This window comes from Medicago truncatula, chromosome 3 (assembly GCF_003473485.1).
Source record: "Medicago truncatula cultivar Jemalong A17 chromosome 3, MtrunA17r5.0-ANR, whole genome shotgun sequence".
In the NCBI taxonomy this organism is placed as follows: domain Eukaryota; kingdom Viridiplantae; phylum Streptophyta; class Magnoliopsida; order Fabales; family Fabaceae; genus Medicago; species Medicago truncatula.
Genome location: NC_053044.1, coordinates 36,590,426 through 36,734,604, shown reverse-complemented (window position 1 = coordinate 36,734,604; position 144,179 = coordinate 36,590,426). Strand labels below are relative to the sequence as shown.

Below are 144,179 nucleotides of genomic sequence, written 5' to 3'. Positions count from 1 at the left end.
TAAATATAAATAATATTGACGATTAAGAGAGTGGTGATTAGTCAATTACATATGCAAAATATATAAAAAAGAGCACCGTTATATCAATGTTATATTATATCCAAAATGTCAAGTGAGAGGACTTCTTAATATGAGAGATGAGAGGATTAAATCCCAGCCATTAGATTAATCTTTAATATGAGAATTAATTTTTATAACAGCACCGTAATATTCATCCTTTCCCTATTTCCTTTCTTCCTTAAAAAAAAAAAAAAAAAAAAAAAAACTCTCCTGCTGCATCTTGTCTCTGTTGCGATTGTTATTCCTTTCAATTGATTGCAATTACAAACATGGAACGATGTTAAAAAAGTTATTTTCCATTAGCAACTTATGTTGTGTTTGTGTTTGTTTATTCCCTCAGTGATTCTCTGTTCTTGCCAAAGAAATTGAAAAAGTTGTTTTTCCCCAAAAATAAAATGCTAATATCATGTCAACTCAATAACAAAGTGTGAGCCAACAATTATTTGCTTCAACAAGAAGATTTATTCATTCTGGAGATAAAAAGATGAAGTAAAAGCAAGCCTAAGAGAATTTACAAAAAAAAAAAAAAAAAAAAAAAAAAAAGAGCTTGAAGATACAGGATCCAATTGCGGTGCATCTTCGGTGAAAACCAATTCAATTATTACACAAAGGCAGACAACAGATAAGAATGGAAGGTCACATGAGCAATAGAGGTTATGACGGTGCATCAACCTTTCGAATTCCTTTGAACCAACAATGGAGACATGGAGGAAAGTAAGATTTTGATTATGGGTGTCTCTGCGTGACTTAGTTTTGCAAAAAATTACAGATATTGTGTTGTGAAGATTTAGATGATACCAGATCTAAGGTGTTCACAAGATGAGATTAAAACATGGAACAATTTCTAGAAAAATGAACAAACAAGAGAAACCCAAGCGTGCAGCTAGTTAGAGAAGACGAAAGACCAGCATGTGCCTTTTTTAATATATAAACCGTTGATATTAATCCAATTCAATCCAATGGCCAGCATTTAGTCCTCTCATCTCTCATTTTAAGAGTCCTCTCATTTGATATGCCCTCATATATATATATAAGCAATATAATGTTTTTATTCTTATTTTAAAAAAAAAACACAGAAATCAAAATAATATAAAAAAAACACAAGTATCCGTGCGTATTGGGACGTATCGGTAAATTATTTTCTTAAAAAATAAAATATAATATTTGGATACTCTCCCGATACGTATCGGGAAGTATCGGGCAGGTATCGATGCAGGATACGCATTACAAGAATTGAAAGTAATTACAACCAAAAAATTCCGAGGAAATTTGGTTTCTCGCTAAAATAAAGGTTTTCCGAGGAACTATTTCCTCGGTATGCTCGTGTCAGGAATCTCCGACCCATTCCCTACATAATCAATTTAACACGGTTTTCAAGATTACATACCGAGGACAATGTTTCTCGGAATACATGTTGTCATTGTATTCTTTATTACATGATACAATATTGAAATTTAGAAAGAAGAAGAAAGAAAAAAAACTGAACGTGCTCCATCATCTCTCTTAAGTGAGACACCATGCTCCATCTCACCTATACCTCACAAAACCTCCAGTTTTGAGCAATTGAAGTTTTGCATGTATCTTTTTCTTCTCAAACCCTTTAATAGAAGCTAAAAAGAATCAAGGTGAGTTGACATTCTTCAATTTTCGTTTTTGATTTTTTGCTGAACCCACAAAACCCTTTTTTCCCAAAATTCCATTTTCCCTTTTAATTGAATCTCATTTTTCCCTTTTTGATTTCGTTTTTTAAATTGGTTAGTGGATTATAGGCCGAAGATACTTATTTGTGGTGGTAGTTCTTATCTTAGAGAATGAGATTATGCAAGGTTTAAGAAGATTGCTGATAAGGAAATTGCGAGTCCATTTGATTAATGTGATATTGTTACACACTTCAGATTTTTCATTATTTGTGTTGTTGTTACACACTTCTTCCATTTTGTTCATTATCTATGTTGATGTTACAAACTTCTTTCATTTTGTTCTGATTATGTTCAATTTTTTGATGCAAAATTTGTCAAAAAATAGTTTTTTTTTAGTGTGAGAAATTAGTAAAATTATGTTGTTTGAGTGTTGAGTTATTTGAAATTTAAAAATAAAATTGATGCTTTTTTGAAATTTGAAAATAATATTGGTGGTCTTTTAAAAATTTGAAATTCAAAAGTTTTGGCACACAAAAAAATAATTATATTTTTTTTCTGCAATTAAATACATTTCGAGGACAAAATTTTTCGGAAACGCTAGTCACTTTAGTGACAGCTTTTGCAGATGTGTCAATCTGTGGGGCAGTTGTCAAATCATTATTCCGAGGACATATTTTCTCAGAAACTAAAGTTCCTCGGTAATAGGATTGCAACCAACTATTTTTTCAGGACATGGGTTCCTCGGAAAAAATTATCATTCCGAGGAGATATGGACGATTTCCAAAAAGTTTTGTGCCTTCAATAATTTCTTGTAGTTACGGTACGTCATCCATTTTGAAGTATCGGGGCTTCACAGGTCGTATCTATATGATTGCAGAGAACAAATGAATGTTGAACCAAATGAAAGGTAGCATATATACTTAAGCCACAGGTAAATAGTGGCTAAATTTCTGGAAACCTTTCCACTAGTATTCCGGTTTTCAAGTCCTTTTGGTTCTATTAACAAATAAAATTCCTCCTGGTTCTGGGTGGCAATAGTTCAAAGTATAGGAATCTACATATTAACTGTGACTAAATTTCCGAAAACCTTTCCCAAAAGATTATTCTTCGCAATTTTGTCCTCTAGAAAGCTTTCCCAAAATAGCAATTTTGTCCCTGGCAATTTATTCAATTCAATTTCGAAAAACTTGTACATACCAAAAATATTTTGTGGGATTAATATCAAATGACATAAGGGTAAAATTGATATTTTTTTTATGGTTTGTTGTAGTGATGAAGGTATAAGTGTGGGGATATAGAAATTTTCCTTTAACATTCAAACGAGAGTTTAAGGTAGGTTTTTATCAAAAAAGAGATAGTGTATATTTCACCTAGGGGACCCTTGTTATATAAGTGTCATGGATAGGGTTCAAAGCCTAAAAAACATTTAATTTAAGTGGTTGCTATAGATGTAGTACAAACCACGAATCACCATGTGTTGAATATCATAGGGTCCTGATTTGGTTATGAGCGTAGTCCCCTGCTTCATGTGATGGTGTATACTTGAGTTGTTTCTTGTAAGGAGATCGTATAATTGGACCTAATTGGTAATCATATTGGATATGTGGAATGTTTGAGAGAATTCTATTTGTTTTCATATTATTTAGTTGTTATGAAACATCGACAAATTTGTTTCTCCGATTTTAAAGGAGTAAATAGTCAATTTTTCTTTAAAATTGTAAGTTTTATCAATTACCCCCTGAAATGAACAAAACTTCAATTACCCCCTGAAATTGCATAACGTTAATCAATTTACTCCTCCGTCAAATTTTCTGTTAACTGTTTACGGTTATGATCAAATACCCCCCTGAAATTTTACACTTATGTGCAAAATGCCCTCTAAACTTAAAAATTTAGATTTTTTTTCTTACCAAAAATCATACATTTAGTTCTTCAAGTAGTATATTGTACCTATTGTCATAAAAATTCTATTCACAAGAAAATGAATGAATATATGCTAAAGAAATCATGGTTTTGTCATGTGCAGCTTTTTCATTCATATTTCATATTTATCAACAAAGAGCAAGATAATTTTTTTACAAAGAAGGTAAAACTAAAAACCAAACATTAAAAAGATATCAAACTGTTGAAATAAACCAAGACAAGAATGCCATAGCAGCAGAAAATTGATATCTATCACATAACTTTGTAGTACAATGTGATATACCGACTTCATGCAGAAGGTCTATAACATAATCTATTTAACATGTTGCAGCTAATAGATATGATATTTCCTGCATTATAAAAATTATATCATTAATTAAGTTGCAAATTCACAAACCTAAGCCTTGTTTCTTCTTCCTTATGCAGATATTAACCTATGAATTTTCTTTATGGACACACAATTATCAAAGACTTGTGTACTTTATGACTGCATACTCTAACATAATTATCAACTTGTGTAAAAAAAGTCTTCTAAATATGTATATATTTAAAACACTTGAGAGCAACATATCTTCCATAAAAGATTTATATGACCAATATCTACATAAACATACATTCCATAAAGATTTATATGATCAATAATTGTTAATTGTTTGCCTTTAATATCTTTTGAGTCTAAAGATAAAAAAAAACAAAAAAAAACAAGTTTAGGGGACGTTTTGCACATAAGTGCAAAATTTCAGGGGGGGGTATTTGATCATAACCGAAAACAGTTAACAGAAAAAATTGACGGAGAGGGTAAATTGATTAACGTTATTCAATTTCAGGGGGTAATTGAAGTTTTGTTAATTTCAGGGTGGTAATTGACGAAACCTACAATTTTAGGAAGGAAATTAATTATTTACTGGATTTTAAAGTTTTTCCACGTAATAATCCTTGTATGTGGTGTGTTTCTTAATTATTCTATATATATTTTATTTTGAAAAATTTGGAATTCGACCCAAGGACGCGTCTCATTTAAATACAAAACAAAGATTTGTTTGGACTAACCCGCTGAAATTGAAATCAAGGAAATCAAACTTAAGAATTAGTCTATGTTATTTATTTATTTTTGCCAAAATGGCACTAGGTTTAAAGTTCGGATATCTCCCCCTTCCAAAGCACATGAGTAACCAAACCTTGCCAAAATAATTTCAGAAGTGATTGTTAACGTCCACTTTAAAAGGAAGAAACAGAGACAAAGACAGAACAATGTCCTGCCAAACACGGAATGTACATATAGCCACTTACAAAGGATAAAACTAGGTCAATGGTGGAAAATATGCAAAAATAACACTATTAACTCCCTATACACTGCCAAGTGTGTTCCATTTCAACCACCCTAACAATCAATCATCATCATATAATAGTATATATGCAAAACCATGCAAAATTATATTATTATCTAGTATTAGATCATAATAACTAATTTTCTTACACATTAATTAATTTCTACACTCCTCTATCACATATCTTTATCTCTCATTTTTCAATTACACACCTATTACATTATTTTCTCCTCAAAGTGTGATTACCATAAGGGGTGAGAAATTAATCATCATACACACATATTTTTAATGAATGATTACATAATAGAACAAGCATTTGGATTTTCATCACTGAACATTTCAACATAGCTATCATCAAAGGTGGACTCTTTTATGTTGGAAGTGTCGCCAACCTTTCTAACCATATTAGGAGGTGCTTTCTTATCATAGGCTTGTGAAATATAAGGATGAGCCACCATAGTGTATGGAACATAAGGCCAAAGCTCAACCTTCTTCTTTGTAGATTGAGCAGCTTTCAACACTTTCTTTGGTTCAACATATCCACTCACCGTTACTTTCTGCTGCTTCAAGTCCACATCCACTTTCTTAGCTCCTGTTCAAATTTCAATTAATTTCCAATAAATGAACTAAAAACAATAAGGGCAACCTGGTGCACTAAAGCTTCCGCATACGTAAGGTCTGCGAGGGGTCCCACCATTTAGTGTATTGTACACAGTCTTACCCTGTTTTTTTACACAAGAGGCTCTTTACACGATTTGAACTTGTGACCTTTCATGTCACATGACAACAACTTTACCAGCTGCATCAAGGTTTCCGCTCAAATAAACTAAAAACAATAATGCATAATTTTAAATTGCGGTCTGCAACCACAATTGCGCAATATAAAAGTTTTAGAGATTTCTACAACAGCGTCGCAACTGCAATTGCTGCCACATCGATCGTATTTTACTGCAATATCAAGACTTGCAACGTAACTGCGACTGCAACCGCAATTTAAAATGATGTGATGATTTTAAGGAGTGATTTGAAGCATAGAAGAAAAGAAAAAGTACCTTTAACACCAGAAAGAACATGCTTAACCTTGCGAGCACAACCTTCACAGTCCATTCTGATTTTAAGAGATACAGTTTGAGTTTGCTTCTTCTTTTTCTTTTTTGTGCTACTGAGTAAATCAGACAAGTATTCTAAAGTACCTTGTACCCCCATTTTTCTACTTCTTCTTTCTTTCCTTCACAATGATATGCTAGCTTGCTCTTATAATTCAAGAAATAAATTACTTTGGCCTTTGTTTATATATATATATAAAGACATAGAGAGTGACACAACAGAACCGACCACTCTAGTTTGTTCAAGTATAAGAACAAAATTATGGCTTGATTTGAATAAAAAAATTGACTGATTGAAGTGTCTGAAAATATAGAAAGGACATGAGAGTTAAATAATTGACAATGTAAATGTCTTAAGTTCCTTGCTTTCTTTGACTTTACATATATGTGTACGTATATATTTGTGTGTATTTAGTATTTTACATGTCCTGGTCACCCTACAGGTGGACAAATAATGTACATACATATTGTATATGGAGGTGAATCTATTTCATATATATTCAATAATTAATATATAGATTTGTTGGGCTGTCTCAGTCCTGCTAGAATATTCTAAGATTTGAATTGAAATTCAATTGCCACCTTAATGAAAACCAAAAATAATACCACCTTACTTGTAAGTTCATAACTAAAGAACATAACATGAAATTTAAAAGAAGGGTAGTATATATTTTCTCAATTTTGTGGAATATATCCATCAAATTTTTGTAAAGTGTGAGTTAGAAGAAGTAATGTATTGAATGAAAAAATGAGTGTTGAGTAATAATATATAAACGAGAGAACTCGTATACACGATAGATTTACTAAAATGACAAACCTACTCTAATATCAAACATGCACTTAGCTCAATATAATGATCCTCGTGTAATTTAAGCTCAATATAATGGTGCAGAGTTGGTAAGCCATAAATATATTATATGTATCATTAGTCAAAACAAAATGCGGATTTGCCTCCATAATTAAGGATTCAATTCAATTGTATGCATTAGAATTACTACTTTGGAGAAAAAAAAAGAGTTTAATGCTTCAAGTACACGAGATTTACATCATGATAACCAAAAGTTATGAAAAAATCCACCTAATTTTTTGTAACAATATGCATGAATAATTGATAATCTATAGCCTTGGATGGCATCTGGATTTGACAAGTTGCAGAAAGGTGTGGCTGATACTTGCTGATGGTTACATCAATGGTAGATTTGCAAGCCAAATGGCAGCATGAAGTTCATAATTTGTCCAGTAGCAATTGTCCACTTATGAAATTACATGGTTGATTAATTGATTGAGGAGTCTAAATAACTTTTATATTATATATTTGAAGGATATCTCCCACTCGCATTAAATAAGAAACATTCAACACTAAACACTTGGGGCATTTTTGGATTCACGGTTTAAAAGAATACACTTTTTTTTTTGAATTACGAATAATATAAGATGTTTTGTTAAAATAATTTCGGTGTGATTAAAGTATAATACGATTATTTATCATAAATTTTTAATTCAAACATAAATTTAATGAGTTTGGGGATAGGGTGTTGTGACAAGTGGCTGCTTATGAATGAATAATACATCTTTGAGTATTTTAATTTCGATTAGGAGATGTGTTGTACCTCCATGAAATTGATATTGTCCCCTCTTCTTTATCTCCAATTCCATTGATTGCTATTTCTTTCAAAACTTTAATTTTTATGCATTGTTTGTGTAAAAATAAATAAAAATTGTCAAATATTTTAGTGGTTAAAAATTCACTATTAAAATGAATAGAATGAAGGATTTGAAGTCCTAAATATGTTATATGATATCTCCACCAATTAATCTATACTCATAGAAACCGTGTAAAAATACATTATATTAATCAGATATAATTTCAAAAATGGTTAAGATAAAAACAAAATATTTTTTATGATCTACAGAGTAAAAAGTACTTCATAATCTAATAATCTTTCAATAAGACAATATTGTATCTAAGAAAGACTAAAAAAGCCCTATCTATTAGGCAGACAGGTATATCTCATTCAAGAGCTATTCAATTAGGAGGATGTCACTCTTGAGTGTTTTATTGCACAAAAGAAACTTAAATTATATATGAAAGTCCAAATTCAGGGGCCACCCCACTTTATAATAAAGAGTAGAGACTACTCAGTCCAATTATGATTTGACATAATAAAATTTATCAGGTAAAATTCTTAAAATACCAAATCTCAATAAGCTTAACTCAGCTGATAAGAACATTATATTATATATGTAGGGATTGATGTTCGAACTTCTGAAACTTTCACTATTTATCTTAAAAGATGAATTTATAATCACTAAACTACTCGATAAAAAATCGAGTGTCTAGATATATGATGGGAGATTTTGAAATTACAAAGAAAATTCACGTTGAAGTTGAAGTTGAAGCTGAAGCTATCAATAGTAACTTCTAATTTTTATGGTGGGAAAGCATACAATCATGGGGCGACGGTGATGAAATGTGAATCCAAAATTCCAAATATAAATTAAATGTTTAGAAATGAAAATTGTAAGCTTAGTTTATAAATTATTCATGCAGTTTTTTATCATCTTAATTATACTTAAGAGCTTATTAGATGCAATTTTAGGCACATCAAATTTTATGTGAAGCTGGACCACGACATTTACATAAAATAACATTATGATATTTGTCTTATTATATATCGTATATCTATATGAGTGATGATTTTCCTATGTATCTGTTGTGTACAACGTCAAACTACCTTGGCATAGCAAACTTTATTAAATTATTCAAATTTTGGATTTTTATTTTAGTTGCTTGTGTCATGGCAAAGTAGATCGCTAAATTGGCGTTGGTAACGTACGCATCAAGAAAAAGAGGCATACATACGTGTACTATACTACCAAAAAATTGAATTGTAGGTACTTATAATTTATCATTAAAATCGTTAATTACGAAATTTAAAATTAATAAAAGTGTGATATTTGTGTTTAGATTGAGAGATGCCTATCTTCTAAAGCTAGCTGAAAAATCCATATTTGCTATTTGACTAGCACTAGCAGCATGTGATGATCAATGAGTTGTATATATCATTGCTACTTGCTATTCAGCACTATCAACTCCCCTACAGTGTGATTACAAGCACGTTTGTGCATCAGATTTTGCCTTTTTAGGCATAGAATTATGAGTGTAAGTGCTGACTTTGTGATGCCTCTATAGTCTATATATACAGCTGAAACTGAAACTATGCACCCGTTAGATTTGAGTAAACTATATATCATTTTAATCATTAAAATTGAATTGGATGATTAATTTCTCATTAACATTTCCCTAAAATTAATTAGAAGCTCTAAACTTGTTTGGATTTAAGGGCATGTTTTAATTGAACATATTTATTACATAAAATTAGTGAGATTGTTTGACTGAATTTACCGAAATTAAACAACTTATGACATGCTCGGTTTTTTTCCAGCTTATTTTCATTAGTTCTCCAAGATAGATTACAAAAACAACTTTACCATATACAAAAATAATTTGATTATATTTTATCTTTTGTTATAATTTATAAATATAACTTTATGCACAAGTGTTTATCATGATAAATGCTAGGGGTGTAAGTGGTTCGGACAAAATCGATGAAACCGAAAATTCAAACCAAACCAACTTAAGTCGATCTAGTTCGGTTCTTGGTTTTTAATTTTGAAATTCGAAGAACCGATGAACCGAACCGATGCTAACCTCACTCCCCATTTTAGTAATATTATACCTCCTCATATACACTTATGATTAAGCTCAAAATTAAAGGTCAGCATAAAATACTCCACAATTCATTCACTTTCTCACATCATCATCTCATCTCATCGCTCACACTCTATTTCGTTTCTGGTAAAAAAGAATACTAGCCGCTAGTCACACCTAACCCATTGTTCCTCACCACCGCTGGGATCGTCCATCTCTTGTTAGTTTTTTTATGTTAGTTATACAAAGTAATTTGAAAAACAGAGAACATAGAAAATAAAGTTCTATGAAATATTTGAGTATGTTGTATGCATGAAATACAAATTTCTGAAAATATAATTTTTTTTTAATTGTATTTTCAAACAAACCGATCAACCGAACCGATCTAAACCAAACCAAACCAACTAGTTTGGTTCGGTTTCTTTTTTGAAAAACAGTAAAAACCAAACCGAACTGATGAAGATTTCATTGGTTCAGACATTTTCATTGATTCGGACAATTTTTTGACCAAAAATCGACAAAAAAAACTATGTTTTGCCAAGAACAGTTCTAAATTTTAATAAACTTTTGGCATACTGGCCCAATTTGGCAGTGTCTTAAAGTTGGATTTTATTTTTAATTTTATTCTTGATAAATATAGTTGATTTTTTTTTTCTTCAGGAAGTTGGATTTTATTAAAACAACAATAAATTGTAAAAAAAAAAACTTCTTTGATTATTTTGGTATTCGACCCACCAGCTTATATTTCTCCATCTCATTTCATATGAGACTTTATTTTTTAGGGTTAAATAAGTTTTTAGTTTTTATAAAAATCTCAAATCTTATTTTTAGTCACTCTAAAAATTTTCGGCAAATTTTTGTTCTCTAATGTTCTTTGTCATGATTTTTTTTGTCTCTTTTAAATAAATTCATTTGTATTCTTTGAAATTTTGAATTATTTTTTGGAGTCTTATTTAATACATTATATAAATCTCTCTAGTAAAAGTTTAAACTTTTTAATGAGAGATAAATTAAATATGACTTTTTAAGTTGCAAAAGTTTAAATTTTTTGCAAGGGATAAATTCAATATGACTTTTTAAATTTTTAGCACTTAAAAATTCATATTTTCTTCAAATTGTAAATTTTTATGGTAGAGATTTATATAACATTTTAAATATTTTTATAAAAAATTCATTAAAAAATATGAATGATAGACATGAGTTGATTTAAAAACAAAGATCAAATATCATGACAGAAAATATCTGGAGGACCAAAACTTGTTGAAAAAAATTAGAGACACTAAAACCAAAGTTTGAGATTTTTTACAGTGAAAAAAACTTATTTAACCTTATTTTTCAATACTTTCCTAGTCTCTCTTTTTTTTAGAGTAATACTTTCCTAGTCTCTTTTTTTTTTTTTTGACAAGTACTTTCCTAGTCTCTTAGTAAAGTTTAATTGTACTTGCATCATATTTTTTTCCCAAAACTTTCTTTTACGGTTGATTTTTAATTGTGAGCTTATTTTCTTTTGAATTTCAACTCAGCCGAACGGTTGTTATGAAAATTGCTTCTTAGGCCCCTCCAATTTCTCACAAGCACTTCAAATTTCCAAATACCCCTCTCAATTTGTAACGCCCGATCGTTGGTGTTCATGAGTAACATATTGATCCCGTGTTCAGGAGTTACCTACCAATCCCATGATCAGAAGGTAAACGGCGATATGTCCTAAACATAGAAGCAGAACACGTAACACAAGTGGTTTGTGAAACAATTCTTTGTCATACACGCTCAAATACACTTAAACACATTCAAGCACAACACATTCAACACTCAAAATTCATTCAACATTCAAAATGACATTAAATGTATGACATTGAACTAATTTCAAACACAAGCAGAAGTTCCACCATCATATGCCATCTAAACGTTTGTGGTGGTTATCGTGGGGGTGGGTCCTATGGTGGTGATGGAGCGTGTGGCAACTCACCATGCTCCTCATACTCATAATGTTGTTCATATTCATACTACTTTGCGGCATACGATGACTCCAAAGCCTATGAAGACACTACAACCAATAAAGTGGTGGCATCAGCGTCGTCTGATAACCCGCGTACGACAGCCTTCTTTAGGTGGAGGATTAGTTGCATCACGCTCTTTGCATATGGAGTTGTGTTGGGATGGTTTTTCGAGTCTCAACCTACCAATGTCGTCATTCATATCTATAACAACCAACAGAAAAATATTAATTAAACATTCTTTGAAGTATTTTATCAAACGCCTAGAGCACAAAATAAACATATGATTTGTCATTGTGTTATTTCAATTCTTAAACTACCACATAGCACTAATACTTAATTTAAGTTGCATTAACGGTCAAATCACCCTAGTAATTAATCAACAACAACTTAAATAATGAAACAATATTCAAATCAAAATCATATTTACGAACTTCAAAAAACACTAACATATAAAATGCGAAGGAATGTGTATGCTTGGAGATTTTGAATATTTATTTGTTCTTTAAGTTTGATTTCTTGCTTGAATTTGACATTTTTTTGGGGTTTAATTTGTTGGAGTAGAGAAGGAAAGTATTAGAAAATGGGTTTGAAACATAAATGGTGGTTCTGTTTCAATATGTATCAGTGTGCATCGAGTAGTAACTCCCGAACTTCAGCAATCGAGAGTTAACTCATGAACCGTTTGAAAGTTACGAACCGAGAGAGGTATTTTTGGTAGTTTGAGGGGCCTATGAGCAATGGAATGGGCCTGATGAGTAATTTCCTACATGTATTCCCTGTGTTCAACGTGGAGGCCCAGTTTGATGAGTACACTTTTAAAAAAATATACTAGTCACCCTCTTAACTAATCACCATACCCCCACTGCAATGGTATGCATCTAAAAGGTTCAACGCAATTATTCTTAGGGTCATCTAATATCAAAGCTATTTAAGAATATGACATGAAGGATCAATAAACAAGCCAAGACAACTGAGGTGACCATACCGAATTCGACCTCCAACACCGTCTAAGGTGATACCTCGTATGAGAAAGAACCTTACACAATGTCTTAGGTTTTGGGAACCACCTCAGATATTAACAAAGTGTCAACATGTTGCACTGTCTTAAACCATAAGCAACTTCTAGATAGCTACCATGCCGTTCCTATTTACATAAGCATCATTTGAATTGGATTGGTGTCCTCGACTATCTCAGGTTTAGATTAATTGGTAAGAGAACGTAAGATCATTTAGCATGCACACCATATATTATTTGTCTAATTTAGAGCTAAAAACAAGATCATGATAGTTCTCTTGAGGTAGCCAAGTAACCTACATGCAGTATTATTCTTGGACTTCTGCATGTCGTGAAATATTTCCAGCAAAATAATAACATAGTAAGAAGTACCCTACCCAGTAGAAAATTGATTTGGAAGGGACCAATAATAATGTCACGGAGGGGGCGGAGGCGATTAATAAGGACTTTGTTTATGATTTTGTAAACAATGTTGCAAATGCTAATTGGGCATAGGTTCTTAAAGGTGGTGGAATGAATGTCAACTTTAGGTATAAGGGTATTAGAGATAGATGGATCAACGTAACTTGAGGAAAAGACATTATTAACCAAGTTAAAGATGTCATCGCTCATAATGTGCCAATATTTCTTAAAGAATATGCATTGGAAGCCATCAGGTTCTGGAGCTTTGAAAGGATTCATCGAGTTCTTTGGTAATGGAGTTGATGAGAGATGAAAGGCCATCTAAGTCAATGCGGAGTTGATTGGTCGTGGCGAAATTGTTTCTTTGGTAGTTGGGGTGGGGTGGGGGCTCTAGAAGATAGCCTTGAAATTAAAGTAGTTTGAGCTTCTTGTTGGATAATAGAGTTGTCAATGTCCAAAGACCATATATATTTTAGAAGCCTTGTTCTGATAATTTTGTTCCTTTGGCGACCAATAATTGTTTGGGTGTATAACTCATTGATCATGATTCATGAGATTTGGTACCAGTGAATTTCCTCTTGAAAGAGAATGTTGTCGTGTTCTATCTGAAGATGGTTTTCAAGCCGAATATGTAAAAGGGAATCGACTCTCTCAAGATAACGCGCGCTGAAACCATTTAAGCCTAGCTTCAACATGTTTCTTTCTTTGAAAAATGTTGCTGAAGATGTTATGGTTGATAGTGATTAAAGGACCTTTAACCTGACCTAAAGAGGATACCGAATTGTTATTTAAAGACATCCAAGCATGCTAGATCTGGACATGGTGAAGGTAATTGATAAGGTTTCAAAATCAATGACATTAGTTGTGACAATTGATGAAATTTATTTAATTAACCATATTCCTCTTGAATGACTAATTGCATCAACACCACGAACGGGGGAGTGGCCAATTTGACTTGGAAGGTGGATATCTATAGAAAGGAACATGAGTTTGAATGATAACTAGGAAAATATGATGGTACTTTATTATGACATGTTGTTTGATATACTTATGTTTACAGACGGATGTAATATTATTAAGTGTTAAATATGTTCTTAGTCCCTACATTTTGCGCTCCTTTGATAAATAGTCCCTATATTTAAGTAAATGTTTTTAAAATCTCCAAATTTTATATCTGCTATCAAATTTAGTCCCTGCCGTCAATTTCCTGTCCAATCACCAAAGGGACTGCTGATCTGGCAATTTTTTATTTATTTTTTACCTTTAAATATGTTTTTGGTCCCTATAAAATTGAGACCTTCTAAGTTTAGTTCTTACTTAATTTTAATAGTTTTATTTTAGTCCCTATGAAAAATTTCTGCACTCAATATTAGTCCTTACTCAATCCAATTTGTTTAATTTATGCATAAATTATTGCAAAAAATTGATTTCTACAATTGAGAATATCATTGTGATCACACACACAATTGTTGATTCATCTATCGATAGCTACTGAACAAAATCTAAAACGAATTGAACATACATACACACAAGAAAAAGTATGAATATTTATCTTAGAAGATTTTTCAGGAACTAGAACATACATATATGCAATCAAATCCAGGAGAAGAGGAAGGAAATTGAAGCATGGAATTATAACTTATATTAGTAGTACTTTTTTTTATCCTTGATGCCTATTTATGTTGAACTAAGTGTGTGTAATCAAGCATTTGACATGTAATGCTTCATTTTTTATTTTTTTTTGTTAAATATGTGATGAAGCTTAACTTAGTTCCAACTACTACAATTTCTGGCTTTCTTTTATTTTGTTTTTGGTTGGTTAAACATTTCCAACATAGACAATTGGAGTACCAATTGCAGGTTCACTATGATGTACAACTGGAATGTCAATTGAATTTTATGCAATACTAATGGATGTGTTTATTTTGCTAATGATTATGAATGTTCTGCGGTTTTACTTGTTCATTCTTTACGGGCATATCAACAATATGTATCACTTATGTTACTTTCATATATTACTATTTGATGCAGGCAAAGTGAAGTTGCTTTCATATGAAGAGGAAGAGAATTTCATATATCACTTCTGTTATGAAGAGGAAGAGAATTAAATGGAAAATAATCAACCATATGGCTTCCCTTGATAGCTTAGCTTGTGTATATGTATGTTCAATTCATTTTAGATTTTGTTCAGTAGCAGCTATCGATAGATAAATCAACAATTGTGTGTGATCACAAATGATATTATCAATTGTAGGAATCAATTTTTTGCGATAATTTTAAGCATAAATTAAACAAATTGGATGAGTAAAGACTAATATTAAGTGCATAAATTTTTCATAGGGACTAAAAAAAACTATTAAAATTAAGTAAGGACTAAACTTAGAAGATCTCAATTTTATAGGGACCAAAAACATATTTAAAGGTAAAAAATAAATAAATAAAATTGTCAGATCAGCAGTCTGTTTGGTGACTGGACAGGAAATTGACGGCAGGGACTAAATTTGGTAACAGATATAAAATGTGGGGATTTTAAAAACATTTACTTAAATGTAGGGACTATTTATCAAAGGAGCGTAAAATGTAGAGACTAAAAACATATTTAAGCGTATTATTAATTGTAGAATACAATTGAAAATAACTACTAATATGACATTAAAAAATTAAAAGGATCATCCCCGTGAGCTTAGCTCAGTTGGTAGGGATATCGCATTTTATATGCAGGAGCCGGGGTTCGAACCCCAGACACTCCACTTCTCCACAATTAAATTGTGTGAGCTCTAGCCACTAAGCTACTTGACCAAAAAAAAATATTAAAAGGATCAACAATCATTTTAGTCCCTAAAAGTGTGAGGCTCTATCATTATAGTCCATGAATATTTTGAAACTATAAATACATTGCTCAAATATCTCTTTTATTAGTCATTTTGGTCCTCTTGTTATAGAGAGAACAACTGAATCCATACTCACTGGATAGGATAGGATAAAAATCCGCATAATGGGTACGAGTGCTAGACAATCCAATCTGCATTAGATACCCAGAGGATACGGGTACAGAGGTTGTTACTCACACGATTATGGTTTTTTTTTTTCAAATGCGGATGCGGGGATGAGTCCATTTTCACCCCTATATTGTTAGTCATTATGGTCCTCACTCCATGATTAAATATGTTTTTAGTCCTTTTAAATATAGTCAATTTCGTTTTTAGTCCTCATAAAAAAATTGTCAGGTTTTGGTCCTATAAAAAATTTCAACACGTAGTTTTAGTCCTAGTTAAATTAAAATTTGTTTAATTATGATCCAACTTTTAAATTTTTGAACAATTTTTTACATACTTGATTAAAACATTATAAAAAATTCATTTGCAAAGCTTAGCTCAATTGGTAAGGACAATGCATAATATATCCCGACCACCACCCCAAAAAAAAATTAGCTCAAAATTTCATTTTTAGGTCCAAATTATCATTAATTTTATCTTAAAAAATTTGTGTTTAAAAAAATCATATTCAATTCATTACACGTTAAAAAATTCTAATTATTTGAAAAATAATTATGCTAGTTATGTCATGATTTCTCTTTCCTATATAAAATTAAGTATATTTATTAATTAGTTTGTGTTTTCTTTGCTTAAGTGATCCTTATATCATGGGATTGAAGGGAATATATAGTAGGAATAATTGACAGTAACAATGCATAATTTATGTAGGGGTATGGTTTGAATCTCTGACATTCCACTTCTTCTTATTTAAAATGTGTGAGCTAAGCCATTAGATTACTTGATAAAATAAAATAAAAAAATGAGGGATATTACAACGAAATATTCGATTAAAAAATCAAACATAATTAATTTTGGTCTTCATTACTTTTGTTACTTTAATGAAGTATTACGATAATTATATTTATCTAATTTGACTCTTTTTATATTATATTTATCTAATTTGACTCTTTTTTGAAAGAATCTAATTTGACTCGTATTCAATGATATTATTTTTAAAATAGACATCTATTTATATTAATATAAAGTTTTGATTGTATTTCAGGAAACGGTATTGTAAAAAAAAAAACTGTACTTTACAATTTGTTTGGTAAAAAATAGTAGATTGGTGATATATTAGTTGATTACGAAGATTTATAGTTGATAGCAAATAATTTTTTTATGGTGGATGGTGTTTGAACTCGAACCTTGCATATATTATGCATTGTTTCTACCAACTGAGCTAAGCTCACGAGGACTGATAGCGAATAAATTAGTTGAAGTGTTTGATAAAATTAATAGTATAAGTATTTGATAAATATACAATGAAATAAAAGGATATTTTTAATTTAAAATTAAATTTTATAAATTAAGATTAAAATACAAAAAACTAATTAGCCATAATTATTGAGATAAATTTAATCAATTAATGTTTAATATATATTCTCTTTTTTTGGTAGTATATATATTCTTTTGACTAAATGATTAACATATTTAGAAGATAATAAATGAAAATCTGTTTTATTAATATATTATATATTTTATCTATTTATATTAAATTAATCTTAATTTGCAAAAAAATTATTTTTAAATTTATTTTCATACTTTATTTATTAAAAATTATCATCATAAAATTATAGGTAATAAGGTAACAATAAATACATGTATTATATTCTTAATATGTATATATGAAAGAACTTAACAAAATACTACTAATCAGTGGTGGATTTTGGCTAAATTTGTTGGGGGTGCCAAATATGTATAGAATATATATAAACTGTTACATACAAAATAGCAAAATTATAAGTAGTTGTATGGGTTAAATTTGCATAAAAGAAGTTGTTGGCTTGCTAGTTCAAGTCCGGGTGAAACGTTTTTTTGTGAATACAAATAAAAAATACATTTAAATTCAGAAAAATGGAGCAGGTAACGTAACACTTGAACTCACAACCATAGGGAGAAAAAAGACCCCCCCCCCCCCCCCCATTACCATTACCACTGTGACACCTAGAAACATCTAGAAGAGATTCGCCACTGCTACTAATGACAATGTATAAATTTATAATCATATTTTCGTTAATTCATGATTTTAGGTTTCCAATTTCTAAATCGGAAACTATAGTCCCCAAATTTTTAAAACTTATGAAAAAGTTTCTAGCACTAAATTTTAAACTTATTTTTGTCAATGTGTCAAGTTGAATAAAGAACTGACAAGTCTTAGAATTATGTCATAATTTATGTGACAGGTCTTATTTTATTTTCTATTGTTTTAAAAAAAAAAAAAAAAAAACCCAAAATAATATAAGACAACAAACAGTAACAACCAAGTTTTATCTCACTAAATGGGTCGTCTACATAGATCAAATTATATCATAATGTTCTATAAAGATAAAATTAAGGCTTAAATGCAATTTTACCCCCCCCTATTTTGTTTAAATCTGAATTTTACCCCTCCTATTTTAAAACTCGGAATTTTTCCCCCTCGATTTTGATTGAATCGGAATTTTGCCCCCCTTATTTTAAAACTCGGAAATTTACCCCCTCTATTTTACGTTTTTCAGAATTTTACCCCCTATTTTAAAATAAAGAACCAAAAAATACTAGAGAAATAAAGAAACGAATAGAAAATATTAATTTGGTAAAAAAATATAAGGAAAACAAGAAAACACAAAAAAAAAAAAAACTAAAAAATAGAAAAATAATGAAATTACAAGAAAAAATTCAATTAAGAATACATGAAAAAACTAGTTTGCACCTCTAAATATTTGCTATTTTCATACTAGTTTTTTATTTTATTTTTAGAGATCATACTAGTTTTATGCATTTTTTTCTAGTATTTTTTATTCATTTTTTTTAGTATTTTTTTGGTTTTATTTTTATTTTTTCATTAAAAAACATTTAATACAAATAATTAATTATGTGGATAAAATAGGGGGAGGGGGCAGAATCCTGAAAAACATAAAATAAGGGGGGTAAAATTCCGAGTTTTAAAATAGGGGAGGCAAAATCCAGAATCAATAAAAATAAAGGGGGTAAAATTCCGAGTTTTAAAATAGGAGGGGTAAAATTCAGATTCAATCAAAATAGGGGGGGTAAAATTGCATTTAAGCCTAAAATTAATTACTTTTGCGACAACTCTTCTTCTTCCAAAAAAAAAATAGATCACTTAAATATTAAAGTAGTTACACAATATCTATTGGTATTGAGAATTTTGTCGAATATGAATTAACTTCATACCAACTATATCAATATTTTTTAGCATTTCTTTTATTTTATAATTATCTGATGACGTTTACAAATGAAAAAAGGGGATATGATCAAATGTTGAATTTAAACAAATAAAATTGAGAAAAAAGAAGGGAAAAAAAGAGTATAAAAAAGTTGTGTATCACGAAGATTAGAAGCAGTGAAAAGGAAAGATAGGAACAAAGGTAACACATATAAGATGGAAACCAGCAGAGATGCAAAACACAACAAAATCAATTGATAGAAAAAAATACAAGATACTTCTTCACTTCACACACAACACAACCCTCGCCGAATGAAAGTAGCGTGAATCATGTGTCTCAAATAAGTGGAAAAGACATTGATGTCCTTAAAACCTCGTACGTGTCAGTGTATCTTTGTTTTCACTCTCAACAACTTAAGTGGGGCCATATAAGGGTATTCGAGGTAACATTGTAGTGTGTCTATAAATTTCACATCCCTTTCATTTTACGATTGTATTGTGTTTCTTTTCTTTCATTTTCAATCCCTTTTCCGATCTTTATTGGTGATAGATAAAACTTAGTGTCAAAAAAAAAAAAAAAAATTGTGATGCAAATGCAACTTCATTGACCATGTTTACTCAGTGGCAATGTAAGATCTTTATCTGATGGGAGCAATGTAAGATCTTTTTATTTCATTTTTTTCTCTTTTATTAGGGTTATGATAATGATCTGATCTGAATCTCTCAATCATTTTTCAGTATACCAACCAATTTTTGTGTCTTAAAACCAATTTAATTTTCAATCCCTTTTAACATGCATGTTGATCCATCAAATTTCATCCATTAATATGATTTTATTTGTAATTATTAATTTTATGTGTCTTATGATTTGAGATATATGCATATCATATTATTTATTATTTTTATATCAATCTTGTTATTTATTCCTCGATGTTCTTAATCTTTGCCATGTTCATATTGCTCATGTTCATCATCGACACTTAAAAATAAAAATTTGTTTGATGTTCAGCATGTGTCAACATCTGTTACTGATACAACACAACACAGACACATGTGATTAGATTCGATCAATAGCTGCAAACACCTTAGGCCTTATCATATTAGTTTGATTTTCCAAATATGATGCATTTATTACAATAGCAAATATATCCAAATTATATTTATTTCACTGCCAGCTATATCTTACCAATGCAAGCCTAATCTTTTCTTTTTCATTTGTTTCAGGATAATCATCACTGACCAATTTCATGTTTTTATTATGGTAAAACAATTTCAAGGGTATAATGGTAAAGTGAGAAATTACCAACTTTAGTTTCCTTTCTAGAGACAAAACTAAGAAATGGATACACTGAACGAGTATTTATCAAGCAAAGCAGAAAAAATAGCTACATCTCTATACAACTACACATTAAGGGCAAGACGAAGTTGTAACAATAATGGATATTATTGTTATAATCCTTATCATGGTCTCAAAACCATAGTTCATTCAGAAGAAGAAGAAAACCTACACAAGAGAGTTCTACATTGCTACAAGGTGTGCAAAACTGAAACTGCACCTTCACAAGATTCAGAAACATGTTCTTTACTATGGCAGAGACTGTCAAAGTCATTGTGGTCATCATCGCCTGGTTCGACAGCCATACCATCAACAGTGATGGGAGATTTGATTGGAACGGAGAGTGGGGATTACATGAGCTGTGATTTAATTGATGAGCTTCTAGGGCTAGGGCAAAGTCAAAGTCAAAGAAGGGAATTCAAAGTGAAGAAGAAGAGAGAGAAGAAGGTTTTTCCAGCGGCGATAACGTTGTTGAGAGAAACCGGAGGAGGAGGAGGAATGTCTTCGTGTTTTAAGAAGGAATATGGTGAAGATGGAAGGTTGATTTTAAAGGTGGGGAAAGTGAAGCGTTATTATGAGCATATGGAAGCGAATAGAGAAAATGGTAGGCTCATCGTGAAGCTCATCCATCATGATGACGATGATGGATGGCCCATGGATGATGACGAGGAGGAGGAGGACGAGGAAGAGGAGGAAACTGGTTTTGATTTTGAGTTTGAAAATGAGAGGGAGGGTTTGGAGAATGAGAGTGGGCCGTGTTGGGCTGATTTACGTCAATGTGCTTCGTATGGTAGTGGCGGGCTTGTTCGAGATTTTGAACCATTCTACTTGGGTCGGTATGGGTCTGCTCCACTTCTGCCCATTACTAGTGTAATGTGAACTTGTTCTTCTACTCTGTCTGTCTGGTGTGAACTGTGTTCTAGTGGAAAATATGCTGCTGTTTTTTTGTTTTGTTTTTATAATAACGCTGTTGTTTTTATTTCTTCAACATTTCTATCTTGTTGCAATCATTATTTATTTCAGGACCTAAAAAAGCATATATATATATATATATAAATAAATTGCTATTTGAAGCTAGTCGAGAAATTAGTTAACTTCTTGTGAGCTCAACAGTTTGTGATATTTTTTTATATGAAGATTAATATGTGTCGATTTTCTTTAATACAATGGGGCCTAAGCCCAAAAAAAAACTATCGATAAACAAATTGAGGAAACAAAATTCTCATGAAATTATCGACTAAAACTTGAGTAACCAAAAGAGAAGGTTGTTGAAACAAAAGAGTTTCAAGATTTGTTTTCTTTTAAAATAATTATAAAAAATTAAATCAACTAGTCCTTTCTCTCTCTCCACCACCACTAGTTGGTGATCTTCCATCACCATTCACCACCAACACCATTTATGGTGGAAAAACAATGACGAATCATGTTTTAATTTGTTGTTTGTAAGGATGATAGGTTAGGTTCGTTCCTACACAAGAATTTCTCAATATTATATTATTTCATTTATTTCTTTCTCTACGATAAATACTTAAATATATTATTGATAAAATAATCATTAATGTTGTATTGACACACACATATATGTCATATCTAGTGAGAATGAGTTTGTTATGTGAGAATATGAGAATGATTTATCAACCATTAAATTAAAAATATGTGTCTTGTTTTGTTTGATAGAACATCTCTTTTATTTAGCATAGAGAAAAGGGTTGGGTGACATAGCAGTTTTTCTTCTGTCGATCATACTCCACCACCATAACATAGAGAACAAAACCAAATGGTTTTAATCGACCATAAACATGAAATAATGTTTCTCTTTCTTCATTTTTTTATTGTTAATTATCTTGGTTCATAGAAAATATAGATATTGTGAGTTACAAAAGTAGATTTGATAATTAGATGTTAATATTTTGGAAATTGGTTGAGATCTATTGAGAGATCGTAAAGAACAAAGAATAAAAAAAACACAAAGACATTAGTTTGAAATTGGATCCGAAATGGTTTATTTTATAGAATTCTCCACAAGTAACAAAATAATAAAGATGAGAGTAATTGTACCCAAAAAAAAAGAAAAAGGAGGAGAGTGGTACTAATTAAACAAGATATAGGTCAACCAGTTTCTTCATTGGTTGGACGGTCTAGACATCATTCTTAGACCTTTGAATACTATGGATTGAAACTAACATAAGTGATGAGAAACCAATAAGATCTGGGTCATTATTGTAAAAAAAAGATGGGGTATGAGCATTTGGGGTGCGCATAGGTAATCAATTCAAACCCCATACATAAGTTTTAGGGTGTGTTTGTTTCAAGTTTACCAAATTTATTCCTAGGAATAACATTCCTTGGAATATAAAGATGAGAATTTTATTCCAAGGAATTTAGGAAAAATATGTTTGGTTAACTTTATAATATTCCTAGGAACCATAAAAATAGGGATTATAATAGGTAAACTATTTATGAATTTATTCCCATCTCTATGGGAACTTTATTCCCACCCTTTTCCTTGGGAAATTTTTTCTATTCCCAGGAACATTTTATACTCGGGAATAAAATTTAATAAATTTGTAACAAACATAGGCATATACATTCCTATCATTTTATTCCCGGAAATCAACAATTATAACTTGAAACAAACACCCTTATAGTAGTTTGATATTAGTATGATACCAAACCTATTAAACCACGTGACAAAGGCTATTGTTTATCAATACACAACTTAATCCTAACCAAGGCAATATATCCGATCATAACTTACCACAAACCAAACAATCAAAAAAATAAAATGTTTGTATGTTTCATTCAAATTACATCCTTACATACATAAAGGCAAGTCTAAATTTTGTACCCCTTTACGAATTAAATTATTTTTAATAGAGAGTCTATCAATAAACGATCTTCAAGCAAACAATAATATTAACACAAAGGGGAATCGGCTATTGCTTTAAATTAGATATCAACACATAAATTTCTTTGAGTAAAAACACTTCATTGCAATTAAGGTCCCAAATCCATTCATCCTCCAAATTTTCTTAAAAAGAAATGTTAGATACAACCCTAGACTCCTCCACTAACTCTGCCTCCTAAACAAACAAAAAAAAATTCCAACTGCTAAATTAAACAACGTACTAAAACTTTCTTTTAATACATCCTCACTCAACCAAGAATTGTGTCAAAACAACATGTTACTACCTTACTCAATCTTCTTAGATGCATTCTCATCTCCACTCATATCATCACGCTTTTCAATACTAAAAATATCCTTCCACCATAATTTGTCCCACCTTAACCTCGAACACCACTTCTCTAGGAGAGCTAAATGAAACAAAATAAATAATTTCCCAATCTTAAATCTCTATTTCTTTATGCAAATACACTTTGTCTGAATGACCCAAATGGATTTACGAGCCTTGTCACCACCCTCCCCATAAAAATGATTTAAAAAGAGACTCGATTTTCAAGATGATACTTAAAGAAGCTTTAAAAAAAATTGGTAAAGAGGTTAAGACAGCTTTCAAAAGAATTAGACGACCATCCATTGAGAGATTTTGAAACTTCCAATAAGATAATCCTTGTTTAATTTGATCACCAACATAATTCCAAAAGGATAATTCACGGGGATTGTCACCAATTGGCAGTCCTAAGTATTTCACAAGGTAACATTTCCACCTTACAATTAAGGGAGCTTCTACGATGAAGTCATTAAAATGACTTCTTCGGTGAAGTCGTTTGAATGAGCCAATCAGATTTTAAGTGATGACACGTCCTAAGTAATGACAAATTATAATATGGATCACTTGCTCCATATGTTCCACCATAGACAGATTTACTTCATGATCTTAATGGTTAGATTTGTTTGGCCTCTATGGTATTATGGTACAGCATCTACGCATAATTTTTTGTCTAATTTAAATTCTCTCTCCACCCTATCACTTATTCATCTCTCTCATATTTATTTCTCTTTCTTTATTTACATATTTTCTCTCTTCCAGATTTTTAACAACATCTTCATCATACATTCATCATTTTCATCAACTTATTCATCATCTTCATGAGAAAGAAAAAAAAACCCCAAAAAATTAAAAATATATTAAATTACTTAATTTTTAAAAAATATATATAATTAATCACATTAGTTTAATTGTAGTACCCTGACTGTTTCAAAGTCTTCCAATGTAGTTTAGAACTGATTCGTTTGGCTTATTTTCACCCTCAGCATAAAAAAAATCAATCATCATCTCATACCATAGAGTTTGCAATCATTCTCAAGATGTTGAAATTTAAGGATTTGTGAGATAGAACGCGGATGTAAAGGAAGAACAACTTCTTAGTTACGTGTGTTAAAGATTTTATAGATTTGACTTTGTCCATATGGGTTGCAATTAATTTTGGTGTCGATGATAATGTTGATTTTTTTGTCCAGATTGTTGATGCTATTGATGGTTTGTTGTTGTCGTACATGATTATGTGCTCAAATTGAGTTGTCGCTAAAGAAATAGCTTAAAGTTATGGTTTTTTATTTCGGGTTGCATGGGTTTTCAACCGGGTTGTAGCGACCCGTCTGGAGGAAGAAGATGAAGTAATAAAAAGGTTGAAAAATGGACTTGAAATATACTACCTGAGCCCGGCCCTACACGGATCGCGGGCTAAACGGGCCGGCCCGTATTAAAAATTATATTTTTTTTATTTTAAAAAAGTAATATAAAACATTGCTATAATTTTTTATAAATAATATTTTTAATATGTTTAAATAATGTCTAGCACAAAAATTAATTGTAAACATTTTCGTACAAACGTCGTAAACTAAAACGACGAGGAAAATGATTTTAAATAAATCAGATATGTTATGGTTATAGATATTTATATATTCAATCTTTAAAACTATAAATAACGAAACGAATAAATATAATTTTATATTACATTTATATTTGTGTTAATTCATTGAATTTTCACTTTTGTTTTTTACTTTGATAATCAAATAAGTAAATAATTATTTGAAAAATATATATAATTTATAGGATTTTTTTTTGTTATGCGGGCTACCCGCGGCCCATTCGGGCTAGCCCTAACAGGTACCGAACTTTTAAGGGCCGGGCTAAAAAGCCCTATTAAAATTCGGGCTCAATATTTTAGACCCAAACCCTATATTTATTCCGGCTAAACGGCCCCGCCCATTCGGCCCGGCCCATTTTGACAGCTCCACCATGCATACTTTTACAACATATTGCCATTTGGAATCAATTTATCTATTTGTGTTGGTTTTTGATTGTAAATTGTAATTAATTCATATATAATTCTAATTAATTTCATGATTTGTTTCTTTCCAAATAATGTACAACACGATTTCAATCAATAAAATGATCAATTAATAAAGGCATTATTACATTATTAAGGCTTAAATGCAGTTTTTTTCTCTTATGTTTTAAAAATTTGAGATTTTGTCCCCTTATTAAAAAAATTGGTAATTTAATTCCTAATTTGTCTCATACTTTTATTTGTATTAATTTCATTTACTAATAAAAAGATATTATACTTTTAAAGTAAACAATTATATGGATTTTTTTGAAAAGAATGAAATTTTCTCATAAATAAGATGAACATGTTCATCATCTTCATCTTCTTCCTTTAAATCTTCATCTTCTTCAATTGGATCTTCATCATCTTCCTTGAATAAAAAAAATTGCGAATGAATTGATACGACCCAATTAAATAATCAACATAGCGAAAAAAGTGGCACGGCAGCAGGAAATCTAATTCAATGGTATACGTAAGTGCAGTAATAAGGAAATAAGGGAATTGAAACATTAAGTGCTGAAACCAATTCAATGGGATATGTAGCAACAATAAAAATTAGAGAAATTCTTGTGTAGGAACGAACCTAACCTATCAACCTTACAAACAACAAATTAAAACATGACACGTCGTTGTTTTTCCACCATGAATGGTGTTGGTGGTGAATGGTGATGGAAGATGACGAGTGGAGAGAGAGAGAGAGAAATGACTAGTTGATTTATTTTTTTATAATTATTTTAAAAGAAAACAACGACGTGTCATGTTTTAATTTGTTGTTTGTAAGGATGATAGGTTAGGTTCGTTCCTACACAAGAATTTCTCTAAAAATTAATAGGGATTGGAAATTTGGAATTCAATTGACACAACAATGGAGACTAACAATAATTGGAATTAAATAATCATAAAACCAAAGTTCTCAAGGTTCTAAACGATGCAATAGCTAACGTAAATGAAATAGAAAAAATAATTTAAATTAGAAACGTGAATGAGCAATGGCATCGTGAATGAGCAATATCAATGGCAGCATAAATGGAATAAAGAGACAATTGAAACTTTGTATTAAATTGAAAGTAGTTTGTAGAACCTCAACTATCAATTTATTGTTCCTAATTTTTTTTTAAAGGAAGTTATTCCTAATTTAATTATTTAGAAGTTGAGTTTTGATTTTTGTGTTTAGAAGAAGATTTGAGGTGAACATAACAAAAATTTATGATATTTGAACATATATTTGTGTAGAATTTTTTTTTGATTCAAGGAAACGATGAAGATCCGAGTGAAGAAGATGAAGATTTAAAAGAAGAAGATGAAGATGATGAACATGTTCATCTTATTTTTGGATTTTTTTTATTTTTAATAAAAATATATTTTAAAAAATAAAATTATGTATTTTTTAGAAAAAAATGAGAAAAAAGATTTATATGTGTTTTTATGAGAGATAAATGACTTAAATGGAAAAAAAAATAGATAAAGGACCAAAGTGTTACAAATAAATAAGATAAAAGACCTCTAATATAATTTTGCCTTATTTTTAATAATGAAATATTTTTTATAAAAAGGATTATCCAATGTGGCTTTTATAAAATGGTTTATTTAAATATTTTTTGAAATAGAAGGAAGAAAAAGTCAAAAAGGAGAAAGGGAATAAATATAGTGTGAAAAACAACACAATAACACTAGTGATGTGTTTAATCTGATGGTTCAAAAAAGATAATCTACGATGGAACATATTGAGCAGGTACACAATACATACCATGCAACAATCAGCACACATGACATATGACACATTATTATTGGATGTATGGTAACTTCATCGAAAAAGTCAATTAAATGACTTTACCATAGAATTTCCCTACAATTAAACATTAAGGCTCCCTCATTTAAGCATGATCTATCAACATTAACCACAACTAGTCAAATTTTGTGAAAGTTCGCATTTAATCTAGATAACGGTTCAAAAAGCAAAAGAGTAGCTTTAATTGTACGAATATTGCACCAAATTTTCCTCCCGATAATCAATGTATTGTCTCCAAATTGAAGATGAGAACCTTTGAATGTTTTATTATTACTCACTTGAAATCCATGAAACTTTCCAATCTAACCACCTTAGAAAATAAAGAATTAAACCCTTATGCTGCAAACAAAAATGAAAATGATGATAAAGGATCAACTTGCCATAACCCACGACTCATAGATAATTCATTAGTTAGGTTGGCAACGACATGAACTGATCTCGTAACAGTCCTAAGACATGCAGATATCCAAGCCCTCCACATAACAGAAAAATTCATCATTTTCATTACGAAGTCAAGATAAAACCAATTCATTGAATCATTATGTAAAGAACTACACGAAAAGCATCCAAAAAATTACACATAAGTTTTATCAAATATTTTATGTATCAACTCCCTTCTTTTAACATGATCTTCATCATATAAACTTTCCACCTCTACTTTGTTATATTTTGCATGAAATCTATTACTTTATCATATCAAATTCCTCAAGAAAAAAAAAAAACAGATTTTTTAAATTCAACATCCAAATCAAACTAACTGAATGTGATTTTATTTTTTTATTACCTCCGTCCCTAATTATAAGATCCTTTTAAAAAAATAATGGGAATTAAGATAGTGGATATTTGTATTAAATATGTTTGTAATTACTATTGTTTTTACAATTTTATCCTTTAAGAAAGAGGGTTGGCTTATGTTTTCAACATTCTATTTATTGCTGATTGAAGAAAAAGATGTATAATAAATAGGGACATGTATGTAAAGAAATAATTAATGTAGATGGAAATAGAAAAGAAATCTTATAAAAAGGGACAAAAAAATTCTCAAAAGGATCTTATAATTAGGGACGGAGGTAGTAATATTTTTTATATAAAAAAATTTACCTTTTAGATTGAATGATAATTTGTCTCACAAACAATAGAAACCAAACACACACATGTCATGCTGAAATTTAAATTCAACCATATATTATTTATAGAAAAACAAAATAAGTTTCTACTATTAATATATTGAGAATTTAGTGTCATCGTAAATTTAACTCAGTTGATATGGATTATGAACACTATATAAAATATATGTAAGGCCTGGATTCAACTCCAACCAAAAAAAATATTGAGAATTTAGTATTTAAGTAGATGTGTGAATAATTTTCAATTGAGTGCTTCAAATTCAACTCTTGTGTTTGAAGTTTAAAACGCAGACAGACAGAAACTGCACGTGATGATGCGGTTACTGTGACCACAATGCCACTTTCCCTCATTTTTACGTTTGCATCATCCCAAAATCGATTTTATTCTTCCATAATCACTTTTTTCACCAAGCCCAGATAACTACGTGTCACTCTTTCTTATAATTCTATCTCACTCTTACTGTAAGTATCTCTTACACACTTTATTTTTCATATAATTTTATGATTTTGATTATGGCTTGTTTAATTTAGGACTCTGATTTTATTCTTCAATTTTAATGGCTACCCTTTTGAATTTTACTATATGTATGTTTGGTTAATCAATCATGTGTAAAGGAGAAAAAAAATTATACAAGTGCTTTGTTTGAAAATTCTGAATCATGTATATGTTTGGATAATCTATGTACTCTCTGAACTATAGCAGGATAGGTAAGAAATTCTGATTTTTTGTCTTTTTGTCAGTTTATAAGTGATCTTGGATCTATATATTATGATTTCATGAATTATGTAATACTTGTATTTTCTTCTTGTTTATATCACCAGTTTCTGGTTGACACTGGGAAAGGATTTATGAATTTCATTGTTGATCAATTGTCAGAGTTTTCTTCATTATGAGTAGTATAGTTCTCATGTGGGAGTTTTTTCTGAGTAATGAATTTGTTATATTATTGTAGAACATTTCTGAGGTATTGTTTCAAATATAATTTTTTTTTTTTTTTGGTTCTCTTTATTAGTATAATAATTTAATGGATTGTTGCCTGTTTATACTAATTTTCTGTCTATTTATAATTCCCAATGGATAGAAAGTGGTAATTTGATTGATACTTGGTTCACCCTGTTGATAATTTGGTTTTCTTGCAGAAATTGAGGTCTTGTTTTCCGGATATGGGTTCGTTTTTCAGCGTGGCGAAGAATACTAATTCGGATCAAAGTGAGTGGGATGGAGTCTCTTTGAATGATACATGTAAGAGGCAAAGAATGTCGCCTACTGTTGATGAAGAGAATCCAAGACTGTTTCCAAATCTCCCTGATGAGGTTTCGATTCAGATTATTGCTAGACTTCCGAGAATTTGTTACTTCAATGTGAGGATGGTGTCGAGGAAGTGGAAGTCGACTGTCACGAGTTCGGAACTATATAAAGTAAGAAAAGAACTCGGGACAACGGAAGAGTGGCTGTATTTGTTGGTTAAGTTAGGAGAAAATAAGCTTCTGTGGCATGCCGTAGATCCGAGGTCAAGGATATGGCAGAGATTGCCTACTATGCCTAATGTTGTTGATGAAGAAGAATCTAAAAAGGGTTCTTCTAGGCTTTGGATGTGGAATATGGTGGAAGGTATTAGAATTGCTGAAGTTATTAGAGGCTTTCTTGGAAAGAGGGATGCATTTGATGAAATGCCCTTTTGCGGTTGTGCTATTGGAGCTGTTGGTGGATGTCTCTATGTTCTAGGTGGATTCTCTAAAGCTTCGACTATGAGATGTGTCTGGAGATTCGACCCAATGCAGAATACGTGGAGCAAGGTGACTTCTATGTCTACTGGTCGGGCATACTGTAAGACAGGGATCTTAAATGACAAGCTTTATGTTGTTGGAGGGGTTAGTCAAGGTCCAGCTGGATTGATACCTCTTCAATCTGCTGAAGTTTTTGATCCCTCGACAGGTACATGGTCGGACGTGCCTAGTATGCCATTCTCGAGAGCTCAGGTTCTCCCCAACGCTTTCTTGGCCGACATGTTAAAGCCGATTGCCACAGGGTTGACAGCATACATGGGAAGGTTATGTGTTCCACAAAGTTTATATTCATGGCCCTTTTTTGTTGATGTTGGAGGAGAAATCTATGATCCTGAAACAAACTCATGGATAGAAATGCCACTTGGAATGGGCGAAGGTTGGCCCGCACGGCAAGCAGGTACAAAATTGAGTGTCGTAGTGGATGGCGAATTATATGCTTTTGATCCTTCCAATACTATGGACAGTGGAAGGATCAAGGTATATGATCAAGGAGAAGATGCTTGGAAAGTTGTCATTGGAAAAGTCCCTATATATGGTTCAGATGATTCAGAATCTCCTTATCTACTTGCTGGTTTCCATGGAAAACTTCATGTCATCACAAAAGATGCTGATCATAACATTGCTGTTCTGCAGGCCGAGCTGCGCAGTAATTTGGATTCTTCACCATCATCACCCTCCTCAACACTGTCACAAAGTTCCTTACATGAAAATGCGGACCCGCCGGCCGAAACAGACGCAGTTGTTTGGAAGATAGTTGCTAGTAGGTGTTTGGGACAGGCTGAACTAGTTAGTTGCCAAGTAATTGATATGTAGCTACAAATAAACCAAGCAATAAATGTGACAGAAAATCTTTGAATGGTTTGGTTTGTTGGAAGTTAGTTACTGCATTGAGTTAGTTAGCCTCCAAGGACTGAGTCCATTTGGATTTTGAGTAAGGTGTCAATAAAGTGAAGAGTATACTGTTATAGTTTTGCTTGTACCTATTGATATATTTACCTAGTAAATAAGTCCTATTGGAACTGTGATTTTGTACACTGACATTATAGAATAATATCAGAGAAAGAAATTTATAACATCTAGTATTATTTATCTTACTAGGAAGGAACATACATTAAATAATGCAGCTAACAAGCTGAATATGATAGTATTTATCTTGAGAAAATCACTCGTACATTGTAGCCTATATTCACCTTTTCATCCGGTTAAAGTTAAAGTTGAACAGCAAGTACAGCAAACATTATTCTACTAGATGTGTCACCTATATATTCCATTTATGATTTATCCCTCGACATATTACCTAATTTGCAGATTTCAAAAAACGTGGCAAATTTTAATTAATAGCAATAAATTTATCTGTAGTATTAGTTTTTCAAAATTGTATTGGCCTCATAATATTGTTATCTCATAGTACTATTATTATTATTATAGATAGATCACATCTCTAACTGAACCAATGTCCTGCAATTCATTTCGTCCACATTGTGGTGATAATGTGGGGTAGAAACTTAGACTTTATTTGGGCAAATAAACAAAAACTAATATTTTTAACATGACTAGACCATATCACTTAAGAGTTTTAAAATTGCTATTTTTAGACTCAAATTTGAACTTAAGACTATTCATTAAATTTGAACAGACCTTAATATAAATTGATGATAACGTATTTTTGTTTAAAGACGAATATTTTCATTTACTATGTGAGAACCAATACAAATTGCCTTAAAATACAACTTCCTAATCAAGCCAATGTGAACAGTGAGACCTTGCATGTCTAACGTTTCCGTTCAATCGGTTGAACTTTAAATAAGTTTTAACTGCGGATTGGTTATATTTTGTCGGTTCGATCACACTTTCGTCCTAATTTGAGTTGTTTAAGACTATTGAACCATGATTTGGATATCTCACCGGTTTGATGACAGGTTAAATTTTAAAGAAATTGTTATAAATATGTTAGTCGTCATACTACATGTTCATTCAATAATTTTAAATCACATTTGTTTTGAAATAATTTTAATCAAATAATTATATCTTAAAATTCATCATCGTATTTTAATTATACTTCCTTTAAAAAAAATTGTGAAATGTAGAATTCATTAATATAATATATAATATAATATATTGAAGCATTGCTATTATTTTAATGATCAATATGTATCAAATTTCAGATGTTACAAATTTATGGGTATGCTATCTAATGTTAGATATCTATTTCGTAAAACAATATTATTAAAATAAGTAATACGATGCAGTAACAGTCAAAAAATAATTAAATATAGAAATGAAAAATGACTCTGATAGACCTAAACTTGGTCATTAGGGAAACCACCACCACAATAATCAAAAGCAAAAAATGTCATTATCCTATCTTCCACGTTCACATATGTTTGTTTTTTCCTTTATATTTTGTTGACACCAACCATTTTCAAAAATTTGAAGTCTAAGTATGTGATTAAGCCAAGCTAAACTTGATTTTTATTCTTAACATATAGTTTAAACTATTTAATAACATAACCTTTGGAATATTTATTGATAAGCTCATGTCAGCAGATTAATTAACATAAGCTTTAACCTAGACTTGAATCTTGATTAAAGGATTCTTTTAATTCACATTGAAGCAAAATACAGCAACAACTACATAGGACAAATATCTTGATCACAACACGACTTCATATTATATCATATATTATTACACAATGAAAATAATATACAGTTTCTTGTATTAACCTGCAACTTATTCATTTCATAATAGTAGTGAAGGGAAGAAACAAGTTATCATCAAAATAAATTTTAAATAGAAATATTATTGTAAGAACTTGTTCCTGTACAGAAAAACAACTACAACACTCAGGGATGGATATGTATACTTTGATTCTTAGAGTCAAGAGTCAAGAACAAACACTACTTTATTTACACAAATTATTATCCTCATTATGAAAACTATGAAATAGCATACCAACCCTTGCAAAAATATAATAACTCTTGATATAGCTGATAGGGCCCCTTATATAACATAATCTATATATCTATATCTAATATAATACACAAAATATAAGATATAATGGGGCCGCGAATATCTTAATTCTTAATCAAGCATGGATTATTGGCCTGCGCAAGGTGGTAAACTAAAAAAATGGTGCCCTAGTGCGGGGATAAGGAATGGTCTCTGAAGTAGTTCGGAGAATTTGGAGCCATTTTGGATGCTCGAGTATTCTTAAGAGTCATCATCAGTTTTTGTCTCTCACCTTCAACTTCTGCAAACTGAAGGCTTAATTGAGAGTAACGGTCGTGCATCTCCCTTAGTTCTGTCTCCATGGAAGAATGTCTTGTCTTTAGTTCTAACATATCTTTAATTAGCTCATTAATATCTCTGAAACTTCTGAATACTGCTTCTTCATCGCTGTGTTGCTTCGAGAAAGAACTGGAACATTGGAAAAAAATGTCTCAAACATTGTGGTTGAACGGTCTCAGTGCAATTTTTTATTACATGTGTATGCATGCCATGTAACAAAGTCAACAATATTGCAATATTGCATTTATCCATTAACAAATAAGTGGTAAACTTAACATTTAACATTAATGATAGAATTTTCCTTCAAGTAAATATTTGATAGTAGTACCAGTCAGAAAGAAACACTTCAAAACAATGAGTAGGTATTTGTCATGTCTATGGTTTTTTTTTTCGGTCAGGTAGCCTAGTGGCTAGAATTCACCTTATAAGGTGAATAAGTGGGGTGTCCGGGGTTCGAACCCCAGCCCCTGCATATAATAATGCATTGTCCTACCAACTGAGCTATGCTCACGGGACAACATGTCTATGGTTTTATTTTGAGTCAAAAAATAATATACAGATTCTTGTATTCCACCGTACTACATCTATTCATCTTGCAACTTGCTATAATTGGGATCATCTAAGCTCTAGAACCGAACAATAACTCCAATATGTTGCATTCAAATTTTAGTATTTGGAATAAATTGGTTTTGGTGTTCCGCATATTTTCAGCATGAAACTGAAGTGGAGGAAGCTTTTGCTGATTAAAATATGTATTGTAGTGTTTATCACATTTTAATTTTATATAAATAAAAGGTGATATTAGTTAGTTAGTTGCATAATTGTTAGTTAGTTGGTCATAAATCTGTTATTATGTTTTAGTCAGTTGGTTAGTTATTTATACCAACTCTCATTTTAGTTCCATTCAATTAATACAAATCATTCTTTCTGATTCAAATCCAATATGGTATCAGCAACAATTCTCCACTAACAACTTCCCTAAAACAGAATAATAGATTTATAGCTAACAATTATGAAACTAACTACTAAATCTTAAGGTGAAGTGCTTAGAAATGCAACAGTATTTATCAGATATTACTTTCGTAGAGAAGAATGTACCTCTGAAATTGGATGCTAGACTTCTTCTTGGCTTGCAATGCTTCAGCAAGCTCAATCTCCAAAGCAAGCACCCTTTCTAATGCATTGCCACTGACAGAGATTTTATTGAACACAGGGAACATGCTTCCTAACTCTTGATTGGCCTGATCAAAAGTACAGAATTAATAAGAATCTAGATGAAGGAATCTTTCATAGTGAACAAGGCAAAAAAAGCTAATTACCTCATGTAACTGTGTCAGTTCTCTTTGCAGACCTGGAAAACTTGTCTCATGGCTTTGACAATCTTCAGTAGGAAGCATATTATCGTTTTTCATCCTTTCCAACTGCAAACACAGGACAAAACTTAAATATCAAATTTAAATCAGACAAATATTGAAACCTAACATGTTTGTGCATCTTAAAAAATTACCTCCTTATTGAGGTGCTCAATGCTAGATTTCAAACTCTGAGCTAAAGCCAGGTGTTTGTTTTCTTCATTTTGCTGCAAATCATCTTCAGTTCCTAGAGTTTGATATCCATTTGTAACTCTAAATGCAAGAGGATCCTACAAAACAATTATGCAAATAAATTGTCAAGGCATACCACTCAAGATTAATAAAGGAAGGCATGCTTTTGATATTCATAGAAATCGTGGTTGGGCCTAACACAACCCCGCAAAACTGGCTTGTGAGGTGAGGATTGCCCTTACATATAAACACATGTTCAGGCCATCTTTTGTCTTACGTTGGACTCTTTAACAGATATTTCACTAAGAGAATGCACATAACCTTTTCCTCAAAGTTAGTCTAGGTTTGAGAACAAATGGGAAATAAAGGCAAATGGTAAAGAAAACAAGAAAGAAATGATAGCCGGTTCCAAATTTCACCACATGTCCCTAGCAGACAGCTCAGTTGGTGAGCTGAAGAAGAAGCTCTAGCCAGTAGGTCCAGGGTTCAAACTCTAAAAACTTACAGTTACATAACCACTACTTTACACACACACACACACACACACACACACACATATCACAGATTCCCCTTTCTTCCCCTAGAGCATGTTGTACGAAGTGATAAATTTAGTCATCCTAAAAAATAGGTGATTTCGATAATAATTGATAATTAAAAAAGTTTTATAAAAATACATAAAACAGTCAGTTACCTCTGGCTGCATGTTGATGATTGAATTTGCACTCTCTAGTTCACGACTGCTGCAAACTGCAGAGGTTGATTTTTCTTGAGAATTTAATAAAGAGAATGTGCTATTGCCTTCATTCAGAACATTCACATTGGATTTCAAAGTCTCAATTGATTCTTTCAAAACGGTGACCTCTACTTCAATTTTGGACTTTTCCTCACTACATTTCTGAAGAGAAGCTTCAAGTTCTTGTTTTTCTTGCTTACAACATTCAAGGGATATCACTGAGCACTCCTTTTCAGCCTTTAACAGGTCATAAGCATTTAACAAATTGCGTTTGTCAGAAATTACAGCCTGTAACTCAGCCTCCAATTCCAAGATCTTCATTCCCAGCTCTTCATTTACTTTTATTTGAGCATCTTCGGACTTTTTTCTATTCTCAGTTTCTTCACTTGCATGTTGTAGTTTCCACAGCATTTCCTCGCTATGCTTTTTAGACAAAGACAGTTGTTGTTTCATTTCTTGCAACTTAGTTTCATATTGTTCCTTGATAAATGCAATTCTCAGAGACTCCTGCATAGCGACCGGTGGTCCTTCATGTCCTCTTTTGTCACGGGCATTAAGACACTCAGTTTCAGCTTTGTCTTTCAGTTCCTTCAAATGAGTAGACAAATTCTTGAACTCCTCTGTCTTAAGAACCTGTTCAGAAAGCCTCCTGGTAAGCTCATTACATTGGTTCTGCAGCCTTATCAACTCATTATCTGATTGCTGCAGTGAAGTAATTGCAGTTTTCAGTTCATCCAGTTTTCCCTGGAGAACTATACATTTGACTTTGGCTTCTTCATTGGACAAAAACAGTCCTTCCCCATCTCTACTGACACTTTCCAGCAATTGCTCCAGCCTTACAACCTCAAGCTCGCACTCTCTTTCACGCAAGTAAGAAGAATTGCTGACATTTTCTGTCCTACTCTTGTGTTCCTTAAGCTCTGATGTTGCCACACTATTTTGATCAATTAGTGCTCTACACTGAGCAGTATAGACCTCCAACTCAGATTTTAAGTAGTCAAGACTAGTCGACAGTGTCATATTTTCTTCCATGCAATTCAATTCTCTAGAAAGACAGGCATTCAATTCAGATTCTAAATCAAGATTCTTCTCACATAGCACATCCACTTGTCTGCACGCAGAATTAAGTTTCTCGGTAAGTTCCTCCACATGACCCTCAAACTGAGCTCTGGTAAAGGTCATAACGACATCAGTAGCTACTGAACATTCATGCATTTCAGATAAGTGAGTTTCCAGATGACCAATATAAGAAGATTCCTTTAAAGCATCTTCAAGACGTTTCTCAGATATCTGTAGAAGATCTAAGACTCTCGATCTCTCAGATTCTAAGTCTGTCACCAGTTGCTTGAGATGGACCAGTTCTTGTCTGTTTGTATCGGAATCCTGCAGTTTGTGTTGCTTTACATTCAATTCTGTTGTAAGATCTATAACTGCTTTCTCTGATTTTTCCCTGAAGATTTTTTCGTCACGCAACTCATTCTGCAGAGAACACAAGTTGTTTTTCAAAAAAATAAGCTCAGATGAAATCTTTGCAGATTCTTCTGTTTTGTCCTGCAGCTGATGTTGCTTTTCATTCAATTCTGTTGTAAGATCCATGACTGTTGTCTCCAATTTTTCTCTGAAGATTTTTTCATCAAACAACTCATTCTGCAGAGAACACAAGTTGTTTTTCAAAAAATTAATCTCAGATGAAATCTTTGCAGATTCTTCTGTTTTGTCCTGCAGCTGGTGTTGTTTTTCATTCAATTCTGTTGTAAGATCTAAGACTGTTTTCTCCGATTTTTCTCTGAAATTCTTTTCATCGCGCAACTCATCCTGTAGAGAAGACAAGTTGTTTTTCAAAAAATTAATCTCAGATGAAATCTTGGCAGATTCTTCTGTTTTGTCCTGGAGAGACAACTCCAAAGCTTTCTTCTCCTCTGTAATTGCTGCTAAGGTCAACTTACACATTTCAAGGTCACTAGCCGACGTACCTAGCTTTATAATTTCTTGACTAAGATCCTGATTTCGGGAATTCAGTTGCTGAAGTTCAGCCTCCAAATGATCAAAACTAGACAACAGTTCATACTGTTGCTGAGAGTATCTTTCTTCAGATTTAAAACCAGCACTGATCTTTTCAACAAGCACCTCAAGATCTGACTCAAGTTTCTGCAACTGGATACTAGACACACTTATGTTGATTGCCATCTGCTGTAAATCACGCTCAAACTTCTGTTTCATGACAAGAGCATCTGATTCTGCTGTGCTTAAAGATACTTGAGCCATTTGTTTTTCGTGCACTACAGTTTTCTTCTCTTCAACGAGTACCAAGATCCTATCAAAAGCATTACGTTGCTGCTCTCCTAGTTGCAATAACAAAATTTCTAAGTCTTTGCATTCTGAATCCAAACAAGCAGAACTACTACAAAGAGAAAGTTCAGTGCATCTATCATCATATGATGCCACTAATTTCTGCAACTTATTAGACAAAAACATGACTTTATTTTGCAGATCATTATTCATGGAGTCCAGCACATCAAATTTAGTTCTGAAAGATATTATCTCTTTCTGCAAAGTGGATATTTCATCATGAAGATGGTCATTTTCTAGGCTCTCTTTCTTCAATAAGTTATTCAACTCTGAGTTCTCTGCACTGCATGCAACGTATTTACTTCTATAATCTGTCAAAAGGACTTCTACCTCATTAATTTTATGAGTAAGAAGATTGTTTTCATGACCAAGATCTTTTAAATTTGCCTCTAAAATTTGGTTCCGGTGAGTAAGATCATTGCTCTTTGCTATGCAAATCTCCTTGTACTCCTTTAACGAGAGGATATCACTCATAGCGTTCTGCAACCTAAGAACCAGTGACTCATTGGATTGATTTGAAAGCTCTAGCTGCCTAGAGAGTTGAAATTTTTCATCTTCCGTGGCCTGAATGTTAAGACTGGCTTCAAGCAATGTTTCTTGCAGAGCCTTAGAAAACACATCTGAGTATATATTTACAAAATGCATCTGGCAGATTTCTTCTTCAACCTGTTTGTATAACCCCTCTTGCAATCGAAGTGATCTTTTCAAATCGCTTAGTAAAACGTCTTCACCCAAATGTTGTCTATGAAAGGAAGAACTGTGATTTTGTCGTAGCAATTGATTAGAAGCATGACCTTCTGAACTTTTAGTACAATTCACTAGTTCTGGGAAACCATCAGTGTTTGAGAGTGAAGAATCAGAAAGGGTCTGGCTTATGAGATTCTCATTTGTCTCATGCATAGAGAGAACCTGGCAAGAAAGAAGTTCAAGATCTTTTTGCAATTGACCGACAGCAATAGAATAGTTCAATCTAGCCCTTTTAAGAGCTGCTTCTGCAGAAGTAGCCCTTTTTTCAAACTCGCTGTTGAGAGATTCCAAAATGCGCCTATCTTCAGAAAATTTCATTATCTGCTCATTCATATTTTGGTGCATTTTCTCCATTTCGTTCTTACCAGCAGAAATTGCATATATGCAAGTAGAATGTTCATTCCTGAGGTTCTGCAACTCAACCATCATCTGCCTTTGATTCTGCTCAAGTTCTTGAATAAGAGCTTCATAGTAGCACTCCATCTGGTCCATTTTCCGTACAAAGCCTTCTCTTTCAGTTTTGGACTCCTCTAGCTCCCTTAGAAGTTCAAATATTTTCTCCTTCATAGCAAGGGTGGGATCTACAGAATCAAACTCATGAGCCACAAGGCCAGATGCAGTGAGATAACGAGCCATGCTTTCAGGTTGAAATAAAGCAGCATCGGACCCAATATCTGTTAAAAGTTGCCCATCCATTTGTAACTCCATCTTCGCATTCTCTCTTCCGTTTACAACTTTAGTCCCTGAAATTGGATTGCTGGATTCTTGTTTGAGATCCTGCAAAATCTCAACTACTCTCTCTAACTCCAAGTTAAAGAACCTAAAATCCCTTTCAGGTAATCCCATAGATACTTTCTGAATATCTCTTAACTTATCTTCCATGAGCAAAAGCCCCTTATGCCATTTAAACTGTAAATTATGAAATAATCTATCCCTCTCCGTCTCAGTAGGTTCATTGCGTGCAAATGCTAAGCTTAACTTAGAACTTTTAAGCTGCTCAAATTCACCTTTAAACTTTGAACATTCTGATTTTAGTACAGCAACCTCTTTTGCTAGCTCTTCTCCTGATGATATCTCAGCAGCAATTTGCTCAGAAAAAAGTTTTGTTTCAACACCTATTTCATCAGAATGATTTTGCAAAGAGCTCACCTTCAGTTTTAGATCAAGAATAGATGACTCAACTGCTTCTAAATTTCCTTTAAGACTGCTACTGCTACAGTCTTCGGAAGCAGGAGCCAAATTATTTGAAGCTGAATAGTCTATGCTCCAACCATGAGCCCAAGCATTGTCCTGTGGTGGAAACTGATTGTCAGGTGCTTCTCCTTTCTCTCGCTGAGGACTTTGTCCGAGGGATAGTACACCTAAATCACCAGACATTGTGCTTTTAAGACTTTCCACTTCATGCGTATCATGCTTCTCAGTATACACACTTTCAGAAGTAGTAGAAGAGCCATCAAATCCAGCAGCTGAGTCAGCATAATCTTCATTTAACCTTGATTCTCCTTCGAGTGAAGAAGTACGAGGAAGATATTTTGATTCCCTTTTCAATTTCCCTCTTGAATTAACCTAATTTCATTAAATAAACAAAGGAGAATGTTAGGAACCCAATAACTAACCAACATCCATGACTAATTCTCCTTTATTATATATCCTAACAGAGAATAAGAAGAAAATGAAATTTAAACAACAGATATGTATAATATATTTATATATAGAGTACGCTTGTGAGGAGAGAAGGTAAGAAACCTTATTAATGTGATTATTAACATTCTGGTCAGGAGATGAATCTTTGCTATCAGCAGATTCATCATGACTACCTTGGTCAGAGGTTGTTTGTAGACCCTTCTCTCTGAGTTCCCTCTGCTGTTCGAATTCTCTAAAAGCAAAAATAACTTAAATAAATATAGTGTCCAGCTAAAGCAAATCCTTAAATGTCATAATTCACAATAATGTACCTAAAACCAGTTTTGGAAGTGAGAAGCTGCACTGCAACCTGGCTTCAAACAATGAGAAGAAGAAAAAACATTAAATATGACACCAATGATATCTTAAGTAGCTAAAGAACTATAAAGAAATATGCATGTGTGATATATTAATGCCAAGGAAACAGAAATGCATCTAGTAGTTGTGCCGAAACATATTTGTATAATTACATAAGGAATGAAAGGGTAAACACAGGAAAATCACTTCAGAGAAGATGAAGTTCAGAGATCCTCACATGTAGTGTGACTCCAGGATCACTTCCGTTAAGAGGCAAAGCAACAGCTGTAGGCTTCAACGCATCAACAAAATCAGCGAGATCTATGTTGGCCTCACCAAGGATGCTAGATCTTGAAGAGCCCTGAATTGGTTAAGGAAAAAATAAAGTCAGAAAAGTTCTAACCTCTCTCAAGACTAATAGCCACGGACAATTCTTAGGCATTTCTAATGGTGGCAGGCAGCAATAAAGTTGTTATGAAACTTCAATTTTACAAATACTATGAAGTTGTTGTTCTTTACATTATAAATGATATTTTATTATTAACGGTCAAAATCTAGTTATTTTGAACAATAAACTTAATACATAAAAAAGAATGAATCAGAAGAAGTATCACTTATTATTGCGTCTCGCTTCTAGAGAATATAATCAAGACCTCAAAGTATAGATAATGTAAAAGACCCAGAAATAAGGCTTATTCAATATACACCATGAACATAAGCGATATAATGGAGGATTTTGCTTAAAGCTGTAAACAATGTGATTAGTATTGTTGAGCTGTGATTCTGTTTCGACATGTTAAACTTCTATAAATGCTACGGCAGAATAGTTTGTACGCATCTAAAAGTCAGAAAAGAACGTTACCATCCCCACAACAAGTTTGTAAACTTTCTCCTCATATTGTCTTGTTTTAATATCTTGAAGGAGTCTTGTAGTTTCATAGATTGGATCTGACCACTTGCAAGTACCATTTCTCACATTTGCTTTGGTTGTTTTTGATGTAACCTTCCCAGAGTCAGCAGGGATGAAAGAGATAAACAGTTTATCCCATCCAGATTGTGGAATCTAGAGACCACGCAAAAACAAAATTTACCGTCAGTAACTGCATAAAAAAATAGATCTACAACTATGTAAATGTCAGTAATAACAATAACTCTGTAAAAAAGTAAAGTTGATTAAACATATACTTATGTCATGAAGATTCGGCAAAGTTGTATTTCCGCAATCCATTGCCTTGATTTAATATAAACTACTTTAATTAATTAATTAATTAATCATGGTGACTGCTCAAATAAAATAATTCTCAAAGGTATCACCCAAAAAAGGGCCAATAAGTTTAGTGTTGAGTGCTGACAATATTATGGGCCATGTCAGCATATATTGAACTTCAAGTTACTTCAGTCATGTTACATTCTCAAGATGACATTTTTGAATGGCACATAATCAAGAAAGAGGTTGGAAATTTTGTGAAATAACTAAAACAAATGAGTCCCTCATAGAATATATAGAATAAAGGGAGATTAGAGTAGTTAAGAGTTGTTGCGGATCAGTATGAGGGTGTTTGTATAAATAGGAGAATACACGGATAGAGATCATTATTGTGAATAGAACCATCTCTAACTAGGGATGCAGATTCTCATTCCTTCTCAGACTCGAATTCTTTTTCCTCCAAGGCTCTACTAGACTCGCCATCATTCTTGGCTTCTGTTTCCACCATTCAAACCCCGGCAACAAAGATTAAGGGGTTTTAGTCGGTGACTGAGCATGAGGTTCAGTTTTATTGAAAGATTTATAAAGAATGAGAGAAATCTATCCTCCAAGGCTTTCCCCCTTCACAATACAATCCCTACTCTATTCAAAATGTCTAAAATATTCAATAATGATCTCTATCCTTGTATTCTAATATTTATACAAATACTCTAACTAGTCGATTAACTAACTACTCTAACAACTCTTAACTACCTTACTTTAGCTATTCTAATTTCCCTTTATTCTATATCCTAACAGTTCCAAACGAACTTAGTTGATAAAGAATCTGATACTTGGATTAAGAGAACTCAGATGTTATCTAGAGCTTGATTAACTTTTCAGCAAGGCAGGAGAAAGTTGAACCTAATAACTGTTTCAGTCTGCTAAATTTGGCCAAGAATTTTAAATTTTTCCTATGTTTGTATAAACCTAGAAATGTTACAGAAAATCATTTTGGTCTTAACAAAGAAGTTTAGAACCAGTGTCAAACACAGAAGCTTGAGCCATCACATGATTAGTATAGAATATGAGCCATTAATTTCACTTTTAATATATTGTTTGGGGCCACGGCCACTGAAAAGTTTGTCACTTTACTTTTAAACAGCTTGCTTGACCCTCTGCTTCTCTTGTTTAGTTTTTCTTTTCACGAAAATATTTGAAAAGTAGGTCATAGGTTAATTGGCCCTCTTATGTCTAATGAAGGCAATATAAAAATTGAAAATTCTATAGAAATTAATAATCAGATACTATAAGGAAGAAAAGAAATTTACAAATCGGTTGGAACATAAGATTGAATAACAAGTATGCAGAGTATAACACAATGCCAACTGGATTTGAATAAATTCTCCGATTGAAGCTTAAATGGCAACTTTGACCAACTGTGCAATGCACACTGGTCATGTTTGAGTTGCAGATTGAAGTTCATATAACAAGTTACAAGGATTTGATTTTTCCCCCTTCTAACAACCAAAAAACTGAATTCCATATCTAGTTGAAAAGTTTAAATTACCAAACCAAAAAACGAAGTAAAAAAATTGTAGAATATAAAAAACTTACATGTGTAGCATGGAATTGAAGGCGAAAAACCACCTTAACTTTTGTTTTCTCAATCTTCCACTTGGTAACTCTAGACATTATTCCAGAAAATTAATCACATCTAACATATATTAATCTCCAAAACTTGAAGGTCACATTTTCATCCTCAGCTAACTGTAATTTACAGTAAATGTGGTTCACCTGAATTCAAAAAAAGAAAAAAAATCCACATTCACAATTCACACTTAATCACTTATCCTTGTTTAAACACAAAACTTAACTTATTCTACTAACATAACTTAAAGCTTAACTAAACAAACCTTAAAAGCAAATCAGCTATTAAAAAACACTCAAACCAACTTAGGACCCTACTGATCTAGAATTAAAAGTATAATCCAAGATAATGAAGCTTCTTAAGATATCTTAAGTAATAATGAAACAAAAATACTAGATCTCTAAGTTAAATTTCCTAAGAAAGATTTTCCCTTTTATAGAAAAATAAAAGCAATGATGAGAGTTCAGAGTCATTTTCATTCCAACTGAACTAAATCATTAACATGGCTACAAAAATTCACCAAAAAAAAAAACATTTTTAGAACAATAGAACAAAAAAAAAAAATGTTTTTTTGCAGAACATACCTTGTTAAGAGACAAATGATGGAAACTTTAAGATAGAGAATGAATGGATCGAGTAGAAAGAAATGGAATTTGAAGAGATTTGGAAAATGGGTGGGAGAAAGAAGTGAGAAAGATGGTGATTTTTTTGAGAATGGTGAGAGTTTCTTTCTATTCTACTACAATAAATTCAACCCAACCCAAAAGAAACTACTCAGAACCCAAGGACTGACAAAAGTGAAGAGTAAAAGAGAATCCTAAATGTGTGTTTAGTGTTTACACAAAGCTAGATAAAATTATGTACTTTAAAAAGTAGTACTATTTTTGTATTTTTATAGTACTTTTGTATTTTCCTAAATTGTAGAGTCTATATGATTTTTGACAAAATATAATTAGATGTGTTGTGGTTGTTTTTAAAATTTTAAACATTAAGCTCAAATCCAACATGTTATTGCTAGTACCTTTTTTTTTCTGGGATTTGAACTTTGGATCTTGTGCATATTAGGTATTGTTTCTATCAATTGAGTTAAACTTACAACGATATTGTTAGTACCAAGAAAAATTTATGTTATATGATTTCATATTGATAGTCGTCAGATTAAGATTAAACGGTTTATATTTAAATTTAATATTTAATTTTGAATAATAGTTGAATTTTGTATTAAAATGTGGATTGTTTGATTTTGATTCAATGGTTAGTGATGTTGTTGATTGTGTAATGGCATGAGATTGTGACACATAACCCAAATCTAAAATCATTACTAGTATTTGAATAAAACAAAAAACAATCAACTACTTATAATCACCTAATGCCACTAAATAGCTGACACATAGGATTTGTCAAAGTTAACAGATGCAAGTTATGTGTTTTTGTTTTTATTATAATCTTATTGGATCATATGTTATTTTATTATAATTATAAATTAATTATTTAAATATTGTGTAGGGGCAGGGGGCAACCACTATTGCCCCAGATCTGTGGACTATGGCTGCTTAAGAAGCAAGAAAAAATTAAACTTTAAAGGCAAGAATCAAGATTGAACTAAGACCCTCTTTTGGTAAGAGAAAGAGAGTTTTGGTTTAGCAATTAACATTAGAGATTAGAGAGCAGATGAAGTGAATCAGCAGTAAATATTGTCATTATTAGTAATAAGTAGGGAGGTAGAGTGGAGCTTTGAGGGATTAGATGTTCTATCAACTTGAAAAACCAGCTAAACGCCTCTCATTAGTACTGTTGATGATTATCATTCAACTACTATTTGTCTAATTAAAGAAATAACTATGAGTTAGGGAAATGCTTATCTATTCAGGACATTGATATTTTGTATATGTGTCCCTTTTTATATACGTAGAGTTTGATTTGTATGCAATGGTTAGTTTACAAAATTTATACACATTTTTAATCACATTCTAGCAAATAAATATTGTGAAAATGTTTTATTCTCCTCGGTGTCATTTTGGATGGGCTAATTTAACTTTTTCAAAAATAAAAATTAACGCGGAGAATAATAGAATTAAATTTGAAGCACTTCATAATATATGTTGGCTACAAATTATGAGTCTACTTCAAAGATACATTTTGATGACCCAAATTTTAAATCTAGTTAAGAGATTGAAGGAGACTCAAAATCTTTCCCTCTCTCAAATAGTGGTGGACCAAGAAGATAACATCTTAACAAAATGCATCATATCATCCCTAAGACACCAACTAATGTAATTAATCTCATGATTCCAATGAAAAGTACACATCAATGTTGCATTTTAAGAAGCCATTTAATTAATAATTTATATAAAAGTTCAACATCAGAGAATTACACCTTACTTTGAGATGTTTTGAAATTAATTACATTATCCCCATTACTCAAATTGTCTTTGCATATTGAGATTTCCGAGCTGCCCCTTTTTCTCCGGTTCTGGCTAAATTAGGACACGATGAAGACAAGTTTCGTGGTCCCTCCCTCCCTCCTTGATTCATGGCAAGCTTTAGGGATTACAAAGCATATGTATTGGTGTTGTTTTAGTTAGACACCTCTATCGGTCTGGTTTTAAAATGCTTATGAATCAATAAAAATAACAATGTTTCAAATAATTATTGGTTCGTGATCGAGATGAGTGGTCGAGATTGAATAGTTGTCGTTGAGATTGATGTTGGAGGTGGTACATGCAAATACTCTTATGTTCACTCGATAAGAAAGTTAAGGAAGTGTTTAAAAAAAAAAGTTAAGGAAGTATTGAGTGTGTGAGGTATTAAGTGGATAGAAATTGTGTACCTTGCATTTATGGTGAAGGAGGTACTCCCTCCATTTTAAAATGAGTGTCGTTTTAGCAAAAAAAATTGTTTTAAAATGAATGTCACTTTCAGTTTCCAATGCAATGATAACTTTTTATTTTTAATTGTACCCTTCAATTAATATTATGTTACATTACTTCCAAAGTATTATTTTTTCTTTAATGAAAAACAAATCAATAGTTGATTATGATAATTTGGTAAAATTGTTATGACATTTGACTACTTTATTTCATTCCTTAATCTGTGTGCAATTGACTAAAGCGACACTCATTTTGAAACTGAGGGAGTATTTTATAAGCATCAATAAGAAAGTATTGAGAGCTAGTTTCCAAAAACATTTATTATGTACCACACTATGGCGAGAATTCAAAAAATTCACCGCAAAAAGACGGAAAATAAAAATACAGTCGTGCAAAGACGATGAAATCACAAAAATAAACGAAATAAGATCACTTATTTAACTAACCAAGAAGGAAAAACAATTTGGAGGTGTGATTTTTGATCAAAATTCCTTAAAGCACCCTTTTGTAGTAGATAAGAAGAAGAAAATTGGTGACGACTAAGGTTTGGAAAGGAGAGAAGAGAAGAGAGGAGAATGGAATTCGTTTTTTATGACTCAATTATGTAATTCTTTACAAAATCATTATTGATAAATCTCTTATAGCATGTTTTAGACTTTTAGGCTTTGTTTGCGAGTTTGAAGGGGAACACAGGGGATGGTTTTGAAAGAAAAAAAAATGGGCAATTGAAAGAAATAGAAAAAATTAAGAAGGAGGCTTTCGGGGTTTGTTTTTCTTCATAACACAAAATCCTCCTCATTTGGAGGATCTCAAAAAATGTTGAAGGAGAGTTTTGTGAATTTTTCAAAATTAGTCTATATTCTTAAAAAAAAAAAAAAAAAAAAAAAAAAAAAACTTAATCATAAATATTAATTTATCATTCTATAAAAATATACCCCTTAAAAAAATGAGAAAGATTTCTCTATATTTCATACTCCCTCAAATTGTATGTCACTTTAGAAAAAATATTTGTTCCAAATTATATGTCGCTTTACAATACCAATGAAAAATTAATGTTACCTTTCATATTATATCTTTAACTATTTATTACTCTCTTCTTTCAATTCCTTCATTTATATTTCTCATATCATTTATTGAGGACAATTTTGTAAAACAACTCATAATATCTTTTTCCCACACAATATTAATTACATTTCTTAATATGTGTGAAATGCCCAAAACATCATACAATTTAGGACGGAGGGAGTATCTTCGAATCCCTCCAATCTCCTCCCTTTCAAACTCTCAAACAAAACCTCAACTTAATTAAGATATACTCATAACTGTAATTTTACAATTTTTACCACGAATATGTTTATTTATGGCTTTATGCTAGGGAATTGGACAATCCTGTTGAAACCAATGAAACTTTGAGAAGTAAAGTTTAATCCTAGAACTAATTAACGTATTCATTTTAGATATAGTATAATAGTACTATAGATAAATGAATAGATAAAACAAAAATATATTAATTATTAAAGAGTACAATACTGTTGGAACTTGGAAACATGCAGACAAATGCCTTGCGCCAAATCTATATACGACTTGTATTAGTGGTGACGTTGCTAGATCATCTATTCTTTAGTGGTGGTCTCCATGGAGACCCTGCACATGGCATTATTTTGATGGAGCCTCTATTTCAACTTAAATAGTTAGACAAAAAGTATTTATCATAGCTAAGCCAATACTCTTTATCACATGATGGTCCTTCAGTCACCTGCATGATGCACGTGATCACTTCAACCACACAATGCAATGACTTAAATACTTAAATTGTAATCTTAGGATGGTAATTACATAGTTTTCGACATTACTATCAATTTTATAGAATGATTATGAAATGTGAAATATTTATTTTATTTTTGTCTCTATTTGCATTTGTATGGATTATTGTAATGACAGTAAATTTGTTAACATCATGTGTGCATTTAAAATGAAGTGAAACATGTTAAAAATGTACGAATTTGATAACATAAGAATGGTTGATACAATCCTATAACTTTTTTTTTAAAAATAGTATCTGATTAAAGGATCGATTAATTAAGAGATATGACCGTACGTCTGCTTGGTTGATGCAATCCTCAAACATAGATCTAATGTAGGAACCAGGTGTAAAGCACAAAACCACAAACAAAAGATAAATCGAGAAAAGAAACAAACACACCAAAAAATGTTTACCAAGTTTTGTCCAACAATGACCTCCTCTGGAGAGAGATTGATCTCTCTAATCCACTATCAATGAGTTCTTTACAAAGACATAAAATGGTTACAAGAACTTAGCTTCAACAAGCTCTCTAAGAACAAAACATAGTTTCTACTATTTTCTCAATCTCTTACCAATAACAAGAGACTCAATTATTTCAATCACCTAATATGTTTACAAATGTTTCTCAGCCCAAAAGAACCATCACCAAAGACAGTTACTTCATTTGATTTCTTAAGTTTATCTCTCTTGAAACTCTTACTTAAAAATGAACAGTGAATTCTTAAATAGTGTTCAAACTAGTGCAAAATTGTGTCACGATTTGCTTAAATCGTACCACGATAAAGATAGTACACAACACAGTACTACATCCATATCCCAAAATCGCACTACAATTTTTACCATCGCGCCACGATTTTGCTTCTAGTAGCTTCCTTGCATTCTGCCTAAAAATCGTGCCACAGTTTATAAAATTGTGTCACGAGTTCACCTCCAGCAAAACCAATTTCGAGGCAAATTTAACAAGATCAAATTAAATAATATTGATTTCAAACCAACTTTGGTTGGCCCGATAGTACTAGCTTCGGATATTGGAGTGTGCTCATCTCAAGGTCTCAGCTTCGATTCTACTATATATAAAGAAAATACATGGTTTTGGCTTACATTTTTCTTCTCGATATTATCTTTTTTAAATTACTATTTTATCTTTTTTATGATATTATTATAAATTTTAATAAGAAAACCATTTAAATCCCATGATAATAGAAATCATTTCACTATAATAAAACCAATATAAGTTAATCTTTAATTGATTAAGGTCTATTCCAATAAATTTATAACAAAATATGATAAAATAAACATACAGCTAAGCGCAATAGAAAAGCGAAAAAACGGGTACATTAGTGTTTGTCTTGACACTAGTTTAGTATAAAATCTTAAAGGGTCAAATTGATATTGTTTGAGGTTTATTTTTCCAGAAAATAATTTCTCCCTGTTCCAAGGTTGATGTCTCTTCTTTGGGATGGGAAAGAGAAAAAAGGATCAACGTTGGTTTGACACAACTCTTTGGACAATTTGAAAGATAAGAAATAATTGATTTTTTTGGGGAAAACCATCGGTGTCGGAGGTGGTGGATCATATTCAAGGCGCTTCATGAAAATGGATATCGGCTACGAAGAAGGGGATACCATGTTTATTTTATGACTGGTCGATGCATCCTATAGAGTACAATTTGAGAAGCTGATTTTGAGGTTTTTTGGAAGTGTTTTTCTATCTTTTTTTGGTTTCATTGGGCTTGGTACTCCTTGTACATTTTACCTGCTTATGTGGTTTAAGTGCTAATTGTACTTTGTATTTCACCTTATATTAATAAAATGATACTTTTGTCGTTATTTTTTATTTTTTTATATATATTGTTAGGCTAGACACGGGCATCTATATTCGAATCTGACACTTTGTAGTTGTTTTTGTATGAGTTTAAAGTGATATTTGTCGGTCTAAATACAAATAAACTTATAATATATTATAGAGATAGAACCTCCGAAGCATGAGTACTTCTAAAGTGATGAAGTATTTGTACCGGATGCATATCAATACCAAGTACACATATGGTACTTGTATCATACATAGTGATCTACACCCATACTTGGTTAATTTGGGGTGGTGGATACGATAGAAATGTGCAAACGGTGGAAAAGCAGTTGAAAGTATTTTGACCTTTTTGTTGTATTTCATTTATCTCTCTTTCTTTTGATGAAAATAATGGAGCGGTGGACAAGGTGGACAAAAATGTAAATAATGGAGCGGTGGACAAAAATGTATATCTCTAAAGCATGATGATAGAAGTGTAATTAAAATGTTATACACATGATTAAAATATGCAGGGTCATGATAATTTGGATCCAAATGACAGTATGTTAAAGAACTTAAAAGTAGAAATTTGTATTAAGACAAACAATTTTTTATACTTTTAAAAATTTGAATATGCCACACTAATTGCTTTTTATTTTATTACACGATTTTTTAAGACAAAATTATTACAAATACACTCTTTTAACATGTGTTCAAATAATATATATTAGTTCTCGTGAGCTTATCCCCCTGGTAAATTGACTTTCCCATGCTTTAGGACAATTTTTCCACTCCCAGTGCATACAGTCAATATTTCCGATCATCCCTGGGAACCCCCGCATTTCACTAACATGTAGTATTTTTTGAAGGTCATCTTGGATTGGTGCTCTCAGGTACACTTGCTCATACAATCGTATGATTCCTTTACAGAATCTACGTAAGCACTCCAATGTTGTAGTACCTCCTATTTTGATGTATTCATTGACCGCATCTGCTGCCACACCATATGCTAACATTCGCATTGATGTGGTGCATTTGGCTAACGGTGATATACCTTCTTTGTTGGCGGCATCAACTCGCTGGGTGAAGTAGTTATCACTAATTGAAAGTTCTCCAATGATTCGAAGGAAAACGTGTTTTTGCATCCGGTACCGACGACGAAACATTGCATCGTCATATGTAGGCTCATTGGCAAAGTAGTCGTCAATGAGTCTTTGGTTTGCCGCTGCATGATCTCTATTTAAATATTTTCTACTACGAGATCCACTACCTTCCTCTATTTTTCGACGCTGAATAAATCGGTTGACGATATAAGTGTCTTGATAGTTTTTTTGGAAGTAGATATGAACGAGATTTGTGAAAGTGGAAGTAGATATGAATGAGATTTGTGAAATTGGAAGTAGATATGAGTCCTTATATATAAGTACATTGTGTGGTGGACAATGACGGATTTGAAATAAGTTATTGTAGGTGAAATAATGGGCACACAGTGGGCATAATTATTAAAACAAATAGTATGTGAAATAATGGGCACACAGTGGACATAATTATTAAAGCAAATAGTAGGTGAAATAAGTCACGGGGGACTAGACAACACTAGGGACTATCACCGAGGACTAGACAACACTGACAATTATTAAAACAAACACTGAGGTCTAGACAACACTAACAATTTTGACCGAATACAAACAAATACTGGATTGCAATTAATTTCAATCTGTTTTTCTCCTGTTGCACCAAGGTGAACTCTTTCAATTGTTCAATCTCTTGCACCTTGATTTATTTGAATTCAACCCACTCCTTTTCCACTTCCTCCAAGGCAGCAGCGTCCTTGCTTTTCTTTTTACCTTTTTTTTTATGTGTCTCCCTACCCATTGGACGAGTACTAGATCCTACAGAGTCCTCGTGAGATCTCTTAGATCCACTACTTCCTGACTCAACATTTCCTCCCATTTGACTACCATAACGTGGTTGATCACGGAGAGCGCGCCATTCTTCCTTTAAAGTAAATTGAACATTCTTCCCACATGCATATAATTCATGGCCTTTTGCCAAAACATCATCTTCCGACCAACCGCTTCCTTGCAAACGCTTAGCGCCATCATAAGCACCAACCCATTTATTTATTAATTTGCTCATATAATTAAAACGGTTTCGGCATGCAACTGCATCGCGCGGAGAATCGAATTAGCAATGTTCATTACAATACTCAGCAATTTTACCCCAATATTCTTCACTTGTTTGGTTTCTCCCAACAACAGTGCATGTTCCATATTTTATCCACCCACTAATTAACACCAAATTGTGTTCAGTGTTCCATGATGGTTGCTGGTTTTTCTTGCTCTTAGGAGTTGTATCCTCTGGAATTGGAGTGACTTCATTAACTCTTGTCATTCCACCACGATTTATTTGTGATGAAAATTCAGGATATTCACCAACACTCTGAAAATTTTCATTCACCATTGACATATAACCATTAAATGGGGGTGTTTGAGATGGATATCCCATTATAGATCTATAATATGGATAAAAGTTGTTTGGAACAGAGGACGAGTGATTGAAATTTGAGGCAAAACCAAAATTAGGCATGTTTTGAGGATGTTGGTTGGGGAATTGATTTGGGTTTTGAGGATGTTGGTTGGAAAATTGATTTGGGTGTTGATAATTGTTGGGATTTTGGTAGCTAGATGGGTAGTCAGAAGAATTTTGGGTGTTGAATTGATTTTTATTGGGATCCATTTCACTAAATAAAGACTAAAACTTCAAAAGAAAAGCTAATAATAAGATTTAGAGAGTGAAAAACTTGGTTTTTTTTTCTGTGTCCAAATCAAATAATCCAAGTCTCTATTTATAAAGAAAAAAAAAATCATGAATTTTGGTAAAAAAAAAACAAAAAAAAAATATTTGCAATGAAATAATTGAGTCCAAATTATTAAGAAGATAAAAATCCAAGCAGCCAATCAAAACATGCCAAGTGTCACAACATTTATCCATTTCTCTTTCTCTCTCCGCGCTTCCAGTCTCTCACGCGCCCTGTCGGCGCGTGCATCGCACATGCCTGTTTCATGCAATCGTGTCGCGCCACGTGTCTTTATGGGCTAGACTTTCAACTAGCTGAACTTGTTCATCATCTCTTTCCTCCAACTCAGTTTTTTTTCAATTTCAACACCCCCCACTACAATGATTCAACAAGCCATTGCACTTGGTCTGACTGAAACTTGGAGAAAAAGACTGCAAGGACCAATGAAATAAGGACACATGGATTGGACTTAAAAATAAAATAATAAAAAAAATGAAAAAGAAGAAGAAAAATGTCACTTACGTGACTTATCTTCAAATGGTTAAAAAGAAAAAAATTTAATAATAATAAAAATTGATAAAATAAAATAAAAGATAATAATAATTAAAATTGTCCCTTCGGAGCCAAATGAGGTACTTCAAAGTAATCTCCCTACCGAAATTTCGACTGAGATGACTAGAAACTATGTATGAGCGGAAAAGAAATTTATTTATCTACAAATACATGCAAAAAGATTTTAATTAAATAAATGTTCGAATAAAAACTTTAAATGCCTAAAAACTCAAACAAAATGGTTTTAACCGTACAAAAATGCGAACAAAACTTTTAACTACTCAAAATACGAATAAAATATTTTCACTACTTAAAATGCGACTAAAAAGGTTTTAACCCACTGAAAATTACAAATTAACAACGACGAGAATATTTAATTGTTTGAAAAAGCGAATGAAAAATGTTTTAACCAACCAAAATAAAAATAAAAATATTAGCTATTTAAAATACGAATAAAAATATTTTAACGAGCTAAAAATACAAATATAAATGTTTACATGACTAAAATACAAATAAAAACAAAATGACTAATTTAAAATGCGTAAAAATATTAATTGGTCAAAACTTAGTGTATGACAAGGGTCAACAGAGACCCTTGATATCAAAGAAAGACACAAAATATTCATATCGTATTTGTTCGGATTATATATTCCGGAAACACTGACAATCTGGTTCGGATTACGTAATCCAGATCAGGGATATTTATAGAATTTTTGCAGGGCGCGCGAGAAGGCAACAGGGTGGAAAAAATAATAGTCATGGTAAATATAACCAAACACAGCTCAAAGGGCGCCCAACACCTAAGTGAGCAAGCTCAGCACAATGACTTGCGTGCAGTGCTTACCGAGTATCTTGATTTGTATTGACTAGAGGTGGATATAGTTTAGTTCGGGATGAAAACTGAACTGTTTGTTAAATTTAAAATAACTGAACTGAACTGTTGCATTTCAAACTGAATTGAACTGTTTCAAACCGAACTGAATTGTTCCAAACTAAACTGAATTGTTATTATTGATACCTTTGAAAAAAATATGAAATAAACAAATGAAATTGAATTTTAGTTACCGAACTGAACTGTTAGTAATTGTTCAGTTTTTTTTTTTTTGTTCAGTTCAGATTTTAGTTTTTTTGCCCACTCCTAATATTGACGAATGCCTAGTGCCCTTGTGTTGTCGCTCAATTCCTTGCACAACTTTTTCTCTTATGTAACTAGTTATGTCGTGTAAATTGATCTTGCGTTATCCAAATTCGAATGTGTATTATGTGATTCATTATTTTGAAAATCATTCACAAGAAATATTGACTAAACATTTGGGGTAGACAATATTAATTGCATAGACACATCATGCATAGACTCACCATGATATTATTGAGAATCGTAGATTTTTAGGTCAAATACATCTTTAAATTTTCTAAATTTGACAAAAATATCATGTCAATCCTTTAAATTTTATAAATTTTAAATGGGTCTTGTTTGTCCCTTAAATTTTTTAAGAACCTGTTTGATTTTATTTTTTTAAATATGTTCATTAAACTAGCAATTTTAAGGACTTATTTAAAACTTAAAATAACTTAAAGGATATATTTTAAACTTAAAAAACTTAAAAGGATTAATTCGGTATTTTTGTCAAACTTAAAAGATAAAAAAAAGGTATTTAACCCGAATTTTTATTCACTTTCTACGATTCTATCAAAACCTAATTATTGGTGGCAAACAAACCAAATTGCTACCTTAACAAAGGCAACTTTGTTAGTTCACACCTATTCCTCGGGTCAGTTACGCATTTTATATCCAATTTCATCTTATATTGTTACTGCCTCAAAAATAAAATATCTTATATTTTCACTTTAATACTTAAAGAATATCCTAGATCTACTATCTTAAGAAAAAGAAGAAAAAAAAAAGTAACGCCTGTAATAATGGAGATACACATTATCATGGTACGCTAACAACATTCACTATCCTAAGAAAAGTAATTCAACTGCGTCACAAATTCAAGGTTGCAAAGTAAAATGAGCAGATGGATCTTCATAATTTATCAAACAATAAGTATGAAAATTTAAGACGGTAAATAGAAAGATAGGAAATAATGAAAACATGTTTTCCTCAAGTCTTATATCTCTCTTTCTTACTCTACCACTCTATCCTTTAGCTTTAGAATGGTCAAAACAGCCAACATGATTTATGTGGTCGTCTGTGTATAGATCAAAATTAACATACGGGAAATATTTACATAACACTTCAATAGCGTGATCTAGTAGTTCAAACCCCAGTCATAAGGCTGATATGTAACCTTCAATTCAGAAGAGGCAAGCAGGTCCAATAATATTGCTGAGTCAGTTGGATCTAAATAGTTTGACACATGCTTGATCACCTCAACCTCGCTCTTGCCAAAATCTATACTATACCTAAACATGAACAATGAGGAATGGTTATTTTATTTTAACTGACATATTGTTAATTGATATTTCTACAAATTTTACATATCACATTAAAATCTTACGTACTTTGAATTTGAAACATTCAACTAAGTATAGAATTGTAAAAGGTTTCTTACTCGTTGTGTTAGATAAAATGTGCTAGTGTATAAGATATTAAGGAGTTGTTTTATTTGTTCAAAAGAACTAACCATTTAAGAATCTTGCTGACATATGCAGTCTTTGCCGTCAAATCAATCACAAGACCTCCACTTCTTAGGAAATTACGAGTTGCATCCAATAATTCTTCGTCAATTTTTCCAGGAGAATAGCATCGAAGGGCAGGCCCAGATCGGGTGCCACATACCAAAGCAAAATGAATCATAGGCTCGGGGTAAGGGAGTGCAACCTATCAAATAAATGAATCAACGTGAACATCAAAAACTGATCAAAGTCTGCATGTGATTGTAAAATAAGTTAAACATGAAAGTGATTGTGCCAAACAACAACAACAAAATAGCTTACCTTTAAGCGTTTATCTTTTGCACCAAATGGCTTCTTAAGGTTATATGGAGGTCGTAGGTTTCCCCTCAATATTCCATTTTGAATAGCTGAAAGGGAGTAGGTGGAACCACCTATAACATATTTGAACTCTCCAAATAATTTCCTTCTTTCCAATGCTCCATCTGGATGACCCAATATTAAGATTGCATGGATGGTCATCATGTTATAAAGATTAATAAAGAAAGCAAGCTTTTCTTCTCTAGACAAATCCAATATTTCAACTCTTTGGAGCTCTTCAACTATTCTCAGATACCTACAATGTCAACAAATAGCATGTGAACTTGCAAAATGACTGAATGGACTATCAAATATCGTATAAAGCGTCAGAGTTCTAAACTTCTAACGGAAACCAAAATACAAAAAATAATGAAGGCACCTGGCGAACTCCTCACTTCCATGCAAACTTGTATAGTCAACGCGACATCCATCTTCAATAGCATAGGCTTCGAACATTGCAGAGGCCAGAAATCTCAGCCTTGATGCAATTTCTGCGATAGGCTTTGGATTAATGGTAATAATACCCTTTGGAATATTGTAACATTGTGACATCACAATTGGATCATCATCCAAAAAGCGATATACATGATTGCCATCTTCAAATAAATTTTCACTAAATCAAAACAAAAATTAGTAAATATCGTTAACTTTGTAACAACAAAACAAATTAAACATTAAAAATCAGAACTCTTAATATAGACTCACTCAAGAACATGTCGAAAGAAAAATTTGTCAGCAAGCTTTCGAGCAAATTCAACAGCCTGCACCACCAGACAAAATAAAAAAAAAAGAAGAAAAACAATGGCTTTGTGAAGCCAAAAATAAATTGTGCTCGAATGAATCTATGGGATATTGAGTGCATGATTTGTTTGTTTGATTGTGTTATTCAAATCATAACAAAATAGAGTTCTATGCAATACATTATTATATATGATCTTTTAAATCTATGGATATTTAGTGTATAATTTTTTTGATTGCTTTGATAAGACCTACAAATTGTATTTGAAAGAATCTATGTGATAAGTGTGATATGAATTGTTTGATTATGTCATTCAAAGTACAGTTAGACCTCATTTTATGTAATACATTATATATGATCTTCTGAATCATGAGAAATTTAGCGTATGATTTGTTTAATCATGAAACTGTATCCAAGTAAATTTATGTGATATTTAGTGTATGATTTGTTTGATTACGTATGAATTTGTGGAATCACTTATGTGGTGTCTATTGACACATTAGACCCAAAGCTAAGACAACTAAACAAGCTTACCTCTTGCCTTTCCAAATATTGATCTTCTGATAAGAAGTCTAAAGCATCAGATCCCAAAAAACAGTTGGTAAACCTGCGCATTTTGTACAATCTGTCTTTCACAGTAATAGATTCTTTCATTTTGTGTACAACAAGAGCCAATTCATCAACTGCCCCACTAACGGAAATATCATCCTCTCCAGAAAAAGGCGGTGATGGGGTCTCAAATAACGGTGCTTCGGTAATAAGAAAGTCAATCTTCTCATCAAGCTTTCCAGATTCATCCAAGTTTTTAAGCTCACTCAAGCCTCCAATACATATTTCATTGAAAAACAACTTGGGAACAGAAGTAGATCCAGATATCTTATCCAACTCCATCTTTCTACTAGGGTATACATCTATGTTGATTTCCACAAACCTAAGTCTTTTTGTACGTAAAAATAGCCTAAATATTCTAGATTCTTGACACCCTAGTTTGGTGTACAATATAATCCTTCCTTTCATGGCTATTGGTGATGATGGACCATTTGTTACTGAATCCCTCTGATCAGTTTTGTTTTCCACATCAACATCAAATGACTTCTTAATATAATTTAAGGGATTCCAAGCAGATTTCTCCACTGGCTTCTCAGAAACCAATTTGGCTTCATTAACTTCTGAGACATCTGAAACATTCTTGCCTTCATCATCAAAATCACCCACATCAGCTTCATCACTTTTTCCAGAAAGGCGGCGCAGCATAGTGGAGACTGCCACTGCACTTTTCTCCTTTACAAGATTTTTAAGAGCGACTGCCTTCTCAACCACACCTGGACTGTCCTGATCTCCATCCAATTTACGGGTGGATGTGCTCCGGTTAACTTCCATCCCCGGAACCTCGGTTCCATCAAATACAGGGTCCAAATTGTTGTCCTCACTTGGAATTTCATCTGCCTTCTGATCCATATCTGTGGATTCTATGTCTCTACCGTCATTCTCTGCTTTAGCCAAATCATCCTGTCCATATTTGTGCATTTCATCTAGATTTGTATCTTCACTTTTAGCCTCAAAATTTCTGTTGGCCTCCACCTTATCTCCACCAGAATACTCTTTTCCAACATTATCAATTTCAGTTTCAGAATTGATCGGAGCTAAACCAGAATCTCCAGTGACATTGATTTTTTTCTCTTCATCATTGTCATCCGTTATCACGTCCGATGTATCATCCAGTTTACTGTCAAACTTAGGGCCATCATGAACAACATTCTGAGATTTTGTCTCTTTATCCCGATCTTCAATCTGAATGGCAGAAGCATCTACTTGCAGCTTCTCAACCGCTTGGGAACTTGCTTCCTTTGTCTCCAACAAATGCTGATCTTCCATGGCGATAGCAAGCAATGATTTATATGCTATGTTAGACTTGAATTCAAAGATCTGCAATCAATAACACAACAAAATGTCAGTGTAAGCATAATCTCCTTATCTGCAATTGTTTTTCATTCCTTATTTGATTGGTAATAGGTGTTGTCAATCGCAGATCTCATAAAACATCAGATTGTTCAAATTCAGCTATGCTATAGCGCTACAACACCATAAAATAGCAGATTGTTCAAATTCAGCAATGCTATAGGCGCTACAACACCACTATAGCCGCTATTGACAGCATTGTAAGTAATTAATTATTTCCTTATTTCCAATATTCATCAAGTATCACTATGCAAACTTAGAGCCCAATAAATAAAAATGAATTTTATAATTACACAGACATCAATCATATTATTTCCCTATCTTGGCATGTCATAACATAGACATCTAATCATACTTCAGTATCTTGACATTTTCAAATAAAATTCATGTATTATTCCTAATAGTTCCAATACAAACTCGGTAACAGCGTGTGTTTTAATAAACAAGTCATATAGAATACAAATCTGAATATATAACAAAAACGAGTTCCAGATCTAAAAGAAGCAGTGTGTGTCAGAAATAAGATAAGATGAAGATGAAAAAACCTTACCTAAACCGTTTGAAAGATCGGAAGGGAAAGGAAGAAGAAATGCGTTATCGTTGTTGACTTTGAATGAAGAGTGCAAAGTTGAATGAAAAATGAAACGTAAGATTAGGTTATCATTCATTCATTATTCATTAGTCAGTCAGACAGACAAATAGAGGGAGAAGCGGGAAGTCCTTCCTTGGTCTGGGTTTGGGGCGGCTGGCTGTGTCCAAAATCAATATTTTTTAGTCAAAGCTCAAAAAATATTTCAACATTTTATTTTATTCTCTCTAAAAAACTTCTTAGACTTTTAGTCTTAATAAAAAATTTCTATTACATATCATTTTTAATCTTTTATTTTTAAATCAACTTATGTGCATCATTCAAAATTTTGAATTATTTTTTTTACAAACATGTTTTGATAAAAAAAAAAAAAAAACAAGAAGTTTATGGAAAAAATCTTATAATATTTTAAACATCATACAATTTTTTTTTAAAGGAAACACATGATCCAACTTACAAGCAAAGATTAAAAATGTAACAGAAAAACTTTTGGAAAATTTTAAGGTTAAAAATAAAATTAGGGGGACTAAAATGAATAAATTGGAACATCTATAGAGACAAAAAACATGTTTAATCTTATATGTTTTTTTTTAACCAAATCCTCTATGTGTAACTGTATAAACTAATTCTTTGAGCCAAATAGGACCCTATGAAATTTAACATTGTTGTACTAAATAAATAATATTCCAACATTCCTTCAAAAAAAGTAAAAAATATTCCAACATTTTGGTCTTCGTTCAGAATATAAAACAAAACTCGTTATTTATTTTTTTTTTGTCTAGAAACTCGTTATTTTCTAGCACCACCAACTAATGGTGATTTAATTCTAATAAAAATAAGAAAAAACATATTAAAAATTAAATATAAACGAAACAAATTTTTATTAATTTTTTTGACTTTATTTTTGCCAATATCGGTTATATAAAACTTGGTAGATGCGAGGGCCTAACTCCTAAGACAAACTAACAAGAAATTTTAACAGCTTGGGAGAACAAGACCCTAGTGATATCATCAACTAAGAAGAAAGATGATCTTCAATTTTTACCGAGGAATATTTTGAAGGAGAGAATATCTTGAAGGAGTGATATCATGTGTGACGAATGTTGATTTGTCTCGGAATTTGCTTTAGTATACTTATTTTTATATGTATTTTTTATTTTATTTCTTTCAAATATGTTGGCACACCCCGATCATGTTAGAAGCAACAAGCTGACCTTGACTGTCTCGGCCAGAGCGAGTGATTTGGTAGGCATGAGTGAGAAAGGTCATGTGTGACATTCTCAGACTATCTTAGGTGTCAAAGCTTGAGCCCGAGGAAGCAAAGGCCCAACATGACGAGTTAGAAGAGCATGCGGATGCTGAGATGCAGAATGCGATGCTGCCCCCAACGATACGTATCATGATAGCCTAGAAGACACACTAGTCCTCGACCTGTATGCTCATCACGTCATCAGACACATATGAGAGGGAGATGTAAGACTTTAAAATGATTATTTTTGTTTATATTTTTCAGGGTTTTTTGTACATGTTTATTATGATATATATTTTTATTATTTATTTTCATTAAATTATTTTTTTTGTTTTTTAGAGTTCCATCCCAGTTTAGAAGAGTGTCAACTGTAAGAAGAATTTCTCAAAGCTCGCAAAACTTAATGCACAATGGTTCAGAGACGCTATCAGAGGCATAGGCAAGGGCGGAGCCATCCCCCAACTAGCCTGGGCACTAGCTTAGGCTCAGCTCCAACTTTTTTTGTAGCAAGTCCAGCCATTACTAGAACTTTTAGCTTTTCCTGCGAATTTTTGTGTAAATTCCGCAGGAAACACATTTCCTGCAGATTTTGCCAAGGATTTAGGTTCCCAGGTGAGGTAATACCATAGGATTTTAGGATCGCAGGAAAGATATATCCGCAGAAAATGTGAAATTATCTGCAGAAAATGTGAAATTATTCGCAGGAATGAAGTAACGTTTTGCGATAAATTTTTTGCCCAGACTCTATAAAATTCCTGACTCCGCCATTGTGCATAGGACTTTTTACATATCATAATATTTTCAATAGTTGTGTTTATTCATTTATAATCATGTTATAATACTAACACATCTTCGCCAAATCCATAATTCATAAAGACATACAACCATGAAAATCCAAAACATAGAGAAATTCCCAAACAAGCAAGCCCATCGTTATGGATTTCATTATGTTCAATTTTGTGTATTAGGGTTTATTATTATTGAGGATCACGGATATTTTTTCTTCTTTTTCTATCTTTCCATAAAAAAAAAAAAAAAAATTTTGATGCTTAATCGGTGACAAACAAGCCAAATTGCTACCTTGGTAAAGACACCTTTGTTGATTCTCATCTAGTCCTCGTACCATTTACTCATTTTATATCCATTTTCATCTTTTTTTTTTTTGAGAGCATCCATTTTCATCTTATATTGTTACCTTTTTTTTTTTGACACTATCTTCGTATCTTATATTGTTACTTTAATCCTTAATGAATGATTTGCCTTGATCTACTATCTTAAGTCTTAAAAAAAAAAAGGTAACTCCTGTAATAATGGAGATACACATCATCATGGTACGGTAAGTGTGGAGAGTAAGAAACGGATTAAAGTGAAAGTTGTGCAGAATAACCTTAACTTATTCCTTGTAAAATAAAAAACCTTAACTTATTTTATGTTCCTCCATCCACAAATCTGAAATAGATCTTTTAATTTGCACAATCACTTATATTATTATTCAAACAAAAGATTCGGTTGTCACTATAACCTCGTTTTGTAAAATACTTTGGACTACAACATGGATTTTGTCATATACATGCAGGCTCTTAATGTTTTATTTAGCCCTTATAAATTAGTTTTAGCCCCATCATCAAGAAATTATTGTGTTCCTAAATAAATTAATCATGCAACCCTGCCCCCACAAAGTGTGATCGCCTTCTCATGGACTCGTATAGTGGATCAATTATTCTTCTTTCTTTTTTGATAAAAGGAGGAATTCTTTTATATACTAACCAAAAATAGATTGGTATATATGGCTATAGGACGAATGAATACATTTACACAAAATTGTAACAACATGACGATGAATGATGATAAAACTAAGAAAATTGCTTTTTTGACATGAAATATTTTTTATTAACATAAGTAATTAACTAAAAAGCCCCCAACGGTAGTTGCCGGCAGTTAACTGCTGCTGAATTCCTTTCTTCATATTACGCACTCTGTAAATAAAATTAAAACACCCAAAAACTGTAATTGTTGTTTACCATTTCATTCCCAACTTTTATGTTTGTGTTTTCCACTATCACTACTCATGAACCAGGATAGATCTAGAGTTTTGGATTGCCTGCAATTCATTCCTCTTTGTACTTTGAGTCTGATTGTGTTGTTTGGGAATTTGAAAAAATTGACTATTTTTTCTCTCCAATTTGATGATTGAGAATTATTTGATTCCCTTATGTTTGGCAAATATGAGTCGAAGAAGCAATATTATTGGCATCTTACCCTATTTTGTCTAAGACATTATTGTTGTTCCCACCTTCATATCCATAAACAAGATACCCATATTGTAAAATAGAACCATTCTTAATTGAATTAAGGTACATATACAGCGCTAGTGCTTGAGGTAATATGTAAGTAGTTATTTATTATGATTTGCTAAGAAATACACAATATTTGTGGATATTTCAATCCAATACGTACTTACCATGCTTCTGGAACAAAGGAATGCTACAACAATGAAATTTTGGTGAATTTATTCAACTGAAAAAATGGAAAAAGGGTCTACCATCTCCCTACTTTGCCTCACATTTCCCTTTTTTCTTTGAAAATGAGAAGAAAATTTGAAATGAATGAAAAAGGCAGCGTGAGGCAAATGAAATATGAGAGAAGGTAAAGTGGAGAAGACAAGCGTCTTTTACAGTTTTTATGTTTTACATTTAGCGGTGGTTAACTACTGTTGGATCCCAACAGTAGTTAACTACCGCTAGGTCCCCAACGGTAATTAACTACCGTTTGAGATATTTAAGTATTTTATCTGTTATTGTGAAATTTTCAATGTCGGAAAAGCAATTTTCTAAAACTAAGTCTTTACAACATGCAGTTGCTACTTTCCCTTTTCAATCTTAAAGAGTTTTTTGATGCAATCTTTCCTTTCCTCGTGTCAACTGTTTAGGCATAATGCATTGCATATGTACCACTAGGATTTGTCTATGTTTATTAACATAACATTTCTCTCTTTTTCTCACTCACACTACACACATTACACATAGACATTAAGAAGCAAAAAGTCTTGGGATGGTGTGTATTCACAATTATAACGGTTAAGTTATGCAAGTCACAAATAACCCTCAAGGCTAAAAAGTTCAAATATATAGTCTCAAACGATATTTTATGCTTTTAAAAGATTCGAAAGATAACTCTTAAATATTGTTTTTTTTAGTATTAATAGCTAATAAGCGGGTTAAAAGAGCAACCATCAATCCCTTTGAGTTTAACTCAGTTAGTAGAATATTGCATATTATATATAGGAGCCGGGATTCGAACCTCAGACACCTCACTACTCCACATTTAATATGTGTGAATTCTAACCATTAGATTATCTGACCAAAAAAAAAGCAACCATCATGTTAGAAAGTTTCCACTCCCACTAAAAAAAGTTCCCACTCAATAAGCCTTAGTTAAGAGGTCTTCAAAGCTCTAAATATGGTCCATAGTCCCAAACTTATTTTTAGGAAAATATTTGTTCACAACTGTTCTTATAAAAAAACTTTTTACCCCTGAAAGTTATTTTTCTTCAATTCTTTTTAAAATATATACGAAGTTATCTTCAAAATATGATAGAAAAAAGATTTATTTTTTCCTTAAAAAAAAAAAAAAGATTTATTTTATTCAATCTTTTTAATGCATCAAACATTATATTTAAACATGATAGGGTAAATATATCATATTCTGTCTCTTTATTCTGACTATCAAACAAGTTTTATTACTCCAATCATTCTTAATTATAAGCTAAAATTGGCCAAAGAAAATTGACGCACTTGATTATTTTTTTACTTCATGATATTAACCGACGCAGTCGGAAGCGTAGGCTAGCAAACGATAAACCTATATTGAAAAGAGACAAGTTTGCAAAGGACAAACTTATGAAAATAGGGTTCCATATGTTGTGTACAAGTGTGAGTTATATGTCTCACATCAGATAGAAAAGTAAAGGTTGAACACCTTATAAGTAAGAGAACCCATAATAAACTCATAGCCTTAAGGTTTTGGGTAAGAGTGTGTGACGTCTCTCTCACTTGTGTGATTGTTCTAGCCTCGGTGTGGGCAGTCCCCCGAGCTCCCCTCAGTGGCCCAACACCATAATCCACTAAAATTTGAAAAAACTCTTAAAATATTATTGAATGGATAAAAGTTAGCTATTAAACCACAAGGAATGTCTGTAATTATTTGATGACTATGATTGAATGTCAATGTAAAAAACACTTACACCAACAATGCTTATAAATTAAATATTTTTTTAATATAACTTATTGGTTAAATTGGAGAGATGGTGATATTTTTCCTTTCGGTAGTGGATCACAATGAAACTCGAAACTCTTAGGCCTGTGTCTGCACTAATAGCTACATTAAGGTCAAGGAACACATATTAAAAAAAAAAAAAGTTATTCACGGTAGTTAAGCATGCAGGGCTTTTTGTAGCAGATTAAAAGGTGGCCTAGTCAAAAAATGTACAATCCACAAGAAATGGAGATCATGAACTTCAAGATTGATAATATAATTAATTGTTATCATAATCAGATCAAAGGAAAATTATTGGTGTTAAAGTTGATGGAGTAATTCACTGTAATAGCTGATGGAAAAAGAAGAAAAAGTAAGAAAATAAAGAAGATAATAACTAACTACTTTTTTCCAAAATCGTTTTATCTTCTTCACCTTTATAAAAGCAATGCATGAGTACGTGGATGTGTCGTTTATGAAACGCATATACCTTTCCCTATGAGGTTGGAAGGGACAGCTTTGATGGAATATACAAGTTTAATCTGTTGGCATGAACATGATCAACTAGACCATACTATATATATAACTTCATTACTATCAAAGTTGATGATGTGCCAGGTTTGTATGATCACTAAAGTGAAACAATTGAGTATTTTAGGTAAATACAACTTTTCTTTTTAGGAACAAACAAGATAAGGTTCACTCATCCTTCCTATTCTGCAAGTTAGAGGATAACCTAAAACAGCAAGGGGGACTGCCCTTGCCAAATTAAATAACATGGCTCTATCATGCTATTAACCAATTATATTTTGACATATTAAAAGCAACTAAATTTAATTGAGCTCAAATAGTCAATGAACTCCATCAAATGAAGAATCGTTCGTAAGGACTCAAATTCGATTTTTTGGTGAAACAATTCTTTAGTTATGTCAACCTTACCTCATGACCGAACTTTAGACTGCTAAAACCCCTTCCCCCAAGAACCGAGGGATTGACGCACAAAAAAATGGTTTGTAAGATCCAACTCAACTGGTAATACCAAAATTGTTAGGATGATATTGGGTTTGAAAACATAATCTCCTTTACATGTGTGTGAGTTTGCGACACTATTTGACTGTATAACTTTTTTTACACAATAGTACATCAATTTAAATTAATTCAAAGAATATACTCTATTATATATATGAACCACCTTCGAGAAACACTTTATAAATCCAATTAAGTTCCCATGATGTTTCTTAAAAGCATGAAAATGTTTAAACGTCTATGCAAATATTAAACTGCAAAGCTCACTTTTGATTAAAATAAAAGAAAAATAACAAAAGTCTAGGATATATAAATGAATATTACACTTTCCTTAAAAAAAATTACACTTAATAAAGTGTTTATCTTTTCTTAAACTATAAATTAACACAATATGACACATTTGATCGATAAGCGAGTCTCTTAATCATGTGATCCCAATAATAGGGTGAATATAATTAGATCATTTTGTGGTATAAGGTGTACTGAAGTGGAGTGAAGTGAAATATAACTAAATTATTCCATTCCATTCCACCGTATATTACCATTCCAAACATAAGTGAATATACATTTGTTAAAAAAAAAAGTGAATATACATGCTTCATAGGATAAGTTTTTAATTCATGATAGACAATACATAAGGCACAACCAAAAAATTAGAGGGACAAGAAATGGGGGACATCATGGTCTTCAAAATTGTAAAAAATCGATTAACTTGGTATCTTACGTTTACAAAACAGTACTAGTGATTTAGTTCTTCAAATTTAAGAATATCTGTACATATTGTATTGAACTCTTGTTGCATTAATACAAATATAAAATCTTGAAAATTCTAATGCTAAAATAAATAAATAAAAAGACAAAATTGGCCAGCATTTTTAACTTAAAATACTAAAGTGTTATTGTTACTTTAAAATAAGTCTAAATTGTCCCTTTCATTAAAATTTAAAGAGCAAAATATAATAAAATAATGAAAACTTACCATACACGTAAGTCCAGGGCAAGACAAGGAATGAATCACAATCACATCAAGTAAAGATGAACATTGTACCAAAGAAAAAAAAAAGATGAACATGTGATCAATGAAGTGGTTAAGTACTTTCTTCTATGTAGTCTTTTTCATTTTCTTAATGCACTAGTATACTACAATTTTTTTTTTAATTAAAAAAAAAAAAGCTTTGGCACTCACTGTTTCTCATGAAGTGGGAACATAACAAAGTTAGCAAGTTGTGGCTTCAAAATATATTATTATAAACCAAAGAAGAAAAGGAAAAAGTTATGATCACTGATTAGTTATATCTAATGTCTCTATTATATATATTTCACTTGTCATCTTTAATTCCAACGTTGCTTTAATAGTTTGTTTGCATGCGGCAAATAATAGTGACATTATTTCACATCAACTAAGCTAGCTACTGATTTTGTCCATTATATATATTCAATTCTTAGCATCAATCAGAAGGGTCTTTCATTCTTAGACTAAACAAATTTTGAGGCTAAAAATTCTTTCAAGTTAGCATAGAAATCTATATAGGTTGGTACTCTATTCTTCCTTCTCTAGTAGTACTATATATATGTATTTAGTTTGGTTCCAATTTTCCATTTACATAACTTGATTTGAGCATAAGCTTGGACTCAAGTCATGCAAGACTTTGAAATTTTGAATTTCATTTGATAGAATGAATATGTTGATTTTGATTATTTGAAATTATTTTGTTCATAAGGTTAGTTTATCTCTTGATTTGTTTTAAGGAGGAGGGGGGGGGGGGGGGGGGGGGTATTTGTAACTTTTTGAGTATTGAATCATAGAAAATGACTAAAACAAATTAGGAGACAGCTGTTTTTTATCTCTTTTTTAAGATTCGAGCTTTGGATTTTTTTATAGTGATTGCATTAGTTTAATTAACATGAGAGACCATAAGTCTATTGTTTTGCAGTTTAAAATTAATGTGTTTTGTCTTCAATATTATTATCAGGTAGAAAATTCCATTTTTATCAATTGGATTTAGTGAGAGATTAATGGATATATACGAGCCATTCCAGCAAGTTAGCATGTGGGGTGACAGCTTTAAAGTTGAAGGTGGTCTTAATTCAATTGCTTCTCCAATGTTACTTGTGAACAGTAACACTACTAGCATGGAGAACAAGGTGAGTTATAACTAATAATTTGATTTTATTTATTTATTATTGTTACTTTTATGTTTAATGTGGAAACTAGATTATATAACAATCTTATGAATTTGAATTTTGCAGTCTGAATATATTCCACATGAACCAAGGGAGCATTCAGAAGCTGAACAAGAGATTACAAATAATAAGGTAATGATATTTGATCAAGGCATAAATTGTGACATTTTGATTTTTGTCCAAAATCTTTGTGATAAAACATGAAAGTTTTTGAGTTGTTTATGTGTCTGTGACATTATGTGCAGGTACTTAGACGCCTCGCTCAGAATCGAGAGGCTGCTAAGAAAAGCCGGGAACGCAAAAAGGTAATATAAGTAAATTTACTTATAGGAAAAGTCATTTGATTTGTTCTTTTGTTATGTAAAACGGTTGAGGAAATGAAAATTTTATAATGATGAAACATGAAAGCAGTTATAACTGACTAACAAACATATTTCTAACTAACTTTTAACTAATACAAAATATGAATCATATGGTTGAATATTGTGCAGGCTTATGTTAAACAATTAGAATCAAGCAGATTAAAGCTCATGCAATTGGAGCTGGAGATTGGGAGAGCAAGAAAGCAGGTGAACCAAAACTAACAATTAATTTACCATCTTTACTTATTATTTATATTTATGTTATGCTCTTTCAATTGTCAATTTTGGGCATAAATTAAAATTTGTACTTTAGTTGCAGGGTATTTCCACAGGAAGTGCATTAGACACCAGTTTTATGGGATCATCTGAAACAATAAACCCAGGTTTGTGATTCTTGATATTAATTTCAAGCATTCTTAATTTTTTTTTTAATTCTTGTTACATTTTTCTTATTGATTTGTGTGTTCTGTTAACCAGGGATTGTCGCGTTTGAAATTGAATACGGAAATTGGGTTGACGAGAACCATAGGCGGAATGAAGAGCTCAGAAATGCATTTCAAACTAATGCGTCCGAAGTGCAGCTCCGTCTAGTTGTTCAGAGTGTCTTGAATCATTACTCGGATCTTTTCAGAATGAAAACGGATGCTGCAAAGGCTGATCCCCTCTATTTAATCTCCGGTGTGTGGAAACCATCCGTAGAGCGACTTTTCCTATGGATCGGAGGATCTCGGCCATCACAGCTTCTAAATGTACAAATCTGATCTTAATAGCAAATTAGATTAAAAGTCGGTACTCTCGAAACCTCAACGAATCACTAACCATTATTAGTTTTTTTTCTGCTACAGCTCATTGTGCCACAACTTGAGCCTTTGTCTGATGAACAGATGTTTAGCATCAAAAAACTTCACCTGTCGTCTCAGCAAGCCGAAGATGCTCTTTCACAAGGACTAAATAAACTCCAGGAGAGTCTGGTCCAAGACATGGCATTTGTTCCATTAAATGCAGCAAATCATGGAATTCAGATGGCTATTGCTATAGACAAATTTGAGGGACTAGAAGGTTTTGTAATCCAGGTAATGTAACACCAAGAAATCTGAATCAACTAGGAATTTTCTAATGCCACTCTTTTATCCTAAGTCCTGGTGTTCAAACTATAACTAGACCCTTACTCATCATTACATTATTCAATTTGATACATTGTGAATGATTTGTGTTGTCCACAGGCAGATCATCTCAGGCAGCAAACTCTGATACACATGTCCCGCATCCTGTCTACGCACCAAGCTGCTAGGGGCTTGATTGCTCTAGGGGAATACTTTCATCGCCTTCGTACTATTTGTTCTCTCTGGACTTCTCGTCCATTCGATTCCATGAGGTCACCTAGGATTACTCCTTAGAGGAAGAGCCGGATACCTGCTTACGATACTTCTTCAGTTTCAACTTTACAGAACAGATGTTCAAATTTTGGTTGAATCTATATGTTATGTGTATAAACGAAACTTAATGTTGTGTAGCAGCAAGAGGCAATATTATATGATTTGATGCTATTAAGTTTAGAGTATGCTTGTACATACTATGTATTGAGTTGTGATTTGATGCTGTTTAGTTTAGAGTATGCTTGTACATACTATATATTGAATTAAAAGGAGTTCATCTTCGTTTTAGCATCTTTTGAATTGAAAGGAGTAGCAATTTAAGTGTATTTCAAAAGTTATATTCTGAATGAAGAGGGACATAAATCATTTCAATTCAAATGGGGCACTAGGACTTGTAGACAGGATCAGAAGATGTTATACAAATTATTGGTTGATTTCATGATTATATCTTACGCAAAACTATATAAATTGGAAAATGCAACACTAGAAACTTCAAGGAAAAAAAAATACTTCAATGGTGTATTGGTCACAAATAACCGATTCTCGCTATCACGGCCTTATTTTGATACCTCTACCATCATTCTCGGAATGGTTTGTTATAACTATATGTAGATTTTCTCTAACCGAACTACAACACCTCTTTTGTTTTAAATAACCCATTTTTGTTGTGAAATTCATTATGAGAGTCATCATCTTCCGATCATCTAACAACTTTGACTATAAGAAAAAGTTATGCATCCCATTTTAAGGTTGATTGTTTGGAGTGCCTTGTGATCTGGACGCATGTCTAACTTAAGTGGTTAGTGCGCAATGTATGTGAGTGTTGTAAATTTTATATACAGATAAAACTTAAATATATTTTAGGTATTTTGGAACACAAAAAGAAGCCAAACTGTCCACAAAAATATCCCGGGAAAATAATAATGGAAAATTCACGGCTATGAGAAAAAACAAAATCAAAATTTCCTCTTCAAGAAAAATTACAAAAAATGCTAAAATTAAAAGATTCTGTCAGATTCATGTGTGTTTGTTATCACTGAAAACCAAAAACCTATTCTCTTTGAAATTCAAAGAAAAAATATGAGCAATCTAAGAACCCTATGCAGAACTCAAACAGTGTTCTCCTTTATTAATTGCAGACACCAATTTCGATTTAGGGCCTCATTTTGGAACCCTAATTGCAAACCCTATTTACAATCTCCGTGGTTATATTCTACATGGCTTGGTTCTTCGGGTAATTCGAGCAGACCCATGCCTCAGTTTCGCCTCAATCAGAAGAGAACTGTGGCGAAAGCAACAAATTGGGATCAACAAAAAACCCCATATGAAACTCTTGGTAATTTTTGCTTTCAAGTTTGTTCCTTTTTGGAAAAATTGGGCAAAATTAATCTAACAGCTAAAAATTGGTAGTTTTTGCTTTAAAGTTTGTTCCTTTCGGAAGAAATTGGTTAACATTAATCTAACTGTTAAAAAATTAGTAATTTTCGCTTTCCTGGTATAATTTTATCAGAAATTTGTTAGTGGAATTGTAATTCATTCATTCATGGTTCAAAGATTAACTACTTGAATGATGGGTTATGCAGAAAATAAGAAATGGATGTGTTTGGGTTTGTTACTGTGTGGAGTATGTTTGTGTGATGTTGGTCTTTTTTTGTGGATAATTGTTTTGTTTTGAATGTTTGTTCATCAATTGTGTATGCTGAAACAACAGAATTGGAAGGAGATGCTGATGATGAGCAGATAAAGATTGCTTATAGACGTTTGGCGAAATTTTATCATCCAGATGGTATGTATCTTGATCTTACCTACTTTTTTTATTTTAGGGTCTTATGAAAGTTATGAACTTCTGATTTTGATGGCTTCATTGTTTGTTTGAATTTGATCCTATATTAATCATATATAGCAGTAATATATTATTTTTTCATTTAAGATGAAGCTAAGCAACTGCAACTGCAACTACTTAATGGTTATCATTTTGTCTTTAAAATGTTTTGAATGTTAGTATATACTAGGACTTGTAAGATGTTTGTTTTTCTCCATAAGCATGTTCACTCTACACAGAAGAAACATATCACAAACAACTAATAGTGTATTTGCTTGCCAAGTGTTTCTCCAACTATGAGCCATACAACTTAGTGTATGATTGGAAAGAACAATTTTCACGTGGTTACTGTGCAGTTATCAACAAGTTAACTCATTAGTAAAAAAAAAAATTAGATAACTCTTGGAGCTTCGGAATCATTGTGTGTTCAGTACGATCTTACTGTGTTTTCAGACATACCAATACACCATTAGTTGTTTGTGATATGTTTCTTCTGTGCTAGTGTTTTTTTTATTAAAGATGAATATAAACTCTCAATATGTAATAATCTCCTTATACTTTACTCTTCAAGTCTATGATGGAAGGGGAATCCTTGAGGAAGGTGAAACAGCAGAAGCTAGGTTCATCAAGATTCAAGCTGCTTATGAGTTGCTTATAGATTCAGAGAGGCGGAAAAAATATGACATGGCTAACCAGGCCAACCCTATGAAGGTAATATTTTTATTTTTGTGGTTATCAATAGTTGACTAGGTACTTTTTTTATCATTTACTTAGGAACTTAGCATTCTATTTTGCACATTTATTTTTACATTGCACACGTCAGGAACTTGTTATATGGGATTTCATGCGAATTATAATATCTGTGATTAGTAGTATCAACTATCAAGCCTGAACCAATCCAAGTCTTTGCAACTTAAATAATTGATGAAGCTGTTTCAATTTCTTCTTCTTCTTCTACGTTTCAAGCTGGTCAGTTAAACTAATATCTAATCTATGGATGGACTGTTCAGCAAAATAAATGCTAAAATATTAATTAATGCTGTTGAGTAATCGAATCACATTTGTTAATCCTATAGGAAGGAAAGAGATATGATGAATTTCTACCCTTTGTTTAAAAGCTAAAAGCATGACAGAGCCTGATGAACTTCAACAAATGACTACTGTTTAATCTTTTGTCCACAGAAGACGCTTTGAATTATTTACTAGCCACTCTTATATCTGTGGCTTTGATACAGCCTGAAATGGAAATACTTTCAAGTGTTGCCTCGAAAACTCATAAATCTTAAAATCGATACGACCAGTGATGGATGTAAATTTTTGTTCTTATTAATAGAATATATCAATTTTCTTTGTATTTTAGATTGATGTGCTGTGTCATTCAGGCATCTCAAGCATGGATGGAGTGGCTTATGAAAAAACGAAAAGCTTTTAATCAGCGGGGTGATATGGCAATTTATGCTTGGGCTGAGCAGCAGCAGCGTGAGTTGAATGTTCGTGCTCGTCAACTTTCTCGTTCAAAGGTATTAGGGTATGCTTGAATATGTTGTCAGTTAACTGTAGGATTAAATGACTGTATCACCTTGGTTTTCTCCCTACAAATAAAGTTATAGTCAGTTGTTGTTACATTTCACTTCCAATATTGAGTGATTCGGAAGAATCCATGGTCCTAGCTTCATACATAAACATCATAGAGCTGTTTTTCACCAAAGAATAGAGTGTTGGAAAATGTCAGTATCACATATTTCATTACCTCTCAGAACCATATGCTATTTTCCCCCCTTGCAAATGACTGGGAAGTATTTATGAAATCTCAGGTTGATCCAGATGAATATAGGAAGATTCTGGCAAGAGAAAAGAAGGCTTCAGCTGAACATTTCAGCAGTACCCTTAAAAGGCACACACTTATACTGCAGAAGAGAGATATAATGCGAAAAAAGGCCGACGAAGAAATGAAGAAGACTATAGGCCATCTCTTAGCCGCAGAAGGTCTTGAGCTTGATGATAGTGACGAGGAATTATAGTGAATGTGAGACTGGTGTCTATATTCTTACCAGTAGCTAATATGTGGATCCAATACCATAATGTCTCCCTCCATGGATCTGACAATTCTTTAATTATTATAATTATACAGAAGATATATGTAACATCAAAAAAAGGAGATATATGTACATATGTTTTGTTACTTCCAGACTAAATTGAATGAGAATTTATCATTGCAATTAGGGTCATTTGGACTGAGGAACTGAAATAATTCAGAATTTTAATTTCAGTTCTAATTTTATGTGCCAAGGGAATCCCCCAATCAGTTTTTAGAAACTAATCCCATACGGTGTTGGAATGAGGTGTCAACTTTTTTATGTACGAGTATTGAAGGTACTCTAATCTGATACACAAAGGTCCAAATTCAACAAGGCAACAAAGACTATACCTTCCAGCCAACCCAACATAATGTTAACTCTGTATAACAAATGATTTGAGATTAATTTGTATTGTTTTCCTGTCCTTATATTCAATTAATAAGAGATAGAACTGTGAAGATAACAACAGGATATACAAGAAGTTAATCAATATCTTTAGCACAAATGAAGACATGAGTTATATTTCTTACTCTACCTATCAATATCATAAAAGGAAACCAAAGGTCAAAGCCTAAGTCACTCTACAGACTCACCTACCGGAATCCTCAATGTAAGTGATATGTCTCTTAGAAAGAAGTTTAATCAAGGGATTCTCTACATCATTAGCAGACTCACTATTGTCTCGCATACCGGTAATCTTCTCAGCACTAGTGACGACCACCACTTGCTCCTTACGAGTTGCGAGTTCATTTGCAACAACTGCATGCATCTTATACTTTTCAAGAGCCGCATTAGCCTTGTTTACAAGAATGCTTGAATCTGTCTCTAACTGTCATACAAGGAGGAAAGAAAATTTCAGTAATGTGTCAAAGAATATTTTACTCATGTCCTATTTTTGGTTGCCTGTTATTCTTTTCTTTTTTTAAGAAAATCTGGATGTCCTGTTTTGAAAACAGAAAAATAATCTCGCTAACATGAATACCTGATCAGAGATTACTACCAAGATGTATTTTGATCCACTCATGTGGTGTGCTATTTCAGGTCACAGACATTTCATTTTCTAAATATTCTTGGAAGAAAACATAGATAACCATTTCCTTTAGAAAATCAGTATAATTTTAGTTTATTCTTCTATAACCGTGGAAAGGGTGCTTGATTACATGCAAGCTGTCATCACATGTAGAACTAGACTAAACTCATTTTCACATATGTTCTCTAAGCAAAACTCTCTCAAATTTCTGTATCAAGATATTTTTTCTATGTTAAGTGCAATTCAGAATTTATCAAAATGGTAAATATCCATATAGAATTCTATAAACCAAAAAAAATTGCTTTTTACTCCTCAGTTTAACAAATTAATACCATTAATACCTTGAAAGATACACAGAAAGCTTGAGGAGCCCAGTCTTTCCGAATTACTGACAACATTTTTGGCACTTGAAAAAGTTTCACATCCAAGAGGGGTGGTCCTGACTGAATTTTGTGCTCCACCTGTAAGATTAACATGAAACAAGAAAGTTGAAGCAAGTCTTAAAAGCTACTATTGCATTACAAGTTAAACTACCAGACAGAACACAAGCCACCATTCATAACTTTCATGCTTACTGAAATAGAAGCAAGAATTGAAAACATAAGTGCAAATTCTCTAAGAAGAGTGCTATAGGAACTCTTTCTAACACTCACTCTCTTATTGGATTAAATCAATGTGAGTATTCCATCTTTGATACAAGCAATACTTAAAAATTCTTCAAATGATGAATCTCTTGTCCCTTAACCAATTAAATAGACATTTTAACCAAGATTAAAGTCATATATATATATATATATATAGCATCAAAACATTCATGAAATCAAGAGCTAACATAACATATTTATACCATATTCTTCCAAGGAACATAATAGTCAGATACTGCAGCAGCAAGATAAAACATCCCACGTAGGCCAATACACCTCATTGAGATTGCAATCATCTGCAACATCTATTAAACAAAAGGCAATTAGCACTCATTAGTTAGTGCAAGAAAATCTGATAGTTAAATAAAACAATGAGCTCTATTTTGCAATTAAAAACTGACAACACATGGAACAAAAAGCACAATAATTAATCCTTTTCCATGGTTGATTGCAGTTATCACACGACTCGGATAGATAGAGAATGGGATTGAATACCATATAGGAGACTGAAATGTCCTTATTTGTTGCATCAAACAGGACTTATAATATAAAAACAACGACTAAGCTAACCTGAAGATACTCAAATATGGTGCTGAAAGGAAGTTTTAACAAATGACCGCCTGCCACTGCCTGCAGTGGAACAAAAGCCCAAATGAAGCTATAATTACATTTGAATCAGCTAAGCTAATGTAAAATTATTAAAAAGAGACAAAATGAAGTTACAGAAACACTAATAGAAGATGACACAAAATCCAATCAATAGATCATACAGTATGATGATCCAAAATAGCTCTTTTCACTGCTTCAGAATAAGCCTTGCGAACTGAAAGAAAAAAAATGTAATTTAGCAAAATCAAAAAATCCAAGTTGATTTTATAAAGTAGCAATATCAATTCACAAGAAAAATTAAGGATATTAATTAAGTCATGAAGTATAAATCATATCGGCGCACTTAGGTTAATCTTTGATGAACCGTAGTAAAGACTAAAGGGTAAGACTCATCTAGAAGAATAAACTTAATAGCATAATACCATACAACATTAATAACATGCATTGTCAAGTATTGTTAGACTATCAAGATATCAAGTGCAATGTATATGTAAATGATTGTTCATACGATTATAGATATTAGTCTATTTATCTTATTATGGCATGAGGCGAGGAGAAAACAGAAATGGAAAACCTTGAATATTTAAATCGTTGGTCAGCTCGAAGCATTCAAGTAAGGGATCATCAGGAATGGATCTGCAAAATGGCTGGTAACTCCCCCTGCATAATTATTCATTGGTAAATCAACACATCAAACATGAGAAAAGGATAAATTACATGATAAGAAATTTACCTACGGTGCAAAAAGATAACAGCATATCCAGCCTTCAGAAAGTACCTGCAAAATAACCACCAACACATTCTTCTCAAGAGCATAGAAACGAACATTAACCAGTTTATTTCTACGAAAACAAGGAAAGTGCGTCGTACTCGGTAGAAATGGCCCCTCGATGACCGGAACTGAAATTATCAACATACCGGACACATAGTTGCTCCAATGGAGCAGTGGTACCACCAGAAGTCACACAAACAATTCTTCTAGCTTTCCCATTTTCAGAGGTCCCAAAAACCACCAAACATCATTTTTACAAGGGAAGCATAAAGCAACATATAAAAAATATGCAAATGTGAATGCTATAGTTGAAGCTAACTTACCTAATGATGAAGAATTGTGTTGAATGAATTGAATCAATTTTTGAGTTATTTCATGACTGTTGTGCAAAGAAGGAGCAGAGTCAAAAAAAGCTTTGGCTTGTGTCTCAAGGGTTTTCCCCACATCATCTGACTTGTTTGAGGCATCCATCTAACAATTAATCAAAATAATGTGTTTATCTCCAAGAAGCAGTGACACAAGGCATGGACACTGGAACTTACACACTGACATTCATGATAACATAGGAAATATGCTACTGTGAATGTTTGAATAAAGAGCCACATTGACATTGTATGAGAAAGTAACTAGGAATTAACAAGACCTAACAGTTTTGAAATTAATCAATGGGAATAGAAGGATGTAATTGAAGATTCAGAGTGTTTTGTTTTGGACAAAACGATTGAGTGTTTTCTCAATAGGGTTTGCTCACAAATCAATAGGCAAGGATCTCTAATTGATTATAGAGTAAAAATAGGATCGTCTGATATAAACTACCACATTAATCAATTCATCTAGCTAATATGTTAATTTCCATAATTTTATTTTTGCAAAATTACGTTTTTTTTAGGCTTAAATATGGAAATGGTCCCCGTAAATATCTGACGTTTTAGTTTTAGTCCCTATAAAAATATTTTTTTGGTTTTAGTCCTTGCAAATATAGAATATTTGGTTTTGGTCCTTGATATTTTGTGTTAATCCTTGTAAAATCATTTCATATTGAAATTGGTCCGTATAATATTCATTTTAGTCCTCATTTTGAGGGATTAAAATCAAATATTCTACATATTACAAGGACCAAATCCAATATGAATCAATTTTACAAGGACTAAAACAAAATACCAAGGATCAAAACCAAATTTTTTTAATTTGCAGGGACTAAAACCAATTTTTTTTTACAGAGACTAAAATAAAATGTCAGATATTTGCGGGGACTATTTTCATATTTAAGCCTTTTTTTTATCTAGCAAAAACAATATTAAAAAAAAATCGTAAAAAAATCTCAAATTATAAAATCCCAATGGCACATTTTATTTGACCCCCAATGAATACTATGCGTCTCCTAGATAGTCTTAGTGGTACTCAATTTTTTTTGTCACGTAGTTTAATGGTTAGAATTCACATTTTTTAAGGTAAATAAGTTACTGGGTCATCTTAGTAACACAATACAAATAAAAAATTCAAATTAATTATTTCAAAAACAAATAAAAAATTAATTTAGGTGAATTAGTAAACATTTAACAATGTACTCTATGCTTTGTTTCGCACACTTCACTAAAGGTTAGGAAATACTAATAATTTATCAACCGCCGATGAGCATTTATGTCTTTTTCGGGTGAGTTTCAACCTTGTTTGAAGTGTATATGTCAATTTTCTTGTTTCACAACGAATTTATGGGCCAGTTTCTATCCGTGTGTGGGCCTGTTTGAGCCCAAGCCCGTTAAGCCTAAAACAAAACAAAAAACAAGAAATGCAACAAAAATATGAACCTGACGTGAATCGAACACGCAACCTTCTGATCTGGAGTCAGACGCGCTACCATTGCGCCACAGATCCATTTGATGTTAAACCACCATCTCCGTTCCACTAATAACCATCATCACCATCATCGCAGAAAACTATATAAACAACATTTTCCCGCCAAACGCAACAAACCAAAAAATTCCTATTTTCTCTCTCTATCTCTTCTTGGAGATAGAATCTTGAATTTTCGCGGGAAAATCAATCAATGGAAGAAGAAAGCTCCGAATTCATCGACATCAAGCTTTCTTCTCCGGCGAAGAAGCTCCCACTCGATCTTCCTCAAGATCCGCAGCTCAAATCCTGCCGTCGTCTCCGCCGCAGAGGTGACACATGGGTAATTTCTGTTATGGTGTTAATCCAACTAGGGTTCTTCATTGCCACGATGCTCGTCAACGATTGCTTCACCAATTCTCACGGTGATTGCACTTTTCCATCTCTTGGAAGGTTCTCGTTTCAGCCTCTCGCTGAAAATCCTCTGTTAGGTCCTTCCATGTCAAAGTGAGTGTTCAAGTTTTGTTCTATGATTCTATTCGATTGAATTTGAGCTTCTAATTTAGGTTTCAGAGGAATTGATGAGTGAAATTGAACTATGTTTAATGTCTAATTTAGGTTTTGAAGTGATAAATTAAAGTGAAATGGAACTGTATTTGATGTTTAATTTAGGTTTAAAGCAATTGATTAGAGTGAAATTGAACTACATTTTAGGGTTAATTTAGGGTTTGAAACGAATTGTATAATGCAACGATGGATAAAGTGTTGTTGTTGTTGGTGTAGGTTGGATGAAATGGGAGCACTACAAAAGAACTTTTTGACGGAACGTCATCAAACTTGGAGACTTTTCACGTTTCCATTTTTACATGCAGGACTCTTCCATCTTGTGATCAATCTCTGCAGTGTCATCTATGTTGGAATTCGCCTAGAGCAGGAGTTTGGGCCATGTAAATTTCTTTTCTAATTCATTTGGGTTTTGTTTCTAGGTTTTCTACTAACACAAACACCGGACACGACACATAGATACCAAAGTGAAAGTGACTCAATGTGTTCATATGTGTCATTGTGTCAATGTCATGTCGGTGTTGGTGTTAAACATGTGTCAGACACCGGATGCACATTTAATCGGTTGGTGCTGCATAAGTCCAATTGATTGAAATGATGCAAAGCTATGTAGCAATGACATTGCGTATTGAAGGCATGTTTGGTGTCCGACACGAGACTGACGCATGTGGCTACATTCAAAGGATTTATTTTCTCAAAATATTATCGGTGTCGATGCGTTAGAGTTGTGTCCACCGTTCTCTGCTTTATAGATGCAAATTGAAAAAAAATTGCATATTGAAATGCTTTCTTGTTATTAGAATTTATGACGTTTTGTTTTTAATTTGCAGTAAGGATTGGTATAGTCTATATACTATCTGCTTTTGTGGGTGCCTTAATGGCATCTCTTTTTCTTCAAAACATCCCTGTTGTTGGTTCTTCTGGTGCTCTATTTGGATTACTAGGAGCATTGCTTTCAGAACTTGTTTGGAACTGGAAATATCATACCAAAAAGGTGCTTCTTAGTTTTTCACCTCATAGCTGTTTCTCATTGTTAGGCATGATTGATTTTTGATCAATTTTTTCTTTGGTGGAATGCAGATTTCAGAAGTAGCATCTTTCGTCTTTATCTTTGTGTGCAACTTCCTCCTTGGTTTTCTGCCTTATGTAGACAATTTTTCAAGCATTGGAGGTTTTATATCAGGATTCCTCCTTGGAACTGTTCTTCTATTCGCACCTCAGTTCCAACAGGTAACTCCAAGTAAAGGAGATCAAATTGATTATGATCTCAAAAGTTACATCAAATTGAAGCTCAAGCAAAAGCTAGACAGACCAGTTTCTAGGATTGTTTCTCTTATCCTCTTCACTCTGCTGTATGTTTTTTTTAAACATTCTTTTGTTTTATTCTATTTAATTTGAGGGGTTATATGTCTTCTATCTATTGTGCTTTCCGGCATGCATCAAATCATTAAATGAGAAGGTTCTTTCCATATATGCAGATTGGCTGGTTGTCTTCTTGCAGTTCTTTATGGAATCAACATCAACAGTTATTGCACATGGTGTCCATATGTTGACTGTATCCCTTTCACAAGCTGGCACTGCAAAGACAGAGAAACCTTTTGTGAGGTATACAGCTAACTTTTGGCATTTCTCAAGTTTTAAATACCTAACAAAATTTATATCACTTGAGGGAGTTCTCTATTACAACTTTAAATGCACAATAATAAATGGAACTCCATGATAAAATTTGATTTATTTGCCAAATTTTTAATCTGAAGTGGTCAATTGTTGGTTTGTTAATATTAACTGCAAGGTGATCAATTAAATTGAAAAAGAAATTGAATAAATTTAACCAAATAGGAATGTTATGTCAGCATACTAACTGATATGTGTCACTGGAACTTTTTCATATCTGTTAGTAGTTTACCTGCTTTGGCTACTAGCTATATACTTTCCACAGTTTCTTGTGGGCAATTTAGTAGCTGTTACTGCTGTTATTTGTAAACACTCTGATAATAATGATTTGTTTCCATACTAGTCAGGAAGCTCACATAAATTTCATAAAATGTCTTCATATTCAGATGTTTTATTCAAAATTGTTATTGTCTCTGCATATCGGTCAAATTAGAAGTAGTAAAAATTACAGTTTACATTAGGTTGAATAGGCTATGTTAAGTTTTAAATCAAACTTGCTTTTATAGTAAAAACATCCCAACAAAACTCAATTCAACTCAAACTCATTTTAATCAAATCAATTGTACAAAATCATGTAAAATCGTGTAAGTTTGACAAAAACATGCTTATGCTGGTTATATATGTACTACAACTGCAGACAATGGTGAGTAATGCTCATTTGACGATGACATGTTTGGGGAATGGCAACTTCAAGGTCTTTCACTACACCAACATCTCCCGAGCAAGGATTAATGATTTGTGCAATTTAATATGTTGATGAGATGGATTGTTTGGATAATTCCTTTTGTCCAAATTACCTGGTAATACTGGATAGGTAAAGATAGCTTCATATCTTAACCAACTGTCAATTCTTTTTCTGAATATAAAGAAATAGGAGCTTAATAAAGAACTTAGGGAAGCTGATCGGACACAATCAGATGCTAGAGTTTATGGAATTTGCCTTTTGATGTAAATACCACTAGGGTGTAACATTTCAAGTTCTTGTGAAATAAATCCATTCCACTCCAAAAGATTAATCACTGTTTAGTTTGTGAAAATATTTTCTATTTTCATTTTTTTAAATTTGTGTAATTATACTTACTAATAAGACTCTTGTAGTGAAAGATTGTGCGCATTTTTAAAAACAATGAAAATACATAAAGAATTGCTTTCGTTATTTTTTAGAACTACATCATCCATCGCTAACATTTCATATTCTTTCAATTATAATGATTCATTTCAAGAGTCTAACTATTTTTACTAACAAAATGTTTTCTTAAATTAAAGCTTAGAGGAACTTGGTTTTTCTGACTTTTCCTATTGTCATTTTCATCCATTTTAAATATCTAAAGAGTGACAGCTATGTGACACTTGCAGCCACTTTTCAGTTCAGTTATAACTCTTAATAAGAATAAGCCTGCACATTTGTAACTGCATAATTACATGTGGCTGCAAGCCTGCAAGTATAATAAGCCTTGACTTCTTTCAAAAAAATAGAATAAACATGTGGCTTGTGAGTTGCTAACTATACACCCGCCGCCGCCTTTACAATTGAAGGACACGATGCTGTAAAAAAGTGCAATAAAGACTTAAATTCCATTAGGGTGGGCCACGAATTTATATAGGGTTCAAAGTTATAGCACATTAAAGTGCCAAAACCTTCCAAGCAAGTTGTAGATCCGTTAAATAAATGGAGTTCGTTTGTACCTCATACTCATTGCCAAACCAACCTAGCTGATAAGTGAAAAAGATGTTACTCTATTTCTTTTGGTTTAATCGCAGTTTTGATGCATCGATTTTTATTATTTTATGAAATTGATCCCTATTTTAAAATTTGACACTTTTGGTTCTCTCATCAAATATTTAGTCTAAAATACAATGATATGATATGTTTTAAATTAAATTTTTTAAAGAATGTTTTTAGAATTTCAATGATATCGATCTTTTCTCGTTATCAGATCATATACCACGTCAATTAAAATATATCACATCATTAGTATTTAGTTCAAAAATTATGATGTAGTACCAAAATTGTCGGATTGTAAAATTGAGAGACTTTAATGCGTAAAATAGTGAAAATATGGGAAATAAATTACAATTAAGCCAACTCTTTTTGAGTTTGTCTATCCTATCCTGGTACTGTCGGCTAAGGAAACATACACACTGGACCAAAATACCTTTAGCTAAAAAAACCATCAATATCCCTTTTAATACTTGACCTATACATCTACATCTACATATGATATGTGGTGGATACTTGTACTATACATGCATTATATGGTGGTAGCAGTCTTATTCCACTTATGAGTTATGACCCACTTTCTATAACTGCGTTGGAGCAACTGGTTGCTCTTCCATCTCAACTAATCTGTCAAATTTTAAGTGGAAATTTAAGTCCCAAGAAAAATCACAGAATTTTGATGGGACTAAACTAACAAACTAGATTTAGGATTATACTATATATCACAGGAAGCACTTGTCATGTTAAAGGGCCAGTATGGTATTATATAACGAAAGTTTGATTGACCAGAATCCTTGGGGTCCTACTCTATCAAGATCAAAAAAGAGTGTCATCCATCAAAGTTGACACTGCTAGGTGCTAATTATCTTCAGCACCTCCACAAGGCACAAGCCTCGTGTAGCCTCACCATTCAGTTTTGTCAACATGTGGAATCTTCTCATCGTCGTATCACATATGACTATGAGGTATACTAGCTAGTATAAACTTCAAATAGTTATTATTAATATGATATAAACAATGTTGAATTATGAAGGTAAAATCACATATCAAAATCACAATCATGATGAACAAGGACAGTTGAAATACCACGGCCTCCCCACATAAAAAGGGTTCCCTAAGTTGCCCTATTTTTAGAGCCTACTAGGAGCACTAGTATTCCTTGAATTACCAAAAACGATTATTTGATGGTTTTAAACTTTTCCATGAAATCTGTATAAAGGGTAGTGGGAAAGAGAAGGGATATTAGGTTGGTTTGGTTGGTAGACAGTCAAGTTAAGGACTGAAGTGTTTAAAATATTGAGGGTTTGGTCCACACAACACAACTCATAGCATAATGCTAACAATTATTAATAATTTTTTGAACATGATAAAATAAAATAGGTTTAATGATGTGTTTCGTCCTTGCAATTAGGCGTCATTTAAAAATTAGTCATTGTAATCGTTAATCTTGGCAATTTACCCTTTCATTGTTTAATCATTTAAAATTTCGTCCCTCCCCCCACTTAATCACTGCCACGTCACTAATTAGCTGACGTGGCATATTGACTCAGCAAAGTTTGGCTTGAAGAGACGAAAATGCCCTTCCTTCTATCAAAGTGCGGCAAAATGACGAAAATACCTCTTAAGACCACTCTCCCACCACCGTAAGTGTTTTCTCTTCTCTCCTTCTCACTCTTCTTTTACCACCCCTCAATCTAATCTTGGTTGCAGCCAACCCATTTGTATCAAATCAAACAAACTCATCATTATTGAATATTTTGTCATTGTAGTCTTTTTTTTATCATAGTTTTACTTGAGAAAGCAAGAACCGAAGAAAATGGACCTCATAAATCTTCCTCTCCCATGAACAAAACAGAACTCATCTCTTCAAATTCATCCAAAAACCAAATCTAAAAACCAAAGTTAGAGAATAATAAAAGTGTACTGTGGAATTGTTACTCTTCTCCAATTCAATTGGTACTAAATTGGTACTCTTATGCAATTCCAGTTTTAACCAAAGGGTATTTTCGATTTCAATGTGGTTGTCGTCTCCTCCGTTGTTACGGTTGTTGTCTCTATCGCCGTCTTTGCAGTCGTTGTATCTGTCGCCATCGTAGTGGTTTCCGTCTCCGTTTCTCTCTCTCCGTCGCGGTTGTTGCAGCCTTCTTGAGAAAAACTGTGGAATTGTTACTCTTCTCCAATTCAATTGGTACTAAATTGGTACTCTTCTGCAATTCCAGTTTTAACCAAAGGGTATTTTCGATTTCAATGTGGTTGTCGTCTCCTCCGTTGTTACGGTTGTTGTCTCTATCGCCGTCTTTGCAGTCGTTGTATCTGTCGCCATCGTAGTGGTTTCCGTCTCCGTTTCTCTCTCTCCGTCGCGGTTGTTGCAGCCTTCTTGAGAAAATACTGTTTTTCTCTTTGGATTTCTCCTTCTCTTTGGAAAGGTTTATTTGATGGGAATTATTTATCAGGTTTTTATGATAGAAATTAGAATCTGGGTTTGATGTTTGTGTTGCATCTGTGTTTGAAATACACCTTGACGTCTTTAGGGGTTTGTTCAAATTACTTTTTGTTTGTTTGAATCAAAGGAAATTTGAGATTTTGACATTTGAGGATTAGAATTTTGAAGGTACTTGGAGTTGCTTCTTAATGTGTGGTGGCGTAAGAAGAAATGGTGTTACAGAGAAAGGAAACGAGAGGGAAAAAGAAGAAGATGAAGTCAGGGGTACTTTGGTCTTTTCGCATTTGTCTGATGAATCCAGGGTTATTTTTGTCCATTCACGTCATTATTAAGCTAATCAGTGACTTGGCACTAATTAACTGGGTTGAGGGACCAATTCTTAAATGATTAAACTTTACAAGGATAATTTGTCAGGATTAACGATTACAGGGACCAATTTTTAAATGACCCCTAATTGCATGGACGAAACACATACTTAAGCCAATAAAATATATTAACGAAAAAGAGATTTCAACTTGCATAACGAGTTTAAGGGTATGACTCGAAAACACTTACAAGCTAAAATATAAACCAGAAGATGATTTAGCCACCAATGTTAAAAATCAAATGCTAAGTTTTTGTGTTTAGCTTTTATCCACCAAAAATATAGAAGTTTCACTTTATCAAAGAGCTGATGTATAGACACTTCTTTTTGTTGAAAAATACGGCAATTTGTTTTGCTTTCAGAGATCCCAAACACAAGACAGCTAAATCAAATTAATCGAAAATCAAATTTTTCTAACAACAATTCCTAATAATATTAAGGAATATTAACCATTTTAAAAAAAAAAAACATTGCTAGGAGAAGGAGAAAAGGACCAAAAGATAATCATAGTGGGAGGGAATCTTGAAGTGGTGAGTGTTTCCAACCTATTGAACCGAAAAGAAAAGTTACAAAAAATAAATAAAATGAAAGCCCTACCTTGATCACCTCTCACTATCAATGGTAGTTAGTCAAACATGGCAATTGGTTATATCATATCATAGGACCCTAACCTAAGGCATACAATTAAAATTTGATCATTGAGTCCTTTCTTCTTGTATAATAATTGCAAACCCTTTTACTTGTTTCTTAACAAGACCTAATTCGTTGACCCGTAATGAGTCCATTCCCTTTTGCAACTATAGTTTCCCACGCGTTCTCAAGCATAGAGGCAAAATAAGTCCCACATACACAAATGGACCCATAGATCATATCAACTATATATATATATATGCTAGTTGAATGGAGTTAAAATGATGGAAATTTACGTATCTTCTTAGGAAACCATGAGATGTGTAATGTAGATTATAGTGGACATGTTTGCAAAATTATCTTGATCTTTAATCATATCTATGCTCCCCACTGTGTCATTTGTATATAGGTATTCAGTTAATCACACACAAAATTGTTGGAGAAGACACAGTGTGTATCAAACCAGCCACATCTCCCTTGTCATGATTTGATACGTACTAATATACTTTGTCTTCCCTTAAATTGCAGCCAAAATAAATAAAAGATTGCAGAGACATTTTTATCATTCTAATTTTACATGTTTTTGAAAAAAAATTGAATTTTTTTTTTATTTGAATGATTCACGGATTGTTAGGTCATGAGAGGAGTTTGGGAGATTATTCACATTAGGTCAAAAGCAAACACACAAGTGAGTTGGATACCATATTTTAATTTAAAATTTTAAGACAATGAGTTTTTGAATTATCTTGCTTATAAAGTGTTCAACCTCCACTTTTCAAGCAATATGAGACTTCTAACTCACATTTGCCACAACAGTCTCCCTCTCAAGTGTGATTATATCCATTCATGTGAGCATGCTCCCCCTCAAGCGGAAGCTTTTTCATCCCACTTACACTTGCATTTGCATCGCCGTTGTCAAAGCGGCACTACGAGACATGTTTGACCACTATTGTCAGGAAGACTTTTGACACAATGAGTCGGTGAAACCCTTATTCGAACTATCAACTTTGATACAATTGTTGGGTATTGTTCGATCATGAGGGGAGTCTGGATTATCCATATTCAGCTAAGAGCAACCACACAAGAGAACCGAACAATATCACATCTTAACACAAAATCTTAAGGTCGTTCATATTCAGTTAAGAGCCACCACACAAGAGAACTGAACATCACGTCTTAACACAAAATCTTAAGGAATTGAGTTTAAAGAATCTTAAGGAATTAAGTTTAAGGATCTATCTTATTTATAAAATTTTAACATCAACTTATTCAAACAATGCACATAACTCACACTTGTCACAATACAAATGAACATGTATATTAATGAATCAATGTGAGGTTTACTCATATATCACAACTCGACATCATGTACATGTTTAGGTTAACCTAATATTTAACGAGATGGAATACCCAACTCTACACTTGATTATGAGAAATCAGTTGATTCATTTGATTAAAAAAACCAATTGGTTCGAGAAAATTCAACCATTTTTCAATCTCAAATAGAGAACAAAATCAAATTATTGTCAAACTCCGTTTATTTCTAGACCCACCTCACATTGCTTCTAAACTATTTATTGTAAAAAAGGAAGAGAATTTCAACTCTAATTAAACAGCTCCACCTGTCCTCCACCCTTTAATGTGATGTTTGATTTACAAGTATCCTTTAGAATCGTCCTTGTTAACATAAATTCGCTTATGATCAGAATTTAAGATCAAGAAGAATGAAAGTTTCAGTGGTCCCCTGGTTGCTCAATTAAATTGAGAATTCAGATAAACAAATATTCCTATCAAGTTGAGACTCATCACTCCTTATTTAAAGATGTTTACCAAGTGTTTTTTAAATCCGATAATTTATATTAAATATCTTCTAAATCTATACGGATGCAAATTAACAACGATAAACATCTAAACCATATTCATGTGTCGACTGTCATCCCTAGTTAGCATTCCAGGTTGGAATTGGATATCTTTCCAACACACTATATATCCTGTTACTTTCTCTCTTAAATTTTCCTATATCATTTTCAATTCTTAGGACCACTCAGTTGTAACCATCTAAGATGAGCATTAAAAGGAAAATGAAATATATTCTTATAGACTTTCTAGGTGAAAATCATGATGATGAGAAAAAGATTGACAGCCAGATCCATCCGTTCAAAGTGTTTACTTTCGCTTAGGGTCGGAAATGAGCCGAATCGAACCTGTCCGAGTTCGACTCGATGTGAATTTGTTCGGCTCGAAACTCGACTTGAGTTCGAAACAAACATTTTTTTCAACTTAAGTTCGGCTTATTTAAAGTTTACGAACAACTCGATTCGGCTCATTTAGGGATGTCTTTGACATTTAAAAATATATATAATTTAAATAAAACTACCTAAGAAAGGTAGTCGAACTTTATATTTAGGTCAAATGCATCTAAAGGTCCTTTAAGTTTTTCATTTTTCCCAAAGTCGTCCTTTAAGTTTCAAAAGTCTCAAACAAGTCCTTTAAGTTTCAAAAGTCCCAAACAAGTCCTTTTAGTTTTTGAATCGTTTCAAACAAGTCCTATTGTAGATAACATAGTTGGTAATTGCTTCCTTGAACTAATCTTTGGTACCAAATCTGGCTCCTAACACCCACTTAAAATTAGTCATCTTTTTAGGCATGACAAATGGTGGATAATGCTCTTTGTTGCTATCATCTAAATCATCACCATCATCCTTTAAGTTGTTTTTGAAAAAGAAATCGTATTAAGTTGTTTTGCATAAATAAGTTGTTTTGAATAAGCTATTTTTGAAAAAGAGATCGTAATAAGCTGTTTTGCATAAATAAGCTATTTTGAATAAGTTGTTTCTTGAAAAGAGGTCCTAATAAGCTGTTTTGCATAAATAAACTATTTCGAATAAGTTGTTTTTGGAAAAGAGGTCGTAATAAGCTGTTTTGAATAAACTGTTTTTGAAAAAGATGTCGTAATAAGTTGTTTTGCATAAAGAATCTATTTTTTTTAAAAGAGGTCGTAATTAGCTGTTTTGTATAAATAAGTTGTTTTGAATAAGCTGTTTTTGAAAAAGATGTCGTAATAAGCTGTTTTGCATAAATAAGCTGTTTTGAATAAGTTGTTTTTGAAAATGATGTCGTAATAAGTTGTTTTGCATAAATAAACTCTTTTGAATAAGTTGTTTTTTTTAAAAGAGGTTGTAATAAGCTGTTTTGCATAAATAAGCTGTTTTGAATAAGTTATTTTTGAAAATGATGTCGTAATAAACTGTTTGGTATAAATAAGTTGTTTTGAATAACCGGTTTTTGAAAAAGATGTTGTAATAAGTTGTTTTGCATAAATAAGCTGTTTTTGAAGAAAAAAAAGATCGTAATAAGTTGTTTTGCATAAATAAGCTGTTTTTGGAAAAAAGAGATCGTAATAAGTTATTTTGCATAAAAAAGCTGTTTTGAATAAGTTGTTTTTTAAAAAAAGATCGTAATAATTTGTTTTTCATGAGATAAGCTGTTTTTTAAAAGAGACCGTAATAAGTTGTTTTGTATAAATAAGTTGTTTTTTATAAAGTGATTGTAATAAGTTTTTTGGCTTAATTGATCATTTAGTCCTTTAACTTAATTCTTTTTTTCAAAATGGTCTCATAGCTTTAAAACGTCCCAATTTGATCCCTTATATCTACTTCTGTCAACCAAGTTCGTCCTCTCCGTTAGTTTTTTTTGTTAAAACCGTTAACCATTACTACGTGTCACTTAAGATTGGTTATCAATGGTTGGATATGAAAAGCACACACGGGTTTACAATGGACTTAGAAACATTTGATCATTTTCTATTATCTCTCCCTCTTTCTAACCAGATCGATCTATTTTCTTCTCTTTCACTCCCTCTTCTTCCATGCCCATCCATGTCTGCAAAAAGACACAACACAATCTGCTATTCCCTCACAACCTTCAATCCGCATCATTATCTTACTATTTCTTGGAATCCCTATTTCTGGGTTTTTGTTTTTGAATTTCCAATTTTTGATTTTGGGTATTTTTTTTGTTGAGATTGATGAATATGGAAGAGATAAGAAAGTGGGTGGTGGGGTTGCCAAAGGGGGCTGAACAACGGTGTTATGGTGACTGGAAGTTGGTGGTGAAAAAAAAAGGAAAAAGAAGATACGTAAAGTGACATGTTTTTTTTCCTTCTTCTAATTTCTCTTACCTCCCATACAAATATACAATTTTGAGTTATTTATTGTTTAGATTGATGAATATGAAAGAGATAAAAAAGTGATTGATGAAGATTTTGATGTTGAGGTTTTTGCTGTTGTTATTGTTGTTGTTGTTGAAATTGCCATTGGGGTGTTTATGGTTCTTGCAAAGGTTGCTGCTGTTGTTATTGTGATTAAAAAATTGTTGTTGTTGTTGTTGATGGCTATATGAGGACCAACATCATTACTATTTGCAACAAGTAGAAACCAAATTGTTGTTGCTGTTGAAATTTGATTCCCATTTTAGTTTGAAAATTTGATTGACAATAAACTATAGCTTAGATTTGAGTTCTAGAATATGTTGTTGCTGGATTTTTTTGATGGGGATGAAGTTGGAAGATGAAGAGGGAAGAAGATGAAGATTATTGGTAATTTTTAATTTGTAGTTTTAGGAAATTTAAGACAAATAAGGAAAGATAATTAAATTATCATATGTTGCTAGTCCATTATATATGTGTGTGCGCTTTTTAAATCTAACCCTTGATCACAAATCTTAAGTGACACGTGGCAAGGGTTAACGGTTTTAACAAAAAAACTAACGGAGAGGACTAACTTGATTAACGGAAGTAGAGATAATGGACCAAATTGAGACGTTTTAAAGTTATGGGACCATTTTAAAAAAAAGAATTAAGTTAAGGGATTAAGTGATCAATTAAGCCAAGTTTTTTTTATTCTATAAATAATTTGTTTTTCATGAGATAAGCTCTTTTGAATAAATCAGAAGAAAAATTACAAAGTATAACACAATGTATTAATTTAAGAGAAAAAAGGGCAAAATAGAAAAATTATAACATAAGTCATTCATCTCCTTTCCTTATTGGTGTTTTAACTCCCAAACAAGGGGAAGGTTTTCCCTCCTTTCTCCCTTCCCTCCCTTTCCTTCCCTTCCCCACCTTAGCCTTTCCTTTCCTTCTCCTCAAAACTCGCAAACAAAGCCTTACTTTCAGCTTCATGAGGAGAAACATCATCCACCCAAAATAATTAAAATCATCTAAATGGTTCTAAAAGAATAAGCATAAATATTACAAATTTAATCAACAGTGATTATTTATGTTATATTTTATTTGTATGCATGCTGAAAAAGCATCTGTACTAATGCCATTGCTATAGCATCATATGCTGCTATATTTCTGTTGCCCACCACTAGGCATGAAAACCAACGTGAGTTAACTCACGTTGGATTTCAATGTCATTTTTGCAGAATTATAACTAGCGTGACTTAAGTCACGTAGCGCAAGTTAACTCACGCAAAGGCAATATGTACATTTACTTTGGGAACGAGCAAAAACGTTTGGGTAATGAGCAGAATTCCTTGTCATCGTTGATATGAGCTTGGGTTATGGGACAAAATTCCTTCAAGTTGTTTTGGTCTTCAAATCTTCATTGTACTTGATCATCTAACTTCCATAACTTGCATGAGATGACTTGGTTGGCCTAGTTCCATGATTTATAAACACACAAAACACCTATGAGTTGTCTGGTTAGGGAAGAAAACGAAGTACAACGACTCAAATAAAAAACATTACAAAAGTTTTCTCAAACTGTTTGTAACTCACTCTAAAACCTCTAGAAAATCTTCAAATGACAAGAAATGCTCGATAACATACATATAAATATTACATGATGAAGTGTCATCACTGTGTCTTGTATGTCTAAGGATATAAATTTTAAGATGATTGGTTTTGTCATCTAAAAAGAGCTAGTGACATAGTTTTGTTAGTTTTACTTTCATTCCTATGTGATTATATATATATATATATATATGGCGTTTGCTACAATAAACCCACCTCATTTTATGAAGGTCTATTTTAGCAAGGTGCACCTTTTCACTTGGACATAAATGCCCATGTTTTTGTTTTTTGAGAAAGAGAAAAGGAAGGGACAAAGATGTAATTCAGCTTATGTTTTTTTTTGTTTTTTGACTGAAATCATTTATGGTTTTTATTTCCTTTTTTATGTTCTTCTCTCTCTCTTACGGTATCTCTCTCTCAGTTGCAGGTTCCTTTCTTCTATTCTTCTTTCAAGTTTTGTGAATTGTCATCGCCACCTTCAAAACAAGTTTCCCTAGTCACAAAGTTCATGGCAGAAACAAAATTCATCGAAACCCAATTGAATCCATGATAAAAATTTCAATACTTTTAACTGACATTGATCCAATTTTTTGAATCAAACTCTCAAGCAAAGAAATAAGGGAAACAGTAAGTAAAGAATTAAAAAAGAATTTTTGTTCTTATTTCAATCTGAGTTAGAGGATCCCACATGGGTTTAAGGTTGTTTGAAAAGATATAATCAATGGTGGGTTTCAACCGAAATTCATTTTCGTCATCGGAAGTTCAACGTTGTTGTTGTTTTTTCGTTGCTGGCACTAACTGGAGATTAAGGAACTTATACGTTGCTGAAAAAAAGATGCTTTCTAATTACATCCACCTTATACTACCAATCCAAATATACCCATGATTTCACCACAATCACTAATTTTCTTGACAACATAAAAGTGTAAGAATGAAACAAAACCTTGAAAATAATTGTCAACGTGAAAAAATCACATTTTGAGAGTAAATCAAAATGGAAAAAAAGAGAATGGTGAGAGAAGAAGAATAGCAAAAGAGAAGGAAGAAAGAGAAAGGTGGACTCCGCAGATCTCCTAAAACTAAAAAGAAAATCTAGCGTAATTGGAAATTACATTTGTATCCTTTAGTATTAATTTTCTCAAAAAACAAAAATATGGACATTTATGTCCAAGTGAAAAGGTGCATCTTGCTAAAATAGATCTTCATGAAATGAGGTGGGTCTATTGTAGCAAACCCATATATATATATATATATATATATATATATATATATATATATATATATATAATTTGAATTACACACTACTCTGTACTCGTATATTAAAAATATATACTCATCCTTTTAAGCTAAATACATTAGAGAAAATTACACATATCTTCTCCTCCTCTTTCATGGTAAAATATATACTAATTCAAGTTCTTTTCTTTTCTTTTTTGAAAATGCAATATAGTACATTTTAACATAATTAAACTTTGTAATGCATTTTAATATAACTAGCATAAGTTTTATAAAATTTGTTTTAGATCTCGAAATTGGTCCGTTGGTCCTCAACCACTTGATCTCAATTGTCTAATTAACATCAAATTACTAGTATCTAAATTTACTAAATAAATTAAAAATAGAGTTAAATACCAAATAGATTAAAAATAGTTAAAATATAATTGAATAAATCATCAATTTATTTTATAAAGCATCATTATCTTTTCAATTTAGTCTATAAACTATATAAATAAATATTCTCTAAGTATATAAAAATGTCAGTTTAGTCCTTGTTGTCAAGATTTTAGAGACTAAATTGGCAAAATTCATATTTTGTATAGAAGAATATACAGTGATGATTTAATCAAATTCTTCTTTTTTTTTTTTGTACAAATTGTCTAATCAAATTCTAATGGTCCAAAATCTCAAATTCGCAACCATGTGATTTAGCGAATCAATTTTTACATTAATGCAATGGAACGTTTGTACAAATTAAGTGTCACTAGCTACCCCTCCACTATAGGTATTTTAAGCAATTGAGAAAACTACCCCTAGTTGCTTTTAGTTATTTTCATTGATTCCCACATGCATCATTAGAGTATTTTTCATATCTTATTTAGGAAAAGGAATTTTTACCATAGATGAACAAACAAGCCCTTGCCCACCACTCAGATTCTATATCCCCAACTACCTCTTTTCACTAAGCAACGTTTGGATTTGTGTAACTTGTTTTGTATGGTACGCAAGAATAGAAGGTTTCTTTAATTTACGGTTTTGTATGAATGTGGCAGTCTTAAATACTCGAGTTATGTACATTTTCTGTTAATAGGTGGTACTACTATGCCATTATTGTTTGTTTTATTCTTCATTTTAGGGAGGGTAAATACTACCTGTCTACCATTTGAACCCCACAGTATTAATTAATTATAAGGTCAGCTATGCTAAATTATACTTTTTTTTTTTTTTTAGAGAAACTATGCTAAATTATACTATGAAAAATGCTAGATATCAAGAATGATTTTATAAGAAAGATTCAAGAATGACATGACACAATAATCACCCTTAGATTTCAGTCTTATTTATTAACCTTTCATAAAAAAAAAATACATACCACCCACCACCTCATAATTTCCGGTCAGGCTGAGATTTTATTGGCTAACATTAATTTCAGGACAATTTCTTGATAAAATCTAAGGGTGATTATTCTGCCATGTCATTCTTAAAATTTTTTAATAAAATCTTTCTTGATATATAGCATTGCTCACTATACTATTAAGTTGTGTACAGCAAAAAAAAAAAAAAATTGTCCTTATACCTTATAGAATGTAGACTCGTTTTAATCTTGAAAGTATATGAAACTCAATTTGCTGATTGAAAAAAATAGAAGTTGTAATTCTAAAATAAACTTGAACAACTTAGTTTCTCGGGTTTTGCTTTTGTTTGCGAGTTTGAAGAGAAATCGAGGGCTTTGAAAAATAAAAGGAATGAGTAGGATGAAGAAGTAGATAATTTTGAGAGGGGAGGATTTTTAAGGGTTTAGTTTTTTCTTAATACAAAATCCTCTTTATTTGGAGGAACTCAAAAATTATATTTGAGGAGGGTCTTGAAAGACTTTGAAGGTTTGAGAGTAATTTTTAAATTCAATCTATATTGTTATAATATTTTTAAATTCAAAATATATTAATTACAAACATTAATTTAACATTATCTAAAAATATAATTTTTCAAAAAATATGAATGATTTATCCCTTTCCCCTATATTTTCCACCTCTCAAAACCCTATATTCCCCTCCCCTCCAACAATTGTTGATTAATTCATATGCTTTTGAAGTAAGTAGTGATCTATCATATTGCCACAACAACCGTTGAATGATCCTTTTCTACTATTAAGATAGTGAAGACTAGATTGCATAATTGAATGAGGCATGAATGGATGAGCGATTGGCAAAGACGAGTTGTGTCTAAGAATATTGATAACGAGCTGATTATTCGACGAATTTAGAACATGATATTGCAGAAGAAAATTTTAGAGTACGCATGTAATTTTTTTAGTATACTATTTTTGATAATTTGCACTAGGAAAAACGTTCTCAATGAAAGAAAAACACTTTTATGATTAAATGTCCACTCATTTTATACTTTTTTTTTTAAATGGCCACTCATTTTATACTGAAATCATTTTTTAGGTAATGCCAATACTGAAATCATTATTTTTATAACAAAATTATCACCTTGATATTATTCCAACTCTAACAGATGTTTTTGACAATTCGGTGGATGATTTGGTTATTTGAAAAACTGTAGCACTGCTTACTCATGCCAATTTGCAATCCACAAATTCATTTGAAAAAAAAGAAGTAAAATCTCAAATACCTTGAGACTTTTACCAATGAATGGGTTTGTTTGAACGTAAAAAAATTGATATTGTTCTCTCTCAAAAAAAAAATTGATATTGTATTTTTTTTGTTACTTCTTCTTTGATATGTAACACCCACACAGAATTATCATCAATCTAATGGCATCAGGCGCAACTTGTGTTCAAATACTTGATGATTCACATGATTTTGCAATTCACACCACATATGAAAATACACCATTTATCAAATGAGAAAAAAAAAAACATATGTAACCAAATTATATAGAAATAAGATGTTTTTTTTTATTGACAAGCCAAAATGGAATTATGCATTAAACAAACGGTTCCCAGCAGAATGAGAGCACAAAGAGAAGCCGAAAACAGAGTATACAAAAGTACATACCAGTTGCACCAAAAACAACAAAGAAAATCAAAAAATAAACAGCAAATTAACCGAAACATAAAAATGGATTAAACCACCATTGTTGAATATCAAAATCAAGCCCTAGTTTTCTTGCTTTTTCATCCGCCAGAAAATGAGAATCTTAATTCGATCAAGGAGTTTTAGCAAAGGTTCAATATATATGAATTATATATAAATAAGTCTGGTGGATCGATCACTTTTGATTCGAGATCGGGAGTCAGTTCTTTGGATCAAGATTAGTTTTTGGGCTTTTTATGGTTTCTTTCGGTGGATCAGAGGTCGCGAGGTGGTGGAAGCTGATTGATCTCTTATATAGGAGTTTTTTCGTTGTGGATCAGCTTTGGTGTTTTGGAATGGGATTTTTCTGAGGGGTTGTTTTCTTAAGGGTGAGTAGTGACGACGGATGGGGTTGGATATCGTTTGTTCAGTGGTGGTTTTCGTGAAGGAGTTTGTTTTAGGTGGTGACGTGTTTTATGGTGGATGTTATCCTCTTGGGAGTTTTTTGGGTGTTTTTTTCGGGTGTTCCGCCTATATATGACGCCTTTTGGTTGTATTCTCAGTTTCACCGATTTATGTTCGCCTTGAGCAGAGATCTGGTTGTTTAATAAAATTTGTTGTTTCAGAAGAAAAAAAATATAAATAAGGTGTTGAATATTAAAATTGATATGGATAAACATTTTTCTTTTTTGTGTTATGTGAATCGATATCTTCTGCATGCTTCAAAAAATAATCTTGAGTTTGATAAAACTGGCAAACTCGAGATCTTTAGTTAAACTGAAATAGATCTTTTACCATCTCATACAAATACTTTTTGATAACATTCCAAATATACGGTCATTCGTAAAAAGCGTAATGGTTCCTCAAGCAAAAGGACTGCACAAAGAGAAGCTGAAAACAAAGCGTACAAAGTACATACCAACTCCACCAAAAACAACAAAGAAAATTGAAAAATAAACAGCAGATTAATCGAAACACAAAAATTGATTAAACCATCATTGTTGAAATATCAAAATCAAGACCTAGTTTTCTTGCCTTTCCATTCACCAGAAAGAGAGAACCTTAATTCGATCAATAAGTTCTAGCAAAGGTTGAATATATAAATAAGGTGTTGGATATTAAAATTGATATAGATAAACGTTTTTCTCTTTTGTTTTACTTGAACTGATTATCCTCGATGTGCAACTTCAAAAAATAATATTTTACCATCTCATATAAATGCTATTTTATAACATTTCAAATATATGTTCATCTGGAAAAAGCGTAAAGTGATAAACAAATAAAACATAAATAAAAAAGGTACATAAAAACAAAATGACTCGTACAAACAAACCATGAAATAACATTTTCTATTTTTCCTCTCTCAAAAAAAAAAACATTTTCTATTTTACTATTAGGACATTCAGGTCGGCAGCACTCAATGCGCTATAGCTGCTGTCCAGTCAAAAAATAAAACATCAAGCTAATGTACTTTTTTTCCCAAATACTTCCAAATTAGGTATTTCTCTTTAAGACATGGTGAAGTATTAAATATGGACACCTCTAACCAGCGGCGGATCTTCTCGAGAGCGGAAGGGAGCTGCGGCACCCCCCATTTTTTTTATTTTTTTTTTATATATACTCCAACTGCAGTGTTCACCCTGTGATTGTGAGCATCTTCTCTCTCACGGCACTCCACAACTTTACTTCCTAAACCGTCCACACCAATTCCTTCCGCCGCCGATCTCAAATTTCCGATCGCCGCAGACTCCAATTTCAATTCCTTTCCGTCCTTAAGCTCTCGTGGCTTCTCTCTTTCGTTATCGTATCAGTTACCGGTGTCGGGATTGCGATTTAGTTTGCAGCAGTCAGAATTGCGACTTGAGTAAGAGAATCAAATTGAACCTTTTGCATATTCAAAGAATCAAATTGAGTGTTTGGAGAAAAGGAGGTGAAGAAGACGATGCTTCTATCTACCTGCAAAAAGCACAAATGTAGTGTTGTGTTGTGGTTGTGGGTTCTCTGTGTGTGTTTTTTTTCCTTACTTCAAAACGAAATCCGATAGTTATCATTCAATAATATTACTCATCCATGTTTTTTTTAAAATAAAAAATACATTACATAGTGGCTTGCTGGCTGCTACGACGGTGGGAACTTGTTAGTACTCATCCCTTGTATACATATTTTTATTTTGTTTTGTGTTAATATTATTTTGATTATTTATAAAATTATACATGCCTCTAATAAATTTCAATTATAATATTTTAGCTAGTATTTACGGCTCCCCCTAACATTTTGAGCAAGATCCGTCACTGCCTCTAACCGAAAAAAAAATTGTAAAATATACAAGAAAATTGACACTCTTCAATCCTCGAAGTTTCAGATTCGATTCTCTCAAGTATTAATTTAGATGGACTATTCAAAAAAAAAACATTGACACTCTTCAATAAAACAAAGAAAATCAAAAGCTAAAAGAAAAAATTAGTAATAAAACATTCGAAGCAAAATTCTTCTACTTTATGTACAAGAACTCGAAGACCATTTTTTAAGACTACCATGCTTAACTCGAAAAACAATGATCTTGAAGCATTTCGAAGATTCTAAATGTGCAACTTCTTAAAATGAATTGTCATATATCAAGAGAACCTTAGCGCTCACAATTCAAGTACTAAAAGAAATTCACAAGAGAAAATTTCACGGTTGTAAGAAAACATATGACACTCATGTATTATAAGAGTTTAGTTTATTTCTTTATCTATAAACAATGAAATAATTATCAAACTTCATGCAAAAGAGTTCATTTTCCGTTCCAAAAACTTATATATTAGATAACACATTCGTCCTCGTAGGATAAGAGATCTTACTTACTATTGCTTTGAATTATGTATGTAGCTCACCTTTACTTCTAACAATAGTACCTTTCTTTTATACTTTGGTTTCTTCATTTTATGTTTGTTTCTTTTTCTTACCTTTTTTACTTCGTTTATTTTACTACAATCATGTGTTTCTTGCACTGCAAACTAAGGTTTGTAGCCTTAAACTTGTCAACTAAGAACCTTTTAAGATCTAACTTGAATTTTAAATTGATCTTCATGTTCATTTCTTGAGAGGTTATATTTCCACATCAACAATATCATATTATTTTTTAAAAGGTCTTGCTAACCGGTGCTTCCGGGGTACTGATTAAGCATATCATAAAAGGGAATTATTACCATAAAAGAAAACTGCTTTTGACTTTATTATAAATTAATTATACAATTTCAATGCATTAACTACTATATAATTCTCCAGGGGCACCAGTTAGCATTTCCCTTAAATTTATAGATTTAAAAATGAAAAACCATAATCATAAATGAGAAAAGAAATAGAGATTAAATTCTCATTCCTTTTAAAAATCAATCATGACATTTGAAGTAGTGCTAAAAATACTTTTTTTTTTTTTTTTTTATCATTTTCTCCATTAATTACTCGTTTATTGTGTGAAATATATATGAATCTTGCAACTTTATGTGAAATCAATTTTCAAAGTGTATTATTCATATTAATTCCATCCAATAAAAAAAATATTAAAATTGATGAGTAAATCACTAAATTGGTCCTTGTCTTTGTACCAAATGCTCAAATTGATCTCTGACTCTATTAATAACTCAAAATGGTCACTGTCTTTGTCAAACATTTCTCAGATTGGTCCCCGACTCTTTTAGTTATTTTGTATTTTAAGTCATTAACATACCAAATAAGATCAAAAAGGCATTATGTCATTAACGGTTAAATAATATCCAAAAGACATTAAGACATTAACACTCAAAATACAAAATAACTAATAAAGTTGATGACCAATTTGAAAAATGTTTGACAAAGACAAAAATCATTTTGAGTTATTAATAGAGTCAGAAACTAATTTAAGAATTTGATACAAAGACATGGACCAAATTAATGATTTACTCTAAAAAAAAATTCATAACACTCATTTTCCTAACAAATCATCAACTTATCACATTTATAACATCCCATTTTCTTATCTATTTTTCTATAAGAGTGTACACACACACTCATGTGCGTTTACACTAAACATTTTCCTTTGAAAATGAGGGAGTAGATTTGAAACACAATGGCCACACCATGACATCATCTTATATGTAAGCTTCCTTTGTTTTGAGGGGTGCCCATATAATCTTTACCTATGACCAATTCAATATTTACTTTTCCAAATGAAATCTTTGAAGACCAACATACTTCTAAGATGTCCCATTCTCCAAAAACCCACGAGCACTCGTCTCAACCAAATTAAATAAATAACATGTTACATAACCCGATGCATAATTTAGATTGCTTGGTAGTAATGGTCCCCCATTCCCTTCTCCCCCAACCAAGAAATTTTTTATACATTAAACAAGTCATCCATATAAATAGTAATTGGAGCATATATATGAAAAAAGTAGAAAAAGAATCGCATACAATGCAATATACTTTTTCAATAAAATAAAGGAAAGGTAACATTTCGTGGCCTTCAATTCAATTAGTGACTAAATAGTAAATTCGATCAAATCAATTAAAAACCAATTGCTATTATACACATATTATGGGACCCATTTGCAATACTGGACAATCATGAACCTATGTAGCTCAAAATTATTTTTAAATTTTTTTCCTACCAATATATCTGTCGCTTGATGGGTAGTAAGGCCTACTCAATCAATGGCATGAATATGTATTGAATATTTATTTCACTAATGGCTTGGACAATGAACAATATGCAATTTAAATGATACTTTGGGTTTGGATTATACTACTTAGAAGTTAGTGTTTGGAATTAAATATATGCAATACAGGGGGAATAAAGAGTGGTAAAGGGGTATGTGGAAGCATCATCTTTTTTTCAGTTCTTGGTCCCAAAACAAAGTTGATGATACTTATTAATAAAAGTTGTAAAAAGAGCATATATGGCCTCAAAAGACTGATTTATGTATGGGAGAAGATTACGAAAAACACATAAGAACAAGTAGCCTCATCATTCCATTTTCTACTTTTTGGATGAAAAAAAAATCAATTACTTGGACAATATATATCTAGGAAAAACAAAATTCAAATTTCAATATAATAGAGTTTGAAGATTAGCTAGCAAATTTCAGGAGCTCGAGGAAGAAATTGAGGAAAGAAGAAGCCAAAGAGCACTCAAAACAAAAGCATGATGTGTATCAAACTCATGTTATAGAAACAAAACAACCCATGGTCAAACTTTGTATGACCTAGGAAAATCTCAACCTTATACTTAATAGTAGTTTATACATGTCATGTATCAATAAAAATATCAAAATCTCACTAACTTGCGCCCTCTTCTTCGGTTTCTTTCCCTTAAAATATACTAAAATATATCCAAATAATACAAATAAATGGAATGAGTTTGGATAAATCATTGTTTAAAGGTTGACACACCAAAAGAAGGAAAAAGAAAAAACTCAAAAAGATTAGTATATATTATATTCTACTTATTTTAGATATTAAAGTTTGACATCAAATACCGTATTTTGAATACATTCTATATGATTTTTGATGTCAGATATATCACCGTATTTCGAACACCATCTTTAATGTATTTTATGTGATGTCAGGTATACCACCGTATCAAAAATTTGTATGTATTTTATAGAGATGGTTTTGTTTTGGGTCATTGACTTCTTCATTGTTTCTCCATAGTCCATCCCTCCCACTCATCCTCCCATTTTCCCCATTGCTAATGACTTGTCTTCATTTTTTTTCTCTTCTTTCTCTTAATATTTTCCAAAATCCCTTTTCTAAAAATTTGATTGTCTTCTTTTTTTACCTATCTTCTTTTTTGTGTCCATTAAACAATGAAAATGGCATATTACCAATCATCCTTTCCCCTCTGTAGGAAACACCCATCATTGCCCCCAACAATCCTTTTCAACCTTAGAAACCTGAGCTTCTAAGATATTCCATTCTTCCAATTCCTTTCACTTTTCTTCTCCTTTTTTTTCCCTCAAAATTCTCCTTTTTTTTTCCCTTATGCTTCTTCCACTCTCTCTCAATTTAAATATCTCCTCCCTCTTCACAAATCTCTCTCCCTTCTCACTCCTCCAATACACTTTTCTTGATCTTTTTTTTTCCTTCCTTAAATTTTTTTCAATTTCCACAAAACTTTAACAACTTAACAAAAAAAAATGGATCCTTCATCAACAAACTCAGTGAATGGATTCTACTCATTTCTAACTAGAGGAATAGATGATCTTGAAAGAGTGTTCTTAACAAACAACTTCATGTCAATTCAATTCCTTCAAAGAACACTTTCACTTCTTCGATCTTTACACACACAATTGACCCTTTTGGTTCAAAAGCTTCATCTACCAGTTGGTGATAAATGGCTTGATGAATACATGGATGAAAGTTCTAAGCTTTGGGAAGCTTGTCATGTTCTTAAGTCTGGCATTTCAGGAATTGAAAATTATTACTCTGCTGCTTCAAACATCACATCAACTCTTGATTCTCATATTCACATCACCCCTCAAATCTCTAGACAGGTTTTGATTCTTACCTACATCAAAAAATTCTATCTTTTTCAAATTTGATTCACACCCACATGAAAAAAATTCTATCTTTTTTCAAATTTCAATCATACCCACATGAAATTTTTTAATTTTTTTTCCAAATTTGATTCATACCCACATGAAAAAATTCAATTTTTTTTTTAAATTTCTTCATTCATTTTTTGCATGTGAACATGAACAAACAAGAACAGAACATTAAAAAAAAAACAATTTTGTTTGGTTTTTGATGATGCAGATAATAAGAGCAATATCAGGTTGTAGAAGAGAAGCAGTTGGGCTAGAAGAAGAGAATCGTGCTTTAATGGAAACAAGGATTCAGCCACTTTCATTACGTTTTGATGAAAGAGTTTCAATTGAATCAAAACTAAACGGTTTCAACGGTTTCAGAGGTGTTTTATACGCAATGAGAAACGTGAGTTCGTTGTTATTAATGATCCTCTTATACGGTTTGGTCTATTGTTATCCAGAATCATCGGATTTGATCTTCGGAGGGTACGAGGATTATGAATACGAAGGTTGTTTATTTCTTGGATCATCTTTTATGATCTCAACAGCAAGATTACAGCAGCGTGTGGCGGCGGAGATGGCAGGGATCAATGGTGGGCCAGGGATGTTGTTACATGAATTTAGAAGATCAAAAGTTGTTATAGAAGATCTTAGAGGTGAAATGGAGAGAAAAGGATCAATGATGGAATGGGAAAATGAAGTTGCTATTAGAGAAAGAGTTGATAATTTGAGAAGCTCTTTTGGTGTTCTTAGATCTGGTGCTGATAATATTATTGCTCAACTTGATGATTTCTTTGATGAGATTGTTGAAGGAAGGAAGAAGCTTTTGGACTTTTGTAGTCATAGGTGAAAAAAAAAAAAAAAAAAAGGAAAAATAAGTCAATTATTTATTAGTAATGGTGGAATTGAACTATTGAAGAAGAAGAAATAGTTTCCTTGAAAGGAAAGAAAAAAAAAATGGTAGAGATTAGAGTAACATTTGATGGGGTTGTTGTACCTTCTTCTATTAACCCCTTTTTTTTTTTACTTATTAGAAGTTATCTTTTGTGGTGTTTTGTTTTGTTTTTCACTTTTACCTTGGTTGAAAAACATGAAAATTTCATGCCACTTACCTCATAGATCAGTAGATTAGTTTAACGAGTTGTGTTATTTAAACATCAAAATATAGACACGCGTAGACACCAAATGTATTTATCTATATATTACTTTTCATCTTCTACAACTAACATACTTTTCAATAGTACACAAATAAAATGCACATAAAAATCAAAAGGCATTGTATTTGATGTGAAAAACTCTAGGTAAAAAAATCATTTGTTTAATTTAATTTTAACTTTTTGTACTAGAGTTAAATTATTTGGGAAACTTCCATTTCTCCCTCCTCTAACTAATTACAGCTGGTGAGGAAAAGGACAAAAGTAAAAGGGAATAAGTAGTAACCAAAAAAGTGGAAGGGAAAAAAGAAAGTGAAAAAGAGGCCCATGATCTTAGACATAAGAAGGCAAACACTGATGACAGAATAGTGTCATAGGGTGAAATTTAAAATTCTTTTTCCATGGTAGTGATTGCTTCTCTTTATTGTTAACATTGAATTTGAAAGATTGAAAGAGGTTGTAAGTTTTGCCAAAGAAAATGACTAATCATTCATTCTAGTTTTAGTCCAGAAAGAATAATGGAAAGGGATGCTTTGAACTGTTGCACTCTGAGATTCCTGAACTGCTTTAACTCCAAAGCCAGCTTCTTTTGCTCTTGGCTTAGCTTTTGTCTGATATGGTTCAATTTGAAAGCAATATAAACTATGATGAACATCAAAACTTACTCTCACCACATTCTCCCATTGCCTGACAAGTCTCTCTCTTTCTGTCTCTCACACTCACAAGAATTTTGTTCTGTTTCAAAATTCTTCAACTTCCACTTTTTGGGGTTTTGGGTTGTTTTAAATACTATATCACAAAAAATTCAGAGGTCACTTTCTTAATTCTAACCGTATCTCATGCTTTTTGTCCCTTGCCGCAAATTCATGCCTTGCCTCCTTATAAGGGTTCAATATAAGTAAATGCTTTAAAACCAAACAATAAAATAATACTGAAAGTGCAAAGATGCAGACAAAAAAGAAAGAGTAATATAATGCATTTTATGCCGTAGGTAAGAAATGTCTGCTGCTCCTGCTGCTGCCTGTTCAACAGCTGTTACCAGCATTAAAAGCACTGGTAAATGTACAGACAAAGACTGCTTCTTAATCACAAGAAAGTAGTACTATAAAGTAAAAACTTCAGTCAAATATGATATGATGCTGGTGCCAATAACCTCATGAATTTTAGGCTCCATAAACAGGGAATAAGCACAGAAACACAGGTTAGTGATGACTAAAATATAATCTCACGGTTACTTCAAATAACACAAACAGTTACACACAGTCGTGACTCTTGACCATTGAATCCAGATCGAATGAGACAGATTTAAATGTTAAACAAACTCAACCATGGATTTAAATCAGACTGTCAAGATTTGTTAAAGCAGAGAATTCGTATGAATCAACAAGAGTGCCAAATAACATTGCCATGTAATTTTGCTGATGTTTCATCAAAACCAAAAGAGTGTGGACCTTGCATAATTTGTACAATCACTAAGTAAAAACTGGAAAATTGCAGTTCAATGTATGGTCTGCATACTTATTTACAAGAGCTAACTTGATAAATAAAAGAGTAACGAGAAGAAGAAAAAAATCTGACTTGAAACCATGGAAAAATAATTCAAAACATGGTAAGCCAAGAAGTATAATGATGTCTGGGTATGAATGGATTGAAGGTTTGCACTCTAAAATCAATAATTGAATCCTGGCATTTCAAACTGGGAGCCAAATGTCTCAACCCGATTTCTGAGGTCAAAAATATCTTTATTACTCTGAAGACCCTTGAGAAAATCTTTGCATGATTTACCATGTTCCCTCTGTATTATGCTTGTAATCTGAGCTGCCCTCAGAAGAAAATCGGCCATAGTCTCAAAATCGTCCTCTAAACAGCCTCTTGATGTCATTGCAGGAGTTCCTGAATACCAATAAAACAACGGATTTTTAGCAATAATTAAACGTAAGGGGATTCAAAAGACCCAATCTTAATTTGTTTAAACAAAAAAAAAAATGAAAGCCCAAGAATAAATGAGACTGTATATAAAGTTGATTTGCTCCAACAGACTAAAGTTTTCCTAAACCTCATTTTCCATAAACATTTTTTCAATAAGAAAAAATAATAGCTTTTGCTCAGATACCTCGCCATCTCCCCTTCCACAAAAGTTTCCTAAAACTCATTTTCCCTTCCAACAAAGTGGGGCATCAGAGCTTAGATTTTGATAAGTCCTACTTGAAAAACACACATATCTTCTATGGTCTCCAGCACAAGAATAGGGTGGTAGGCTGTGGGTACAATATAAACTTCCTTGTTTTTAACAATTCCAAAAAATTAAGATATTACCATTTGTTAATTATGTGGATATTGGATCTTATATGGAATCAAATATTGGATCTTATATCGTATCAAAGACTTGTTCGTATGAAACAGCAACAAACCAAGTATGGACCAGAAATACTAAACTAAATAGTATGGTAAACACAAAAATATTTACTGCACTTGCAAACATATTCAACCGAAAAAATTAACGTAAACTGAAACTATTGCAATACAATGACTTTAGGTTAACTATATGAGAGATGCTCACCGATTCTCACTCCTCCAGAAGAAATAGAACCATAAATGGCACACTTATTGAGAGTGATGTGACACGCCTCACAAACCTTCTCATAGTTTCTGTCTGTATAAACATGATAAGATGATAGAGAGAGCATGCTCAAGTCAGCTTTAAGTACAAATTTAATAGACAAAAGGAATATAGGAAATCATGAGTAACAGACACAAACAAACAATCGATACTAGAATTCAAAGTTACAACAAACATATACATTAGCATCTTTACTATTCTAAACTCAACAACAGAGGCTGGCACATCATATCTATTTCTTCTTTTCTATTCTTTTCTTGCACCTTGCCAGCACTTATTTCTTTTATGGATTACTCAAATCTTGTAAACCATACATCTATTAAAAAAATGGGGACAGATGTTCATAAAAGGAAAAATTCCAAAAATAATTTTAGGCTAAAAGAACATATTGCAACATTTGCAAAATCTGACCATTACTTATCTAGTAAACACAACTCTAAGGTTATATATAGGGGATCCAAAACACAACCTTGAGTTAAAAGGACACCCATGCAGAGACTCCTACTAATAGTCTATTGCTCATCAACAATATAAGAGGGGGACTTGAATATCAAATGAACAAAAAAAAAATTCACAACCAATTGATACAAATTTGAAAGTCTTTGGATGGCAAAACGAAGTCGACTTGAAAACATATTTGTTATAACAATAATGAAGATAAACCTCGCATATCTGGGCAAATAGTCCACAAGAGGAGAAGAGTCATAAGTTATAAACTTCAAGGTAGCAAGCAAAATGAAAAGAAGGCAACCTAGTGGGATAAAGATAGATTTTTGTTGTTGTATGTTTGTACTGACTTAAACAAATACTACATAGAATTTTTCATTTACTTGACTGAAAAATGATAAAAAGTAATTAAACCACAAAGAATTGACTTGGGCATTCTATGAATTTATATAAATTAATAATTGAAATTAAGAACTTGCATTGCATTGAAATACATAACAAGTTCAAGTACAATGAGCATAGACTTTTAACATATCAGGGACATTCTTTCAGAAAGAAAAAAAACATATCAGGGACATAATCATAAAATTTAAGGCACTTGTGTATTTTTCATCATTTAGCAACACAGTTAAAAATAATAACTTGTTAATATGGACAAAAAAAAAAACATCATATTCACTTCAATAAAATTTGATTATAGCATGTATGAAAAATAAAAACAGAGGCAGCTCGAGAAAAGTACCAATTAAACCGAGTGCAGTTATATCCCAGAGCAAAAGATGATTGTCAGTACCATCAGTAACCAATCTGCATTTTCTTTTCAACAACGCAGTTGCTAATGCCTGTGCATTTCTCTTCACCTGCTGCATGTATGCTTTATACTCTGGAGTCGCAACTTGTTTCAAAGCTATGGCAAGAGCTGCAATGTGATTGTTGTGGGGACCTCCTTGTAACGATGGGTATAAAGCAAAGTTTATCTTCTCCTCAAAATCATAATTACTATTATCATCTCCGTGATTAAGAACAAAGCCTTGCTTCCTTGGTTTTGGCCCTTTTCGGTAAAAGACAATACCTCCTCTTGGACCTCGAAGACTTTTGTGGGTTGTTGAGGTGACAATATCACAGTAATCAAATGGACTCGCAACTTCCTGTAAAAAGTAAAAACAATTGTCAATATACTTGAAAGTTAAAAGCATGTCAAACAAAGCAGTTTGGTTATGGAAAAATAAAAACTTTTACAAATCACCAAACAAATAAAAAAGAACAGCATAATTGGTAGACAAGCAATTAAAAACAAAAAAACAAGATTGCAGTCCGGTTACACACGTGAAATTTCTTTAATTAACAATACGAATGATTATAAGAATGACTTGGTTGTTAGGGGTATGGGATATACGAGATGGGATTCATAAAAGGACAAGGTTCAAATTCCACCATCCCCTCATATCTACCAAACAACTAACATTTTCCCACCAAAAGAAATATTAAGCCCTGTTTACTTTATGATAACATTTTCTATTTCCATTTTTGAAAGTTTGTATTAATTTTCCTATCTAACATGAAGACAATAGACTCTTGAAGTGAACAATTGTGTGAATTTTTCGGAAACATTGTAAATGCCAAAATAGTTGTTTTTATTATTTCCAAAAATGCATCATCTCGATCTAGTATTTCATCTTCTCTTCATTACAATGGTTCACTTCAGGAGTCTCACATCTTTGTATTAGCAACTTAAAATGGAATATACATTTTAGAAAATGAAAAAAGGAAATGTTTTCACAACTTCAGTTTATGCATATTTTTGGAACCATCTAGGCAATTTACATTCCACCAAACATGCAAATAGTAAACCCCCCCTGCCATTAGTTTCCTTCATGAAGGTGATTAATGGAAATAAAAGAAAAAACAACTACCTAATTTCAAATAGAATGACTCTTCAAAAAGTCTGAGCAAAAAAAGGTGAGGTCATTTTGCTTTCCATCCTTCCTACATGCAAGAACTAAGGAATACATATCCTTGTCAACAGAGATATTGCTAGCATATGCTAGTTTGTCTAATGTCAAATTCATTCGAACTAATTTTACTTTCGTCAAACACATGGAATAAGACATGAACAAACCCAAACATGTTGATAAAGCAAACTAACGACACCTTATGTGTTCTAAACCATATATCTAACTCTACCCTTCAAATAGTATCAATTCAGAGCAGCATTGATCACACAACAAGTAAAACTCATAAATTAGTTAAACAAAACAAGAAAAAAGTAAAAGTACCCTAGCCGCAACAAGTCCACTAATATGAGCCATATCACACATCAAAACAGCTCCACATTTATCAGCAATCTTCCTAAACCTCGCATAATCCCATTCTCTAGGATAAGAACTACCACCACAAATAAGTATCTTCGGCCTATAATCCACTGCTTTCTCCTCAACCTTATCATAATCAATATAACCAGTCAATGGATTCACCTTATAAGGCAAAGTCTCAAAAAATATAGAAGCCGCCGAAACCTTCTTCCCACCATGAGTATAATAACCATGACTCAAATGTCCACCAGACGCCGAATCCAACCCCATAATCCTATCCCCAGGATTCAAAAGACCAGTATAAACAGCAAAATTAGCTGAAGTGCATGAATAAGGCTGAACATTAACACCCCAATTACTTGAATCAAGATGAAAAGCATTCAATGCACGCTCACAACATAGAAACTCAAGCTGATCGATATACTGATTACCGGTATAATATTTCGCTCCCGGCATTCCCTCTGAATACTTATTAGTCAAATGACTACCAAGTGCTTCCATCACAGCCCTACAAACAAAATTCTCAGAAGCAATTAATTCAATTCCTTTAAACTGTCTCAACTTTTCCTTCTCCATAATTGTAAATATTTCAGGATCAGCTACACTCAAAGGTTGATTTCCCCAACTCACAGCCTTAGAATCCACCGCAACACGCTTCGCCGGAACAAAACTTTGTTGTGTTTCTTCCTCTAATCTCCTCTTGAAACAAATAGGTCTACCCATAAAATCAATTGTTTCACCTTCTTCTTCACCAACACCATCAACAACTTCATCTTGTTCCTGTTCTTGTTTGATGAGATTAAGATGAACATTGTTGTCTGGTTTTTCATGAAGTAAACGCCAGGAAAGAGAAGGGTTTGGTTTTGAATTCAAATGGAATGAAAAAGAGTTATCAGTGAGTGACCCATTTGATGAATTTGTTGGAGATGGCATGGTAGCGTTTAACCCCAGTGATAAACCCGCTTGTGCATCCATGGATCAACCAAAACAAAAATACCCGATTCAAAAAAATCGATTTTTTTTTCAAAATTCAGATAATGGGTAGTTTCAGAAACAACAATAACAAATACCCGATTCAAAAAAGTGGATTTTTTTTTTTAAATTGAAGTTATGGATATGTTTAAAAACAGCAACAACAAGAACAAGGGAAATAACAATGGGTGGAGTGAGAATAATAAGGTAAGGATGAAGAGGATGTTTGTAGCATATTAGAATTAGAAAGAGAATGCATGAAAACGAAGAAAGGGTGAAAATGAGGAATGTGGAAAAGGGTTAAGAAGAAAATGAAGAGTGAAGAATGAACCTGAATGGAATTGAGGGAGAATAAGGTAGCGTAAAGAATATGAATGTGAATGTGTGAATGTAGCAGGGAAATTGAACAATGGGTTGGTACTCTTTGGAAATTGAATTAATTAACATATGAACATTTAATTTATTTATTGATTTATTGGGTGGATTTTAATATGATTTACGATGAGATGTTTCTTAAATTGGATTGCATATAGATGGAATTGTGGGCTAGGTTCATTTTGTGGTGTTTTTTTTATGTTAAGTCGTTGATTCGTGGACCCACTTTTTTTTTCTTTCCGTTTTTTCTTTTTCAAGGATTTTTTTTTCTTCATTTTTTTACATTTGTGAGTTGCCTATTTGGTATATTCTCTTTCATGAAAGATACGAGGATGGTGGCTTGCATGAGCGGATTTAAATTAGAGTAAATAGACAATTATCCTTTTAAGATTGTAAGTTTCGTCAATTACCTTTTTAAAATTAACAAAACTTTAATTATTTCAGTAAAATTGCACAACGTTAATCAATTTACCCTCTCCGTCAAATTCTTCTATTAGTCAACATAACGTTTTGCAAATACTCCCTGAAGTTTTGCATTATGTACAAAATGGCCCCAAAACTTAAAAATTTATATATTTTTTTATTATCCTTAACTCAAAAAATATTAAAGACAAACAATTAATAATTAACTTTAATAATTTAAACCTTATAATATTACAATCCAATATTACAATTAACATTTCAATCATTTAATTACAACATTCTACATTGTTCAAGCCTAAGCAGCAAGTTTCAAACTTGTGTTTTTGAGGAGACTACTATGGATATTAACTCAACAGTGTCTCATAAAAAATATATGATTGAAGAAGAAGGTTCACAAAGCACTAATGGACTAAGCAATGATTCAGCTTCAGCTTCAGCTTCTGCCATTACAAACTCACCTACTCTATGCAGAAAAGGGCATGTTTATAGCAACACAAGTTATGAACTTGAAGAAGAGTTTTTGATTAATTTCAAAGGCAATGATGGATATTACAACAACCTCATGCAAGGTAGTGAATCAATAGGGAAATCAAATGAAAAATCAATAGGCATTTTATTTGGTCTCGATGTTGGTTTGAAAGAGAATGCGTCTTAAATAACTTAAATATTAAAGTTAACTGTTAATTGTTTGTCTTTAATATCTTTTGAGTCAAATATAAGGAAAAATATATAAATTTTCAAGTTCAAGGGACATTTTGCACATAAGTGCGAAATTTCAGGAGAGGTATTTGGAAAACGTCATGTTGATTAACAGAAAAATTTGACGGAGGGGGTAAATTGATTAACGTTGTGCAATTTCAGGGGGGGTAATTGAAGTTTTGTTAATTTAAGGGGGGTAATTGACGAAACATACAATTTCGGAGGATAATCGCCTATTTACTCATTTAAATTATGAGCCATGTTGTCCGTGTAGCTCTCTTTATGAACTGTTAAAAAATTGAAGTCAACAAATCAAATACTACTTTTTATCATATTTATAAGAGACATTTAAGTCAACAAAAGTTGATTATCTGGTCCAATTTTAAACCGAATACATTAACTTTTGTTGACCTAAATTTCTCTTATAATTAGGACTGGAGAGAGTATATACTACATTTCTTATACTCACTTCACTTGGTTTCAAAATACACATCACTTTTTTGAAATGTGTGTTATTTATTCGCATACTTATTTTGATCATACTTTTTAACTAATACATAAATATAAATATTAACATGTAAGATATTGTCTGATTTGTTTCGATAAATATTTTTAAAATATTAAATTTTTATAAAAAAAAAAAAATTACTTTAGATAATTAAATATATTAACGGTCAAAGTAGTGAATTAGCATATGTAAATTGGTTGTGTGACGTATTTTGAAACGAAAAGAGTATCAATTTAATGTCATTTGGAACCATCCACCACCACCAATCTCCCTCCTCTCCTCCACTAATCCACATTGTCCCTCCAAGAACTAGACATCAACACCGTTGTACGCATGCCCCTCCTCATGATTGCATATTCTTCGGTGGCCTTCCATTGCCGCCTATGGCTCTAGTCGTTCTTACATGTTTCCTACTCCTTTGGCTCTTCATCGTTTGGATCCAAGCGAACATGTTGTCCCTTAACCCTATTATATAAAAGGGCAATTTTATGACTGATTTTTTGTACTTCACGATCTGGAAGATTCACTTCTAGGTTGTTGTTGTTGATCTATTTATTGCAATTCGCTACTACTGGTTTGTGTTTTCGTTGTGCTACTGCTAGCATTGGGTTGTTGTTGGTTCGAGTTCATCGTGAGGTCACACACCTTTTTTGTTATTTGGTTTTGCACTCGTATTACGAGTTCGATGGATTGTGCTAATGTGTTTTAGTTGCTTCGTGTACCAACTTTGATGGACCGTCGGAATTGGCGGTAGTTTTTATCCCATTCGAGGCTAATATTCTATTTTTAACACTCTTTAGGGTTGATTTCATACCATTTTTGGTTGTTCGTAATTTCATTTTGGGATGACTAAAACACTTATGTGTGGTTTAATTGGGTCAAGACTATGTTCCCTAATTCTTTGTACTTCTCTTTTTTTTTTTTTTTGAGGGAAGGATTGTACTTCTCTTTTTATTTTTATCTACTTTTTGTCTTGCTAAAAAAAAATTGTTATATGTCATTCAAAATTGATCACAAAATGCCCAAACAAATCATTGGTCAAATCATGTAATGTAATATTTGATTCAAAATTGTTAACAGGAGTAGAATAAGTATAAAAATTGGTTCATCTGAATGACTAATTCAACAGAAAAAAAAAAAATACTTCTTTGAAAAATCAAATTAAAGGACGTGAAATCAGTTTTTCTTATTTGGTTAGAAGAAAAAAATATTTGGAAAGCAATAATTAATACACGTGTCTTGAAAAATGAATATGTATGGGATCACTGGTTTTCATCCTTTTCTCATTTTCTTCTTATATTTTCTGGATGAATTTTTTAATGAGAACCGAAGCAAATTCTATTCTAAATTTAAAATATAACCGTCAACCAAAGTTTGAATCATAATTGCTATATGGACGAGTTTTTTTTATTTTATTTTTATATATATATAATTGGACGAGCTTCTAAATCAAAGTCATTTACTAATGTAGATGAGCTTGTCAACTATAACATTTTGTATGAAAAAATATTCTGTGATTATATTTTATCCAGACATTAGATTATAACCATTTGATATTGATCATTTTATTAACATTAAACTGGATAAGTAAAAAAACATTTGTGAGTGGTTGTCACTTTTAAAACATGTCAATGTTCGACACTTGCCTTTCTTTAACTTACAACAAATACTGGATTACAAAACTAAGAATAAATTCTTTCTCATCCAAAACAACAAAGAATAACTTATTTGTCAAAAAAAAGAATAATTGAATTAAATACTTTGAAACTTTTCAGTCAGTTTCATTAATTTATTGATGAAAGAAATTATTAACTGGAAAAAAGGAAAGGATATGCTAGGTGTATGTTGGATCTAGTTTTCCAGATACTGGCCAAAATATACTTCTAGAAAGAAACTTTATTTCTATCCAGAAGTATACTTCCAAACATAGCGTGGTTTTTAAGAACATGTTCGGGGGATAAAATTTGTCAAACATGGTTTATAAATTGTAATAAGATACGGCCAATTTTATGGTGCAAGGTTTCATACACAAATCAGTAAGACAAGTCTTGCACCATACACAAATTAGTTTTCATCGTCGGATCAATAAAGTTCACCATTAAATTAACTGAGATAAAATGTGACTTATTGATCTAATGATGAAAAAGACATTCGTGTATGGTGCAAGATTATTTTGCCTGGGCATGTTTAAACAAAGCTAAACAATATGTCATTGTGATTTTGGCCTCCTCTCTTTTGTGTTTAATCATTTTCCTCCCTTCATACTCTTCAGTTTTTTGTTCGTAAATTTCATTCTATTTCTCTAACTCTCAATAACATGAATCACAATTTGAATTCTTCTATGAAGCCACTATATTTTCCCAATCTGAAATTAACCAACTAATAGAGGCGATAAAACCATAATCCCTGAAAGTATGTCAATTATTCAATTATATTCAACCACAGTATGACAGAAAATGAACAACATCAATAATATTTGCAAAATAAAAGGAGAAAATTAATGGTCCCACATACATACTATCTGCATCGACTATGGTTACATGAATATTTGATACAGAATAACAGAAATGCAAACATTTACCTTAGGAAACTGAAATATTTCATGAATAATGCTAACAACACAACACACTTTCCATATTGGTCTAAAATTATGTGGGTCCTACCAAATCTTTCCAGCATGTGAATTTTAACCGATAAAAGAGGTTCTGTGTGTGTGTGTGTGTGAGATAGAGAGTGTGATGCTAGCACTCTTCTTATGTCATTTAATTAAAAACTAATTTCCAATATTATTTTCACAATCCAATTATAAAATGAATTGAATACCAGTATAAAGCTATAGACTGGTAGGCATGTTTATTGTATTATGTTTTAATAAAATAGAAGAGTTCTACTCTGCAAATGCAGTTGGCATTCCCTCGCAATTTTATGAAAGGATTTTACTAGCGAACTACAGTTAGTTATTAGCTTAACTTTCATGTAACATAGTTATCAGGCAAACACAGGAGCTCTACATGTTCAAAACTCAAATTTTAGTTGCTTTTTGATTAGTGCCTGACGAAATATTAAGGCGTCCTGTTAAGTTCTCATTAGCACTATCATGTGTTAAATGTTGTAAAAACTCTACACATCAACATGATGGACAATAGCAACAGAAAATTTCAAGAAAGAACAATTTCTGGTTTATAAAAATGGACTGTCCAATAAATTCATAAATTTTTCATGATCAAAATGAATTCCCTTTTTCAGCAATGAAACGAAAATTGCAGTGCAGTTTCAATAGAAGCATATCATAGACTATACTCACTTGGGGCCAACATACCGATAGAACAACAGAAGCATTTCAAGTTTACCGATGACAAGATTCCAGGTAAGCAGGTGGAACTAGGCTTTTGATGAATAAGAGAGAAAGTTCAAGAGATTATCTTTCATCAATTCTAGCAGCTGTTGATGGCTGCTCCAAGGACTGGGTAGGTGCCACTGAAGATTTCTTATTCCCGGGACCTAAGGAAACCTTCACAAGTGCTGGCCTTACAACCTTATCTTTGAGCATGAAACCTCGACGGGATTCTTTAATTATAATCCCTTCCTTAAACACTTCGGACTCCTCACGTCCAACGGCTTCATGTAGCTGCAACAAAAGTATTCCAAAAACAAATTAAACAATAGCAATGCAGGTAACTTTTTATAAGATTTCATCAAATATGCCTTCTATAGGCAGAAATGATGTCCACATTTCAGTTTTCAAGCATATAATGTGGTTAAGAGGTTCACATATGATGGGAAAACAAGCAGCACAGTGACAATGACAATAGACAAACTATCAACAATATATTTTCACTTTCCAGAGGAAAAAGTAAGATGTATGAAACTCAATTTCTGTTTCTTTCCCGTGACAGTGCAATCAAAAGACAATCTAGCTCAGAGAATGTGGTAGGAGTATAGGAATACCAACAATCAAATTAGCCATAAAGAAAAGGTCATTTGATAAAAATAAAAAATAAAACTGTAATTTGTAATTTGGTTTGCAGCCAAGTCCCACAAGGCCTTAGACATAACATAAAAACAGAATCCCTTTCGATAGTACTTGAATTGATGTTCACTATGAGTCTATGAGTGCCCAAACAAAACTCCACTCCCATTGCCCGTATAAAATTCCCCAACAAAAATCCAATTTGCTTCTACCAAAACCAATTCTTACAAAAACATTTTTTTCAAAATCTATATTTTTTTTTCAGCCAACGTAAAACTTTGTCGAATCCCTATGACATCGACCAAATACTATATTTTTTTTAGAGGTCTACAAAATATATATATTGAGCAATTCCAAAACAAACAACATCTCATCTATGCAACTTTTAGTATCTTAAAATCGATGGCAGTGAGCTCAAAATGTAGTAGCGTGCCTTACAGTCATAAATCCATAATCACAAACAAATATCTGATGATAGATTCAAAGATTATGATACAGGACAGTGCAGTACTATCTCTCTAAAAAGCAAGTTATATGCCGAAAGCAAACCCAACAAGCAAACCATTGGTTCCACAATTTCATCACTGACAATCAGGGTTGTTAAATAGCAGCTATAGTGGCCCTATAGCATAGCGGAATTTAGACAAACCGCTATTGTTCCATAATATGCTATGTGGTACAAAATGCTGTCAAATCGCTGCTATAGCCCTATTGTGCAGTGGAATTTTAGCCATCAGTTATTTTCTGCAGTCCGTGATTGTCAACATTGCTCACAATATAACACACTTTACTTATTAACTTAATATATAACTCCATGTAAGACACAAATCAACAAACAAACTAAGTGTTTATGCATTCTATATACTTCTTAGTTCAATATTACAGCTGAATTCAAGTTTCTCTACTCTAGACAACCATATATTAAAAATCAAATAAAGTTTTTCTTTTTCATTTTTGAAATATCTCTCTTAAAAAACTCTTGTAATTTAACTTACCAAGGGATTAAAAGGCTTGCCCACTGTTGCAACCACAGAAACATGATGACTCCTTAAAGTCTCTACAAATTGCTTGTAAAGACTTTGATAGCTCGCATCAATCTTCTTCTCTTTCTCCGTTTCCGCTTCAATCTGTTGTTTAACTCTCTCAAAACTGTCCACCATCAACAGAAGTTTTTTAACGAATTCTTGTTGGGCATCCGATTGAATGCTAATTCTTTCCTTCTCACATCTTTTCCTAAAGTTATCAAAATCAGCTTGCAAACGAAGATATTGCTCCTTACAAGAAACTTTATCCACCGATAGAGTAGATGCTTTTTGAATCAATTTATTCCTTTCATTTGCCTTTGAGTGTATAATTTCTTCAATCAACAATGCCGTCTTCCTATCGCTGTTAAGAAAGGCTTTCTTGTATGCTTTAATAAGGACCAATAAGCTTGGTAAATCTTGTTTATCTTCACCATTCCGCGTCTCGTCTGTTTTATCATTTGTCTATGCAAAAAAACAAGACAGAGAGGGGATAAGCTCTTATGGATAGCTTATGAAAACAGCTTATTTGAGTATACAAAAACATTTTAACGGAATGAATTTTAACAAAAATTATATGATGTAAAAAAAAAACAGAGATAGAGAGAGCGTACAGTTGGAAAGGAATCTTTGGAAGCGAAGAGGGAGGAGGTTGAATTGAGAGTTGGAAACCCTAAGATGGTGTTGGAGGCGTAAAAGGGGCGAGATGGAAAATGAACGAAATTGGGTGGTTTTGGAGATTTTGAAGAGAATGAAGAAGAAGAAGAAGAAGAAGAAGAAGAAGATGAAGAACAAGCCAATAGAGATTGATAGAGAGAAGTAGCCATTGTATAATTTCTGTATGTTGTTGAAGTTGTTTGTTTGTTGGTAATTACAGGCTAGAGTACGGACTAACCACGGGTGTTACTTCGTTTATAGAGATTATATATAGGGTTAAATCCTTATAAATATGTCAATTTTTTATTTTAATCTCTCTAAAAATTTCTTTTAACTTTTAGTTTATATCAAATTTTCAATCATTATTTGTTGTCTATATTTTGAAGTTAACTTATGTATTTTTTAATAAAATTAGGCAGAAATATGTAGTATATTGTAAAAATCTTTATAAAAAAAATAAATTTTTTTAACAATAAATTAAATATAAGGGAATGCGTTCTTTTTTTTTTGAACAATCAAAAATGGAATTATATTAATCACCAAAAGCAACTCTTCTGGCATAAGGTGTGTCAAAAGAGCTACTCTACAAATATAGAGTCATACAAACAACCAAAACAAACCATTACGTGATGCCCAAGCATTGTAAGGGACTTAAACACCACATATCTGAACCAAACCTAAAAACAATCTTATTGACTTTCAACCAGGCTAAAGACATATATTTAACTTTATCTAACAACTTGGGAATAGAAGTTACAATATTATTGAAAAGCCTGTTGTTACGTTCGTTCCATAAAACCCAAACGCACAATAGCCAAATAAGCTGAAGAAAATCTCTAACAGCTTTACCTCCACCTGTCAAGTTCACAAACTGAAGAAAATGATCAAGAAGCACATTAGTATCAACACCAAGAATTCCCAACCAATTGCGCACCAGAGGCCATAAAGATGAGAATGCATCACAAGATAGAAACAAATGTTGCGCTGTTTCACTCATGCCACAATCTGAGACACACAAAGAAGCTTCTGAATCAAGCACCCGTCTTTGAACCAAATTAGCTTTAGTAGGCAATCTATCACGAAGCAACCTCCAAGCAAATAAGGAAACCTTCAACGGCACCTGACTATGCCAGATCAAAGATGATGCAGGATCCCTAAGAGGAACGTCGCTAGAAGTCAGCATGTGATATGAACCACGAACAGAGTAACCCACCAAAGGGTCTGGCAACCACACCCACCTGTCGGAAACAAAATCTTGCAAATAAGGGAATGCGTTCTTTGTCGCATGAATACACATAGTTAAAGGAATGCGTTTAGATGTTGGACTTTTTATTAAGTTTGAATTTAAGTTAAGGGCTCTCTTGAATGATATGAGAAATTTTTATAGTCACACATGCGAGATTTTGTAGGAGTTAGATAAATTAGAGGCTTATAACAAGTGTAGTTCAGTGAAAAATGGAATCTGTTTCATTTACAAAATATAGAGAAGGAGATGGTTGTCACCAAAGGTGCTAAAAAAGGACCAATGCGGTTGATGCAAATATATTAAGAAAAAAGTGGGGAGAGCTAAATGAGCTGGAGAAGATTGGAGAAGTGGGTAAGATAGGCTTTGAAGTGTTCACAGCTAAAAATGTGGGAACAAAAACTTTTGAAGGCCTCACGGTGTTGTTGGGTGAACTACAATCAGAGTTAGAGAAAAGTACGAACGATATGGATAAAGGATTGCATTTAGATGTTGGACTTTTTATTAAGTTTTAATTTAAGTTAAGGGCTCTCCTAAATGATATGGGAATTTTTTTTACAAAGGACGAGTCTAAGTAGAGTCATATCGAAGGGTGATGAACATACCAAGAAAGAAGAGGTAGGAGATGATGATTTTACTGACATTAGCGAATAATGTAACTCTACCTGTCAGTGTAAGGTTGATGTTGGTCTATGACCGTAAATATATTTATTTTTGGCATTAACATTGTCTCTGTGTTAAACTCAGATGACTAAATGTCAACTTATCAGAGTTTATCGTGTTATCAATTGAATTTTTTTCTCCTTTTCGGTTTAGGATCTAGATAAGCTGAAATTTAAGTCAAAATCTGATGCATTTGTTTCATGACCATCTACAATAAAAATGTTGTTGTACATTCCTGATATTGTTGTTTTGACTTTGATGCCCTTTGTCAAAACCTGGTCAAAATATGCGTAGTTAAAGGTCTGTTTGGGTTGATTTATTTGAGCTTATCTACTTGCGTAAATATTGCTGACCCATTTAATGGGATAAAGTTTGGTTGTTGTTGTTGTACTTACATAAACATTTATGAGACAATTTAAGATAACTTATGAAAATAATTTATGACAAGTTCATAAACTATCTTTAGCTTATTTTCATAAGCACTCCAACATATTTTATGAAAATAACTTATAAGATTACAATTCAACTTTATATTATCTTTTGTTAAAGAAATAGTTTATACATCTTATCATGATAGGCACTCATGAGCCACGAATTATGTTGTTTATCCAAACAATACCTAAGAATGATGAGTGGATGTTGTGATTGTTGTCTAATTATTCCAACTTCTATTGTTTGTAGATGCTTCATTTGAATTTATCCAGAGTATACTAAGTAATAATTGTTGAATATTTAGATGTTATGCAATTTTGGTACTTTTAATTTACTACTAATAATTTTTTTATTATTATTTCTAAGTTGACGATTTGGTGATTCCTGAGGAAAACTGCGATGGAAAAAATAAAGTTTTTAAGAAGAGCTAGCTTAAGGGTGTATTGAATTGGGATATTGAAGGATTTTAAAAGATATTTTAGTTATAAAAAAATTTCGAGGTATTCAATCAAGATTTTAAAAGATTAGAAATAATTTCGGTGGTATTCAATTAGGATTTTCAAGATTTTTTAAAGAATCCAATAAAATTATTCAATTAAGATTTTTCACAACTTAAAAAATCATACAAAGAATTGAGATTTCTTGAGACTCTTTTTACTCCAAATAGTAGTATATGTTACTGTTGACATTAGGCATGACAATTGGACCCAGGCCCGATAGGCACCCGTAATGGGTAGGGTAAAACCCCGCTTTTATGGGTATGAGCTTGGGTTCGGGTAATTACCTATAAATTTAGATGAGTATGAGTGCGGGTAAGGGCACTATATTATCTAGCCCTGCAACCTGCATATACGTATTTATAAAATATAAAAAATATTTTATCTATTTATGGTGTACAATTATTTAATTTATTTAGCTATTTAAGCATAAACCTAAACCTAAAAATCAATACGGTAATCGTTTCATCCTTACCTTCATAAGCTCAAGAGCTACAAATTTATGATTTAAATCAATTTGATGTTTATTTTAGTATGCACTTTTTTATATGTATTGTTAATGTTTTTATTTTAACTTTTCGAGGAATATTTTGGATTTTTTTTATTTGGCTAAATATTATGATTTCTACTATTTTACGAGTTGCTTTAAAAAAAATTGGATCATAGTTTTATTTCAATTGTGATGTTTTTTATTGTCTTTTTATAATTAAGAGTTATGATACATAGACACCCTTAGGTGACAATACACCCTTTGACACCCACACAAAAATTTGACACGTAGTCACGTGGATCCCTCAGAAACACACTTTCTCTTTCCTCTCCTCCTTCTCTCTCCCTAGTGCATGGGGTGTACAAGGGTGTATGGAAATAAAGGGTGTCTACGTAACATTTTCCTATAATTAAAGTGCGGGTAATGGGTATGGGTATGGACACTTAGGTGTCCATAGGGTATGAAAAAAGACACTAAAATTGTTAATTGTTATCCACGAAAGTATGAACATTTTTTACAAACGCGGGTATGGAGAAGGGTAATATAGTACCCTACCTATCCATTGTCATCCCTAGTTGGCATCCTCTTTCACTTTTTTGGACACAACTCTTTCACTGTTTTTTTTTTTCTTTCGTCATTATGTCATGTTTCTTTTTTCTTTCTTTTTTTTTTTTTTAATCTTTTTTCTAGATTTTTGTGGTTCACTCCTTTTTTATTTCTCGAGGAAGTAGTTATCGTTGAACACATTAATTTATTCTTTTAACTCAAGATCACGTTACTACATATATTTATTCCTTTTTTTTTGGGTACTTACATGTTTATTCTATCAGTATCGATACGTTTTTTTTAAGGAATAAAAGTTTTGATTTTATCATTATATTAGTAGTCAATCTTATGAATATTGTTATCGTAAATTTAAAAATTGTATCAATTTTATTTTTTATATCATGCAAACCTTTGAATTTTTAATATCTTTATTTATTCACTCTTGTAATTTTGAATTTTTGCTAAAATTTGACAAAGCATTTTAAATCTTACGAATTCTCACAAATATTTCCAATTCTTAAAAGTCTATAAGTTAAAATCCATCCAAATCTTAAAAATCTTTTGCAAAATTTTTGAAAGTCGATACATTCCTACACAATCTTTTAAAATATTCAAGATTTTTTTTTTGTCATAATAGTCTTTAAGGCAAGGGAGGCCATGTTCATGGAGCTTTCCATTGAGTTGGAGAATGGTCTGAAGGTTAGAGCCGAACCATCCAAGCTCGAGTTCGACATTTTTTTCTCCTATCGTTATTCTAACAAAGAAAGTTCCAGGGTATACGCTGACAAACCTCTATGTAGTAGTTGATCTAAATTTGTTGATTTCTTGGGTTCAATTACCTCTATGTAGTAGTTGATCAAGATTTGTTGATTTCTTGGGTTCAATTACTTTGAGAAACAAAATAACATGAAATTATACCTTCATTAAGAATTTTAATTCCTCATGGCAATCCAACAAGGTGTACAAAAATAATACAGTGAATACCAAATATTGAACAAAATTGGATAAAAAGATATTGTTGTGTAGAAAAAAGCGATAAGAATTGAAAAGGAAAAAAAAAAATATATTGTTCGCTAATATTAAGATGACCAAAGCATGCATATGAAATTGGCCGCTGAGAACGAGCATAATACAAGGATTTAGATCCTCTGCCACCACTTGAGTTTCATGTTGAAGGCGTAGTATAAATAAAGATTAATTTCAACCATAAAAAATAGAAGTTCAAATAAACTTAAAAAATACTATAATTAAAATAAATTAACAACGTGCACAATAAAGAAATATTTTGATATTTTAATACATTTGACTACTTGTTACACATTCAACACTAGGATCACCTTCAACAGGATCAAAGTGACTGTTACCCACAAATAATTGATAGAGATTACGAATTCAATAAAAACAAAACTTACTCTTTCTCTTTCATCTTCCTTCATGCAACTGATCTCAACCTGCACACCGATGGATCTTGAAGATATCGTTAACGTCGAGTGGCCCAATCATGGCCAAAATGACGAAGAAAACATTGACCCTGACAATCTGAAAATGGTATTGCACGACATCGCATATATGTGTTGTCTCATCGAATCAAGAAGCCTAGACGTTTATCGAAGAAAGAGTTTAATAAGATAATGGGAATCGAAGCCGTCGTGGAAAATCCTCCCGTAGTCGCCGCCGTGAGAAAGACTCCTCCCATAACCGCCGTCGCCGACCACATCAATTAAGGACCAAAATAACCATTATCCCAATTATATATACTACTGTTTTAAAGTTTATGATTTCTTAAAATATATTAAAACGATAATTTATGTACTTTAATAAAAAATAGCATTAAATAAATATATTTATTTAAATTATATAATATGGATAAACTTTCATATAATATATTTTTAATTTCTACGTAATTTATCTCGATTTAACAATTATGTAAACCCTTCAAAACAAAAACAAAGGTAAGAATTATATAATTCTATAATCAAAATTGATTTATGATTTTTTCCCTTTATGTTTAATTTGTTCAAGCTCTAATTAGTTTTTGTTGATCGATAAAATTTAATTATTGTTCTCGGTACTTTATAGTTAAAATTTAACTTTGTTATAAAAATAGCATTGTGACACAAAAGTTTTAAACCCAAATTTAATTTTGTAACATCAATAGTTAAAATAAAACAAATCACATGAGCAAGTAGTCATAATTAAACCGATAAAAATATCAAAATTATTAGATCGAATGTTTTCCATTAACATTTTTTAATTTCAATGATCATTTTCCATTTCGTTTACAAGAAACAAACAGAAACATGGATCAACTGTAATAAAAAAAAACATGAATCACCTCATTGTTTTTTGCCCTAAAAATGGTGAATTTTGAAACCTAAAAAGGTGAGTTTTGGCACAAAAAATGATATCTTGTCTTCATTTTCAACACGTGGAAATAAATCACATTTTTTACTGTTAAAAATCATTTCGAGGGAAAACAACACATATTGAGACCAAAATTGCAATAAATGTGAAAGTAGAGGACAAAGAAGTTCGGCTTTTAAAAAGGAAAACAATTTTTTGTAAGTTTGCTAAAATATGAAGACCAATATTTTGATAGAGAAAAAGTCACGAAGATAGTAATAGACGATTACATCGACATTTAAGATTTTTTGAAAAAGATTTTTTTACATTTTAAGATTATATTGGATTTATTACTAAAAAAAAAAAAAGATTATATTGGATTTATATCACACGTTTTTAAAGTTATAAAATATTTTATGAACTTATAAGATTCGAAAGAATTCAATAGTAATTCGTAAGAATAATAATTAGAAGAGTGAGAGATATCTTCTTTTCTGCTTCCTTAAAAGTTAAAACAACTTAAATTATGCCGGATTAAAAAAATCATATGAATTTTATGCTCTAAAGAAATCATGTATATGGAGAACGTAAGTGTGTGCCTGTTCCATCGACCATATTAGAGTTTATCCTGTACTAATTGTTTTTTCATCACAACAGTTTCTGAAAAAATAAATCAAATTAAAACAGGTATTATGTTTTCGGTAAATAATAAATCGATAAGAAAAGATAAAAGGAAAAGACAAAACATAACTCAAAATTTGACTTAGGAGAGAGACGAAAGATATATAAAGATATAAATGAAATAGAGATTTGATTTGAGAGAAAGGTGGAATGAGATAAGAGAGATGCAAATATAATAATGAAATAAAAAACTTTTTTTTTTACAAAATGAAATAAAAAACTAGAATCGAAAGAAATCTCATGATGCTAGTGTTGTTGGGAAATCCACAAAAGAAACAAAATAAAATTAGAGTAAATTACACTCTCCTCTTCTCAAAGATGCTTGAATTACACTTCCCTCCCCTCTTATGTTAAAATATACACTTTTCTCCACTTTTATTCAAAACATTTTAAAAAATATTTCACTCTACTCCCTTGAGAGTAGCTTGAATTACATTCCCCTCTCCTCTTATATTAAATTAAAATCTACTCTTTACTCCCTCGATATTTTTTTTAAATTCTAATAATATAGCAAAAAAAAAAAAATTGTCTAACACACTTTGAAAAAAAATAGTATTAGAGGTTCATTTAAATATAATAAAAATTTGAATACATATTTTTCGCTATTTTTTATTCACAATTTAATTAACTTGTAGTTTTAAACCCTATTATAAAATATAAAACAACCTAAAATAAAATTAAAATAACTAAAGTCAATTAAGTAATGCTTATTTAAATGTGAATTTTATACTCCAAATTATAAATTTAATTTGTAAAAAAACAAATTTATGTTTTTTAAATCGTGATTCAAAATTAGTATATATTATAAAAATATTTATTTATAATAAAATAGATTCAAGTGTAGTGTATACTTAATTATTAAGGGAGAGAATTGAAATTCAAACATCTCATAAGGGAGGGGAATATCAAATTTACTTTTCAGAGAGAAGAATGTATATTTTAACATAAGAAATAAGGGAAGTGTAATTCAAACCTCTTTAAGGAAAAATGAGTGTAATTTACTCATAAAATTAACTCACTTTTGCGGTGGCAAAAAGCCAACCAGCACCAAAAAAAATCAACTCACAAATTTATTGTGGTTCGACAATGCATACCTACCTTCACAATGTCAACACTAATGTTATGACTCAATCTACTTTTTTTATGGACTAAATTGCAAACTCATACAATTTATGCACGGATAAAATTGAAAAATCCCAAAACTCTCGCACAATTGCAATTTATTGGACAAAATCACAAAATTACAAAGTCTCTCAATTACAATTTATGCATGAAAAAATTGCATCATGACACACAACTGTCCAAGCCCCAGTACACAAGGCTAGAGATAGTGTGGCGTAAAAAGCTCCAATTAAATCTCCATATTTATTATAAAAACACTCTACTTTTTTTCTTCATACTACTCGATTTAGGATTTGGACGACTACTTACTTTAAGAGAGTATCTTTCATGAGATTATATATCTTGTCATTTAAAATAGTCTATAACATTGTTTTATATTTGAGGATCTAAAAGTTGTGATTAACAACTTTAAAAAAAGGAAAATGCTAGATATCAAGAATGATTTTATAAGAAAGATTCAAGAATGACATGGCACAATAATCACCTTTAGATTTCAATCTCATTTATTAATCTTTCATAAAAAAAAAAATACATAACACCCACCACCCCATGATTTCCGGCCAGACTGAAATTTTATTGGCTAACATTAATTTCAGGACTATTTCTTGATAAAATCTAAGGGTGATTATTCTGCCATGTAATTCTTGAAATTTTCTTAATAAAATCTTTCTTGATATATAGCATTGCTCTTAAAAAAATGTGGTAAATTGTGTTCGATTTATTAGTTTTTTTAAAAAGTCAAATGAAATATATAAAAAAAAACCAATCAAGCACAAGATATTTCTAATGGAGATAAACAAAAGCTCTAGATACATAGAAATTCAGAAAGCGTAATAACAAGGAAGAAGATCAAGATGTAGAATAACCATGACAAACGGATGAGTTACTCCAATAACAACAACAAAATCAACTCATAAGACGGTTTTAGTTTATCGAGAACCCAACCACATGAGAACGTTCAGTCAAATAAGCTAAACTTAAAAATCAAATGATTAACACTTTCCTTTTTCCTACATCCTCATAACATAACAACGAGTCAGAAGTTAAAATATTGACTTAATTGATCTACCGATCCCTTAATTTATTTCTTTTATTCAATTTGGTTTTAACTTTTTCAAACACGTCCCTTAACTTATTTCTTTTTATTCAATTTGGTCCAATTTTGATAATTTTAATTGAGTGAACCATCAAATTAGTCCTTGAATTTTTACGGGTCGGCCAAAATCATCCCTCAATTATGCGAAATATCAACTTAGTCCCTAAATTTGTCAGACGTCCATCAAAAAGGTCCCTCCGTCAAGTGATCCGTTAGCCATGCCGATCTGTCGCCCAGCATGTTGCGCTGTCTTGTACACGTGGCAAAAAGGAAGCCACGTGTTCAAGGACTAATTTGATGGAAGTGGAAAAATTCCACTTTTCACTTTTCAATTTTTTTATGTTATTCCAATTTTGCCCCTATATTACCCATACCTCCTTCCTCACATTTCACTCATAAACATAAAAAACGTCTCTGACCCTTCTCATTCCCGCTAAAACTTTCTCCATTCTCACCTCTCCAAAATCATCATCATCTCCAGCGATTCTCACGTTTTTGAAGTTTCTGTGTTCGACTGTGGTTAAAGGTAACACCTTTCCTCTAGTTTATCAAGTTTCTGTGTTCGTATTCACCCTTTTTTTGTCCGTTTCAGTTTCAATTTGATTGTTCTGGCTTTTTTAGTTTATTTTGTACACATATGCTTCACGGATCAATTTGATATCTGATTAAACAATTCAGGGGCTTATTTGATGGTTTTTAAAATAACATATGAATCTATTTGATATATAGAGAAATAATTTAGGGACTAATTTGATGAAAATATTATTACAGAAAGGTTACATTCCTCAATCATCTTCAACCTCTTTTCAAAATCAGTCATGTGTTGTTCAAACCAAGATGACATCACATGTTTAATAGTTAAACAAACCTTTGGCAGAGGGCAAGCATAGAATGGCCTTCATAGAATTTTTACAATATTGGATTTTCTAACAACACAAATTCTAGGACACCAACATTCAAGCACTCTCACATCACCATTAAACTTGGAGTTTGAAGATGAAGCTCGACTTTCATAACTGTTTTTTCCCATATTCCCACCCCCCCATCATTTCAGATCCAATTTCAATAGTTTTGCTTCAAGAAATTTTAAGGATTTTGACATTCAAATTCAATGCAAAAAGTTAGGGTTTGAAGTTTTTTGAATTGGGGAAGATTTGGACCACTTATTATTACTGGAGGAAATCTTTGTGATTTTGGAGTGCAGATTGCTTGTGCAATCAGGGTTCCAATTTTATACAATTGGGGAAGAAAGAGTCGTTGGGGAAGAAAAAGTCGTTTGGGAAGAAAGCCGAAACATTTTCTGCAAATCAATCAGTTTAGTCCTTTGAAATGTTTGTTATTATCGGCCAAATTAGTCCGTGTCTACGTGGCGTCTGACATGTGAGAGGTTAACGGTCACGTCAGCTCCATTAACGCTCCGTTTGAATAGAAGGACTAACTTGATTGACATTTAACAAATTCAGGGATTAAATTGATATTTCGCATAATTGAGGGATGAATTTGACCGAGCCGTGAAAATTCAGGGACGAAGTTGATGATTCACTCAAATTTAATCCCTAAAAAAAGATATCGTTGTATTACGGAGGTCTATAAAATTTTATAGTGTATCTCCCACACCTAATTTATTTACTTTCTTCTTCTTCATCATCCATCAAATTTCATCATCTTCATCATAAAAATCCATACAAAAAAATCCAGAAAAAATGAAAAATTAAATCCAATTTTATTATTTCTAATCCATCAATCTTTAAATCATTAATAAATTAAAAAATCATTTCTTTCTCCACTATGTTAATCTTAGTTCCCTAATTCCCAATTTTGAAACCCCAATCCATTTTGTGATGAGATCAAGTGTGTGATGACAAAGCCTCTACTACACCATTCTTAACTACAACATGAATTCATAAACATGAGTAAAATCAAATCCCAACCTTTATGGTTCATACTCCTCTTCCTCCTCTGTCTATTTCAATTTTCTCAAACCACCCAGAGACCTCAAACATTCCAAATACAACAAATCTCAGCCCAGAAACATCAACAACAACCTCAATTGAATTTTTCCCTCTTAGTACCCGAATTTGAAGAAGGAAGAAGATAGATTTAGGAATTCATCACTTTCAGACAAGATTCGAAATTGCAAAACCCAGATTCATCGTTTTGCAATCTGAAATTCACAAACAAGAACTCTGATTCGAAATTTACAACAAGAACTCAAATAGAAATTCATCGTTTTTGCAATCTGAAATTCGAAATTGCAAAACCCATATTCAAAATGCAAAATTCATCGTTTAATCCGTTTTGCAAAATTCGTTGAATTCCAAAACCCAGATTCGTTGAATTGCAAAACCTAAATTCGTTGAATTCATCGTTTTTTATTCATTGTTTATTTTATGGGTTTTTCTGGATTTATATTGATGAAGGTTGTTGATGTTGCAATTATTATTGATCATGAAGAAATTGTTGATGTTGTTGTTGGAAATAGAGGTTTGGATTGAGATTGGATTAGAAATGATTTTTGTTTGAACAATGAGTGATTATGGGTATCGTTTTTTCATGGGTTTTGTTGATGAATATTGATGAAGGATGAATGTAGACCCCATGATTCAACATATGATAGACTCCTTCGTGACAGTACCCTTCAAAAAATCAAGTTTCCAAGTCCATTTTTCAACAACGTTAACTTCGAAAAAAAATGTTAACCATCAAGAGAACAACACTCTACAATCTGCCCAAGAACAAACTAATTTGGGGCGTCCAATCTCACCGTCCACTTACTGGACTTCCTTTGACAAAGTACCCTTCAAAAGGATCAAGTTTCCAAGTCCATTTATCAATAACATCAATATAAAGCCTAAATCCCATTATGGCCGGCCCATTTTGACACCTCTAAAAGCGATATGTGTTTATAATTTAGAATACTAAACAGCAATCTACAAAATTTTCTATATAAATCCAATATTGAGTTACTAACCAACCATTGTACTCTAGGAAATATTAAAAATGTCAAAAATTAACATCGCATACGTCTTTAACAAATATTACAAACTTAGTTTCATTGTTCCAGGTTTCAATAAGACAAACAATAAAAAAACCAGCATATTGCAAGGTCAAAAGATGGTCCTGTCTGCGTGGAGAAGTACCTGCATGGAAAGCACCCAAAGTAAGCAACAAAATTAATTGAACATGGATTTTACTATCTTAGTCACATGTGGAGTGCCTTTAAACCAAACTACAAATCATGCAAACAAGTATAAGATGTTCAATGATATAAAGACACACTCACTTCAGATGGGAGAGTCACAAATTCCCGTTTTTTTTTATCCATTGAACTTCATGCCATGAGAAGCTGCATCTTTTTTCTTCCCCAATAAAGTTCTGAACAATCAAAATAAACATCCATTTATTTTCTTGTATTAGAATAGTTACAAAAAGAGCAGTCCTATTTACATGAGAATACTGTTATAAGGGAATCATGAGATCATCATACGAGTATTGATTTTCTGTTATGGGGTAACAGGGATATTCATCCCTCTGCATTTTCATTTACTTTTTATCATCAATATTCATTCTGCCCTTTTTCTCTACTTTCTGTCAATATTTTCCGAGGAGTGTTTTTGCTCTGTGATTTTGGTTTGCAACAGAAACAGGCATCATATATCATGACCATATAAAACTCAAGGAAAAAACCAGACCTATGTTATCAATTAATCCACTTGTGAGAATATACGCACAAACAAATTTACCCATCACTTGATTAGAACAAACCCTAAAACATGCCATACATTCCAATAAGACAGCTATAAATACCATTGAGCTAACACAAACTATTTTTTCAGTAAAAAAATTTCAACAACGCGTCAATATCTGATTTTATAATTTGATTTATTTTATCCCTATGGAGAACTTTGATTCACTAAGATATAAGCATACCTGTACAGCTACTTATGTGCATGACAGTCACAACTAATTTCACAGATAGCACGCCTCAACTGTTGAGGCTATTTGGCACTGGCCATCAAGCCTGTCAAGCAATTTTGAGTAAGTCGAATCCTCAAGAGGGTTGTTAATGCCTTCAGTTTCGTTGCAGCCCTTACTGCTGTCATCTCCTGTGCTAACAGTACCATGTGAACCACTTTCAACAGGCTGTTCTGTCTGAATGACTGCACCAAATAGCTGAAACGTTATAGGCCCGGGTTTCATTGAGTTGCAGTTGTAGTTCCGAACAAAATCTGTGCCAAAGGAAGGCAAACTACTCTGGCTCTCTGGTGAAAAATCACCAGATTGAGAACTGCCAACGTTTAGATCCGTTGAAAAAGATTTCAACCCCGGCACTGTGTTGCTGCCAAAGGAGTTACCCATACAAAGACGGAAGTTATCACCTGGAAAGTTGGAAAAACTTGAAACGGAAAATAGATCATGCCTGGCTCCCTGCATGCCAGCAGGAAAAGTACTGTAACTCAACAATGGTTGATTCAATTGTCCCGTTGTTGAATTAGTGAACCCTGTGATAGAAAAGGGGTCTCCATCTCCATCAGTTAACACCCCAGATACCCCTCTAGTCCTTTTCAATGGGGGAAAGGGGGTATGAAGGGAAGGTGTAGTAGAAAGAAGTTCCACCTGCCAAGGGCTGACCCACTTGGAAGTTTGCAACACTTCAGGTTCGTCCCATGTAATCTATCAGAAATAATAAATGGCCAATTTCAGTTTCTTTCAATGTAAAAAATATTCCGTCACCACAGAAATGATACAGAGAATCAGACATAAGAAATTAAAAGCAGTAAGAGAGACAACCAAGTCAGATATAGAAAAAGCATTGCACTAAAATTGAAGTAATTTGTACGTGAAAGATAAAATTCATGAAAGAAATATATTATATTTCTAAATGTAATAATAAAAAAAAGCTTGCAATCCAGATTTCAAAAAAAGGAAACAAAAAAACAAGGGAGGAAAGCAAAACTGAGATTAAGAGACACAGAGCTTTACTCTTACAACCTCATAAGCCCCAATAACGGTATCCATTGGTTTCACAAAATTTTACAAATCCTAAAATCACTTCTATGTTCTAAGTTCCAACCCAACCAAATCTCCTGAATTCAACAAAGCAGGGTAAAAACATTTAGACAAAAATGTAGAAATTCAAGCACCATAACAAAAGCAACTGAACAACAAATCAAATGTTAACATGGTAGACATATACATTACCTTCAAACAGAGGATAAACACTATTATCATACTGTTCCTTACCCATTTCAACCTCTTCGTGCAAACATATTAGCTAAAATGCTATCTATAAACTACATTAAACCTTGCAAAATGATTTTTCCTTAAAAACACATGCCACAGTAACTCTTCCATGCTCATATTTAATCTATTTTAGCTAATAAATTGAATATATATTTGATTGGCTACATTCCATTTTGAAAGCAACATTATTAAGTGGAAAAAAAAGATCATAATCCAGAAAAGCATTCTCAGTCAAACTTCATTACAACTAGATAAAATGCATGTTTCCTTATCAATGTGACCAAATTATTCATATATAATAACATAATAATCATATCAAATGATGATTCAAAAGAAAGGATGAACCATACATGAAGCATACGCCAAGGTGAACCTCTCCAAGCACCATGATCAGGAACAGAGACCTGAGACACTACACCCTGAAACCAAGTAGTCCTGGAAGAATCATCAGTCTCAACAGCCATTTTGATTCTCATTCCAGGACACCAAGTAACACTCATCGCCGCATCCACAACCTCCGCTTTCAACACAAAATCCGACCACCCTGCTCTCGGATAATACACCACTTCAAACCCCATCCCCTGAGCCGCCATTTCCGCCGCCTCCGCAACTGCCACCGGAGACAACTTCCCCTTCCCGTGCCTCGAAAATGCCTTCTCTTCCACCAGCTTCTCTTCATCATCCACCCTACTTCTCACTCCACAGATCGGAAGACACAATCTCGACACATCGGAGCAAACACCGGAACTAGTTCGATTTGGAACGAATCGAACAGCACGACGGATTCCGATGAACATTGCACCTCTAGTATTCTTCATAAAAACAACCGAATCACCAGCAACAAGCTTCTTAGCGTTCACAAACTTACTCCAACCGGTGGTCAACAAATGCCGGCGCGGCGTTCCACGGTAAATGTGACGAAACTCCCAAGTCAAACCATGAACATCAGTAATCAACAGATTCTGCAACGGAGGATCCATACTATAATCCAACGGAGGAAAAATCGAATCAGCACAAAACCTCGGAACAGAAAATCCACCACCGTTGTTCGCATCAGACGGAGTAAGAATCTTCGCAAACGAAGAAATCCTCTCACCGTCGTCAGCTTCAATCACCGGAATCCGTGGAAAATTAACGGTGAAATCATTCAACGGTTGAAGGAAAAGCTTAGCGAAAACCTCGTCGGTTTTCGGATCGGCGAGGAAATGAACGGCGGAGACAGAGCAGAGAATGTAGGGACGAGAGAGAAGAAGAGGTGAGAGATTGTTCGGAAGTGAAGTAGCTTGGTCCATGTGACCTTGAGGGAAGTAGTAAACCCTAGAATTGACGGTAGGGATTTGCACGGCGGCGCCGGCGATAGCTCGCCAGAGTTTTGGGTTGAGTGAGGATGCGTTTTTTGGTGACGGTGGTAGTACTTGGCGGTTCATGATTGGTTGAATGAAAATGAGTGAGGGTTTCTCACTAGGGTTTTTCGAACATAAGATGTAACGGAATCGAAGGAGTTTGTTGTGTGTTTGTTTTTCAGAGAGAGTGAGTGACACAATGAGTGTGGCTTCTTCGTTTTTCTTTCTCTTTTCTTTTCTATTTAAAGTTTGTTGTGTCTGGACTGGAAAATGAATTGAAATCAAACAACTCGCTTTACAATTACGGTTTTACCCCTACTATGCAGACAAAACAGAACCCATAGAACTTTTACTTACGAAATTAAATGATATTTATTGCTAATGTCAAAAGATAATGATAATGCTACTTTATCTGTGGATTAAATAAGTATGGTACGTTTATCAAAGATACGAGTAATGGGCGGACAAACATTTTCATTAAGGGTAAACATTGGGTTTTGCGCGTTTAACTTTTTTTGTCTATCAATTTAATACAACTTGCTTTAATTTAATTTAACTCAGTTACATTTTAGGGGAGGGAGAAAATGTGTGTCATGAACATGAACAAATTTTATGAGTAGATGCTTCTTCAATTGCATTAATTAAACTAAATTTGTATTATATGTATTTTCAGAGTAAAGTATTAATGAATTAATGTTGGGTGTACTGTGAAATCTGATCTGAAAAATACTTGTTGTGTTGAATTTGTACTAGTAGTGTAACAAACAGTAATAGGTAGGTGCAGGTGTAATATTGATGATCTAGTAAGAAGTTGTTGATGCAGTGTTATGTCTGAAAATATTAACAGCGTGATGCTTGCAAATAGTACCGCAACAGAATCAAATCAGTTAAGATATGATTTTGTTTGTTGTAGTGGCTGGCGTATATGTCGCACTTTGTTTGTTTCAGAGTAAATAAATGGATGGACGGTTGATGATTGATGAATGGTGGTTCACGATATAATAGGGTGTGTGTGACATAGGGGATAATAGTGAATAGAGGATGATTGATGGATGGATGGATGGATGGAATAAATGTCTGTTGTACGCGTTCCGGAAAAGGCGGCAGAGTGAAAAGGTGGAAACGGACTGATAGTGATGAGATTTGGTGAAGGTTGGATGTAATTTAAAGGTGCGTTTGTTTATTTCCAAAACATTCAAATCGTTATTGGTGGCGAATGTTCTTTGTGGGAATATTATTATTACTGTCACTCGATGAAGAACGTCATTCTGTCTTTGGTGAGTAATTAAAAAAATTTAGGAATTTTCAGAGTTATATAATCAAAAAAATAATAATGTTGTAAAATTATGTGATAACTGGAAATAATTTGTGGGGGAAAACATGAATAAAAGCATGTTTACTTTTGGCTTCACAATGTTTGTTTCTAGTGAAAAATGGATTAATTTTACTAAATGTTTGATTTTTTAGCGACTTGACTTTGAATGTAATATGTTTAGTAGTAATAGGAAAATGCTAATAATTGCACTTAGGATATTATTTAAACATATAAAAATTGGCTAAAATGTACTTTTCGTTCCGTAAGTTTTAAAATGTTGCAATTTTCATTCCCTATTAAAAAAATAGCAATTTTGGCCTATTTCATCCCAAAATTGATGAGAAGACGCCACGTGTCCCAAAACATGGGAAATAATCGAAACTTTTTGGGAAGAAAAGGGATCAAAATAACATATTTCTCTTATGATAGAGATCAAAAGAGCATATTTCCCTAAACATGGGGGGTCACTTTAGCCATTTTTTTAACAGGGGATCAAAATCGCAACATTTTAAAATTTAGGAGACGAAAGTGCAGTTTACCCATAAAAATATTAACTTTTACATTAAAAACCGTGTAGTTTAACTTATAACTTGTATTTCTAAAACAAAATTTATTTGTGTGAATTCCTTATACAATATCTTTAAAGCAGTTGTTAGCAAGACCAACAGTCATAAAAAATGATAAAAGATAGTAGTATTTATACACTCATTTTGTGATAACTTTCAAACAACTTTCTCTCTCTATTATTTTAGGACAAATACAATATGGAGAGAAAGAGAAAAATAGAGTAATAACATAATATGATAATGTGAGAAAGTGGTCTCAAAAGTTGTCAGAACATGATAGTACGAATATCATTTTTTTAAATAATATTTATTGGGTATATATACTTAAACAACAACAAAAGTGCCCTCCTTAAAAAATTGATTTATTAAAACAATAATCATATTTTAACTTCTTGGTGTTTCCGACATAACTTGATGTTAGTACAAACCTGATATCACATTTTTAATTCTCACATCACCACCTCCTAAGATATGCTTCGTTCTAAACTCTAACACACACCTCAAACACATGATAACTTGAACGTCAACATGTTTTTAGGTTATCACTTAAGCCAAAGACGTAGATCTCGACCAAACACTAACGTCAAAGGAACCCTCTTTTACTGATTTGTAGTCATCATTGCGAAGAACAATTATAAATAGGAACCCATGAGTATATAAAAATTTGGAAAATAGAACGAAATTTAATTCAAGGATAAATTGGAAAATATTTATACCAGTTATAATATTGGTAGTTAAATTTTTCTTATATTTATGCCACCTAAGTTGGTGGTGAATTTTTTTCTCATAGCTATGCCACCTAATTTGGTGGTATAAATGGACCTCACATAATATTTTACTTTATTTTACGATTTCTAATTATTTAAACAACTCAACTACATTTTTAAAATATCCATACCACTTATCTAAAAAAATTAAATGGGTCCCGTTGATATCACACACTCTAAATTTTTATCATTTTAAATCAAAAAATATTGGCTAAAATAGAGAAACAGGAGAAAGACACGGTTGCTCCGCATGCAGTGGCACTTGCACGGGCTCTGTCTCATTTTTTTTTGCAATTTCTTATGTAAATTCCCTTAAATTTCTTATATAAGTCCCTATAAATTGGATAATTTATTTAAATTTTTTATTATTTGCTTGTAATTTCTTATGTAAATCCTTATAAATGTGTTGCAAATTTTTTTTACCCAAACTTTATAATAATCCGGACTCATGTTTGCATGGAGTCGTGGTTAAATTTTGCAACTAAAAAAAATATTAATTAGAGTGTCCATACTGACATAGGTTGCTAAAACTGCAAATGCCACGACCGATAAGTATGCTCTTAAACACTTTACATTCTTTTCGGTTTTCATTTTGTCGTATTGTGTCCAAAATAAAATGATTTTTCATTGTTTATTTGTTGCTTCCTGTTTCACATATTCTTTTATTGTTTCACACCAGTGCAAAAAAATACTTGACACATGGATTTTAAGTGGACAACTATTCACCTGACTTAAAAACTTGAACGGATGGAAAATTTTTAACTTCAACATATATTAAGTGGGTTTATCCCATTTAAAAAGTGTTTATATTTTTTACCAAAGATTAATATTTAAAAAGTGTTTATAAAAATTAAGCTACACTCAAGTGTCAAAAAATAATAAACTCATCACCGAAAAAAAAAATTAAGATCCAAAATCAATAAGCGCCAAACACTTATCCACCCAAATTCATATTTCTTTCTCTTTCTCAGATTTCACCATTAACACTATAAACCCTTATTTCTCTTTCTCAGTCTCGCGAAATCCATCATCACCATAGGACTTTTATTTCTCAGATTTCACCGTGAAACCCTTCGAGCACAACTTCTCAGCCGAACCCATCGAGCTCCAATGCTATCGGCCAATGTAACTTCGATTTCACCCATTGAGCAACATCGTCAATTCATCACCTCTTCATTGTTACATCGATTCTACTTTTTTTCACATCAAAGGTACTTTACTATAGCTCTCCCACATTCAATTTTTTTCACTATTTTTTGTTTATTTGTTTATTTTTAATTGATTTTTTTTCATTATCATAATGATTAAGTTGTTATTGAAGACTGTATGAACTTATTGTTATCTGAGTATTGGAAAATTCTGATAAAGAATTGATTTTTATTTGAGGTTTGATTTTTTGCTATTTTATTGTTTTTTGTTGTTTGAAAGTGATGATAGAATTGTTGGGATTGAAATTCGAAAATTTTTCTTATATGGGTTTTGATTTTAATATTGCAATTTGCTTGATCTGTTTGTTGTGATTGTCACGTCCTCCATTTTTTTTATCACATATTTGACTAAAACATGATATTTTAGTTAAGATAGATTAAATAAAAGAATGAAAATAAGGTAAAATAAATTAAAATCAAGACATGATAGTCACCGCAGTAAATAATTTTTTTTGAGTAACATAGGACATGGGAATGTTTAATCAGGCGTGTGGAATCAAGGGAATGGGAAGAGGCATAATATTAATTGAGGTATGACATCCCCGTAAATATAAGCAAAATGAATGGAAAAAAAAAATTAGGAGGTAAATATAAGCATATAATCCACGATGCTGTGCACAAAATATTAGCTTGATGTGTTTTGGTATCCTTCCAAATTTCAGCAAATCACTCGTTCTGATATAATCACTTTATAAATTTTCTCTAAGATATTCATTCAATTTTGTTTGATGTAATATGATACACTACCCGAGGGTTGATTTCTTTTTCTCATAGAATAAAACATTTGAATGGTATTAAAGGATACAATGGAAGACATGCATAAAATTGAAAGATATTAAGTTATAGGGATGATATTTACGAAAGAAAAGAAATATTCCCAGTTTATTTCGGTACTTCGAGTAGCATAATAAACAATATTTTTATGTTGTTTTGGTGAGTTCTCTTTGTGCAGAGAGTAATCATAATTAAGATCTGGAGGGTTGATTTATCCTTGAACAACGAGGTTGAAAAGAGCTGTTGCACTATTGAGACAAAGCCGCAAAATATCTTAAAGTAAGTGACATAAAATTATCCTTCATTTTCGATGAAAATAGCACTTAGCAGAGGAAAGCGCACTCCATGCAAATAAAAAGTGTGAACCTTGTTATGTTAATTTAAAATTTTGATGATAAAACTTCATTATACATTGTCCTTTTGGAACTGTCCTTTTTGCAGCTATATAGTTTATGTGTTAGACTTTTGCAATGTGATCAAATATTTTGCGAGAATTTTTTAATGCAGTACTGATTTGTTGAAATAATATCGATCAATTGTTATAATGCAGACTCCATTATTTTTAAATGCGAGTTGAATTTTTATATGTTGTTCTAAAACACTTCTCACCATTTATTGTTTATTACACAATTTTAATTATTTTTCTTAGTTTTGATTGTTGATTTTCTGACTGTTGTCTCAGGGTCTGATATCAAGAAAAGTGATCAAAGTTTTGTTGGAAAATGGGTTAAAGTTTGGTGACCATATGATAATATGTAAGTACATGGTTATTCATTTTGTGATATGATGTAACGGAAAATTTTACTTATGCAGGGTTAGGGATTGAGTGTGTTGTATGCTATTAGGCTCAACTTGTAATTTGTACTTTTTGTAAACAATTTGTTTGGCACACAAACAACTTGTTTACAAAAAGTACAAATTACAAGTTGAGCCTAATAGCATACAACACACCCAGTCCCTGACCATGCATAAGTAAAATATCCAGTCACTTCATATAACAAAATGAATAACCATGTACTTACATGTTATCATCTGGCCACCAAACTTTAACCTATTTTTCAACAAAACTTTGATCACTTTTCTTGATATCAGACCCCTAAGACAACAGTCGGAAGATCAACAATCAAAACTAAGAAAAATAATTAAAACCGTGTAATTAACAAAAAATAGTGACAAGTGTTTTAGAACAACATAGAAAAATACATTTCGCATTTAAAAATAATGGAGCCTGCATTATAACAATTGATCAGTATTATTTCAACAAATCAGTATTGCATTAAAAAATTCTCGCAAAATATTTGATCACATTGCAAAAGTCCAACACATAAACCATATAGCTGCAAAAAGGACTGTTCCAAAAGGACAATGCATAATGAAGTTTTATCATCAAAATTTTAAATTAACATAACAAGGTTCACACTTTTTCTTTACCTGGAGTGCGCTTTCCTCTTTTAAGTGCTATTTTCATCAAAAATGAAAGTTAATTTTATGTCACTTAATTATTTTAAGATATTTTGCGGCTTTGTCTCAATAGTGCAACACCTCTTTTCAACCTCGCTGTTCTAGGATACAGCAAGCCTCCAAATCTTAATTATGACTATTTTCTGCACAAAGATAACTCACCAAAACAACATAAAAATATTGCTTATTATACTACTCAGAGTACCAAAATAAACTGAGAATATTTCTTTTCTTTTGTAAATATCATCCCTATAAGCAATATTGTGGCGCTAAAATTTCAGTCTACTTCGCATGTGTTATTGTTCTCTATTTCTAAGGCATTTTATTTTGTTTTGGTGTCTATAGAGTATTTGATTTATTTTCAAATGTTATTCAGAAAAACAATTATTTGGTAATGAAAAACGAAATAAAAAATGAAATGAAGAGATAAAAAAACAACAATGAGCTTAATTTTTTTTATAATGTATTATGTAAGGCCCCTTTTCTCATATTATGCCTAAGACCTGTAAAACTCTAGGAACGACCTTGAGTGCTCCATGGTGAAATCGAAGTTACCTTGGCTGATAGCATTGGAGCTCGATGGGTATGGATGGAAATTGGACCCATACCTAATGGGTACCCACAATGGGTAGGGTAAACCCCCACATTCATGGGTATGGACTTGGGTCCGGGTATTATCCGCAAATTTAAATGGATATGAATATGACTCTACAAGTAAGGGTACTATACTGCCCAACCCTGCAACCCATATTCATATAATATGATGAATAATTTATTTATTTTTGGTGTATAATCAACTAATTTATTTAGTTATTTAAGCTTAAGCCTAAACATAAAAACTACTTAATACAATAACCGATCCCTCCTGGTGTACAATGTTTGAAGGATGTTTTTTTGTTTTGTTAAATAATACATTCGTACCATTTGATGAGTTGATTTGAAATTTTTTGAACCATAGTTTTATTTCAATTGTGATATTTTTATTGTCTTTTCATAGTTAAAGTGAGGGTGATGAGTGCGGCAATGTGCACTAAGGTACCCATAGGGTACGGAGAAGGGCATTAAAGTTGTTGGCCACGAAGGTACGGGCTCAGGTACGAGTATTTATTACAAACGCGAGTATGGAGAAGGGCACTGTAGTACCCTACTCATAGGGCACCCATTGCCATCCCCATCGATGGTTCGGCTGAGAAGTTGTGCTCGATCGGTTTCACGATGGGTTTCACTGTGAAATCTGAGAAAGAGAAAAAGAAATATGAATTTGGGTCGATAAGTGTTTGACGCTTATTGATTTTGGGTCTTAATTTTTTTATTTTTTTTTTGGTGGTGAGTTTGTTTTTTGGAACTTGTGTGTAGCTTAATTTTTATAAACACTTTTTAAATATTATTTTTGGTCAAAAGAAAACAAACACTTTTTAAACGGGGTAAATCCACTTAATATATATTGAAGTTGAAAATTTTTCATCCGTCCAGGATTTTAAGTCAGGTGGATAGATGCCAACTTAAAATCCATGTGTCAATAAGTGTTTTTTGTATTAGTGATAGGTACTCATTTGACTTGTCCATACATATAAATATATTTTTAAGTTGGTATACCAGACATACTTATTACTCCATTCGACTGAGCAGAGTCCACTAACCAGATGATACCATATGATAGACACGCCCTAAAACACACTAGATCATGGCATGGGTCGTGGGTTAGGCACGAGGGTTGACCACGACTACAGAGGCCGAAGGCTACTCTACAAGGCTGAGGTTTACCCACGTTCGTACCAACATGTACAATTGTCATGATAAGGCTCGTCAGCCAAGCCCTACCTAACTCCTATATATATACCTAATTATTGGCTTGGGACAAGTATGACACTTTTTACCCTAAACATGTGACCTCTCCTTTTAAACCCCTTATTTACTTGGACATTGGAGCACCTGCAGGTACACAACCCTCCTTCGTCTCGTCGGGGCTGACGGTCAACCACCTCACCAAAATTATCACCTCACCACAACTCAGTAGAACCAGGGAGACAGATAGGTGGCTCATCCTCTTTAGGCGGCAGATCCAAACAGCTCCAATGAGATCAATGACTCAACCTCTGCTATCGTTTCCTTATTTTTACTTTAAACAACTCTTGTGAGGCTCAAACACGAAAGTAACCTCCCGAATCCACGTATTTAACCCACCGTCATTGGACCGTTGGCTTTCAATATTCCTACATGCTTAAATATTTTATTTTTGATGATATCGTTTTCATTTGAGAGGAAGCTATCATCCAAATATAAACGAAAGTTTGTGGAAACAACTATAAAAAATTCCATTCTTTAAAGGGTTAAATATATTTTTGGTCCCTATAAATATACCAACTTTTCGTTTTAGTCCCTGTAAATTTTTCCTTCAACTCTTAGTCTCTATAAAATTTCAATCACTACTTTTGGTCCCTATTTTTAAGTTAATTTTAGTATTTTTTTAAATGAAATTGTATAGAAATGTGTAGAATATTGTAAAAATATTTCCCAAAAAAAATTAGAATTTTTTTTAACAAAACATGAATTTTTATATTTTATGGTTAAAAATTCATATTAAATTTATGTTTTGTTAATAAATTCTAAATTTTTTGGGAGAGATTCTTATAATATTATGAATTGTTCTGCAAAATTTTATTCAAAAATATGAATTCACATATGAGTTTACTTTAAAGGAGGGACCAAAAGTGAAGATAGAAATTTTTTTAGAGATTAAAAGTTGAAGGAAAATTTTAAAGGGACTAAAACAAAAAATTAGTAATTTATAGAGACCAAAAACATATTTAACTCTCCTGTAAATACATATCATATAGAAATTCATTGTGAATCCAACTTGTATTGCTACTACATCAACTATGTAGGTGTTGTTCATGCAATAGAAGATAAATGACACAAACAATATAGGTAATGAAAATCCATGAAGTTAATTTTATTGGATTCCCTTATGAATATAACTTACAATAAAGTAACAACCTTTTAACAGGGCACAAAGGATTCGTGTGCTGCCGTTATTTAAAAAGCCTTAACAAGATTTTGGACCTATTTTATTTCAAAAAAAAAAAAAAAGATTTTGGACCTATTTTATTTCAAAAAAAAAAAAAAGATTTTGGACCTATTTTATTTCAAAAAAAAAAAAAAGATTTTGGACCTATTTATATAAGCTAGAGAACATAATGCATGAATGAATTAGTGATAATTGTACCGATACGAAAAAAAATAAAAATAATAATAACCGATTAATTCCATTGAACAAGAAGAAAAATTTGCAACACCCCAATCACATAAAAACAATAGACTTAATATTTGGATATGATCTTAACTTTTTAGAATCAATATATATTTTTAAGTAATGAAAATGCTAACAAATGCTCTAAGCTAATGTAGTCTGAATAAGCAAGTAAAGAAGCAACAGAGTGTTGGCAACACCTAGCTACCAAATTAATTTAAAGAACATGTGAAAGTGTTGAACTATGTTCAGTGCACTAAGTTCAGTACTTCTCAGCTAAGCTTATGCTAGTGTAGGGGAAAAGTGATGAAAGGTTATCAATGACAAGTGTTGAAAACTAACATAAGAAGCTTACATATAAAAACTATGCACCTTTTCAGCATATACAAGAGTCAAGTCAATTTAGCATAAGAACATATAAAAAGAGTTGCAAACATATCAAATCTTGAATTTACATATA

At 32.2% G+C, this 144,179-nt stretch overlaps 13 protein-coding genes and 1 non-coding gene across 17 annotated transcripts; 5 read left to right on the top strand and 9 right to left on the bottom strand.

Annotated features, from left to right (window-relative positions):
• Window positions 1–5,036: 5,036 nt before the first annotated feature.
• Window positions 5,037–6,425, bottom strand: LOC25489401 (heavy metal-associated isoprenylated plant protein 24). Its single transcript, XM_013605378.2, has 2 exons — window positions 6,004–6,425; window positions 5,037–5,543 (listed from the first exon to the last, which is right to left on the bottom strand). The coding sequence occupies exons 1-2, from the start codon at window positions 6,155–6,157 to the stop codon at window positions 5,248–5,250; spliced, it is 450 nt and encodes a 149-aa protein (XP_013460832.1). The 5' UTR covers window positions 6,158–6,425; the 3' UTR covers window positions 5,037–5,247.
• Window positions 6,426–29,122: 22,697 nt separating this feature from the next.
• Window positions 29,123–31,794, top strand: LOC25489398 (F-box/kelch-repeat protein At1g22040). Of its 2 annotated transcripts, none has more exons than XM_013605375.3 (2): window positions 29,123–29,393; window positions 30,072–31,794. In XM_013605375.3, the coding sequence occupies exon 2, from the start codon at window positions 30,096–30,098 to the stop codon at window positions 31,530–31,532; it is 1,437 nt and encodes a 478-aa protein (XP_013460829.1). In that variant the 5' UTR covers window positions 29,123–29,393; window positions 30,072–30,095; the 3' UTR covers window positions 31,533–31,794. The 2 variants fall into 2 exon arrangements, with proteins under 2 accessions (XP_013460829.1, XP_024635854.1); XM_024780086.2 differs by lacking the exon at window positions 29,123–29,393 and adding an exon at window positions 29,429–29,639.
• A 1,694-nt stretch (window positions 31,795–33,488) lies between these two features.
• Window positions 33,489–45,041, bottom strand: LOC25489396 (putative leucine-rich repeat-containing protein DDB_G0290503). The gene is made up of 11 exons (XM_013605374.3): window positions 44,783–45,041; window positions 44,165–44,344; window positions 42,224–42,424; window positions 41,600–41,722; window positions 41,337–41,374; window positions 41,128–41,257; window positions 36,244–40,947; window positions 35,516–35,650; window positions 35,328–35,429; window positions 35,107–35,249; window positions 33,489–34,137 (listed from the first exon to the last, which is right to left on the bottom strand). Exons 2-11 carry the CDS (start codon window positions 44,240–44,242, stop codon window positions 33,858–33,860), a joined length of 5,934 nt encoding a protein of 1,977 aa, XP_013460828.1. The 5' UTR covers window positions 44,243–44,344; window positions 44,783–45,041; the 3' UTR covers window positions 33,489–33,857.
• A 10,972-nt stretch (window positions 45,042–56,013) lies between these two features.
• On the bottom strand, window positions 56,014–60,444 carry LOC25489394 (uncharacterized). Its single transcript, XM_024779117.2, has 7 exons — window positions 60,240–60,444; window positions 58,265–59,656; window positions 57,697–57,752; window positions 57,371–57,604; window positions 56,956–57,247; window positions 56,643–56,839; window positions 56,014–56,421 (listed from the first exon to the last, which is right to left on the bottom strand). The coding sequence occupies exons 2-7, from the start codon at window positions 59,603–59,605 to the stop codon at window positions 56,268–56,270; spliced, it is 2,274 nt and encodes a 757-aa protein (XP_024634885.1). The 5' UTR covers window positions 59,606–59,656; window positions 60,240–60,444; the 3' UTR covers window positions 56,014–56,267.
• Window positions 60,445–68,165: 7,721 nt separating this feature from the next.
• On the top strand, window positions 68,166–71,020 carry LOC25489393 (transcription factor TGA3). Of its 2 annotated transcripts, none has more exons than XM_024777948.2 (9): window positions 68,166–68,338; window positions 68,781–68,952; window positions 69,058–69,123; window positions 69,237–69,296; window positions 69,483–69,560; window positions 69,673–69,736; window positions 69,831–70,102; window positions 70,199–70,426; window positions 70,577–71,020. In XM_024777948.2, the coding sequence occupies exons 2-9, from the start codon at window positions 68,824–68,826 to the stop codon at window positions 70,748–70,750; spliced, it is 1,071 nt and encodes a 356-aa protein (XP_024633716.1). In that variant the 5' UTR covers window positions 68,166–68,338; window positions 68,781–68,823; the 3' UTR covers window positions 70,751–71,020. The 2 variants fall into 2 exon arrangements, with proteins under 2 accessions (XP_024633716.1, XP_024633715.1); XM_024777947.2 differs by having other exon boundaries at window positions 68,169–68,338; window positions 69,667–69,736.
• A 687-nt stretch (window positions 71,021–71,707) lies between these two features.
• On the top strand, window positions 71,708–74,827 carry LOC112419874 (pre-mRNA-splicing factor cwf23). Its single transcript, XM_024777953.2, has 5 exons — window positions 71,708–72,065; window positions 72,441–72,515; window positions 73,123–73,262; window positions 73,934–74,071; window positions 74,366–74,827. Exons 1-5 carry the CDS (start codon window positions 71,810–71,812, stop codon window positions 74,570–74,572), a joined length of 816 nt encoding a protein of 271 aa, XP_024633721.1. The 5' UTR covers window positions 71,708–71,809; the 3' UTR covers window positions 74,573–74,827.
• A 232-nt stretch (window positions 74,828–75,059) lies between these two features.
• On the bottom strand, window positions 75,060–78,155 carry LOC25489392 (phosphopantothenate--cysteine ligase 2). The gene is made up of 9 exons (XM_013605370.3): window positions 78,008–78,155; window positions 77,783–77,894; window positions 77,646–77,690; window positions 77,487–77,572; window positions 77,074–77,126; window positions 76,874–76,933; window positions 76,507–76,608; window positions 76,001–76,120; window positions 75,060–75,458 (listed from the first exon to the last, which is right to left on the bottom strand). Exons 1-9 carry the CDS (start codon window positions 78,153–78,155, stop codon window positions 75,219–75,221), a joined length of 966 nt encoding a protein of 321 aa, XP_013460824.1. The 3' UTR covers window positions 75,060–75,218.
• A 1,332-nt stretch (window positions 78,156–79,487) lies between these two features.
• On the bottom strand, window positions 79,488–79,559 carry TRNAW-CCA (transfer RNA tryptophan (anticodon CCA)). Its single transcript has one exon. It is a non-coding gene; the product is annotated as a tRNA-Trp (tRNA).
• Window positions 79,499–82,774, top strand: LOC11417256 (RHOMBOID-like protein 8). The gene is made up of 6 exons (XM_003601099.4): window positions 79,499–80,024; window positions 80,301–80,464; window positions 80,912–81,075; window positions 81,162–81,433; window positions 81,560–81,686; window positions 82,393–82,774. Exons 1-6 carry the CDS (start codon window positions 79,732–79,734, stop codon window positions 82,510–82,512), a joined length of 1,140 nt encoding a protein of 379 aa, XP_003601147.2. The 5' UTR covers window positions 79,499–79,731; the 3' UTR covers window positions 82,513–82,774.
• Window positions 82,775–102,626: 19,852 nt separating this feature from the next.
• On the top strand, window positions 102,627–104,705 carry LOC11408955 (uncharacterized). The gene is made up of 2 exons (XM_003601094.4): window positions 102,627–103,486; window positions 103,749–104,705. Exons 1-2 carry the CDS (start codon window positions 103,130–103,132, stop codon window positions 104,367–104,369), a joined length of 978 nt encoding a protein of 325 aa, XP_003601142.1. The 5' UTR covers window positions 102,627–103,129; the 3' UTR covers window positions 104,370–104,705.
• Window positions 104,706–106,026: 1,321 nt separating this feature from the next.
• LOC11420162 (serine hydroxymethyltransferase 7) lies at window positions 106,027–111,599 on the bottom strand. Its single transcript, XM_003601093.4, has 4 exons — window positions 110,017–111,599; window positions 108,483–108,888; window positions 107,234–107,326; window positions 106,027–106,566 (listed from the first exon to the last, which is right to left on the bottom strand). The coding sequence occupies exons 1-4, from the start codon at window positions 111,025–111,027 to the stop codon at window positions 106,343–106,345; spliced, it is 1,734 nt and encodes a 577-aa protein (XP_003601141.2). The 5' UTR covers window positions 111,028–111,599; the 3' UTR covers window positions 106,027–106,342.
• Window positions 111,600–116,131: 4,532 nt separating this feature from the next.
• Window positions 116,132–118,926, bottom strand: LOC11420161 (protein GrpE). Its single transcript, XM_003601091.4, has 3 exons — window positions 118,636–118,926; window positions 117,995–118,486; window positions 116,132–116,657 (listed from the first exon to the last, which is right to left on the bottom strand). The coding sequence occupies exons 1-3, from the start codon at window positions 118,846–118,848 to the stop codon at window positions 116,448–116,450; spliced, it is 915 nt and encodes a 304-aa protein (XP_003601139.1). The 5' UTR covers window positions 118,849–118,926; the 3' UTR covers window positions 116,132–116,447.
• A 374-nt stretch (window positions 118,927–119,300) lies between these two features.
• On the bottom strand, window positions 119,301–119,975 carry LOC112420219 (uncharacterized). Its single transcript, XM_024778950.1, has one exon. It carries the CDS (start codon window positions 119,973–119,975, stop codon window positions 119,301–119,303), a length of 675 nt encoding a protein of 224 aa, XP_024634718.1.
• Window positions 119,976–130,722: 10,747 nt separating this feature from the next.
• LOC11422215 (auxin response factor 17) lies at window positions 130,723–134,626 on the bottom strand. Of its 2 annotated transcripts, XR_005645184.1 has the most exons (4): window positions 133,386–134,626; window positions 131,722–132,465; window positions 131,075–131,166; window positions 130,750–130,931 (listed from the first exon to the last, which is right to left on the bottom strand). XR_005645184.1 is itself a non-coding variant. In XM_039831448.1 (3 exons), exons 1-2 carry the CDS (start codon window positions 134,460–134,462, stop codon window positions 131,761–131,763), a joined length of 1,782 nt encoding a protein of 593 aa, XP_039687382.1. In that variant the 5' UTR covers window positions 134,463–134,626; the 3' UTR covers window positions 130,723–130,931; window positions 131,722–131,760. The 2 variants fall into 2 exon arrangements, 1 of the variants encoding a protein (XP_039687382.1); XM_039831448.1 differs by lacking the exon at window positions 131,075–131,166 and having other exon boundaries at window positions 130,723–130,931.
• Window positions 134,627–144,179: the final 9,553 nt, after the last annotated feature.

Coding starts and splice junctions, on each gene's coding strand:
- LOC25489401 (XM_013605378.2), bottom strand. CDS start 6,157: ATGGGGGTACAAGGTACTTTAGAATACTTGTCTGATTTACTCAGTAGC. Junction 5,544..6,003: donor TGTTCTTTCTGGTGTTAAAG/GTACTTTTTCTT, acceptor AAATTTGAACAG/GAGCTAAGAAAGTGGATGTG.
- LOC25489398 (XM_013605375.3), top strand. CDS start 30,096: ATGGGTTCGTTTTTCAGCGTGGCGAAGAATACTAATTCGGATCAAAGT.
- LOC25489396 (XM_013605374.3), bottom strand. CDS start 44,242: ATGTCTAGAGTTACCAAGTGGAAGATTGAGAAAACAAAAGTTAAGGTG. Junction 41,258..41,336: donor ACTTCCAAAACTGGTTTTAG/GTACATTATTGT, acceptor TTTTGCTTTTAG/AGAATTCGAACAGCAGAGGG. Junction 34,138..35,106: donor TCTAGCATCCAATTTCAGAG/GTACATTCTTCT, acceptor CCAATGTTCCAG/TTCTTTCTCGAAGCAACACA.
- LOC25489394 (XM_024779117.2), bottom strand. CDS start 59,605: ATGGAAGATCAGCATTTGTTGGAGACAAAGGAAGCAAGTTCCCAAGCG. Junction 57,248..57,370: donor GGAAGTGAGGAGTTCGCCAG/GTGCCTTCATTA, acceptor TTGACATTGTAG/GTATCTGAGAATAGTTGAAG. Junction 56,422..56,642: donor GTCAGCAAGATTCTTAAATG/GTTAGTTCTTTT, acceptor GTTCATGTTTAG/GTATAGTATAGATTTTGGCA.
- LOC25489393 (XM_024777947.2), top strand. CDS start 68,824: ATGGATATATACGAGCCATTCCAGCAAGTTAGCATGTGGGGTGACAGC. Junction 69,297..69,482: donor AAAGCCGGGAACGCAAAAAG/GTAATATAAGTA, acceptor AATATTGTGCAG/GCTTATGTTAAACAATTAGA. Junction 70,103..70,198: donor GGCCATCACAGCTTCTAAAT/GTACAAATCTGA, acceptor TTTCTGCTACAG/CTCATTGTGCCACAACTTGA.
- LOC112419874 (XM_024777953.2), top strand. CDS start 71,810: ATGAGCAATCTAAGAACCCTATGCAGAACTCAAACAGTGTTCTCCTTT. Junction 72,516..73,122: donor GAAATTTTATCATCCAGATG/GTATGTATCTTG, acceptor TTACTCTTCAAG/TCTATGATGGAAGGGGAATC. Junction 74,072..74,365: donor GTCAACTTTCTCGTTCAAAG/GTATTAGGGTAT, acceptor ATGAAATCTCAG/GTTGATCCAGATGAATATAG.
- LOC25489392 (XM_013605370.3), bottom strand. CDS start 78,155: ATGGATGCCTCAAACAAGTCAGATGATGTGGGGAAAACCCTTGAGACA. Junction 77,691..77,782: donor CGAGGGGCCATTTCTACCGA/GTACGACGCACT, acceptor GTTATTTTGCAG/GTACTTTCTGAAGGCTGGAT. Junction 77,127..77,486: donor CAACGATTTAAATATTCAAG/GTTTTCCATTTC, acceptor TTTTTCTTTCAG/TTCGCAAGGCTTATTCTGAA.
- LOC11417256 (XM_003601099.4), top strand. CDS start 79,732: ATGGAAGAAGAAAGCTCCGAATTCATCGACATCAAGCTTTCTTCTCCG. Junction 80,465..80,911: donor AGAGCAGGAGTTTGGGCCAT/GTAAATTTCTTT, acceptor TTTAATTTGCAG/TAAGGATTGGTATAGTCTAT. Junction 81,076..81,161: donor GGAAATATCATACCAAAAAG/GTGCTTCTTAGT, acceptor GGTGGAATGCAG/ATTTCAGAAGTAGCATCTTT.
- LOC11408955 (XM_003601094.4), top strand. CDS start 103,130: ATGGATCCTTCATCAACAAACTCAGTGAATGGATTCTACTCATTTCTA. Junction 103,487..103,748: donor CCCCTCAAATCTCTAGACAG/GTTTTGATTCTT, acceptor TTGATGATGCAG/ATAATAAGAGCAATATCAGG.
- LOC11420162 (XM_003601093.4), bottom strand. CDS start 111,027: ATGGATGCACAAGCGGGTTTATCACTGGGGTTAAACGCTACCATGCCA. Junction 108,889..110,016: donor GTGGACTTGTTGCGGCTAGG/GTACTTTTACTT, acceptor TACTTTTTACAG/GAAGTTGCGAGTCCATTTGA. Junction 106,567..107,233: donor TTCTGGAGGAGTGAGAATCG/GTGAGCATCTCT, acceptor ATTGGTATTCAG/GAACTCCTGCAATGACATCA.
- LOC11420161 (XM_003601091.4), bottom strand. CDS start 118,848: ATGGCTACTTCTCTCTATCAATCTCTATTGGCTTGTTCTTCATCTTCT. Junction 118,487..118,635: donor CCAAAGATTCCTTTCCAACT/GTACGCTCTCTC, acceptor TTTTTTGCATAG/ACAAATGATAAAACAGACGA. Junction 116,658..117,994: donor GCAAGCCTTTTAATCCCTTG/GTAAGTTAAATT, acceptor CTTTTGTTGCAG/CTACATGAAGCCGTTGGACG.
- LOC112420219 (XM_024778950.1), bottom strand. CDS start 119,975: ATGTGTATTCATGCGACAAAGAACGCATTCCCTTATTTGCAAGATTTT.
- LOC11422215 (XM_039831448.1), bottom strand. CDS start 134,462: ATGAACCGCCAAGTACTACCACCGTCACCAAAAAACGCATCCTCACTC. Junction 132,466..133,385: donor CACCTTGGCGTATGCTTCAT/GTATGGTTCATC, acceptor TATTTCTGATAG/ATTACATGGGACGAACCTGA.